This window comes from Palaemon carinicauda, unplaced genomic scaffold (genome assembly GCF_036898095.1).
Source record: "Palaemon carinicauda isolate YSFRI2023 unplaced genomic scaffold, ASM3689809v2 scaffold201, whole genome shotgun sequence".
In the NCBI taxonomy this organism is placed as follows: domain Eukaryota; kingdom Metazoa; phylum Arthropoda; class Malacostraca; order Decapoda; family Palaemonidae; genus Palaemon; species Palaemon carinicauda.
In genome coordinates, this window is record NW_027169602.1 from 20,240 (window position 1) to 128,930 (window position 108,691).

A 108,691-nucleotide genomic window follows, 5' to 3' on the forward strand; every position below is an offset into this window, starting at 1 on the left:
GCGGCCACCTGATTAGGTATTATTGTACTGTATTACAGGGTAATGTAACTTAGAGAAAAAACTACTTTTTTCCTATAGAAAAAATCTGTTCTCTTCGAAAATGACACTCGTTCCTGTCATAAATGAATAGTTTCAGAAATATATATACCTATATCCACCGATAATGGGGGACCCCCAGGGGGAAACTTGGGGTTTTGGGTGGGGAAAACAGTATATAATGGTAAAACAAGTCTTTTCTTCTCTATACATTACCTTCTTGGATGTATAATAGACCAATGAAAAAATGCGCTAATTCTTGTAACGAATGCAGTATTCCATACTTAAAAGCATTTTAGTGAATTCCATTGTTGATAATTTTCTTAAATCTCATACTGCAATGCAATAGCCCAACGTTTACAGTGTCCCAAATGCAGTACTAAAACTAAGATGGCCAAGACAAAGAAGAAATGGCAATGCGGATATACAGAAGTTAAGACGTCACAGTCACAACACCCCGGTGACCCACAAGTTTCGTCGTCAAGGTCATAAGTCCTTAATTTTAATGTATTATTTTTAATAGTTTTTTTGCGTGCGCAGCTCAACATTACCGCTTGCCAGTACATACAAGCTTGAAGTTTCATTTTCATTCGAGCGGAGCGAGCACCATTATATTTAGTGTTGCTAATGATAGCGTGCGCAGCTCAACATTACAGCTTATCAGTACATATGTTCTTGATGTTTTTGTTTTCTTGTGAGCGAAGCGAGCCCGAATTGGAACAAGTTATATTTAAACATTTCAACAGAAATTATTTTTTTCCTCTAGTAAATAATGTGATTCAACCAGTTTTCACCTTGATTTCAACAGCAACAACAACCAGTTCGTCTACTCTAAGTTAGCCGAACTCGTTGTTCCGTTTGTTTGCGGTTGAAAGGAAGGTCAAATTCGGTTAAATCACTTTATTTACTACAGGAAAACATATTTCCTGTTCGAAATATGTAATACAGTAAAACTTTACCGATACGTCAATGCAACAGCCGTATGAAGAGGAAAAGAAGATAATAGGAAACGTGCTGTTCAAGAAAGAAGGAATAGAGAAAAGAAAAGAATATATCTATCAAATGTGGAAAAAAAGAGAAGAAAATAAAAGAATTAGAATAAAGAAGAAAACCAAGGAGGTGCCGATGGAAAGGCAAATCCCTCCGCTTCACCCCCAACTCGGACCATCGCCAAGTCGGACCCTTACTAACTCGGACCGTACCTCCACCAACTCGGACCATTATAACCAACTCGGACCACAATATACCACCTCGGACCACAGTAGTGAACCAACTCGGACCAGGTTGATAAGATTATAAATTAGAACAATTGGTAAAAATAAATTGAGAACAGTGAAAGTCACACATATTTATTATTAGGAGAGTTATTAAAAACATGCAAATGTAGAAGCAAAAGACAAAGTAAAATGTTCAATAAAACATATTCAAATTAATAATCATACATTCACAGCAATGAAATGGGAAACAGCTTTTAGAAGGCTTTTACCCGATCTATGACCTAGAGAAAACTCCTCCCACAGTACGACTAGTCTTCCATGTTGCTTAGCATACTTTGTCTTTTGGTGGCGCAACACTTTTCCATCATTTAAGAAATTTACATATAGTGGCACAAGCTTTGCTTCATTATACAAAAGAGATAGGAGAATGTAGAAATTAAGTTGACCTTTTCGTGATTTTCTGTTTAGTCTGTGGTGCCACCCTTCCACGTCGTTGTTTGTCCTGACACTCCTACCAAAAACACACCACGCTTTGGGTGGCCACATTTCGGAGGAAATCCAAGTATTGTGAATGTATTCTAAAAGATTTAAAAGTTGTTGTGACCCAGCTGCTTTTCTATAAAATCTTAAAAATAGTCCTTCTATGTGATCATCAGGTACGTATGGTAGAGAAAGAAGTTGTCTCACAAACTTATATGTTTTGGTGTCACTTGTGTATGCAGACTGAAGGCCAAATTCTTGGGCCTTCCTCCACACTGCTTGTCCCCAGTGAAACGCACAACCACGCATAACTACATCTGGGAACACATCTGGGATAGCCTGCCAAACACTTGCCTCAAAATCTAGAATTACTTCTTGTACTTTTAATTGTTCACCTAGGATTTCCTTAATTCTACTAAACACCTTTTTGTAATCTTTGCGTCTCTTACCTGACATTAAAACAAATACAAGAGGCATTTGTTTCACATTCCCATCATACTTCATGAATGCTAAAAAGTTGTGTGAAGGGTTGCCTAACAACTTTGAATGTCCCATCGACATACCACCTTTTTGCTTTAGCAAGTAACTGACACTGTCCTTCTGTTGCAAATACTAAGTGACGTCTATCCCCTACATGTATATCAAATTTAAGAAAGTTAGGTGGTATTACATCGACTCTGAAAACTGTATCCTTTAATATAGAGATGCTGTATTGGCTCAGTGTTTCAAACGGACTAGAGAAAAGACATAAACTAGTGTAGTTTGTTTTGGCTGTTAGGCATACTGTTTATTTTGGTTAGGCATACTCTGTTTATTTTGGTTGTTACAGCTTTTGGTGGTAATTATGCAATTATCCTGTAAAACAAGCTTGAGACAAACACAGAGAGAGAGGGAGAGAGAGAGATAATGCGTTGAGAAACAAGCTCTCTCTCTCTCTCTCTCTCTCTCTCTCTCTCTCTCTCTCAAAAGGATATAGACCGTTTTAATCTTTAATTCCCCATCTTTTAAAAGAGGACAAATTCCTTTTGTTTCCATAAATTTGGTTGTTACAGCTTTTGGTGGTAATTATGCAATTATCCTGTAAACTTTAGATTGCGTGTTTGCTCGATGGTCCGAGTTGGTTTACATGATGGTCCGACTTGGCATTTCCAAAGTTTTTGACGGTCCGAGATGGTCGAGATAATGGTCCGAGTTGGTATTTCAAAATGGTCCGAGTTGGAAATGGTCCGAGTTGACCCTACCCCATCCCTCCACCCAACAACAACAACAACAAGGGGGGTTGCAAGGGGGCGTTAGGCCCCCTGAGTATGTATGTAAGGACAGTTTATAGGTTAGGTTAGGTTGGGGGGGGGGGGGAGGTTAAGGTTAGTTGCTGTCCATTGACGCAGATTGTGGGTTAGGTTAAAGAAAGGTGTCGTCTTTTTTGCAGCTGATACACAAAGGCTCCAGGATGTTTATGTCGGTGCACCAGTAAACATTCACAAGTAGATCAGATTCAGTGTGGGGTAACCACACCTTGGACATGCTTCAAGTACTTAAAAGGTAATCTATAGGACATACACACCTTAAAACTACCTAAGCATAAAGGTATAAATTCAATTATAAAGGACTACTTCCAAAAGAGGACTACAGCTTAGGTATCCACGTAAAAATGGTCCATAAACTTACAACGCTGACCAACTCCGCAAGGCTTTTCAGACATCTTAAAACGGTCTTTATCCTTTGACAAACGACAAATACAGGCGATTAAGTCACAAGGTAAACTCAGCATGCAAATTCTTATAAATAATTACTCAAATATATAAAAATACATACCATTTTGCTCGTTTTTACATCGTCACTTAGTCACCATGCGTGTACACCACTGATGTTACCACGACCACGAGAACACGATGGTCACCTCCCGCACTACGACCTTGTATACAGCCAACTTTGGGTAATGTCCCTTAACGGTAAGGAACTTCTTGCGTCTTTAACTATAGAAAATGTAAAGTTAATATTTTTATATGGATAATGATAATAAATAATAATAAATGATAATAAATAATAATAAATAATGATAAATAATAAATTATAAATAATAATAAATGATAAATAATAATAAATAATGATAAATAATAATAAATAATGATAAATAATAAATAATAATAGATAATAAATAAAAAAGTAAGTAATAAATAATAAATATCATCATCATCATCATTATTATCATTATTATTATTATTATTATTATTATTATTATTATTATTATTATTATTATTATTATTATTATTATTATTATTATTATTATTATTATTATCATTATTATCATTATTATATTGCTACAATCCTTAACGTTACGGAACCTCCTTGCATCTTTAAATATAGAAAATGTAAATTTAATCTTCTTTCTTTTTTCTAATAATGAATTTGTTTGCTAACAAATGTTGAATTGGTTTCTTTGTTTTATATATCACTGTTCCCTAATCTGAAAGTCTTTAAACACTGAATTCGCTTACTAAAATAAATATAGATACATTACCTGATAATTTCCTATATCACTATGTTCCTAACCCTGACATAAAGGTTTTCCAATACTGAATTTGCTTGCAAACAAAAATGTTCATATGGTTTCTTATATTGTATATCATTGTAGCATAACGTAAAGGTTTTCTAACAATTTGCTTGCCAACAAAAAAAAAATATGGTTTCTCATAATGTATATCATTGTTCCCTAACCTAAGTGTTTTCTAACACTGAATACGTTTGCTAACCAAAATCTTAAGGTTTAAGAAACCTTGATATTTTTGTAATAATTCTGTTCTCCAAGATTAATGTTTTCTAACACTGAATGCACTTGCTAACAAAAAAATAGTTTTATATTGCTAACCTAAAGGTTATCTAACACTGAATTCGCTTACAAAAATATATGTTGATAATATAATCTCTGATTATGTCTTATGTATCACTGTGTTCCTTATTCTAAGGGTTTTCTAACACTGCAATACGCTTACTAATAGAATAAATGATAGTGTATTCGCTGATAACGTCTTATATATCACTATGTTCCCTAATTTATAGGTTTTCGAACACTGAACACGCTTGCTAAAAAAAAGAAGGAAAACTAAGGTTTCTTATATTATATATAACCGATCCCTAACTTACAGGTTTTCTAACACTGAATTCACTTGCTAACTAGAATTTCAAGGTTTCTTATATCTTATATCACTGTTCCCTGACCTAAAGGTTTTCTAACACCAAATTCGCTTCTCAAAAAGTAAGATTTCTTATATTGCAAATCACCGTTTCCTAACCTAAAGGTTGCTAACATTTTATTCGCTTGCTAAAATAAATATTGATAGTGTATTCTCTGAAAATGTATATATCACTGTTCCCTAAGCTAAAGGTTTTCTAACACTGAATACGCTTATTAATAGAATAAATGTTGATAATGCATTCCCTGATAATGTCTTTTATATTACTATATTCTCTAATCTAAAGGTTTTCTAACACTGAATACGCCTTGATAACAAATATGTTAAGGTATTCCCTATTGTTTCATATATATCACAAATATGTTAAGGTATTCCCTATTGTTTCATATATATCTCTATATTAACCTAAAGGTATTATAACCCTTTATACACTTAATTACTGTACTAAAAATAGAAATGTTAAAGATGGCAGATAATTTAACAAAAGGAATTAACCCACAACAGATAAAATGTATAATCTCCAGTAAGTTGAACAAACCAAATTATCATGATATCATAGTGATAAAGAAATTGTTATAAATTAGTTGGAATTTAAGATTAGTAGAAAATACGGATTATGATTAATACTAATGATGTCATTAAATCTGTTGGTAATAAACACTAATCAATTTCGATAATGATTAATGAGAGAAAGTTAGTTCAAAAATAAACTGAAGACTATTTTTCATCAAGTGCCTAAAATGTAAATTTGACAAACATCAGTTATGCAGTTTGATATGCAAAATACCAGAGTATAATTATACGATAAACAAATTTTGTAGGTACTGTAGAGTAGTGCTTCCCTACTTGACAGGACCAAGAAAACAGGCCTTTATTTTAAGTAAGAACAGAGCGAGATGGTTCACAAAAGTAGTAATTGTTTATCTATTGCGGAAGAGGGTTGTTTAATATCATAACCATTCTAATTGCGTATGTTGCGGAAATTGACAAATTATCGGTAACATAGGTACATATTTTTCCCTTGTAACGTACATAAAACTTTTTAAATAAGCTAAATTTGCATATACAAGGTTTTTGTTTGTGATCATTATTTAATTCTCAAATTTAAAATCGCCAATACTTCAGTTATCTCTAAGCTCCAAAATACTTTACTACACCGGTTTATAATTTTTCATATTCTCCGTTTGCTAGTATAATACACACTTGTATTACCATTACAGCTGCAACAGAATAATGTTTTAAAGTAATTTTTAGTTACATCGCCTGATGTAGAAGGGAGAACAGCATTGCATATGTAAGGCATTGATTTGAGAAAATTTAAAACTTCCATACTTTTACATATCAATTATAGGTCTAGAATTAATAATTAATAATAATTCATGCTGACAAACTACTATATTTAGTGGGACAGGATTTAACAGTAAAGAAAATTATATATTTGTTATAAGTAGCACAAGTTGCTTAAACAACTAAAAGCCACTTCGCAGCATCCGAGTATTTATTTACATTCTACTTAGCCAAATACAGCGAGTTCACATTCCTAAACAGTAATAATTTAATAATAACTGAACAGTGTGGGATGGCTACCTTCAGTGACATATATTTTTATCAAATAGTTTTGTTTAAAACACAAGCAATACTTAAATTAAGAAATATATATTTGTTATTTCATTTTGCATCCAAAGCCAGACAGACCACCATGAGGTGATCAAATGTCAATGTCGGTAGATACTACGGGTATTGTGAACTAAAGAAAACGGGAATTAGAAAATGGGTTTTTAGAGCTATGACAACTTTTAAAATTTATTTTCTCTTCAGTTAATAAGTTCCGTCTATCTTATTTCCATACATCCTTTATTATAAATATCCAGTGAGACTCAATGCATAATTGTTATATTGCATTTCCATATAATCAGAGCTACAGCCCTATTTTGTAAAGCAAATGAGCCTAAAGAGAGAAAGGTTAGAACAACGAATAAAATATACAGTGAAAGCTAAAATTTTTTTAATGAATTTCAATGCAATCTGAATGTCTAATTTACATTTGTTTTACAGTGCACAGGAATAGTTAAAAAAATTCTTGTAACGTCAAATAGATTTCTCCATGCTCAATACATAGAAAATAAAAAATGAACTAACAATAAATCTGCCATAATAGCAAAAAAATCAACTGAACACCACTACCACTAAAAATACATCACGTAGAACATACAATAGATCAATTAAATAATTCTGTCCCCTCAAGTGATTAATCTAATTTGTAAAAAATAAAGATAATATGACAAAGGCCTACCCTATGTGGTTTACTGTGAGCGATCATACCAGCCTCCCACAATCACCAATTCGCACCGGCCAACGTGGTGATGAATAAAACCTTAGTCCTGCAGTGGACTAGAACCAGCTGCTTTATATGATGTTTTAAATGTTTACATAAATTCTTTGATTTTTGGACACCACTTAGAATGAGACATTGAAACCTCTTTTAGTAGATAGAACTTAAAATTATCCTGGAAAAGGGATTGTTAAAAGAAACTTTCACAATGGGGATGGCCAAACAATTACCGAAAAAAAAAAAACTTTTAAATCCTCTAGGTAAAAACGATTTTCCTAGGTAAAGGTACTCCCTGTCTGATAGCTGTAGGCTACTGTTTCCTATCAGACTGCTACAACTACAGTACTTCTGTCTTAAGTTTCTCCCGTACGCCATTTGCCGTCTTTTTTTTCTAGGTTTTCTCCTACCACAAATTTCTATGTTCATGCTTTTACTAACAGTATTATTCTCTTCACAGAGCAGGACCTAAACACAGCATTCTTCTTCACTTTCACTCGTCGATAATACTTTAAATGTTCATACAATGTCATTTCAGATCCATTCTCTTCTCACGACTATTAGACAATTTTAATACCCAAGTTTACTGCCATTTCAATTTTTCGTCCCTATACCATTTTTATCACCAGCATCACAACCCTATAAAACATGGCTTGCCTTATAGACTACACTCCCACGAAACTTCCCTTCTGAAGGGAATTGGCAGTTAAGAGAAGAGAACTGTACATAGAACATGTTCTACCATTGGTGCATGCCTTTCATTGTCTTAGGAGTTCTCTTACTTGGGGGGTATACTCGGGCATGTTGCTTCATCTTATTTCTTTTCTTGGTAAAGTTTTTATAGTTTATGTGAAGTATCTTATTTAATATTGATGTTCTTGAAATACTTTATTTTGATTGTTTATTCTTCTTTTGTAGTTTGTTTCCTTTCCCTTTCCTCGCTGGGCTATTTTTCCCTCTTGGAGCCCTTGGGCTCAGTCTCTCTTGCTTTTCCAATCAGGGTTGTAGCCTAGCATGTAGTAGTAGTAGTAGTAGTAGTAGTAGTAGTAGTAGTAGTAGTAGTAGTAGTAGTAGTAGTAGTAGTAGTAGTAGTAGTAGTAGCAACAACAACAGCAATAATAATGCTTCCCTGTTAAAGGCCACTGGGTCAGTAGCATTCTGCTTTCCCAACTAAATTGGCTAGTAGACTTGCAATAATAATACAAGAGGAATACTCTTGAATAGCTAACAAATAGCATAAACTTATTAGCAGGGAATTGGAAAGCAGACACCACAGACAACTGAAAGCGGCCTATCAAAACGATATGCCATTAAGAACGACCCAAAGCAACTAACAAACCCGAGGTCAACATTACTATACCTTAGGCAACATGGATATAAAAATAAGATTGGAAGAAATCCGAGCCGGATTACCAATTCATATGTAAGACACATTGCTACATTCACTCAGTCAAAACAGCATTAACATAAAATTGACTCTTACCCTGACATACCGTATATAGGAACAGTGTATACTGGTAGGAATCTAAGCATTTCCTTGAGTAAATAATATCTTTCATGGGCTTTGTCAAGGAACTAACATGAGATTTCATAGTATGTATGCATATATATATATATATATATATATATATATATATATATATATATATATATATATATATATATATATATATAGTATTAAAAAAGAATTATTAAAGTTTGAAACTAAACTAAATATCCCTAGTTTGAACTTTTAATCAATAAGTTCTAACAATTAACATTTCAAGTATTTTATCAGGAAAATTATTCCTGAACAAACTCCAACAATAGACCTACTTTGCAACATCCAGTCTTCTGAAAGAAAAGTTAATCATCTATAAACCAGTACTATTGGTGGACGGTGCGTACAATATATACCTTAACGTGGCGAAAGTACGTATGGCTATGATAAGCAAAGCTGTACCAGACAAGACCACCCAAACTAGGTTGGTTTGTTTTGAAAGATTAGACTTATGTCTCTAACCATAGCCAATCCATACTGGTCAGTTGCGATGAAAACTGGTAGGCCTATAATCCCAGATATGAATGGACATGTCTGAGGCCTACGTCATGCAGTGGATTAGAAACTGTTACCTTTGTTGTGTATACATATAAGAATACAAATACATGCTACATATATAGGCTCGTACATAAACGTAATAAATAAACCTATGAATATATACTTTTATACAAATTTATATACACACTTATTATGCACAGAATATGTATGATATTACACTAATAAAAATGTGTTTTCTCTGTTTTAGTAGCGGTTTCAAGGTTTATTTATAAGGCCGAAGTCATAATATCACGACTCTTCTATTGTATCCAACAATCTATGTATTCCTTATCCACTGACCCTTATCTTGAGACCACTTCCGACTTCGTTATCAAAATAGCGGGCCACAAACTGATAGGCTGTTTTGTATTTAATGTTGCCGAATTCCGTTATTTTGTATTCTAGTCTCTCTCCCTCTCTCTCTCTCTCTCTCTCTCTCTCTCTCTCTCTCTCTCTCTCTCTCTCTCTCTCTCTCTCTCTCTCTCTCTCTCTCTCTCTCTCTCTCTATGGTGTTCAGAAAGAATTACTTGAACGTTCTTATAATTTGGTGTGGCTGAATTCCGTTATGTTGTATTCTAGCATCTCTCTCTCTCTCTCTCTCTCTCTCTCTCTCTCTCTCTCTCTCTCTCTCTCTCTCTCTCTCTCTCTCTCTCTCTCTCTCTCTCTCTCTCTCTCTCTCTCGTGTTCAGAAATAATTACTTAACGTTCTTATAATAAAAACTTCTCATCCTTGCACTAATGTACGGTTATCTCTTACGTCTATCTCTAACATGGCGGAAATAAATTACTAAACGACCTCCAAACTCATAATAGTTTTTTACTTATCCTTGCAATGTGGTGGAATACCAGTATCCTACAATTAGAAATGAACCCTGCATATTCTGAAATAACTATTTCTTCCAAAGGAAACAAGCCACAAATGCCCTTGGAAAAATGCCGGATGTGGTTTTCAGTTTTACTGTATTAGAGGTTAAGTCAATACTAAAGGATATCTTTATTTTTAACATTTTCAGTTATTTAGCGAGTGAGAATGTTAATTATCAATGTTCGAAAGAAAATGACAATCTATTACGGGAGAATTTACTTTAGGTTATTGTTGTCTGTTAGGTTTGCCAGACTGATTTTCTGACTATAGTCATTTTTTTAGCGAGGCAGATTTGCACAGACTCGCAGCGGTGCCCTTTTAGCTCGGAAAATTTTCCTGCTCGCTGATTAGTTGGACAATAATTCTAACCAATCAGCGATCAGGAAACTTTTCAAAGCTAAAAGAGCACCGCTGCGAGTCGGTGCAAATACGCCTCATTAAAAGAAATTGTCCATAGTATCTCCTCAAATGAAATTGGAGATTCAAGTCAATTTTTTCTTAGTGGCTAGAATAAAAAAAAATCGCTTATTTCAATAAATTACGGTCATAACAATAATGAACCGATGTATATATGCCCTACGTAAAACTATGGTTTTATGAATGAGAGCAAAACAACAGACTTTTATGAATGAGGTCGAAACTGGTGCGTACTATAATTAGCATAACGAGTTATTTCATCACCGTGCGCAAGTGAACACAGGATTTTACCCTTGGAAATTACAAGCTTAAAGCCTTAGCAGTTCCGCTAAGCTGTGGCCGAAAGAAAAAGAAAAATACTAAAATAGTCTTCAGAAAAGAATAAAAAACCTTGCCTCGGGTAAAATGCAAAAGCAGTGTGTAATACTGCTACACTACTAACCTTTGGCACGGGAAATATTGGAAAATATCACAATAACCAGTTTGTATAAATAGAAACTAATTCAGTTTCTTTATTCCTTAAAATGTTTAATTTGGTTATTACACAAGCAGCAGTTCCACTAGTCATAGAAGGTATAATTACTTGAAGAAATACTTTCTATGCTTTCCTGACCTAAATCCTTGCACTTTTAAATTATACCCTTCTCAATGACCCATATTTATCCATTATTTCCAAACTTACCGAACCACAATACCACCTTCCACCTTAACTAACCCTTCTACCACCTGAACGTACTCTCACACTCTATTCCTCTAATACCAAAATAAGTTACGAAAATTTGGATCCCAATTGCTTCAAAACTCTTCTCTAATTCGTATTCAACACCAAAAGCTTCGCTTCCAGAATGAAAATCATATATTCATAGGAATACCAATGATTTTTTTTTTAAATAAAAACATAATCCAGCCCAACGAGTAGAATTAGACTTACCGAGCCTTCACGATTAAATTCGGTTAGTAATAATGAAACTGAGTGATAGAAAAATAATAAAAACCTGCAATAGAAAAAAATATGAACCGGTTAAAAAAGGTTAAATTTTAAAAACTTCGAACTCTCAAAATCCGAACGCGAGTGTTTTCTGACCAAAATCAATATTTCTAGAGTTGTATTCGCACAAAACATGTTTCACTGTTCAAATCATACCACTCCCTGTACTTGGGAAATATCTTGGTGTGTACATTCATCCAAGGGTCAATATAACAAGAATTTCGAGATGTTGTTACAATTACCTCGGGTTCCCCTGTGAACTTTCCTTGCCCAAGAAACATTTTTTTTTCTATTTACAGTTTTCTGAGCCTCCAAGGAAACAAATATCAGCCAAATTCACACATACTACTGAACTATGGATAACTTATGTAATATATATTCGTATATATTGTATATATAATATACATTTAAAAATACATACACTTACATATACCCCAAAGAAACAATAATTTAGACTGATTAGTCTATCTTGAGAAATTATAAATAACATCTACACAGATGTGAAAAGGAAAATATATACATAAAAATAAATTTAAGGGCATTTATATAAAAGTTTCGAGACGGGTTATTACAAAAATACAAAATTCCTGAAAAGTATATCTAACTAGGAATTTGGGACACTTCTGCACTTGGTCTAGGAGCCCATTCAACAGGAATATTATATAGGTGTAAAATGGGTGCATTTATAGAGGCCGAAAAATGCACTAGGCTAACCTCTGCTTGCGACCAGAAAGAGGAGAAAACCATATTAATAATTTTCACATTACAATTATATCAACATTTATGAAGTGATGTGTGTTAGAATATTAAACTTTTATTTATGATGCATTAGTGTTGTTGATTATGCGCTTGGGTACAATCATTTGTTTTTACCCATAATTCTTGTCATGATGTGCGTGGCGTGACGCCGCTTTCTTTTGTCCATATAGTGTAACCGGCAAGTTCATGGCCGAAGGAACTGTGTACTGCTGCCTCCCACATTCTCCATTAAAGTGACTCTTTTAGTGATAATCTTTTATTATAACCCACCATCATGTCCTTCGAGCTCACAGGTTATGGGCCCAGCTCAAGCAAGAGGAAGTTGTATTTTGATGGTGATGAGGAGAAATATGAAATGTGGGAGATAAAATTTCTAGCCCATCTGAGACTTCGAAAACTTACCCTAGACGAAAGTGAAGATCAAACTTCAGCGGAATTCAGTGCTAAAAATGCTGACATTTTTGCCGAGATCGTTCAAGTTCTAGATGATAAGAGCCTCCAATTAATAATGAGAGATGCAGTCAACGATGGAAGAAAGGCATTGGAGATTCTACGGGACCATTACCGAGGTACTAGGAAACCAAGAATCATCTCCCTCTACACGGAGCTGACATCGCTGAAAATGAGAGGGAAAGAATGTGTAACTGATTATTTTCTTCGAGCAGAGGCAGCCTCCACTTCGTTAAAGTCAGCTGGTGAGACGATCAGCGACAGCCTTCTTATTGCTATGGTGTTGAAGGGTCTTCCAGAGGAATTTACTCCATTTAATACTGTTGTTATGCAGAAGGATACCGAGTCTACGTTTCCAGAATTCAAGTCTCTGCTACGGAGTTATGAAGAAAGCCTGAGGAGTCGAGAGGCACACAGGCCTGATGTGAAGAGTGAGAACGTCCTTAAGGTGAATTATAAGAAGAATCCTGATTATCAGTGTGGTGGATCTGCCAGTGGCTCATCAGTAAGATGTTATTCATGTGGTAAGACTGGACATAAGTCTTTCGAGTGTAGGTTGAAGAAAGACAGAGGTAAGTGGTGCAAAGAATGCAAAACCATTACACACAATTTTGATGAATGTAGAAAGGCTAATAGGGCTACTAGATTTTCTAGTGCAACTGTGAATGTTTGTAAGCCTAGATCCACTAATGATTATAGTGATGAAGAATGTTGTTTCAAAATAAGTTGCTCTGTTGATAACATATCTACAGATGTATGTAATGTTCTTGTTGATTGTGGTGCTACTACCCACATCATTACTGACAAATCCAAGTTTAAGTGTTTTGATGAAGACTTTGATGAATCAAAGCATATGGTTGAACTTGCAGATGGTGCAAGATGCAAGAATATTGTTAAAGGTAAAGGTAAGGCTAAAATTGTACTTTTTGATACAAATGGTATAAAACAAAATGTTGTTCTTGATAATGCCTTGTATATTCCTACTTTTAAGCAGAATATATTTTCTGTACAATCAGCTGTTAGTAAAGGAGCTACAGTAAGCTTTAATCCTAATCATTCTGAGTTGATAAGTCCAAATGGTGTGTCTTTTGAAATAAATAAGAAAGGTAAGCTATATTATCTAAATAATGTAAACTCATGTAAATCTCGTTCACTAGAGGAGTGGCATAAGGTTTTGGGACACTGCAATGTTAAAGACATTTTGAAGTTAGAAGATAAAGCTGAAGGTATGAAAATTAGTGTCAAAAGTAAGTTTGATTGCATAACTTGTCATGAAGGTAAAATGCATTTATCTAGGAACAGATTACCAGATGAGAGAGCAAATAGTAAAATGGAATTTGTACATTGTGATCTTGCTGGACCAATGAGTATTGAATCAAGGGAAAAATCTAAATATTGTATTGTTTTTGTAGATGATTATTCAGGATCTGTTTTTGTTTATTTCTTGAAGCAGAAAAGTGATGCACTTGATGCTACTAAGAAATTCCTTGCTGACACTAGCTCTTATGGTGTTGTTAAAAGATTAAGGTGTGATAATGGAGGAGAATTTACTTCTTCAGAATTTAAAAAATTTCTGGTAAGTAATAAGGTTAAACAAGAATTTTCTTCACCAAATTCACCACACCAAAATGGTACTGCTGAGAGAATGTGGCGTACATTGTTTGAAATGGCTAGATGTCTCTTAATTGAAGCAAAGCTACCAAAATTCATGTGGAATTATGCTGTTAGGGCAGCTGCTTATATAAGGAATAGATGCTACAATTCTAGACTAGATAAAACCCCATATGAAGTGTTAACGTCTAAGAAGCCTAAACTTGAAAATATGCATGTTTTTGGTTCCCTGTGTTATGCTTATGTAGAAAAGAAAGCTAAGCTAGATCCAAGATGTGAAAAGGGAATATTTGTTGGTTATGATTCATACAGTCCTGCTTATCTTGTATATTATCCAGGAACTGACAGTTTGAGAAAGGTTAGGTTAGTACATTTTACTGATAAATTCAATTTTGATAAATCCCAAAGTCTAAAGGAAGATGGTGAATCAGAAGATAGTGAATTTGATTTTGATAATGAGAATGTCATTTGCAATGAAAAGAAAACAACTGTTAATGATAATCAAAGTGATCCTGTTTCTAAACATATCCTTGTTGAAGATGAGCATAGTGAAATTAATACAGATTTGACTGAAACTGAAAGGGAAGGAGAGTCCCGTTACCCAAGTAGGGAGCGAACTGCTCCCAAATATCTTGAAGAATATGTTGATCCTGATAATGTTGATTTACTGGGCTATTCTGTTCATTATTGTTGTAAAGTAACTGAAATTCCTGGAAGCTATAGAGAGGCATTAAATTCACATGTGGCTCACAAATGGATAGCTGCAATGGATGATGAAATTCAATCTTTGAGAGATAACAATACTTATGAATTGTGTAGTTTACCAAACAACCGTTGTATTGTAGGTGGACGATGGGTATATGCCATTAAAGAAGGGTTAGATGGTGAAGAGCAATATAAAGCTCGCTATGTTGCAAAAGGGTATTCCCAAATTGAAGGTGTTGATTATACTGATACTTTTTCTCCTACAGTGCGTATGACCTCAATTAGAATGCTTATGCAATTGGCAGTACAATATGATTTAATTGTGCATTGTATGGATTTTAAAACTGCCTATCTTAATTCTGATATTGATTGTGAAATATTTGTTCAACAGCCTGAAGGTTACATTGAGACAGGAAGTAATAATGAACAATTGGTTTGGAAACTGAATAAATCTCTGTATGGTTTAAAGCAATCAGGCAGAAATTGGAATAATATGCTCCATGATTTCTTAATTCAAAATGATTTTGAGCAGTCATTAAGTGATCATTGTGTGTATGTCAATAAAAGACATAACTTTCATGTAATTATTTTGGTTTGGGTTGATGATATGATCATTGCCAGTAGTAATGAGAAAGCTCTGTTTGACACTAAACGTGTATTATGTCATAGATTTGAGATGAAAGATTTAGGGAAACTTTCATGGTTTTTGGGTATTGAGTTTGTTTTTGATGGAGATTGTATAAAAATGAACCAGAGTAAGTTCCTTGAGAAAGTTTTGAGAAAGTTCAAAATGGATGAATGCAACCCAAAGTCAATTCCTTGTGATCTAAGTGTTAATAAGTGTACTTTTGAGGAAAGTCCTGAACTAGTTGATAGTAGTCTTTACAGAAACATTGTTGGAAGCTTGATATATATCATGACTTGTACTAGGCCTGATTTAAGTTTTGTTGTGTCTAAACTTTCACAGTATATGGCTAGGCCAACTCAAAGTCATTTGGCTATGTGTAAATATGTTCTAAAATTTCTTAAAGGTACTAAACAACATTGCCTTGTTTTTAAGAGGTCTTACGATACTATTGAGATTTCTGGTTACTGCGACTCAGACTGGGGTAGTTCTGAAGATCGTAAAAGTATTTCAGGTTATTGTTACCAAATGAATGCTGATAGTGCTCTTATTTCTTGGAAGAGTAAGAAACAAAGCAATGTAGCTTTAAGTTCTTGTGAAGCTGAGTATGTTTCATTGACTTTTGCTATCCAAGAAGCAAAATTTTTGCAGCAGTTGTTAACTGATATGATTAATGTTAAAGTCAAACCCATCATATTATTTGTTGATAACCAAGGGGCAATTAAACTTGCTAAGAACCCTGTTTACCATCAAAGGTCTAAACATGTAGACATACGCTATCATTTTATCCGTAATGAAGTTATGAGTAAAAATGTTGATTTAGTGTATGTCCCCTCAAGTGAAAATAAAGCCGATATGTTTACAAAACCAGTAACTAAAGCAAAGTTGATTTATTTTAATTTGTGTCAATGGTTTTGTAATATTGACCTTTGATAGCTTTGTATTTTGTTTGTTTTTGATTACCATGATGCATATATTTGTTTGATGTGTAGTAATTTGCAGATTGATGAGAATAAAAGTTTATGAGGGGGTGTTAGAATATTAAACTTTTATTTATGATGCATTAGTGTTGTTGATTATGCGCTTGGGTACAATCATTTGTTTTTACCCATAATTCTTGTCATGATGTGCGTGGCGTGACGCCGCTTTCTTTTGTCCATATAGTGTAACCGGCAAGTTCATGGCCGAAGGAACTGTGTACTGCTGCCTCCCACATTCTCCATTAAAGTGACTCTTTTAGTGATAATCTTTTATTATAACCCACCATCATGTCCTTCGAGCTCACAATGTGATCGTCCGTTAGAACATGGGCTTCGTCTTAGCCAGAAGCAAATTAACTCAAACTGCTAAAAGGGGACATGAACTTCTAGCCCCCCTTACATTTAGCAAGTCGAAGACAAAGCCACGTCTAGGCTTCGAAGGGAACGAACAAGGGTAGAGAGCTTTGGATAGAGCGTTATCCCTCCAACCGTTTGGCGAGTATCTGCCTTGCTTTTGGACGTAAAAGTATAATACTATACAGATTTTCTCAATAATTTTACAAGAAGAACGGTTCGGCGGGAAACACCGGATTTATATCCGGATGGGCGACGAATGCATACGGATCCGGTATGACTCTGTTGCCGATGTTCGGATACGTGCCACTCGGCCTCCCGGGTCTCCCTCCCCAGTTCACAGAGGAAAATAAGAATGGCGAGGCGGTACTTCTAGATGCAAACAAGCACAAGATGGTTAAAATCCAGAGGAACTTCATGTTGAATGGCGTCTTGAAGCGTTCAGTAAATGCTGAAGAAGAAGAATGGGGAAATTTTAATATTGTATCTTATATAGGTAGTGATTATAAGCTATTATTTTACGCAATTCTTTACCCTTCTGCCTTATCATCTTCAAGTTTATAAATGTTTAAGAAATAAAAGGCACTAGAGTACTCCTGCATTCATCTTTGAGTAAAAGAACAACTACTAAATGAAATATTTTGTGAAATTACACATACCTAAAGTTATTGAAGCAGCTAGTGGTTGCATACTTCAACAGAAAGAAAATAGCAAAGTTGTGGAAAAACAGAAATGGCTCACAAATTTTGAGGAAACGTACATACATATATATATATATATATATATATATATATATATATATATATATATATATATATATATATATATATATATATATATATATATACAAACCATTTAAATATGTATGTATACACACACTATATTATACAATGTAAGTTTTACAGACTATATTCATACTATAGATAGGCGTATCCAGAAAATACATAAAATTTTAATATATATATATATATATATATATATATATATATATATATATATATATATATATATATATATATGGGGGGGGAGCGTGCACCATTTGCAAATCTTCTCTTTCACAAAACTTGAAACTCCACAAAGCAACAAGAACCTACCTACTTATAAAATCCAGTAACCACTTCGCTGGATTGTTCCTGGCCAATTGTGGCGAAGGTAATGTCCATTACATGGTTGGCAGAGACTATTTATACCTGCACTGCCACAAAAACTGTGCTTTTCTGCACCAGTCTATGTGACCTTCGTAACCTAACTTATAATGTTGCAATTGCAATGGTAGCACCCTACGCATACTCTATCGTTCGCGGCGTCTGAATGTTCAGATTTTTATTATGGCGATAAAATCACTAGCCATTCACATTATGCATTCGATTTTTACTTTATGAAATTGATCGTATAACTAAAAATATTCCAATTTTTTTTTTATTCTTTTCTAAAAATATCTTGTTTCTTTTATTTAACCTAAAAAAATATACAGTATACCTTATAACTTATGTATGGGTTTTTTTAAATTTAACTTTATTACAAAAAATCTCTTATAACAAACTGATTTTACTTTATTAAAAATTATCGTTTACTTAAAAAAATTGATCCGCTTATACTATAAAAAAGTTTAGATAACCATTATAGTTTTTTTTTTCTTGTATTTGTCAAGATCATTACATTTAGTTTCATTGGTAAATAAATAACATAATTGCGAATAAAATTTCTATTTTAACACTTCCCGAAAACTGTACTAATACAATATCTACATATGGACCAGGATACTGTACAATATATTTTAATTCTCACAAATGCCTTTTAACATTCTATTATGCAAGATGTGGAAGTAATCAATCAATTAATTAAATTTTGCTTTGAAACTAAAACAAAACAAATAGGATACTGCTAGAATATATTAATTCAAGTTCTTAACCATTCTTCCATTTACTATTCAATTATGCAAGTGGAAGTAATAAATTCAATAATTAGACTTCGCTTTGTAAAAAAAGGAGACTATTGTTAAAATATTTAGAGTAATACATTATATAAGTTGAGGAAGTAATCGATTCACTAATTACAGCTTGTAAAATATCTAAATATTTAGTTCAAATTTGAATCCACGTATCTACAATGTCTTATTCAATTATGCAAGATGTGGAGGTGATCAATTCATTAATTAGCCTTTGCTTTGCAAATATAATATATATATATACATATATATATATTATATATATATATATATATATATATATATATATATATATATATATATATATTTTCACTGTTGGAGCCCACTGGGATTGTAGCATCATCTTTTCCAACTAGGGTTGTAGCTTAGCTAGTAATAATAATAATAATAATAGTAATAATAATAAATAATAATAATGAAAATAAGTTAAAAATCGAATGTACATACCTACAGAAATCATTCCTTCCTCATCTGCAATAATCAACCTTGATTTGGTCCGTCTAGACTCGGAAGACTACATAAATAAATAAAACAGGATAACTAATTATTATTCAGTAGCGGGAACTATTAACCTTGCATAGAGAAAAAGGAAGACCATGGGAATACCGAACAACATTACAGAAGCACCAAAATAATACAATTTGCATCAAGAAAATGTCTTTCATTTCTTGAAGGCATTTTCGTAATGCGGTTGGCATTGGTAAAAATGCGTGAACTTGCTTCAAGTCATTTCTGCAAGCGCAATACTTTCTTGTTTATATGTTAAATTCTCCATGATAAAAAGGCAAAATAACTTACACATGCATATACACACACACACACAGAGAGAGAGAGAGAGAGAGAGAGAGAGAGAGAGAGAGAGAGAGAGAGAGAGAGAGAGAGAGAGAGAGAGAGAGAGAGAGAGAGAGAGTGTGTGTGTGTGTACCTTTATTCTCTATTCAGCAATAAATATTCTTAGAATTGCCACCAGAAATTATTTTCTAGGTTGTCATGTAACAAAATAACATACAAATATATATATATATATATATATATATATATATATATATATATATATATATATATATATATATATATCCATGTGTATTACATATATGTAGCTACATATATATACACACATACATACACACCAGTAGAAGGTAAGGATTAACCTCAACCTAAGAACTCCCATGCTGGTAACAGCGGATTGGTGATGGTGGGAGACTTAGTCTTAATTGTTCACAGCAAATACCACTTAGTATTGGTGGCCCTGACTAGTACAGCTTTGCTGGTTAGAGAAACTTTCAGGACTCAGAAAGGTGTGTGTATGTGTGTTTGTGCATTATATATATATATATATATATATATATATATATATATATATATATATATATATATATATATATAATTTTAATGGTTGCCTCAGTAGTATTAATCTTTAAAATGACATTATCAATGGTTATATGATTTTCCTCATTACTGTACTGCATTCTGCCAGTAATTGCTAAAAATGACTATTGTGCAATTACTGGCAAAATAGATTGAGAAAAACTACCAGACCCACTGAAAAGGTCTTATCAAATTAATGCTACTGAGGCATACATTACTTTTAATAAAATTTATTAAAGAGGGTCTCCTTTGTAAATATATTATATATATATATATATATATATATATATATATATATATATATATATATATATATATATATACACACACACTTATGAAACTATTCTATGCCAGTTCATATTCGCACACTTTCTTAGTTTGTCAAACCAGCATATGCTAATTTAACTGTGAGAAGGGAGCTAAAAATTACACACAGGAAAGATAAAATACTCAACTTTCCAGAGGCATTAGATGCTGGAGAATGCATGATAAATCCTCGTAATAGCGACCAGAAACGTAGAGAGCAAGCGGAAGTACACCGTGGGCAATTCGCTACAAAACAAGGAATGGGTAGCCATATTGGACCCTGTAGTAGTACGGGAAGGGGATCCACTGGGTAACCTTGATGACGGCTCCCCTTCAATTTCACCACTCTTCCCATCAGAGCGAAAACTCTATTCGCGGTGAAGATTTGCCATGTGTCTTATCAAGAAATATTATACGATATCCTTAAGGAAAATTTTAAGGATACTCGCGCCAGGAGTTAGAATTCTGGAGACCTATGGTCAATTCTCTGGGAGTATCACTGTAGCTAAATATCCCTTAGAAAGCTGCCTAAAGGAACCTTCCATCAGGAAGACATGGCCATCTCACCCAAAAATTGATTTTTCGCTTTGCTTCAAAATCTGTTTATCTTCCCATGCTTCTTTTGCAATTTCTAAGGATTCTTAATATTCATCTATTATCTGTCATTCTTATTTTATGTCCTGCCCATGTCCTTTTCTTTTTTGTCCACATTGTTAGGATATTCTCTACTTTAATTTTCTCTCGTATCCATATTGGTCTTTTACGTTATCAGATATAAAATATTTACAAAGATCCTATTGGGCCAAATTAAAAGACTGCTTTAATCAAACAAGAGAGCAAGCAGGACTTAGAAGCAGGTATTCAACAACTGACCATATCGATGTAATTAACCAGATAATTGGAAAAATCAACAGAATATGACAAACCACTACATGGCATTTAAAAACAATGGAGAACCAGAGAAAGCTTTTGCAACAAATAGGCACACCCCTCACACTGATGTTGAATATTGGTCGATAATGGAAATACAGGTATTGTTTTACACCTGTGTGCAGTATCATTATATAATAATTGGATTATCAATGTTTCATCTCAATAAGGTCATAATGTGAATCATTTGATATTCTATATTGTACCATTGTATATTGAGTTAGTCACTAAACCACCATTTTGTTTGACGTCAGATTACCGAGGGTTCGGATAAATGGTCTTATAACTAAGGGGGTACTAAACAAGAAAAAGGTTAATAACCCTTGGTCTAAGCCGTCGTCATAACTAGCTCTATCGTGGTTTCCAGAGGATGGGTAGCCAGGAGGGTTTGATGGGGAAGTGGTTTCAGGCTTGAGAGAATCCGTGGTTGGAGGAGGAAGCGGTGATAACCAAAGCTCAGGCTCGGCTGTTTGAGATGGTAGGTGGCCATTTCCCACAACGGGGTTAAGAACTCGCAGGCAGCTGCTTCGTTGACTTGTTCATCGCATCCAAGATGCTTTTGTAACCAGCAAAGTCTCATCCATGGAACACATGAACTTTGGGGCATGTACAAATGAATGATCGTCGCTGTATGCCCATTGCTTCACCTCCTCCACAAACCATGACATCAAGCGTGATGCCTTCATCCTTCTTGGCAGGTTCACCAGCCTCCTCCTCTTCCTCACTTGCTGAATGGACTAATTCAGTCAGTTCCTAATCATGATTATCTAGCAACTCCAATATGTCCTCAGCCTCTCCGGTGAACCCTTTGACCGACTGCCCACTCCAATAACAAGATCACCTTGACAGTCCCTTGGAAGGCTTCGTTATAGCTGAAGCCGGCAAAAATCTTCACGCACCCTGGCCAAAAGTGTTTCTAGCATGCATCGAAGGTCTCTGGCTTGACGTTAAAGGAATTCATGCAACAGATCGACAGTCTGCAATAGTTAACTTCTTCCAGTATTCCAATACATTGGGTCAGTATCATTGATTAATTGGAGTCATGCCATCACTCGTTGGCTGCAGTAAACCTTTTAGTTCTTGATGACCCCCTGGTTCATAGGCTAGACGAGAGCAGTGGTGTTCGGAAGAAAGAACACCACTTGCACGTTAGGAATACTTACCCCGCCAAAGGGTGGATATCCAGGAGTTTTTAAGAGTTTGTATAGGAAATATTTAATGGTGTTACTGTTCTTAAAATATCTTATTTTTCCTAGTTTCCTTTCCTCATTGGGCTACTTTCTCTGATGGGGACCATGGGCTTATGGCATCCAGCTTTTCAAACTAGGGCTGTAGCTTAGCAAGTAAAAACAATCATAATGATGAATGTTTTCTTGGGCGCCTTCCAAAAAACCTGTCGCGCAATAAAAAAAATCATATTGAAATACAGTATGGCAAATACATTACATTGTTATATACTGTACAATACAGTACAGTAATTCAATGTACATGAAAACTTAAGTAAACGCTATATACGCTAATTAGCATTTACGTTAAAGTGTACACACAAAATGTAAAAGTTTAAATAAATCAAACAGGTACTATGCTATAGGTACCAAAAACTAATTAAAAAAACTGTACAGTACAAAACTACAGTTCGCAGAATACAGTAGACACGTGTCTACAATATGCTACATTTTACGTAAAATTAAAATTTAAACAAATTTATTACATAAGCTACTGTATACAGTACTATAAGAATTCTAAATAAAAGAACAACCTTAGCAGTTCAACCCATATTCCACACTTACTCCAACTTGTATCCCTTCTTTACAATGAGTTTTTGAGGCTGCTTGTCACATTGTTGCTCCCTCATGGTCTACAGAGGCCAACTACCCAATAATTTTCACTTATTGGAGCCCAAAACACTGTTTAAACTTGCAAAACCCGCCTATGTTGGACTGGAAAGGCATATGTGGGAGCATGGTGTCCAAGCTGACGTTCTTCTTCAGTTAAATGTTAGAGACTTGGCTTTTCCCCCATGCAATTCTATGGCGATTTCCTTGTGATACTGGTCCCCATTCCACAGAAACAGGGCAATTTCATTTTTGATCATGCAATTTTTACTCACCTAGGATACAACCTCTGCATTGTGGGTCACTCGCAGCCACAACAGCACGACGAATCTTCACAGAATTCTTTTCTACGTACATCCTGGTACTTTAATTCACACCCAAAAAGGTTACCAACAGCTGCGTACTTCATTCCCTCTTTGAACTTAAAACGGACAGTGTCACAACCTTCGTCTTCCGTTCAGCAGAACCTTTGGCTTGCAGGCCATGATGTCGACGAAGTAAGGCAAAGTGACATTAGCACAAAAGGGACTGAAAAGGGAGATGCATTCACGAGAGACTATGTGAGAGTGAGGCAGAGTTAGAGAGAGATGGGATGTTGTGCTTTGCAGACACGCCATGAGGCATACGGGGTGTAATGGATCGCGGTCAGTGAAATCGTCAGGTCGCTGTGTTTGCCTATCGCAAAAGATTAACTTTTATTTAATAAGGCTATTTTTCCCTGTTGGAGCCCTTAGGCTTATAGCATCCTGCTTTTCCTGCTAAGGTTGTACTTTAGCTAATAATACTAATAATAAAAATAATAATAATAATAATAACAAATAATAATACATGAAAGATCATCAGAAACTTCCATTACATCAATACACCACTTCTGAATAATAAACCTTAGCATGCAATCCAGTAATTAAGCTTAAACCAACTCTAAGAAAAACTAATTGATAAAAGTGTCTTTGAAAGTTATGCAGGCTTCAATATTTCTAAAGTCTGCAGCAACTTAATTTGTTCCTTTGAAATGACACATGCTGTTTCAAGATGTCAAAATTCTTCATAGTTTAGTCTCTTTGGCATAGGCTGTGAGTGCAATATAGAACACACATTGTTCATTACATTTTGGGGGTTACACTTTCCTATCAGGCTATAACAGGAAATACTAGAAGGGCACTCAGTAGAGCACAGACCTCCGCAACGGCAGTTTATTTCTTAATCTTTTGCTCAACCTTAACATGTATTAATTGGTGTGAATTTCATACACAAATATGAACCAAGTTTCAAGTCTGTGATGACGTCTAAACTTACGGCTGATTACGCGAATTGTACATTTTGCTTGACCGTGACCTTGACCTTCCAAATTTTATAATTTCCAGCTTTTTACCTAACAGTTAATCCCTGCAACTTTCATTACTCTACAATTAAAACTGTGGCCCGACAAATTATGGCTGATTATGTGAATTGGACATTTTGCTTGACTGACCTTTATCTTTAACCTTGATCTTCCAAAATTTAATAATTTCCAGCTTTTTACACAAGTTAATCCCTGCAAGTCTTACTCTGATTAAAATTGTGGCCAGGAAGCTGTTCACAAACACACAAGCAAACAGGGGGTAAAACATAACCTCCTTCCAACTTCATTGGTGAAGGTAAAAATACAACGATAAGAAATATAGTCTTAATTGCACTAGGGCCAGAGTATAAACATGCATAGCACAGACCTAAGTGTGTATAAAAGACCTAAGGGTTAAGGCTCTATTGTACCAAAACCAACAACCGCAATGCTGAATTCATCTGAAAACAGTTAGCCACAAAAAATATATGACTGATGATAATGCTTACATAAGGGTTTGTCTCTTGCCCAGCATACATCTTTCCTCCTGTCCAGACAATGCAAGCAGTGCCTCTTCCCTCCAAGGTATAGGTAGTTTTCCCAGCAGGGGGGAAGGGGGGTAATTCACCCTCTGTGGCTAGAAATTCCCCCCCTCCCCCCCACCCCTATCCAGTCTCTAGGGATGCTACTCAAATTCAGTAGCTATACCTGGGGCATGTGAGTTTTATATTTTCCTACTAAACCACTTTAGTATCAGCAAATTTTTAAATTCTACATGTTAATCCTAAATATATGTCATTGATATAAATCAGAAATAGTAACATGCCAAGGACAGATCATTGAGGTATTCCACTTGTAACAGCTGTCCCCACTGAGGGTTCTCCATTGATTACAACACCTTTTCAGTTTGTCAGCCAATCTTAGATCAATTCAGCTGCCTTGTCAATGATGCCTAGTACTTTAATTTTAACCATTAATTTTTTAAGCGGGACTTTTTATCAAAAGCCCTTTTTAAAGTATGTTTATGATGTCTATTGCCCTGCTTTTGTCATAAATGCTAAAAATTTTGAAAAATTCCAACAGAGTTGTCACAAAGGCTGTCTACATTGAGAGAGAGAGAGAGAGAGAGAGAGAGAGAGAGAGAGAGAGAGAGAGAGAGAGAGAGAGAGAGAGAGAGAGAGAGAGAGAGAGAGAGAAATCATTTAGTATTTCATGATTTTTCGTGCATCTGATCATATGAATACATGATTCGAGTGATGTGTACCTTTTATATCAAAAAAAATTCCTGTTAGTATAAAGTCAGTACTGTCTTCATAGGGGTTAGGGGACAAATACCCAAGAAGATTGAAAAACCATGTAACATGGTGTCCTTGTGCGAGTCGATGCATCGGCCCCTATATAAATGAGCACAGTCTTCTTGCAGTCAAATAATACCCTAAATAATTCACTGTACAAGGTTCCTATCATAGTATAGTTTATATTCCTTTACAAAGGTAACTATGTTACTAACACTGTACAGTATACAATATGGAGACTCATAACTTAAAGTTTCCATTGAGCCACTATATGTATGGCAAATGTAACAAAACACTTGTACCAAACTAACAACAGTCACTGATAGTATAATGTAGTGTTTATGTACCATAATCCATGTACAGTACTATCACTATTGTAGAGCTTAAAACCTACGGTGAGACATCACCGCACGTTATCACATTCTTTGCAAATTCACCCAATAGCCCTGTGGTAAGAATAAACCTGTTTATATCATCCTGTCGTTCATAAGGAGTGTGATGTATGTACCTTCTTAGTTAACACAAGTGTTTATCTTTATGTCTGTGTCCGATAATGTGTTTTTGTTGTTTGCAGGGTATAACTGCGGTGGAATTGTTAACTGAATAAAACCTTAGTTCTGGATACACTGGGTTTACTTCAAGCCCTACCAACTCGTCACCTGACGAGTCACCTGTAATGACATTTCATATTCTCTACTATAAACCCTGTACACTATTATTGGTTCTTTTTCAATAACTGTATCTATCTCCCCCCCAAAAAAAGGAAAAATACAGCTGTGCAGTGCACATACAATACAACTTACAATTTGCGTAGAAGTTTTAAGAAATAAAATCTCTATCCCATGATGCAATTCATAAGGCAAAATAAGACATTACATTATAGTGTATTGAACATTCACAGTGTACACTTAATGTACAGTACTACATATGCAGGTGTATTAAACATTTACGGTGTACACTTATTGTACAGTACTACGTATGCAGTATGTAACAAATATTAACACAAGTCTAATGTCTCTCCTATAGGGACATTATTTAAAAAAAAAAAAAAAAAAAAAAAAAAAAAAGTACCGAAAATGAGTCCACTTACTAGACATTATACAGTGGCACAATTGGCAAGGTGGATGAGGAGCTGGGCTGTTACAAAGGTATGAACGTATGAACAGTAAAGAGATGTAACAGCACCATGTGACTTATGTGGACGAGTCGTCAGTGCTGTAAAGAAATAAAATTATCAAAAAATTTAAATGTTCCCTATATATTGTAACATTTTAACACGTTGACTGCGATGTGCTCCACATATGGTTCATAGGGGACTCTCTGAATGAGCGATGTGTACCCTATGTGGTACACATGCTAAGAATTAAATATTTTTTCAAGTATCCAAATTTTATCAAAATGGGCTTTTTTTTACCAAAATATTTTGGTAATATATTGGAAATTAATTAAAATCAACTAAAACATTAACTAAACACTTAATTTATTACTGAAAATAACCTTCACATGCTGGCAAAAGGGGCATTTTTTTTTCTAATTCTTTCTTTCTTTCAGTAAAAGAATAGAAAACATTATCATTAGATCAATAAAAAAAGCTATCCTTTTAACCCTAGATTACATTTATATAAATTCAATAGAAAAATAAATCAGTTTGGTAAACATTTTACTTCTGAAAAAAAAATAGTGTCCTTTTCTTGGTGAAAAAATATCCATGTATGATGAAGGATATCGTAGTATTTAGAGTACAAGTCTAAAATTAAGATTTTTTTCTGTTTTGCTTCTACATAAGAAAAACCAATAAAATACACAAATTTAAATTCTTCAAACTGAATGTTTCAAGTTGAAACAACTGAGACAAAGGAAAGGTTTACCCTCACAATTCTCACATTGTGTTTACTCTTCGTGCTTTCTTTTGAGCTACATAACTTCCTTTATTTTGTGACAGTATCTCATAACAGGAACGACAAAGCCTTCTTTTCTTGGCTTTGGGGCCAGGAGCTTCAGTCAGGGAATTTTTTCTGTATGCATATGTACGCTTTTGTGTGTATACAATGTGTATATATATAATATAAAGGAATAAGTAGAAATGACAAAGAAAGTAATACTTACATACATACATAATATATATATATATATATATATATATATATATATATATATATATATATATATATATATATATATATATATATATATATATATATATACATACACATACATACATACAGTAAATATACATACATACATATGGTACTAAAAGGAAGGCAAGAATTCAAATATTCTCTGGGATGTTAATTTTTCATCATATTGGGACAATGTATTAGTCTGTTTATGCAAGTGTGTATATATATATATATATATATATATATATATATATATATATATATATATATATATATATATATATATATATATATATATATATATGTGTGTGTGTGTGTGTGTATGTATGTATGTATGTATGTATATATAAACTACCAATTTTGTGTGTGTATGTGCCAATCCTTTTTCTGTTACTTCCTTTATCTTATTTTCTAATATTTTATATTATAATATATTCTCTTATACAGACATAAGGAAGAGTTCTTTTCCACATTTTATTCCTCTCTCGCATAAGTGTGAATATATGTATGTATGTATGTATGTATGTATATACATGTAGAGACAGGTACAAAAAGATGGGCTACCATATACAGATGGACAGATATATATGAATAACTGAAGACGACCTAAATAATTTACTTGTATGTAAATACATTTTATCTATGCAAAATACAAATTTATATTGCCAAAAATACAGCCTTTATATATGTTTCCTAATGTGTGTGTCTGTAACATGTATGTACATCTTATAAGTATTATATTCAAGTGAATGTTTATATATATTCCTATATACGCACGTGTGTACTACAAATTTTATGTGCACATATGAAAACATACAAAGGTGTTATATATATGTGTGTGTGTTTGTGTGTGTGCAATCATTCAGGGCGATGTGTGCCTTTTAGTCACACTGAGTATGAGCCACGTCTGGTACATGTTGCATACGGTAATTCCCTAGATCAGTCTGGGCGATATGCACCATAACTGAACATCCAAAGTGTGACCATATTCGGCACACAACGCCAGTAGAACTATCTCTAATAATTTTGGGCGACATGAGCCATATATGACCACATCTATTATGTCCATATTAGGTACACAATGCCTGTAATGAAGACTTATTATGTCAGGCGAAGTGTACCACATAAAGTCACGCTTTTTACACTGGCTGAGCACTCGGCTTACCTCACGGATACACCATAACAATTCTCACGTCAATAGCTAGCTGGTTACTGATTTTAATTGGTGTTAAAGAGAACGCCCATTGGGCCGTTTCACAATATTGCCAATCGCAGTCAACGTGTTAAGTTTCAAATAATTACCTTATATTGTGTCAAAATAATGTAGATATTCCTAAAGTCATCTTGAATGCTATAAAAATACTGAGAAACATCTTACCCCTCTAGAGCAAGGAGATATAATGGGGGTCACGCGATAAGGGGTATGAGAGCCGAGAGAATCTGTGACTGGAGGAAGAGGTGACCATTTCACATGAAGCCGAGGAACATCATGATGGGGAGCTGCTTTACCACTGGCTTCCATTCCTCCATGATGCACTTTACAAACTAAAATTTCCTCATACAAGATACACAAGAACTTTAAGGAATGCACTTTGAAGGGTCTGTGCTGTATGCCACATCTTTTAAATCCAACAATATCCCTTAATATTTAGTCAGGTTCATCACCCTTGGCTTTTTTTTATTCACTTGCTAAATGGACTCTTAGCGAAATCGCTTCAAAGTAAGGAATGTCCGCCATCCTGGAAATGGCGCTGTTGTCATACTAAACAGTAGTACGAGAACGGGGGTAACCTTGATACGGCTCTCCTTCTGCCACACCACCTCGAAGCGTAAACGCTATTAGGGGTGCAGATTGCTATGTGGCGTGTGAAGAATACGTCCTCTGATATTATGCGATATCCTCGAGAGAAAATTTAAGGATATTCGTGCCAGGAGTTAGAATTCTCTGGGAATATCACTATAGTACATATATCCCTTAGGAAGCTACTTTAAGGAACTTCCATCAGGAAGACATGGCTTGAGCCCAAAAAAGCAACTCAAATCAACTTCACAGCCATTTCCTGATAGCCTTTGGCTGCAAATTTGTTTGCCATGATCTTCCCAGTCAGTATGAAGGCCACGCAAGTTTCCGGCAGGCATTCACCAGTCTATAATTTTAAGTCATTCAATGATTCCTCGACTAAAGTTTGCAATCATGAAACCCTTCAATTTCTTTGACATTGAGGGGAAGATCGTTATCAATGGCTGTCTTGAGATGTGCCATCACATGCCTACCATAATAGGCCTCAATTTTTTAACTACCTGGTCCTTTGGCTGAATGAGTTAAGGGGCCCGGCCAGTATGCCAATATATGGGGGTATACAAGAAACAAAATCTTGAAAAAAATTCACTGAGCTTCGTATGGCAATGGAGAATGCATATCAGAAATATTTTGTCAAAATTACTTACTTTCATAGTTACAGGGTAATTAGTAAAAGTAACTAAGCCAAAAACATTGATCCTAAAAGAAAATGAATTTCTTCTGTTATTGTAAATTTTGATAATTATTATATCTTAATATAACTAAACTGTGAGCAGTGGCATCTGTATAGATTCCACGAGTCACAGGACAAAGTATAACACCCTTCGGCCTTCAGTGCCAGCACAAACCTCAGGCAGAGTATACGTTCGAGTTTGACTTCTGACATACTCTCGCTTTTACGTCTTCTTCCTGGTTTCGGCAAGAGTTTCATCATGCCAAAAGGGAAAAGAAAATTTCAACATCTCGCCAACATTAGAAAATCGGCTCTTAATAAAGTTCAGAAGTGGGTAATATCGGAAATATTAGCGGAGTTAGTGAAGGATGAAGGAAAGACTGTCTCGCCTGACCAGAGATTTATCGATTGAAAGTTTTCTGGCATCCTGACATCTAAGGTCATTGACGCCGAGCCTGACCAGAGAAGCCAAAAGAAACAGATATGAGCAAAGTGATCTTCATTTATGATTAAATTACGATAAATAAAATTGTTTGGGTTTATTAACATAAAAAAAAAAATTCATAATCATGATTTATTAATATTGTCTATGTAAAAATACAAAGGAATACTTTGAATGCCCGTATCTCAAAACTGTACTTATTGACCTTCAAATTCTATCTTCTCCCTTAGTTTCAAAGATATAACATTGAAATTTGGTAATAAAACTTACGACATTAAAAAAAAAAAAAAAAAAAACCCTTCATCCAATTTTTATTTCATATTTTTTCTCAATTTTTTCCCAGATTTATAGGATTTAGTTTTTTACCATAATGCAAAAATTCATACCTAGCAAAGAAAAATTACTTAGAAAACCACTTAGAAGTCCCCATCAGGTCTGTATAGGGTAGCAATTCCAGGAGAGAGAATTTGAATAACGCTCATTTTCAGGATAAATCGCCCTGACGTCACAAAAACAAAGGTTAAAGGATAAACATCATACGAAATTTGGAGATGTCATAAATCACATTATTAAGAAGCAAGTCCTTTCTTAAAAAAATACCAGTTGAGGAAGAGCATGCCCAATCTCCACAGCTTCTTTACATCCAGTGAACAGGCAGCACTAGTGCACGTGGGTTGGTCGACATTAATAGCCAGGTTAAATAAGTGTCACGGCATTTCCGCATTAAATCAACGTACACCTGGGGAGAAAAAATACAAACTATTAGAATGGGGTGTAAAGAGAGAGTTACATATTCTATAAAATAGAATTTTTCTAAAAGTGTGGCTTAGAAAAAAAAAATATATGTATAGCTATCAGAAACTAAATATATTTACAATGAGCCATTAGCCTATCTGACCTTTGCTGCCTTGAGTCCAGGAGCACTGCATTCTACCTGGGTAATAAAGATCTTAGGAGGTATGTTTTTCCAAACCAAACCTGTCAATATTAATACTGTATAATAAATAAATTTAGATTTGCAGATGTATACTTAGACATTTATACACAGTAAATAAATTTATAATTTGGTTAAGCATATATACAGTATTGAACATTTTGTAATCAAGTAAAAACATTAAAAATTTCATATCAATGGCATGAACTTACCAGTTTCATCCATGTTTAAGAATTGTTCTAGTTTTCACCAACCTGCCTCCTGGATAATACAGAGAAGGTACGTAGGAAAAGTTTTCATTACCTCGTGGTCTGCAAAGCCCGACTCCAGTGTCATTTTGACAATCGACGAAAAACCGCATTCAAATTCTCAACCCAGCCTTTGTGGCCTCAGAAATACATGTGAATTGCAGATGTGGTATCTTGACTGGTGGTTGATCTCGCTTGAAATGGAGCAGAGACTAGGCTTTTCCCCTGAATGATGAGCATATCTATGGCTATTATTTTGCACCGCGGATACTCCTCAATCCCTATTTAACAAGACATTCTCTATTTGGATCATGCTCTTGTCCCATACCTTCAAATAGACATTTGCACTGTGGGGGGCATTTGCTGTCACGGCAGCACAAATCACCTTAGCATTTTATCTTGAGTGTACATCACAGGAACCTTGATCACCCATATTGTCCTCCTATGACTACATAAGACATCCTCTCCTTGCACTTACCAAGTACCTCTACCTTTTGTTTAGCCATGATCTTCCTCACCAGCTTAAAAGAGCTCTTAGTTTCTTCACCTACACCATGACCTTTAAGAGAGCTTCACCAGTGTCTCAAGCTAATAGATTCTTTTGCAATAAAGGAAGCAGAGAGAGAGAGAGAGAGAGAGAGAGAAGTGGCATTACACACTATAAATAACTAAACAGTAAAAGATGAAAAAGCTTTAATTTGTATGTTTACCTTATTCTTTATATTATATTTGATAGGTTATGAAAGAAAAAAAAAGCATGCTTGATGGCAAAATTAGTATTGCCTATTTCAATTCTACAAAGAACATTCATTCAGTTATAACAACACTAAAAACATGAAAATTTTATTCATTAAAACAATGCACTTGAATCAGAAAACTGCATACTTAAATTATATTCTAGTTAAAAAAATCATTAATTTCAAATCTTTTTTCCAAGTAGGCCTAATACTATCAAAATATGTGGCAAAAAATTACCGGTATTCCAGCCCTTGTATTTTGACAGTGAAAATCCCTGTCATTTTGTTTAGACAATTTTCCACCGACAGTGATTACCACGAGCCCTCACACTGCAAGCATTCTAGCTCGTCAATACCAAGGAGTAACCAGAATGGCGACATAACATGCACATATTTGGTTTTATAGAATACTCATTAGTTAATGATACAATCTGACAACAATAACAGTAAAAATACCTGTAGTATAGGTCTGTCTTACTGGACTCGTTAGCAGTGGGCTTTTCCCTTAGGGTTTTTTACTTAGTTATACTAGTTTTCCTAGTTATTTTGCCCACTTGTCTTCGATCCCCCGGTATTTTAGACTGTTTAGGTTCTTGGCCGTCGTACTACAATCACTTGTGATTTCCCAGGCTAGGTCTGCGCTGTCTTTTGGAGCTCCCCTTTGCGAAGGGTAATCTCATTTGGTTGGTACGCCGACTTCCTGTACTGCCGTTCCTCTTAGCCTTTGGGATTTCTCATTTGACTTGCTGCACTCAGGCCTAGCCTAACTTTCGCCGGCGTATCCGTTGGTCCGCCATGCTTCATTCGTTCGTGATTTCTCATGCTGGGTACTTGCAGTTCTTCGGAGTTCCCCTTTGCGAAGGGCGAGCTCAAAATGTCGGTGCGCTGACCTTATTGTTCTGCCGTTTCCTAGCCCCTGGGATTTCTAGATCGAGTGGCATCACTTAGTTATTTGTTTAAGATACTTATATAGAGTATGGGCATTCAACCCCATGTCGTTACCTCTTTCTGTGGTTGGTCTTTCCAGCACTGACATCGCAAATATTTTGCTTTATGATACTGTGTTTTTGCAATTGTTGTTGGTGAAGGCTAGTTCCCTCTGGGTTCTAGCCCTCCAAAGCAGTCAGCATGCTTCTCCATGCGGAGTAAGTTGTTAGACTGACGGCGGTGCCGGTACAAAACTGCCTTGTCGCCTCCTGCGGCATACTTTCCTCCTGTACCTGTAATAGTGATGCGTTGCTATTTACTGAGTACACCTGGGGAGAGAGAAGAGACATTATTACAATGGAGTTTGAAGACAGTTACACATTCTATAAAAATGCAAGCTTTACAAAAGTGGGTTGAAAAAAAAAAATCAAACTAAAATACCGTATATTCAAGACGAGCCCGAAGCCTACCTGACCCTTGCTGCCTTGAATCTAGGAGCATTACATTCTACCTGGGCAATAAATGTTTTAGGTTGTCTCCTCAACCAAACCTGTCTAGCAACCAAAACACACACAAGTAATGTACAATGAATTAGCACCTTTAAGCATACTAACCCTTTAAATTATGGTGCAGGTGCAAGACTATTTAATATGTAATGTACGTATGATAAATTACTGTACACTTACTGAATAATTGAGCGTATGTACAGCACTGAACACTTTTGTAATAAAGTAAAAACTATTTCATTTCAATGTCCATAAACTTACCAGTTTCATCCATGTTCCAGAATTGCTCTAGTTTTCACCAACACGCCTCCAGGATAATACAGAGAAGCTACGCAAGGAAAGCTTTCGCTGCCTCGTGGTCTGCAAAGCCCGACTCCACAGTCATTTTGACATACAACAAAAAACTGCGTTTAAAATTCTCAACCTAGCCTTTGTTGTTTTAGAAAACACATATGCAACTCATATGTGGCATCTTGACTGGTAGGTTGGTTTCTTATGAGCGATCGTACTAAAGTCTCCTACCATCAACAATCCGCACTGGCCAGCATGGTGACGAAAAATGGCCAAATGAAGCCTTTGTCCTGTGGTGTACTTGTAACGGCTGTAGTTCTGGTCGGCTGCGGTTAATCTCACGTGAAATGAAGCAGAGACTAGGTTTTCTCCCGAATGATGAGTGTGTATGGCTACTTCTTTCCACAGTGGATCCTCGATCCACACTACTACGTGTTTGGATCATTCTCTTGTCGCACAGCTTTGACAAATTCTTTGCATAGCATGGAGCATTTGCTTTCACTGCAGCAGAAATCTTAGACTTTTCATGTGTACCCTATAATATCGTTGTTCAGCCTAATGTCCTCATACAACTGCAAAAAACATCCCTTACTTGCACTTTACAAGTAGTGACTCTACCTTCCATTTCAGTCATGATATTCCTCACCTGCTTAAAAAGCTAACAAGACTATGGTGAAGCTCTCTTTAGAGCCATAGTGTAGGCAAAGAAACTAGTGTAATATTTCGTCATGATTAAGGAAGTCAGTTGAGAGAAGTGGCGTTACTTACATAAGTAACCAAATTGTAAAAAATGAAAAAGCTTATTCATTTTGTAGGCCTACATTACCTATATTTTATATTCAAGTAATAAAATTAGACAAACATTCTTAATGGCAAATTTTATGACAATTTTAATTCTACAATGCACTTACATTGCTACAATAAAATAATATACACTATGACAATTTTATTCATTACTACACAGCACTTAAATCAGAAAACTGCATACCATCACGTTATACTCTAGTTAAAATATCATTAATTTCAAAATTCTTTCAAAGAGTAATACTTTCAAAATAGGCCAAAAATTATTCCATATCTTTCATTTCGGCATTGAAAATCACTGTCACTGTTTTGACCCTTTTCCACCAATGGGAACTACCAGCAGCCCTCACACCAAGCTTTCTGGCTAGTCAAAACAAAAGCGTAATCAGAATGGCAACATACAATACTGTATACACATTTGGGTTCAAAAGTTAATACTATCAGACACTAACAATTAAAATAAGTAAAAATACTGTACCCGAATTGATCAAAGTCCAAGTGATTTAGACTCCTTGATATGATTTTTCGGCCCCTTCTTCCCCATACTGTCTTTGATTATCATTTAACAAATATCACAATACACAATTCACAAGATGTGTTTTCTAAGCACCATTTAGCACACTTGTCTAGCCATTCCCATCTCAATTTATGGGAGCTAAAAATTATACACAGGAAAGATTAACTACTCAACTTTCCAGAGGCAGAAGATGCTGGAGAATGCATGTTAAATCCTCAGAAATAGCGTCTAGAACACTAGATTAGCAGGGCGATACACCGTGCGAAAGCGCTACTGAATAAGGAATGAGTGGCCATTTTGGGCCCTGTAATAGTAGGGGAGGAAGGGTAACCTTGATAACGGCTCCCCTTCAATTTCGCCACTCTTCCCACTCTGAGCGAAAACTCTATTCGGGGTGAATATTGCCATGTGTCGTATCAAGATATACGTCCCGATATTATGCGATATCCTTAAGAAAAATTTCAAGGATACTCGCACCAGGAGTTAGAATTCTGGAGACCTATGGTCAATTCTCTAGGAGTATCACTGTAGCCAAATATCCATTAGAAAGCTGTCTACAAGAAGCTTCCATCAGGACGACATGGCTTGAGCCCAAAAAGAGACTTTTCGCTTTGCTTCAAAATCAGTTTTATAATATCTTTATTGTACCCTGATAAATAAAATTTGACCATTTCAAGTGGTTTTAGAAAACGATGATGCTGTATTCTAAGCAGCAACCAAGCAGCCCACGTGGATGTCACTACCCAAAACAATGCATTTCATAATAGCTCCAGTTTCATTGGATGGGCCGTTATAGCGAGCCAATCAAAAGCATCGTAACTTGCACTAAACATACAAGGAATCCTGGGAACGACTGTCAGTGGTTTTTTCTTTTTTTTTGCCAAACATGCTTGAGATTTCCTGGAAACAACAGCGATCAAACTGCGCAATGATTTAATAGGCTTGTCACAACTGAATGGAAGCATGCATGGTAGACTGAAAATTACACAAAAAAAATTACAGTGTAGACAAAGTCAGTATCATGAACTGTTCATGAAGTGACGACCACCCACATTACCCGGGGGAAACAATCGATACACAATTAGGAAAAATAAAATGTTTCAGACTTGAAAAACCGGATTTTCCGTTAAACTTGCATCCATATCAGTGTATTGAATATGAAGTGTACCTGTACAGTGCAATATTGTAAAATACTTTCAAAAAAGATTGGTCTACATAACACCGCTGGAAAAAAAACTTTTAATTTAACCCTTTTACCCCCAGGGGATTTGGAACTTTCCAACCCCTAACCCCCAGGGGTTATTTTTTTTTCAAGCACATTTTGCCTTTTTTTTTTTAAATTGCTCTAACAGCCTTAATTTTTGTCAGAGAGAGGTAAGGTTGGTCTCATTCTCTTGGAAAATGCCTGAAGTTTCTCAAAAAATGATCAAAATTATGCAAAAAAAAAATTGTAAATAGCATTTTTTTGCAAGGATGTACTGGTACGTCCATGGGGGTAAAGGGATGAGTTTTGTGAAACGTACCTGTACGTCCTTTGGGGGGTAAAAGGGTTAACATTGGGTTCCAAATACCCCGCATTATTACCATTCCCATATTTCTTAAATTTTTTCCCCCATGCTAAATCACACTAAAAAGTATTGCATGAATTCCCTCATTCAGCTATATTCAGCAAGCTGTATCTAGCAACTATTGACCTGGTGGCCTGGGCACACAGGCACTGCCAATCAATGTATAGATAAGCTTTAGCAAGTTTCTCAGCAACAGTTTCATTATATTAATCCGTTGTCTAAGCTATATATTTTCATATACAGTAGAGTAAATTAAATTCAAATCTTTACTATTTTTTTTTTCGTATAATCAAGAAGTTGTGTGTTTTAGTCTGTCATCTGGGTCCTGGAGAGTATTTTTATCTAATAAAAAGCTTGCATATTTTGCATATACATTGAAAATTATTGCCAAAGGGGTGGAGATTTATCAGCCATACGAGTTAACTTGACAACTACTCCCGAATTGGCCAGAATAAATTCGGAGAAAATATATACAGTCCTGTATACATACATACATACATATACCAAAGGCACTTCCCCCAATTTTGGGGGGTAGCCGACAACAACAAGAAACAAAACAAAAAGGGGACCTCTACTCTCTACGTTCCTCCAGCCTAACCAGGGACTCAGCCGAGTTCAGCTGGTACTGCTAGGGTGCCACAGCCCAACCTCCCACATTTCCACCACAGATGAAGCTTCATACTGCTGAGTCCCCTACTGCTGCTACCTCCGCGGTCATCTAAGGCACCGGAGGAAGCAGCAGGGCCTACCGGAACTGCGTCACAATCGCTCGCCATTCATTCCTATTTCTAGCACGCTCTCTTGCCTCTCTCACATCTATCCTCCTATCACCCAGAGCTTTCTTCACACCATCCATCCACCCAAACCTTGGCCTTCCTCTTGTACTTCTCCCATCAACTCTTGCATTCATCACCTTCTTTAGCAGACAGCCATTTTCCATTCTCTCAACATGGCCAAACCACCTCAACACATTCATATCCACTCTAGCCGCTAACTCATTTCTTACACCCGTTCTCACCCTCACCACTTCGTTCCTAACCCTATCTACTCGAGATATACCAGCCATACTCCTCAGACACTTCATCTCAAACACATTCAATTTCTGTCTCTCCATCACTTTCATTCCCCACAACTCCGATCCATACATCACAGTTGGTACAATCACTTTCTCATATAGAACTCTCTTTACATTCATGCCCAATCCTCTATTTTTTACTACTCCCTTAACTGCCCCCAACACTTTGCAACCTTCATTCACTCTGACGTACATCTGCTTCCACTCCACCATTTGCTGCAACAACAGACCCCAAGTACTTAAACTGATCCACCTCCTCAAGTAACTCTCCATTCAACATGACATTCAACCTTGCACCACCTTCCCTTCTCGTACATCTCATAACCTTACTCTTACCCACATTAATTCTCAACTTCCTTCTCTCACACACCCTTCCAAATTCTGTCACTAGTCGGTCAAGCTTCTCTTCTGTGTCTGCTACCAGTACAGTATCATCCGCAAACAACAACTGATTTACCTCCCATTCATGATCATTCTCGCCTACCAGTTTTAATCCTCGTCCAAGCACTCTAGCATTCACCTCTCTCACCACTCCATCAACATACAAGTTAAACAACCACGGCGACATCACACATCCCTGTCTCAGCCCCACTCTCACCGGAAACCAATCGCTCACCTCATTTCCTATTCTAACACATGCTTTACTACCTGTGTAGAAACTTTTCACTGCTTGCAACAACCTTCCACCAACTCCATATAACCTCATCACATTCCACATTGCTTCCCTATCAACTATCATACACTTTCTCCAGATCCATAAACGCAACATACACCTCCTTACCTTTTGCTAAATATTTCTCGCATATCTGCCTAACTGTAAAAATCTGATTCATACAACCCCTACCTCTTCTAAAACCACCCTGTACTTCCAAGATTGCATTCTCTGTTTTATCCTTAATCCTATTAATCAGTATTCTACCATACACTTTTCCAACTACACTCAACAAACTAATACCTCTTGAATTACAACACTCATGCACATCTCCCTTACCCTTATATAGTGGTACAATACATGCACAGACCCAATCTACTGGTACCATTGACAACACAAAACACACATTAAACAATCTCACCAACCATTCAAGTACAGTCACACCCCCTTCCTTCAACATCTCAGCTTTCACACCATCCATACCCGATGCTTTTCCTACTCTCGTTTCATCTAGTGCTCTCCTCACTTCCTCTATTGTAATCTCTCTCTCATTCTCATCTCCCATCACTGGCACCTCAACACCTGGAACCGCAATTATATCTGCCTCCCTATCATCCTCAACATTCAGCAAACTTTCAAAATATTCCGCCCACCTTTTCCTTGCCTCCTCTCCTTTTAACAACCTTCCATTTCCATCTTTCACTGTCTCTTCAATTCTTGCGCCGGCCTTCCTTACTCTCTTCACTTCTTTCCAAAACTTCTTATTCTCTTCATATGACTGACCCAGTCCCTGACCCCACCTCAGGTCAGCTGCCCTCTTTGCCTCACGTACCTTGCGCTTTACTTCCACCTTTTGCTCTCTATATTTTTCATACTTCTCTATACTATTACTCTGCAGCCATTCTTCAAAAGCCCTCTTTTTCTCTTCCACTTTTACCTTCACTCCTTCATTCCACCATTCACTGCCCTTCCTCATGCTGCCTCCAACAACCTTCTTGCCACATACATCACTTGCAATCCCAACAAAATTTTCTTTTGCTAACTTCCACTCCTAGTCACTCTCCCCCCAGCTCCATCTCTTTGTTGCTGTCTCACAGGATACTTTTACAGGAGAGGGGGTTCCCAGCCCCCTCGTCCCGTCCCTTTTATATACAGAGTGAAAACCAAAAGTTAAATTTTCCAAATAAAATTTTTTTTAAAGATTTGTATTTTTCCTAGCTATATAAACCTGAGGAATTTTCATGGGTTTACTCCTCAGTCATTCAGTCATGACCAGAATTTAAGTTGTGGGATTCTGGTAATATTTATGGGTACCAGCTATCCCACCCAGCCTAAAAATAACCAGCCCATTCCGCAAGACCACCGAGCTTCCATCATGGTCAAGACTTCAGGGGCGGAAAATTTAAAATGAAATTGGGTTTTGCATAAAAAGGAAAAATACAAATTTTCTTCAAAAATTTTAGTTAGCTCCTAAGCAAATACAAACCCTTATCATTTATACAGTATAGGGAGTATTGCTTGCGTGGGAAGACATCCCATTTAGCAGACTGGCATCTCTAACCCTTTACCACAATAAAAAAAAAAATAGATCTATGACCGCCTTGTATGCGAGGCGAGGTCAAGAAGTCGACCCCAAGCAAGTCTTAGTGTCACTACCCTCAAGGATTATAAGACCACAGCAATATTATATAATTTTAACACTGTTCCAAAATTATTAAAAATAAAATATCACATTTAAAGTCTCTTACCAGAAAAGTGTTTCTTCAATGTAAATGCAATAAAGAAGGATCTGAATGCGAGATCTTGTCACCAGAGAAGGCTGCTGCTTTTTGCCTTTGGAAGAGGAACAAGCAGATGGGGAACTATATCATTAAGCAGCTTTATTACGACGGGCATATCTCATGTCACTGGGAAGGCGGCCACTCCCTGCAAAAAAAATCACATTTAGAGAAAAGGGTGGGTACATCAGTTACCATGACAATCCAGGCATATGGTATAGGATTGACCTCGACCCAGCTCATCAAGGTACCACAATGTCCAAGGCTGGAAAAGGTTCTCATACTACCAAGAGCAGCACTCACAATCACTACACACATTATGGGGAAAAAAAGCAAAAAGCTCAAACACAAAGCACAAACAAAGCTCATTGAGGAGGCTGTCGTAAACAAATAAATCAGGCAGGGTAACCAGGAGGTAAGTCATGCCCTCACGCCATTTCAACCACTGCTCCTCAGAGCGCGCGAGATAGCCAGTAACCAAACGTTACCAGAATCCCACAACTTCTTTATTTTTTGTCATTACTAAATGATAGGGAGCAAGTAACAAACCTGCATGTGGTGTCCCCGTTATTCCACAAGGAGACTTATGCTACAACATGCAATACCTTAACTATAAAGGGGTGGTAAAAGGATAAACCTTCGACCCCTGACCAAGATGACCAAATTCAAAATCATAAGCTTCAATGCTGAAGGCATATCTGCAACCAAAATAGAACTTGTCAACTTGGGAGGTGATATACTCGGTCTACAGGAGAGAAGGATCTGGTTCTGCTAAGAATAGCTGACCTGCAACTAGTATTATACCACTCAAGACCTGTTCACAAGGTGGAATTTTTGTTAGAGAAATCCATCCTGAACAGCAAAGATCCATCCTGAACAGCAAAGATATCTCAATTGGAAGGCTAGGAATCCTTCAGGTGGATACTGAATACTTACAATCATGAATGTATATATATACCACCAACAACAATCTTCTAATGGCCACAAACTCACCAACTAGGAAACAAGGCATGACTTTCTATTGGTGACTTAATAGCCACACCACCACCTGGGGCTACAGCCATATAAAGTGATGTAAAGGTCTTTAAGAACTGGGCCACAACCAATCACTTGACACTCCTGCACGATGCAAAATATAAAGCATTTAAGAACGCAAGCTGGAGAGAGGGATATAACCCGGACTCTGCATTTGCTTCGTCAAGATGTTACCGAAATGTTGAAAACTGGACCAGTGACCCCATACCAAAATTGTAACTCCAACCAATAATCGGCAAAACCTGTGATCATACCCTGACAAACTAAACCCAAATACAGCTTCAACTTATGCAATGCAAATTGGGAAAGCTTTGAATCAGATCTGGAGATTGGGATATCCAATATCAACACAATCTAAAAGCACTACAAGTATTTCCAATCTGGTTTGAAAGCTTCCAAAGAAATTCATCCCTACAGGCTGCAGGAGGAGCTACATCGTAAGTCTCAATCAACAATCTAAAAGTACATGAAGTACATCCAGGCATATAACGAAGATCCCTTTACTGAAAGTACTGGGGAACTTAGGCTCTTCTGGCCTCAATCAGCAACTTAAGAAAACAACGCTGGCACAAAGTCAACTTTCATAGACGACCCATAACAGCACCAAAGTCCGGGCAACCATCGATAAACTGAACTCTTAAAAGTCCCAACCTCGATTAGCTGCCATAACTCCTATCCAAATAGTGCACATACTGCTGCTGAATAGCAAATCTCACAACAAAGAGCTGGGTTACCTAAAGAAAACAAGACAGGACATGGACCGTATCATGCAAGAGTGACGAAAACTTCCAACTGTTCACCTAAGAACTAAATGCTGCCATGTAACATTTTAAATCTGGGAAGAAGGCTAGCTTAAATGGCATAACAGAAATGATCTTAAAATTTAGAGACAATAAAAGCATGGTTCCTGTTGCTATTCAATTCCTAGGTAACAGCCTACTAATTTCCAAACATTTGGATTAAAGCGAGAGGATTGGCCTTGCTTAACCCAAGGAAAGAACACTCATCTCTCAAAAGCCATCGACAAATATCCTTACTCTATCCTGTACAAATTATACGAACAAATGATCTTAGCCTGTATCCAACACACTGTTGAACAACTGTCGACAGACCAAGCTGGCTTTAGACAACGTTGTTACTGCTGCAGTCTGGTATTAAACCTGATGCAATACATGAAGGACTGGTCTGAAATGAAGCAAATCACTGGCACAGTCTTTGTCAACGTTACAGCGGCATAAGACATTGGAAATAGAGCGCTCATCCTGAAGGTGGCCCAAACTACACAATACCCACATACTGTGGTCCACTTCATTTAACCACTGCTTACCAATCAGCAATTTTTCATAGAAATGGATGGAAAGAAAATGGAGGATAAAAAACAACGGCCTTCCACAAAGGTCAGTGCTGGTGCCAACGCTATTCAACATCATACAAATGACCAGCCGCAGAACCAGAACATCCTTAGTTACACGCAGATGACTTGTGCATTTACACACAATCCTACTCCTTCACCAACACTGAAGACTGAAGTGACCCGACTGCCCTCCCCACCTACTACAATAAGTGGCACCTAAATGTCATTTCATGATGCACAGAGGTGGGTGCCTTCCATCTGAACAATCACAGGGCAAAGAGAGCTAAAAATCAAATGGGATGACAAAGAACTGGAAATTCACCCCTACCCAGTCAACTTAAGGTGTCACCCTTGACAGAATGCTCTCCTTTAAAGAGCACACAAAAGCAAACAAAGTACCAACTAGGAACAACCTCCTTAGCAAACTCACCAACACCAGCTGGGGAACAGACCCCGAGACAAACAGCCCTGGCACTATTACTCTATTGCGAAGTACTGCGCACATGGACAAGATCATGCCATGCGTGTAAGGTAGACCCACCTTAATGGCACCCTAAATTCAATACATACCATCTTTAAACAATATAGTCTGTATCCCCACCACCCTATATCCAACAAGAAATGCTAACAAACCTGAAAGAATAAAACTGACCCTAGGTATCAAACTCCACAATCACCAGAAAGCAAGGTAGAGACAAATCCCACAAAAGCTTCACAACAGTGGATGGACTAGAACTAATCTGGGCAGCTGTCCACAGCATAGAGAACTGGCAGAGGTGCTGCCAAGCTCCAACGAAGGCTTGCCCAGCAGAACAACCCTCACCAGGAAGGACAAAAACCCCAAACAGATTAAGGGTAAAAGTAGGCAAAACTGGAGATAACTGCCAAAAATTGGGATTAGCCACCAACCCTGAATGCCCATTTGAGCCAACACTACAAACAATGGAACATCCTAAGAGGGTGTCCACTGGGCCCTCATTGCTCAGATCAAGACAAAGTCAAAACACCACCACCCACCTGTGGGTTCGACATTGGCACGATAAGATATGGTGAACTAAATGACTTGGGAGCAAACCCATATCAATGTTGATAGTTTGTATTCATATAGAAACAAAGATGAATATCAAGTTATAAATATACACTCAAGCCTAATGATTCTCTCCCGCTCTGTGGAGAGAATCAATTTACTTTATATTTTTTAAAACTTTTGTATGCTATTATATGTCCATGATCCTACTCTTACAGTTATTGCTTTTACACCCATTGTGCAACGAGACGAGAGACCTCCCGACTTTTCCATTTGGTTCAATTAGTGCCAAATGGTTTGCTTCCCTTACCTCTCTGTCATGATGGACACTAATATGGAAGATATTTTTCCTATTCATATTTAATGATTGGAACAATTTTGTAATTATATTTTGATATTCTAATTACTTTTAGAGTTTACTACAATTATTAAAAATTGAAAAAATATACTATATATAAAAAAGTAAATGTATAAAATAAAAGAAATAATAAGAGTTTTACAACCGAATTGTTAACGCATAATTGCATGAAACTGATTGGTGCTGCAGTAATGATTGTACATCCTTTTTAATGAACGTCTCCAAGGAACACAGCTTTCATCAACATTCACGACAATGATACGAGTGCCAAAGTTACGAGCAGTATATTAGATTTTAACTAAATCACTTATTTGCTGGATTCAGTGTCACAAGCAAGAATCTTGACCATGTTTTTCAATGAATAACTACATTGCACGAGTGTTAAACGAACCTGTTACTTCAATGCAATCCAATGCCTTTCAGTTAAGAATATTCTAGTCATACTGTATAAAATTTCTGACAACTATCTTATTTGCGAACGTAAGCTGCCCTGATCATAATTTCAAAATATCAAATACCAGTATGTCACACACTACCAACTTTCATTTGCAAAAAATCCTCCTATCAACCAATAAATTTCTTACAAGGATGATTCAGTATTCTGTAACACATTTCTATCTGTATATAAACAAAAGGAAGATCTTAAGATTGACAAGTACTAAAACCAGCATACTGTAAAACAAGAAAAGCAAGTTTTATTTTTTACTTGCTTTAACGGATTCTTATTTTCAAATTATACAAAAAGTCCTCAACACAATTATATATTAACTATAACAAAGAAATAATATCAGATCAATACATTTATTAATTCAATATATCGTAGTGTGTGTGTACATAAAACATTCTTAAAAGTAAATTCTGAATGCTTTAAAAATAACTATCTCGCTCTTTTGGTGCAGGAGAAGGGCTATTGTTCATGGGTCTCTACCTCCGTTTACTCACTTGCTGATGGGGTAAATTCAGCATGAAACTCATCAGTTCCTAATCATGCACATCAAGCAATTGAAGATGTCATCATCAACCACTTCCTGGAAACCTTTGGCTATAACTGAAACTGGTAAAGTCCTTCATTAGATGACATCAAAGGTAGATCGTCATCGATGGGTGTCGTGTAGTCCTGCCATCACGTCTGCTGGAAAGGGCCTTGCCTCCCTGTCCATTGACTGGATGAATGCAGTGGTGTTTGGAGGAAAGAAAACCTTGCACATTAGGATGCAGCACTTTGATAGAGGATGGGCATTATCAAGTGTCAGCAGGACCTTGAAACCACAACCCTTCATTCTGCAAGTACCGCTTAACCTTCAGCATGAAGCAGTAATGAAAACTCGAAGAGCTCGCTCGTCGTTCAAGCCTCCCCCTTGTCATCCAGCAAACATGCATTGGAGTGAATAGCGATTTGCCAACTTAAAGCCAGGCCAAATAATGCAACCAGTGGCACTTCAGCACAAAATATACGTAAACCTGGGGACACTAAAACAAGTTGTTAGAATGGGGATTGATGTGACAGTTGCGTAATATCTTAAAAGTTTTGTCTTCTTTCCTCCCGTTCTTCCTACATTAAGTGGTCAATTGCCTGATGTGCCCTCTCCAATGCCTTCTATCAAGGGCATCCTCTTCCACCAAACCACCTCTCTCCATATCCTTCACCTTATCTCTACATCTAATTCTGTGCCTACCTGTCTATCTTCCCCCTAAATGGTTACTCCCAAGCCCTCCTCATTCCCTCCCAACCGTCCATTCCCAACACTTGCCCACACCATCTCAAGTCATGATACTTACCCACTCTGTAATCTTTACTATGCCTGCCACTCTTTTCATTTCATTTTCCAATATTTCAAGCAGTATTATTCCCTTAACACATCTCTATACTCTCATCTCTGTTCTCAAGCTTTGCCTCCATTTTCAGTCTTAAAGAGTCCACATTTCCGATCCATACATTAACATAGATCTTGTTACTGTATTATAGATATTGACTTTATTGGCATTCTCTTATCACATTCCCATCCTGCTACCTCCCTCCCACTTCTCCCAGGCTGATTTTATCCTATTCTCAACTTTAATCTCGCATCCTCCTTAATTATAGTAGATCCAAAGTATCTAAAATGTTCCAACTAGTTTATAACAGAAGCCTTTACTATTATGTATGGCTATCCTGTCCCTGCATTCCTTACAGCTCACCATAGCTCGTGTCTTATCCACATTTACCCTCAAACCACCACCTCTCCAAAGTCTTGCCACTCTACCACCCTTCCCTGTAGGTTTTCCTCATTTTCAGCAGTTATCACCAAATCCATCTACATAAAACAACTCCCACAACTCTTCATTTCTGTTCTCTTCACCTGACACATACAAGACCAGCACAAATAGAAATGAACTTAATGCTGACCCCTGGTTGTACTCCAACACTAACTTCCAAGATTTTGGTTTCCCAAACAGTTATTATTTTTGTCCTTGTTTTTTTGTACATTCATCTCTACCATTCTAACCAACTCCTCCAGAACTTTCCTCTTCAAGCATCAGAACATCACTTCTTATTTTATTACAAGCCTTTCGTAGATCTACAAAAGCACAAAAGAGCTTCTGGTTTCCCTCTTGCCTCATTTCCTGTAGCTGCCTACTACAATGATGGCATCCTGTATCTCTGCCCCTCATGAATCAATACTGCTGTTCCCCAATCTTTACAATCTCATCGAGTTCTCTTGCTTGAGGGAACACTCGGGCACACTGTTCTATCTAGTTTCTCTTTTCTCTTATTCTTATTTCTATTGTTTAAATAGGGAATATTTTAATGTTACTATTCTTAAAATATTTTATTTTTCCTTGTTTCCTTTCCTCACTGAGCTATTTTCCCTGTTAGGGCCCCTGGGTTTATAACATCCTGCTTTTCCAACTAGGGTTGTAGCTTAGCATTTAATAATAATAATAATAATAATAATAATAATAATAATAATAATAATAATAATAATAATAATAATAGCACCCACTCAAAATCTTTCAAACCAACCTGTTAGTTTAATTCCCATGTAGTTACCACATTCCATGATATCAGCTTTCTGCTTAAATGTAGATACCATTATATTCTCCATCTTTATGCATTATTTCACCTTCCCATATTGTTCTTAATCCCTGGATAGGTATCGTGGGTCGACCTCGACCAGGTCCAAAAAAAATTCATTAACAAATCAATTCTAAACCTTCTTAAAAAAAAAAAAAAAAAAAACTACTTCAAATAATATTCTAACCTTCAAAAAAAGTAAATAAAATCCAAGTCTAAAATAAATAAATATTACAAATAAAATAAGTATACAAAAAAATTCACCTAAACCCTAAATATGGAAATAAACTATTCTACGCACTTATTCTATGATAATTAAGCACCATTTCGTAAGATCCAAGGGGCGGTGTTGGTGGGAGAAACCAAAAGGGAATGTTTCCTGAAATGAGAAAAAAAAAGTATGTTTTTTTGGCTAAAAAAAATCTATCCTCTTTTCTGTTGTTGTTGGGGTATTTCAACATTTTTTGTGGGTAGGTAAATAACAGTTAGTGGCTGAAATTTTTACAGGATATTGTATTATTATTGTAAAACAATAATGTGTAAAAGAATCTGCACTTGGAAATTAATTAATGTTTTATAAACGGGCCATTTTTTTTTTTTTTTTTTTTTTTTTTGGCCGAGTTATAACACTAAATTTTTCAAGACAAATCCTTATATCCATTGCTGAGCATGGTATTTATGCATGAAAATCAGAAATTTTATAAAAAAGAGGAATACATAGAGTTATGCCAGCTTGTGTCAAATATGCTCACAAAATGGCCGCCAACCACACCACCTTGGAAGGTCAAATCGGCTACCTGAAATGGAGAAATTTTGATATTAGCGAGTCATTTACTTATTTACAGTAATCCCTCGCCATTTCACAGCTCAAGTTTCACAGTCTCAGTGCATCACGGATTTTCAAAAATATTCATCTAAAATTAGAAAAAAAATGGTGCGAGAGTTACGCGGACGCTAGCAGAAGAGAGAGAGCACAGTAGAACATCAGGTATCAACACTGAGATGGCGCGCAACTCAAAATCCCCCTCTATTCGCTGGCCATCTTGGCTCCAGAATCTCGCAAGCGGATTGGCCGAGGCGGCGAGAGGCTTTACCCAGCCTCTCTCCCTGCCATGCGCCCCGCCAAGGGAGACCGCATTCATTGTTCTCTCGCTTCGCTTGTGTTGCTTAGCCTTGCCACGTGGAACTTTTAGCTGTTTTCTTGTACAGTACAGTACTTTATTTTATGTACAGTATATATATATCAATATTTATTTACACGATTCTTTAATGTTCTAATGATAACATATGCATTTATAGGGTTAATATACACTTATTATTATATATACATGTACACAAAAAATGTACGTATTCCAAAAATAGGGAGGGAACCTACTTAAGCGGTTTTTCACCTATCGCAGTCGGTTCTGGTCCCCATTAACCGCGATAGGTGAGGGATTACTGTAAAAATGGCGCCTCCAGTACCGACTACGGTCTGATAAACACATCTAAATTATACTTATTTAACTGTGAGAAGGGAGCTAAAAATTATACACAGGAATGATTAAATACTCAACTTTCCAGAGGCAGAAGATGCTGGAAATTGCATTATAAATCCTCAAAAATAGTGATCTAGAACACTAGAGCAAGCGGGAGTACACCGTGTGTAATTCGCTACAAAACAAGGAATGGGTAGCCATATTGGAACCTGTAGTAGTATGGGAAACCATAATGACGGCTCCCCTTCATTTTCGCCACTCTTCCCCCTCAGAGCGAAAACTCTATTTGGGGTGAAGATTGCCATGTGTCGTATCAAGAAATACGTCCCGATATTATAAGATCTTTATGAAAAATTTTAAGGATACTAGCGCCAAAGTTAGAATTCTGGACCCCTAAGGTCAATTCTCTATGAGTATCACTGTAGCCAAATATCCCTTAAAAAGCTGCCAATAGGAAGCTTCCATCAGGACGACATGGCTTGAGCCCAAAAATATGGTAGCTAGAATGAAGTTTATAGATTATTTTGCAATTAAAAAAAATAAAATAATGATCATAACTAAGTTATCATAAAGGTACAAACTTACAAAAACAGGAGAAACTATAAGCCATTTTATAAAAACATACGGGGTTAGAGGACATTCAAACACTTTACAACCATATTTTTATACACGCCTAAACACTACTGCACATTCGATAATTACATAAAAAATTTGATATTACACAACTTGCCTTAATTAGGTATTGATAGGTTGAGCTCGACCCGAAGGTATCTCTGAAATAGAACAAGGAAAAGAGCTGGGATGAAATACGTCCTCACCCGACTGCTGCGCACACTGAACTGAGGTCTCGCAGGTCGATATCACTCACAACCAATACGGATGAAAAATTATGGCAAACAAACCTGTCTTTTTTTTTTTTTAACCTCGGGTCGTATACGACCCACCACATCTATCCAGGGTAGATCCAGCATACATTTTTCTCCTCTGTAGCTAGTATCTTTACCATTTCAATTTGAAACCGATGGACCTAAAGTCTTACCATTTTTCCTTTTACTCAATGCTGCTTTAATTTCTGTATTCTGTACCTCCATTACTAGCCCCTCCACCTTTCAGGTGTCTCCCAGCTCCTCTCTTTCATTATTTGAGTTCAAAATATTCCCTCCATTTCTCAATTTCTTTATCCTTATGCACTATATTTCTATCTATCCTTGATAACTCCCAGTTGCCCCAAATCCTATCTTTCCCTTTTCCTCAAATTTCAAATTTTAAATCCTTTTCTCCTTCCCTAGTTCCTAGCTTTTCATTCAACTGTCATACTGTTCTTCCAATAGTTAAACCTAATTTTCTCCTAGAATCTTTTTACCTCCTCACTGTAGTGTTCCTACGCTCCCTGTGCATGCCTATTTTCCCATTCCCTAAATGCCTTCAATATTCTTTTAACATATTAGCACCTCTGTCCCACCACCAAGTTTCTCCTTTAGACACCATATACAGAATACTGGTTTTTCCCACTAATTCCTGTTTTCCCTACACATTTCTTTTAACCCACCTAGATATTTTTCAATATGCTACCTTGTCCAATATCAATGTTCAGCCTTTCCAGTTGTGCCTCAAGACTAAATTGCTCAACCTTTTTCCTTTAAGGTCCTATACCTTAATTCTAGCTTATCTTTTCTTGCGTTTCCTACTTTTTTAAAATCCATCTAAACTAGTCTCTATGTTGTTTAACACATGCTTTCCTAAAATCACTTTACACTTCATGTTTTTGTCAGCTCCTCTAACCAGGGTGTAATTATCTAGCTTTCCACTCCTCCTCTTCAGTAGGTTATCAGGGGCTTATCCAACTTCGGAAGCCAGGTGTTCATACATGACAATTCAAAACTCCGAGCCATCACTAAATATATACTCCCCATCTTTATTTCTAACTCAAAACTCATGGCCTTGATGTAACCTCTCATATCGTTCCCTTCTCTGCTCCTATGATTAGCTTCTCTTAGACTGTTTTAATAGCTGCCTCAAACTCTTGTTGAAATTCCTTTTCTAGTTGTTGTCAACCCATCTGAGGGGCATATGCTGAAAATATATTTACTAGCTGATCCCTATCATCATTAGAATCTTTGAAAGCCTTTCATTACTTTTACCACTTTTTCCTTTGTTATTACTGATTATGACCCCAAAACCATTTCTTCCCACTCTTAATATCTCAAAGTATAATAGAGTAAACATATTTATCAATGTGACAAGTACAAAAATTATATTCACCAAAATCAGAGAAAGCCAAAATTTTTTACACCATTAGCCTACCTGATCTTTGCTACCTTGAGAGCATGGAATTCTTCCTCAGCAATAAATGTCCTATGCTGCACCTTTCAAAACAAACCTGTCAGGTATTAAACAGTATATTAATACTATATTAAACTCCAATGAATATCTATTTACATTAATGTATTTTATGTAATATAAATTGAAATTACCGTACAATGCACAACTGAAATTTATACATACACAAGTCAATTACATTTGGTTACTTTAAGAGTGCGTAAAGTTAACCTTTAATCTAGACAACATGAATTTCAAAGCAAAGTTCATAAACTTACCAGATTTATCATTATTCCAGATTTCTTACAATTTTTATCCCTCCATGATATTTTGAGGCGTCACAGGGAAAACTTTGCTGCTTTGTGGTCTGCAGAGCCCAGCTCCAGAGTAATTTTCATCGTCTTGACTATGAAAAATACCATTTGAACCTCTCAAACCAGTCGGCTGGCTTGGAGAGGTGTAAACAACACAGATGTGAAGTACTGACTGATGGTTGGCTAAGGTTTATCTTAGAATGAAATAGCCGAGTAGACTTTACCTTCTCCCGTACATGAACGAGTGTATGGCTATTCCCTTGCAATGCTGATCGTTGATCTACACAGTTATTTAACATTCGGATCATGCACTTGTCAGTCGCCAAAACATTTTTCACGCGAGTGGGGTACTAAACGATAAAGTTTCTCAACGTGTACCTCGTGGTACTGCTCATTCATCCCACAGTCATCCTAAGGCTGCTTAAGACATCCCTTCCCTGCACTTATCAAGAACGTTTACCATCTCTCATCACCATCTGCCACTTGGTGGAAGCTTTATGATGATGAACCAGCTTTAAGGCCATGACATCAATAAAGGAAGCACACTTGTTGCTCAACATAACACTTGTGGGAGATGTCTTTGGGACTAACATCCCACAGTCAACCTAAGGCTGCTTAAGACATCCCTTCCCTGCACTTATCAAGAACTTTTACCATCTGTCAGTAACATCATCTGCCACTTGGTGAAGCTTATGATGATGAACCAGCTTTAAGACCATGACATCAATAAAGGAAGAGCACATTTGCTTGACATACACTTGTGAGAAATGCTTTTGGGACAAAGGATGCTGGGAGGGAGAGGACAGACAGGGAAGTGCTAGGTGAGAAACTGCAATTAGGCCAGGTGCAAAGAAGTGTGGATAGTTTGAAAACGTCAGGCTGCACGCAGCAGTCCTAACCATAAGGTTCAGTGAAGAATAAAAGCTTTAAAGTATTATGCAGATCTCTGTTGTGGAAAATAGAAACTGCAATGACTACACCTGCGATGGCAAGACGCTAACAGGCTGCCAACATAGTATTTGATTACCTCTGACAACGAAGTTAGCAGGTATGTTTTATCAGTTTGTGTGTGAACAGCTTCTTTGCCACAATTTTAATGGTACACTAATGAAACTTGCAGGGAATAACTTTTAAAAAGCTGGAAATTATCCAATTTTGGAAGGTCGTCAAAGGTCAAGGTCACTGTCGAGCAAAATGTCGAGAAATAGGCTGCTGCAGCGTTAGTCTGTACTCCACTGAGTGCCCCTTTAGTTCCAGTTGTGACCAGATTGTAGAATTATATTCCTAATCTAGCAGTTGAATTGTTGGAATTAAGTTCAAATACTGCAAATGCTTTCTGTCAATGGTGACAAGTATCATTTCATAGTTTATACAATACATGGCATAATTATTTCAAGGTTACCGATATACAAATATTTTGTCTCATTCATAACTTCAGATTATTTTATTATTCCCTTTTCTTACTGGACTGCCCTCCTAAATGCAAGCCTTGAGCTTATAGTTTTTTGCTTTTCCAGCTAGGGTTGTAGCTTATTTAGTAATAAAATAATACACTTGCTATCAACACCAAAGTAGGATTCAATCTTCATAATCAGACAGCACCTTTTAACCAAGGAGCTCCAACTAAACTTAAAATGTCGATGGCCAAACCATTTCAATGCTTATTATTATTATTACTACTAGCCAAGCTACAGCCCTACATGAAAAAGAAAGACGCTATAAGCCCAAGAGCTCCAACAGGGAAAAATAGCCCAGTGAGGAAAAGCAATAAGGAAATAAATGAGAAAAAATTAACAATAAATCATGCTCAGACTTTCAATACAAGGGAACTTGTTACCTACCTCGAAGTATCTTACCAATTCAAAGGGGCCAATTGTTGAAAGAATAAATAGATCAGACTCTCAACCTGCGACAAACATTTGTCACTTGGGATTCCCAATGAACTAGCATCTGACAAAGGCCATGAGATTACTCAACTGCTATGAGAATTTCTTCAAGAATAGTACACCATTATCTTCAAGTGTCTTTCCCTCATACCAACTGCAGAGTGCAAGTTAGAAATCTAACTATTAAATAAATGACTGCTGTGAACACTAACCCTAAAGGTGATCTCGTCAACCGATTCAATTCGACAGCCCATGCTTCACTACAGAAATACACTTGACACTACAAAAATTTCACCTACGATATGTAATTATCCAAACAATACCAGAAAGATTTTCTCAATACATGCCAGAAAAGTTTTGGATTAGCACTCCAAACACGGCAAACTTACCAGTACATAAAATATAATTCCACTTTCAATCGGTTATTGTGTGCATATTCGGAAAAAAATGGGGCACACCCTATTAAATAGGACAAAACTGATCCATCCAAGTCTACTAATTTGATCAGTATCCAATAAAAAATTATTGTTTTGGAGGCGTTACTGTACACAACAGCGAGTTCCTCAGAAAATATGCTCCTGTCAAAAAAATAAAAATAAACTAGCAATACAGTATACAGAATGACCTTTAGAGTAAGGATTTAACTGTCACGTCAACATTTGACAGAAAACAAGTATCAAAACTTACTTCACAAGTCAATCATACAACTGGAAAAACATTATCCAGTTGGCCAGGCAACTTTCAAAGTCAAAGGGCAGTTCTTTATAAGGATTCCCCTTTCCACAAGATTGGCATCGAGAGCAAAATGTGCACACTCCCACAACCCCAAAGACCGGCCTTTTGTCCAATAGCCCATGATTAGAAACGCATTATACATGTAGTCTTTTTTAATTCAGTTTAACACGGCAGAAAAAAACTAATGTTACAGACCCCAAACTCTGCTCTGTTGATCCTAGTCTCGCAGAAACTACTACACCTTATATTTTATTGTGCCAGTCGCCCACCTGCCTGGCATTCATATTATACGAGTTAAACTAGACATTACTTTATGAATTAAAGGTGTACTCAGGATATGAAACAAATATTTTAATTTAAAAAAAATCAGTAATTCAACTTTATACTTTACTGGGTACAATTGTGATATACAATTCCCAATTTCATGCGAGCATAAGAATGCGATATATCAGTCTTCCCATCCATTGAATGAAATCAAACCTATTGAGCTCTCAGGCACATTTAAATTTTTATGTAGTAACCCAAATATCATACAAACACTGACAAACTAAAAACTAAAAAACAAGAGGAACAGAAACAGGATAAAACAGCATGCCCAAGTGTACTCCCAAGCAAGAGAACACTAATCCACGACAGTGGAAGGCCATAGCGCTACCAAAGACTAAAGAAAAATGGTTTGATTTTGGAGTGTCCTCCTCCTAGAAGAGCTGCTTACCATAGCTAAAGTTGCTTCTATCCTCACCAAGAGGTAGGTAGCCATGGGACTATTACATTGCAGTTGTTAACACAGAGTATAATAAAAAATGCAAAATGACCCGAGAAAGGCATCTTATACTGTACACTTACATGAGGGTTTCTGGCTATTTTTACAACTTTGACAAATTTCTAATAAAACAAGTAAGTGTTCGGAGTTATACCACTTTTAAATTCATCTACCATATCAGAACAACACTGATATATCAGTATAAAATCCCTAGACCTTTGTAATTGTCAATTTTCTCTCAACATATTTTAATGCATATAAATTCTATAGGTAAATATTCTTGCATTTCAAATATCTACTACATTCTTAAAAACTCATCTTGATAACTTTCTCGTATCAACCGTCATTGACATCCCTCCCTCTTTCTTTTTTTGTATGCACTTAATATCAATTCTATACCTCACTGCTCAGGTGTCTATGCTAAATCATTAGCAGACAACATGGGCTGCACAAAATTTTATAGTCCCACTTCCAAAGCTCTTCCAGTTGTTGGGGATTGTTCATTTTCTAGTGTTAATCATGTGCCATTTTGAGATCCGAGAATACATTTTATCGCTTGGTAATCACACAATCATTGAGAAATGGCTGTGTTTATTAAGGCTTTAACTCAGATTTCATTACAGATGAATATGTTCAATGTTCTAAATTAAATGACAGACCCAGAACAGAGGTTTTGGAGAGACATCAAAAGTAAAATTCTCTGTGGTGAAATGAAACTGCAATATTTTACGAATAACTTATGACTATCAACTGTTATGACTCCATCAATCGGGTAAATTTTCTTTTTATTACCAATCATTATGAAAACTTTCATAATCAACCATTATGAGTATGTAAATTCATCCTCAGACGAGGCAGGAACAGCTCCACAACAGCCAGCTTAAGTCACCAAACTATACCCTCTCTGAACTATGGGAAGTCTACTCCCTGTAATAGCCACTCTAAATAGAGAGGAACCTAAGGAATTTTACTAGAGGTTGCAGTGGGGACAAGTGTCCTAGTAAGTTAGAAGGCCACAGTGTCCTAAGGTTAGATTAGTTAAATGTGGTTGGGTTACACCAAATATAGTTTTCCCTTGTCAAGTTTTCTCTGCCTCACCCAAAAACCCTGGTTTTCATGAAATGCACAAGAGCCCTATTTCAGCATTGATGTTCCTAGGACAACATACACTTAAGTAAATACCATTTGGAAGCATAATAATGGCAGACCTGAATTTAGAATCAGACAATGTGCCAAAATTTCAAGTATAATCCAGAGAAATTTTACAATTTCTTTCGAAATGTTAGTAGAGTTGGTTTTCCCCTCCATAAAAAAGCAGAATACTGTACTATCTGTAATCATCATCCTTCAATTGGAAATGAAGAAAGGGTGGCCATTTTTCTAAGATAAGTACTGTATTATTAACTCACCTGTATTTCAGTTACTGTATGTAGCATTATCCTTCTATAAAGCAGATACAGATTCTTTTTCAGCGCAGAGGATCACTAAAATCTTCAACATGGTCTCTTGCTAAAACAATTACAACTTCCACTATCGCAGGGCTTCTTCCTAGGCCGGTTTGCCTCAACTGATGGAAAAATGGGTGTGAACCAATCAATGAATCTGAATCGCCAGGAATCTGTGGGATTTGAATAAAGATTAGAATCATTTGGTGGGAATTATTAACTGTACAATTAATGCATCTAATAAAAACAATTATAATATTCTATATGCCCGTCTTCTAATCTACTCGCTAGGTCGAACCAAAGCCTTACAGCCTCCTAATTCATACTGACAAGGGTTGAGGTTCACCCTAGGGCTCTAGTAAGTACGGAGGAGTATCCAGACCACTAGCATAGGTCGGGCCAGTGTGATGAAGTAAAGACATCCGTTTCCTGCTTTTTTCCCACCCAATATCCCTTCCCTGTAGAAGGTGATGATAAGCGACCAAGCAATGAAATGTAGGGGTTACTCAAGGGTCTTTGTAGCATTCCTCTGGCTGTTAACAGCTAGTTTTATATACTTTAACCTTTACTCCCACTCACTTTCTTCCATTTGGCTGTCCAACCTCTCAAACTTTAAAAGTAACACCAGAGTTTCTCCCTAGTTATATTTGGGCACTAAATGACCTTACAGACCCCTCCACCCTGTGTAGAGGAAAATAATCCTGCAGTATAAAGACACCTATAGCAAGACTAAGGAAATGCAAATTCACAATTATAATTCAATTTGTATATTTCCTAGCTATACAAGACCAGAGTCCTTAAGGTAGGGAATAAGTTTTCAGTGGAAGCTAGACTGCCATTTAATCGTTCTAATGGGCAATTAGTAACAGGTGGGAGTGAGGACGAAGAGCTATTCCCCTTACCTTATGAAGCCTTCACTTGCGACCTTTCAGATCAGGACAGAGGGAAAGGCGAGGGAAATTATTATCTAAACTTAGGTTTGTATCATCATCACCTACTTCGCCTATTGACGCAAAGCGCCTCACTTAGATTTTGCCAGTCTTCTCTTTCTTGAGCTTTGAAATCAATACTTTTCCATTCATCGTCTACTTCATGCTTCATAGTCCTCAGTCATGTAGGCCTGGGTTTTCCAAGTCTTCTAGTGCCTTGTGGAGCATAGTTAAACAAATATTTGGAGAACTAATCTCTCTTGGGAAGTGTCAAGAGAATGTCCAAACCATCTCCTCCTACCCCTCACCATGATCTCACCTATATATGGCACTCAATCTCTATGTGTCACTTCTAATCCTGTCCTGCCATTCAACTCCCAATATTCTTCTAAATGCTTTGTTCTCAAATCTACGAAATCTGTTTTATATAGTTTCATTGTCACACCACAACTCTTATCCATACAGTAGCCATACCATGACTTGAGCAGAAAGTCTAATTCAATCCTGTAGCTACTGCCACAGGAAGGAGGCCAGGATCATCCATAAAAGACATCCACTGTCTTATCCCCTTGTTAGTGGCCCAAAGTTATTACCAAGGTGAACATCTGAACACACTGAGGAGCAGTACAGTACCTAGTTTGGAATGCAGAGAACCCAACTGGTCATCGAACTATAGAGGGAGAAGGCAAGTATTTAATAATTAACTGATCCACAGGTACTAAAAGTCTTCCTATGATGGAATTCTCCATGCACATCCAACATAAGCATCCCTCTTACTTCTGTCCGCAAGGCTAGGATTCTCGGAGATGGAAGAATGGAAGAGCATTATCGCCACAAGAAAAAGAGTGGTTGCCAAAGGGCTGAAGAAGGTAGTAAGTAACCATCCTTAAGGAATCGCGCTACCCAAGGCTCGGCCCTGTGCCTCTTCTGATTTATCTAAAAGGCACAACAAGCAATCTCCTACTCTCAGATGTCAGATGAGGGGAAATGCTGAAAAGCTTACTGCTTTTCATCTCTTCTGCTACAAGTTTCCATAGTGATTACAGAGGTCCCCTCCCTAAATAAAAAGGAAAACTGATCCACAATGCCAGGGGAGATGTGAAAGGGGTTCACGGCACCAGTCACATACATTGGTTACAGGGCCCAACACACTGAGCCATACCCCAATACCATCCCACTACAAATGTAGTTAGAAAGACCCCACATGGGCCACAGCAGGTGGTTAGGACATGGGATCACGGCTGTGACATCATACATCACAAAACACTGAGCAGACACCAGTCCTCTGGGCTCTGACACTGGGTCACTGCTTTAGAGCAGGATACCAAGGTAATCAAAGGCACCCCAATCCCAGAACCGTGACAGGAGAGCCACAGCTACAGACCCTGCTATAACAAGGCTACGGCACCGAGGACCCAAAACACTAGGCCAACACTAACAACTTGGCCACCAGGGTATCCAGGGATCTAAGACATGGCCCAATGCCTCTGCTATTCATCTTGCTAGGGAACTTTAGTAACCAGGACCTAGGCCCTGGAGGACCAAGGAGAGGAGTTATAACACTGTTATGACCCAGGAGGGTCTGAAGCACAGAGTCAAAAAATGTCAGCCCAGTCACTTAGGACACTAACTGCTAATGCTCCTGAAACACAGGGGCATCACATGTTCAACTTGGCACCTAAATACTAAAGGACCCAAGCCCCAGCTCCAGTGAGCTCAAAGCTTGCCAGCTACCGAGGGTGCTCAGGATCATTGCCATGACCCTGTGCATCAACCCTAAATGGGCCAGAACACCGGGCTGAAATGCCATTCTTGCTTGGCTACCAGAGTACCCATGGACACTAACTTGGCCCCATTGGAGCAGTCTTGAGGCAGTGTCTGCTCCGTGCATCGGCTCAGGGGACCGAAATGCAGAGCCATGGCTCCCTCACCATCGGGTTGGGAGCCATCCACCCCTCCTAAAAGGGTTGTGTTAAAAAGGGCCCTTCCCTACAACAGCTGATTGGACTTCACAGACATTCAGCTTAGAAGTGAACACAGTCGGTAGCTAAAGAAAACAACAACAAAGAAGTTTGAGGAGAAAGAAGAATGCACAAGTTTCTTCCTCTTTCCAATCCTCACCTCAGGCTCTACAATCAGAGAGTCGAAGTCTGAGTAACACCGACAATGAAGCTTCCCCAGGAGAAGAAAGCCCCGTTTTTGCCACAACAGTAACCACAACTCTGGGGAACACTATCAAGCCTACAGGGGAACAGAAGCCCCAGACCCCCCAGCACACAGGTAGGGGTAGAGCACAGGTGAACGGGTAGCTGTCTTTGCACAGGGAAACTCGCCTGTCTGGCACCATAGGAGAGCATCCTTTCAGTTCCAAAGGCCCATGAGAAGGAAAACCACTGCAAATATCACAGAAAGCACTTACCCAAGCCCTTAACCACTCGCCATCACCAAAGGAGACACTGGTACTGGGAAGCCTACCTGAATGACCTTAGGAGGCCAACCTTCCTTAATTAAGACAGACTAGTCATCAGCAGTAGCACAAACAAAAGGGGCTTCAATTTCCGATGGGAAACCCCACGTGCCACCAGAGCCTGAAAGCCAACAGACGTAGGTCCAAAGGCTCCTTGCTCCTGACTGATACTCCCTGGGGATCAAGTCATGTCAATAAGTGGGGGATTGATGATAGAAGGAACAAACGAGCGGCACAAAGCAGCAAGGCTCCCTTACCCCCCCCCTCTCAAAGCATACAGTACGTCTCACACAGTAAAAGGGGTTCACAGCCTACACTCGGCATAAGGGGATGATTGCGAACAATCATGTTCCTAGATAGCACAGAGTGGGGATCTACAGGTTTAATAAAAAGAAGAAAATCTATGTAAAATCCATCTTCCCACAATAGTGTCTCTTGCTTCAAATTCAACAATCAACAGCCAACATTCACTTCCTGAAAAATCATGAGACATTCAAATAAAGGCACAATCATACTAGATGCACCCAAAACCGCAAGTGGGGAGACTGACACATAAGGGGACAGAGCTCCTTGACCTTGGTCCCAAATGTTGCCTAAGTGCTCATTATAAGTTTCAAAAGCTGTCCAGCTAATGCTGAAAACATTCCTTACCAAAAACATCATTGTATTTCACATAGAAGCAAACAGAGCATACAGTATATAAAATCGATTAATGAATGAATACAGTACCCCACTGGAGGTTTGTGCGATTAATAAAAGAAATATAGTAGACTTAAACATGAAATTTACTCTGAGAAAGAAAAGGAACAGCAACTGCAAACTTAGAAGACAAGTCAAAGTTTTATTTCCACATTTCAGATGGGAATGCACAAAATTTATAAAAACTGTATTAAAATATGGCAACACCAACCAAGATGCAAAAAATATAAAAAACCACATGGAATTTACTATGATAATTAGAAAAAATTAAAACTCAAAACCACTGGGAGATTCTTTTTTACATCAGAAAGAGCCTCGAGTAATTGTTACACATGCGCTGTATTTTTCTTTGTGTTGTAGGATTATTTTTCCTCAAACCATTTTATAGCCAAATTAATAAATCCCAATCCAATAGCCAGGATTCCCCTAAGACAAAGCTACGTATATTTGTCCAACAGGTTTTGATACGATACACCCACATCTTGTCATTATTTGTAGGAGCTTTTCACTAGGATCCCCCTATAACACTATTTCATATAGGGGGGTGGAGAATCCAAATTCAAGCGCTTTACACCAGCAATAATACAGTACAGTAGATAGAAAAAAAAAAGTGCATAAAAACACTTTGCAAAATATAAATTGAAAAGTAGAGCTTTGTGGGATTTGAAAAAGTTTACTATCAAAATGTTCCACTAACAAATTACCTTGGTCTAAAAATTGCATATTCTCAATCTAGTTAAGGATAAGTAAGAAACTTGCACACTTGCTTGGCAGCAATGTAAAAAAGGCAATATAGAAGAAAAACATGAAAAACTTTCAAACAAACATCGTTCTATCTACAATATCAGTTAAATGTACAGTATATAAACTTAGGGGTAAAATTAGCGCAATGAACGATTTGTAGACAATACGACTTCAAGGTATTTTGCGATTAGAACATTTTACCATTTCTGTGAAGATATCCAGTTTTTGAGTTAAGGTGAGCCGACAATTGCTAAAAAATAATGGCTTTGCGTTAGGTATTGTCATCAATTATATTAGAAACACCGTAAAATATAACTTGTACCAGTATTATTGTATGGTATTTAAATTATTTAAACTTTGTTTACACCCATCGTCCTAAGTAATATTAAAAAAATTGTCATTGGAATAAAAAACAAGGAATAGTAACAAAACCCTATTGAAACAGTGAAGCATTTGATTGCCAGGACTTCCAGACTCATAGAAAATTAGTTTTCCATTGTGACGAGCCAAGAGAAGGTTGCGACAAAGACAGGATGAAAGCAATTGAGTAACTTTGTTACAGAACACACTCCTTTATATAAAACAACTCAATGCAACAGGAAATTTCCTGTTCAACCGACACCGCACCGGTTAACAGTTAACGGTGAGAAAAACGGACATTACTTCAGGTTCAATGAAACAGGAAATTTCCTGTTCAACAGACACCACACCGATCAACAGTTAATGGTGAGAAAAACATACATGTTATTTCAGATTCTTTTTAGTGCGAGGGGAGAGCGAAGATAAAAGCATAATATATACACAAAATGAAATGTAGTTACTATGTACGATCGTGTGACACGGTTGGTACATGGCTCACCCCCTAAAAATGACATACTGTACATGTTAAATAGGGCGCCCTGATCTAGAGAGGCAAACTGTAGGCGGGTCATCTGGCAGGAGATAAGCAGGTTTTAGATGATCAATGGAGACCCAGTCTTCTTTGCCACGAATGTTTAGTAGGAATGCTTTCGGACTGCGTCGGATCACAAGGAAAGGGCCCGTGTAAGGGGGCGTTAGCGGTGGCTTGCTAGTGTTGTTGCACAGGAGGACGTGCGTTACAGAGTGCAAGTCTGTCGGTATGTGATGCTTTACTGGGGGCTTGTAAGTCTGGCGGCATGGAGTAAATTTTCCCAAGAGATCGTCGGGAGGAGGTTGTACAAGGAAAGAATTCGGCAGGGACGACCAACGGGTCGCCATACACCATTTCAGCTGCCGAGATGCTGAGGGCATCTTTAGGAGTGGTCCTTAGTCCCAGGAGGACCCAGGGAAGCTGGTAAACCAGTTGGAATCCTTGCAGCGGGACATCAAAGCTGCTTTGAGGGTGCGATGAAAATGTTCAACCATTCCATTGGCAGCGGCGTCTGATGTAGGGTGATGCCCAGGAGATTCGCTAATGATGTCCACAATTGAGAGGTGAAAGTGGTACCCCTGTCAGAAGTAATATGCTCAGGGATACCAAAACCTTGCAATCCATCCTGAGAGTAAGGCAGATGTACATGAGGCGGACGTTGCAGTTTCCTATGGGAATGGCTTCAGGCAAACGAGTGGAGCGGTCGATGACGGTAAACGGGTAACGATGTCCTTGTGATGTGGGTAGGGGGCCTACAACGTCAACATGAATGTGTGCGAAAGAACGCTGAGGTTGAGGAAAGGTGCCCACTCCTGAATCAGTGTGTCAATGTACTTTGGAAGTTTGGCAAGAAGTACAGGGGCGGACCCAATCCTTAGCATCCTTAGAAATGCCGTGCCAAATGAACTTTGTCTTCAGCAGCTGTGCAGTAGAACGGCACGAGGGATGTGAAAGGCCGTGAATGAAATCAAACACCTGCCGACGCAAGGGAGCAGGAATCCAAGGTCGCGGTCTACCAGTACTGACATCACAGAGGAGGGTGATGTTGGAGTCTTCGAGGGGGAAGTCTTCCCAAAGGGAGGGACGTGCAGGATGTCCTACATGTTTGATACTCTGGATCCTGTCGTTGGGCTTCAGCCAAGGTGTTGTAATCCAATCCCAGTTGAACGGCAGCCAACGTGTTTCTTGACAGGGCATTGGCAACGGGATTAATTTTCCCAGAAACGTAGTGAAGGGTGCAATTGTATTCAGCCACGGCGGAGAGATGTCGGCGTTGACGGGCGGACCAGGCGTCAGACTGTCGCGTGAAGGCGTGCACCAGAGGCATGTGTTCTGTGCGAATGACGATGGGCGTACCTTCTAAGAAATGGCGAAAGTGACTGACAGCCAAGTGCACCGTCAGCAATTCGCGATCGAAGATAGAATCACCTGACTGCCTTGGACAGTTTTCTGCTGAAGAAAGCCAATGGGCGGGGCGAGCCGTTGACCACCCGCCCGAGTACTGCACCAATAGCGACGTTGCTGGTATCGGTAAAGAGAAGGAGAGGGGCATGTGGGATAGGAAAAGTGAGAGCCGCAGCAGTTGATAGGGCCTTCTTTGCATTGCAGAAGGCTGGTTCTTGAAGGGGACCCCACTTCAGGTCCTTTGGCTTGCCCTTGAGGGAGGCGTAGAGGGGAGCAAGAGTGGCGGCAATGGCAGGCTTTGACTGTCGAGGGCGCGGGGAAGTCCTGAAGGGCTTCTACCTTCTCAGGGAGGGGATGGACTCCTTCAGGAGTGATGCGGTGCCCTAAGAACGACACTTCGTTGGCGCCAAAGGTACACTTGTCGTACCGGACTACAAGGCCGTTTTGTTGCAGGCGGTCGAGAACGATGCGCAGATGACAGAGGTGTTCCTCTTTTGAGGAGGAAAACACAAGTATGTCATCCACTTAACATACACAGAAGGGGAGGTCCCGTAAGATGCCATCCACGAGACGTTGAAAAGTGACCCCAGCATTACGAAGGCCAAAACAGGAGAACCAGGAGTAATTGAAGGTGTATGTGCCAAACGGAGTGGTGATGGCAGTCTTGGGGATGTCTTCTGGGTTCATAGGCACCTAATAATACCCTTTCAGGAGGTCGAGCATAGAGAAAACCTTCGCTTTGTGCAGGTAGGTCACGTCGGCGATGTTTGGGATGGGGTAGTGATCCGGTTCTGTTTGCATGTTCAGGCGCCTGTAATCCCCGCACGGACGGAGGGAGCCGTGTTTCTTCAGAACGATGTGTAAGGGTGACGACCATGGGCTGGAGTCCTTTTGGCAAAGGCCCATTTCCTCCAATTCGGCGAACGTCTGTTTGGCAGCTGCCAATCGTTCCAGTACCAGAAGTCTGAATTTTGCGAAGACTGGGGGTCCCGGCGTCTTGATATGGTGATAAATACCGTGCTTGGCAAGAGCCGTGGGTGTTTGGCGAAGTTCTGGACAAAAAACTTCCGGGTACGACATGAGGAGGTGGGCGTAGGCATCCGTGGGTGCGCAGATGTGGAAAGCGAGGTTAGAGGGGGCGGGTTGAGGTGTCGACAAGTACGAGTCTGCGTTGAGCAATCGTCGGTGGGTGACATCGACCAGAAGGCGGAAATAAAAGAGGAAATCCGCACCGAGGATTGCCAATGTGACGTCAGCAACGAGAAACTTCCAATTAAATTTACCGTTTCCAAACGATAATGTGAGGTTCTTGTAACCGTAGGTGGGTATCGCAGATCTGTTGGCAGCTACCAAGCGGATGTCGGCAGACATAGACTACGTTGTGTCCTGACGAGTTCCCTTGGCAAAAGAGAACGACAAGCACCCGTGTCTGCCAAAAATCGCATGCCCGTTCCTGCATCATGTAAAAAGAAAAGATTAGACACACGGGAGGCCACCGCCACGAGCAATGGCCTACTTGCACGTTTTTTTGGCCACTGACAATCCTTGGCACATTTCTTCGCGGTTGCCCCAAATTTGTTGTGGTAGTAGCAAAACTGCGGCGGATGGGAGCCAGTAAGCGGCTATAGAAGTTGTTGGTTGGGGCGCGAGCGAGTGGTGGGTGGCTTTGTCGCCAGTTCGGCACGTCACGGGGTAGGTGTGTATGTCCTACGGCATTCACGTCGGCTTCGGTTGACGTTGAATAGGCGTCCTCTTCGTTAGGAGTGGAAGCGTTGATGGAGGTCTTGAAGTGGCTGTCCATAAGGGCGTCGGCTTTGGACATAAAGTCCTTTATGGGTAAACTATCGACATCGGGTATGGCAGCGCGTACAGGTTTGGGTATACGGCGTATCCAAAGGGCACGAAGTAGGTTCACCTCATGAGGAGAGCCGTCTACTACGGGTTGCAGACGAGCGATACTGGTCATTTCCCCGAGGACGAGCGAAGCCCTTGGGTCCCCAAACGGTTGTTGAGAGAGCTGAAAAAGCTTTTCTATAAGGGCGGCTGGCGACGGCTAGTACTGCTGCAGAAGGTATGTTTTGAGGGCGTCATACGCTTTTGGGATGTCTCCTTGTTCACAAAGCCAGTCGGATATTTCCAGGAATGATGGAGTACCTGCAAGTATGATATGTTTTCCCATGGCGGGCAGGCGCCAAGTGAGTGTGCCGGTTGCAAAGAGCAACCGAGTTAGTCTGTATCTGAGGACGCATTAAACCACATGTCCCCACCATCGTGTATCTCGTCCTACCTTGACATCTAATATGGCGCAGTGATTCTCAAGGACCAACGTGACCCTCGCCATGCCCTTCCAGCGCCGCTCAGTGCAGTCCACCCCAAGGGGCGCACGCTCCGTCGTCCCCCGTGGGCTTGTCCCTGCCCTGCAAGAAGCCAGGCAAGCCATGGCGGCACAGCAGCAAATGATTAACGTTCTCCATGACCGGCTTACGACACATGCTACCCCTGCACCTCGTGTCCCCGCGTCATTCAGGTCGTGGAGGAGGTCGATGGAATGCTGGATTGAACTGTGCAGACTACCACCCCACGAGGTCGTCCACCACATCAGGCTATACTGCACACCCCCTCTACAACGGGCGCTGGACGCCAGATTCATCTCACAGGAATGGAATAACCTCACCGCTACGGAAGCCATGGATTTTATTCGCGATATTGTGTTGCGATCTACAAACCGTGCTGTGTTATGGTCGAGTTTTTTAATGCGATACAAGGCCCAGGAGAAAGTGTCAGTGATTATTTTTTAAAGTGTTCTCAAAAGGCCACCGATTGCAATTTCCAGTGCCGTCAGTGTAATCTAGCTGAATATATGTTATTACCTAAGTTAATGGTGGGCCTAAGTGATGAGGCTATGCGTCGCCATGTATACCAGTGTAGCAATGACATCAATAGTGTTAGTGCCCTTAGGGCCAGGTGCTGTGCCTACGAGGCGGCCCGCGTCAACGCCGCTGCGCGCCAATGCAACCGGAGGGAATCTGCTTGCGCAGCTGGCAGCGAGACACCTGAGGCAGATCATCCGAGTGCAACCGTCGCTGGCACAGGTAGGGGTCCCCCACCCCCTCCCTGCGGGAACTGCGGTGGGCGCCACGCCTCTGGCAGAGCCTCATGCCCCGCAAAATCCGCCGTATGCAACGGGTGCCGCAAGCAGGGCCACTACTACAGATGCTGCAGAAAGTCACAGGCAAAATTGACAGGATCCCCGACAGACGTGTCTAGTGCTACGTCTAGCGCTGTGCTTGTTGCGGGCGCCAACCTCCCCCGCCACCCAGTAGTGGAGGTGACAGTCGTTCACAACGACACAGGAGTAAGAGTGCCGGTCACCGGGCACAGGTATATGTGGCGGGGCCCTTCTTGCTATCGCACCTCCAAGTCCGCCCAGCAGCCCTTACACCCCGGGCCGGCTTGCGGGATGTGGCAAACCTTCCCCTGAAGTGCCTTGGATCTGCCGTGTGCCACGTCACCCTGCAAGGTCGCACCACAGAGCAGGACGTGTACTTCGTGCAGTCGGCAAAGCACCTCTTCCTGTCGCTGGACGCTTGCAGGGACTTAACGTTGGTACCCAAGGAGTTACCCCATCCCTCCCTCGCGGTGGCACACGGGAGCCTGTTCGATGGCACGGCCAGACGGGGCGCTCAGGTACCACCCCGACCCGCCGAGGTGCCCCTGCCGCCCAAGACACGATCTGCCAATTAGCAAAGGACGGACTGGCCTACTACGACAGGAGCCGCCGCACAGCAGCGATCACCGACTGGAGCAAAGAAGGCATAGGGTTTGTAATCCTTCAACAGTATTGCTCATGCAGCTCCGCCAATACGCCCTTTTGCTGCACGGGTGGGTGGCGCCTGGCACTATGCGGCAGCCGCCATCTCAACGTCGCCGAAGCTGGCTACGCTGCCGTGGAGGGGGAGGCCCTCGCGGTAGCCTGGTGTCTCCAGAAGGCGAGGCTGTTCTTACTGGGGTGCCCCAACCTCATCGTTGTGACGGACCACCGCCCGTTAATCAAGTTACTGGGGGATCGGGCCCTCACGGAAATCTCCAACCCCCGCCTCTTCAGGCTGAAGGAGAGAACTCTGCAGTACCGATTCAGGGTCAAGTATCTGCCGGGGAAGCGTAACAGCGCGGAGGACTTCCTGTCCCGATACCCCACCCTGAAAGCTGATTTCAGCGCCCACGACATGGACCTCGACGAAGACCTCACCGACACCATGGCGGCCGCCGTCTTGGCAGCAGTAGAGCACGACAGCTGTGTCGTGGACGAGGCGAGAGTTGGGCACGCCGCTGTCAGCGACTACGTGTACCAGCTGCTCATGGCCAGGGTCCTGGCCGGGGACTGGGCCGACAGGAAGTCCCAGGAAGTTGCGTGCCTTCGGCCCTTCTACGGTGTCAGGGAGAGGCTGGCCGTTATCCAAGACTTGGTGACATACACATTCAAACAGGGCAACGTCCGCCTAGTTATCCCGGAGCCTCTCCGTCGGCAGGTGGCTGCCAACCTACACGCGGGGCACCAAGGCCTGGACTCGATGCAACGACGAGCGCGCCAGACATACTGGCCTGGACACGAGGGGGACCTGCTGTATCACCGATCCTCGTGTGAAGAATGCGACGTACACGCACCATCCCAGGCCGCAGAGGAACTCATCATCACGCCGCCCCCAGAGTACCCCTTCCAGATGACGGTAGCAGATATGTTCCAGCACGACGGACACTCGTACATGGCCTACGCAGACAGGCTCACAGGTTGGCTGGAGCTGGCTCACTTCCCCCACGGAACCACCTCCTCCCACATCAAGACCCAGCTACGTCGCTAGGTGGGGGGCCCCGGAGCAAATCTCCACGGACGGTGGCACCAATCTGGCAAGCGAGGAAATGGGGGAATTTTTCAAGTTATGGGGCGTGTCCGTGCGTCTATCATCCGCCCAGTACCCGCAGTCCAATGGCAGGGCAGAGGCCGCAGTCAAGATCGGGAAGCGGATAATAATGGCGAACACAGGCAGCGGCGGCACCATCGACACGGACAAGTCCTCTATGGCTATGTTGCAGTACCTCAACACCCCCCTCCGCGGAATAAATAAGTCACCCGCCCAGATGGCAGCGGGCAGGCAGCTCCGAGACGGCGTACCTACGGCCCGCTGGCACCTCATGGTAGACAAACACTGGGGGGCAACCTTACGGCAAAGAGAACGTCAGATGGCTGACAGTGGTGCCGCCCTCACCGGGAACGGACCATCCAGAAAGCTTCCAGTTATCAACCCGGGATCCCAAGTGCGAGTGCAAAATCAGGCCACTAAGCTGTGGGACCGTACCGGTACCGTGACGGAAACACTCCCATACCGACAATACCTAGTCAAACTGGATGGCAGCGGGCGCCTCTCCCTCCGTAACAGGAAGCACCTGCGTCTCACATCATCAAGGCCCCAGCCTGGGCGGGCCACACCTGCTACGCATCCAGCCACGCCCACGCCAGAGCAGCTACCAGGCAGTCACCCTACGCCCAGCCCACAAGCAGTACGGGAGCCACGCCCATCACGGCGCACTAGAAGGCCTGCGTGGATGGATGACTACATGTGATCATCGTACATTACAGCGGCACCTGCATATATTTTTTTTTATTGCCTTTGCTTCTCATATTATTCTATGAACATGTATTACTTGCACATAGTGTTTTGCATTACTGACAGCTATGTACCTGTCTTACTATTCTCGCACATGCACCCAATTTAATCCATGTATATCCATGCATTATTTTTTATCATTGCCTCTCCATGTATACCCATGTATTAATCTCGGGGGGGATGATGGAGTACCTGCAAGTATGATATGTTTTCCCATGGAGGGCAGGCGCCAAGTGAGTGTGCCGGTTGCAAAGAGCAACCGAGTCAGTCTGTATCTGAGGACACAATAAACCACATGTCCCCACCATCGTGTATCTCTTGTCCTACCTTGACATCTAATAAGGAAGGTGTCCTCGGGTATCGCCGCGAGAACATAATCTGCTTTGATGGTTGAGCGAGTCACGCCCCTGATGTGAAACTGGACGTCTGCGTGCTGAAACCAAGCAAACGGCCTCTCTGCTGGCGAATGTCGAAGTTTCAACGGGGCTGCCGCAGTGCCAACATCCGTAGAGTCCGCTGTAGTACCAACGACGGAGGGGCAAAGGGGGGGGGGGGGGTGGAAGGCGGGAGGAGCAAGTCTACTTCCAGGGTCACCAATGTGATGAGCCGAGAGAAGGTTGTCACTCAAAGACAGGATGAAAGCAACTGAGTAACTTTATTACAGAACACACTTATATACAAAAACTCAATGCAACAGGAAATTTCCTGTTCAACCGACAACGCAGCGGTTAACAGTTAACGGTGAGAAAAACAGACATTACTTCGGGTTCAATGCAACAGGAAATTTCCTGTTCAACCGACACCGCACCGATTAACAGTTAACTGTGAGAAAAACATATGTTATTTCAGGTTCTTTTTGATGCGAGGGGAGAGCGAAGATACAAGCATAATATATACACAAAATTAAATGTTGATACTCTGTACAATCGTGTGACACACGGTTGGTACACCATCCATTTTATATGGAGTTGTTTGTAGTAGTGTTCATTATACATTACTCCAAATACCACCTCCTTTAAATGAGCTAATGATTTACTGGATATTTTGCTCTGCCATAACTCTCTTCGCTAACAATGGAACATTATCTCATTGCTCCTATGTTCTGGCAAACGGAACATGACACCAAGCATGTTAGCCCTATGCCCTAGCATCTCAGCATTATTTTATATATAATTCTCCTGGTTCAATTATACAATTGAAGAATTTTACCTTCCTACTCCAGCCTCTGTTCAAACTGAGGCATGGGCTTCGGCTTCCATTTTCCATAACCAGACTAAATATAGCAAACCCTATCCTTTCATTTTTAACAGGTAAAATACAGAAAGCGCTAATTAAATCATATATTCAAATGTTGAAAAATTAGAGGTTTATAAAACGGATTTTGAGCGAAGCGAAAAATCTATTTTTGGGTGAGATAGCCATGGCGTCCTGATGGAATGTTCCTTTTTGGTAGCTTCCTTGGGTAATCACTACTAGGATTTTCCCAGAGAATTAAACCACAGGTTATCACAGAATTCTAACTTCTGGAGCGAGTATCCTAAAGGTTTCCCCTTAAGACATCGTGTAACAACAGGGGACACGCATGTATAGACGTGCCACATAGCTATCTACACCCCATATAGAGTTAACGCTTCAATATGGCGGACAGGGAGTGGCTGGGAGCTGAGCCGCAGCCAATCTAGATGTGGCGATATCGGTACTCGCGATGTAAACAGACGGACGCCATTGCTTTCGATGACGTCACGTCCATCCTCATTCTGAAAGTCTGGAGCTCGCTCATCACCATGATACAGCGGCGCAGGGCGGGACCTGATAACAGACAGGGTGGGTCCATCAGGACGCCATGGCTATCTCACCCAAAAATAGATTTTTCGCTTCGCTCAAAATCCGTTTTTTGGGCTCAAGCCATGGCGTCCTGATGGAAGAGTACCAGAGAATTAGTGTATCGTGGTAGACTTTTTCCCTTTATAAGTGAGTGCTAAAACATTGAGCCGAAAGCATAGTGGTCTATACTAGAGCTACCGTGAGGCAGTTGCCTTCCTGCCCCCCTGGCATGGAAGTCCCCACGGGCTATGCTAAGATCAAAGTGGTCATGGGAAGGCTATTCATATAGGCTGAAGGAACAATGAGATCCATAAGATAAGTCAGAGCGATTTGGTATTCGCGTCGAAACAAACTTGAAGAAGTGGTGGTTGAACACTTCGTGCATGGAGTTGACTCATCTTCATAATTGAGTAAGTATTCGCTAAGGAAACTTACTTGCTCTATATAAATAAATGCCCGGAGTAAATCCTGGCATTTTCCTTAACCAGGAATAAAGGGTAATAAAACTATGACAATTAGTATATTTCATAGTAAGAAAGGAGCAAGGGCGACGCACAAGTAATAAAATAGACATTTTATTATATAATTGCAGGTAAATCAATACATGTCATGCAATAAATAGTAAAAAACATTTACATTGATAAAAATGTACATAGTCATAAAGGCGTGCTCTTGAATCTGAAAGGGAAGAATCAAGTATTAGTAGGCACTCGTTCTACGGAACGTTAGTCTTTATGTAACACACGTCATGCACGTGGCATGTAGCACTCATGTGGTAATCTACTATGACATTTCACCTGAGGTAAGAACAGTTAAAGAAAACACAAGGTGGTTTCTGCTTCACTACGTATCACTTGAGGGTCAACATAGGCACCCGACGAGTTAGAGTCCCTAATAACTCACTGTTCTAAGCAGAGTTCAGAGCAGGTTTCATAACACTACCTGCGGCTACCACAAAATGTTTCACTTCGTGCACTTGTTTCGCATAATGTTTAAAGAAAACACGCGAGGATTTCCAGCCTGTATAGTTCTTGAGGCTTTCGAAATCCATACTCTGAAAGAAATTCAGAGACGAAGCGACTTTCCTAGGATCATGACCAGCGGGTGTACTGTCTGGATCCGCTCTGCGAATGAAGTAGGTGATTTTTTGCTCTCAATTGTTTCAGTGACAGGTCGCTGCCCGATGTTTCTCCTTTGAAGAGTTGGCCTCCACCAAAGTTTGAAGTTCTATGAAGATAGACCTTAAGTCTCTCTACTGGACATAGAGAGGCATCTTCCTTCAAGGGGCATATCCTCCACGGGCCCCATCGTTTGGTAGGTAATTCGTTCTTGCGAGAAACGTCGGATCAGGGAAGAGGGAGAGGTCTCCTGAATCGTTGAAAACGATATGTCCCTCTTCTCTAGATAGTGCCACTATTTCGCTGACTCGGGCTCCCGAAGCTAGAGCGAAGAGAAACATAACTTTCTGAGTCAGGTCCTTGAGAGGGCATGAATCATTGTCCAAGTTGGAGGCGAAGTGGAGAACTTTGTCTAGAGACCAAGTGATTGGTCTCGGAGGAGGTGCCTTTCGTAAACGGGCACATGCCTTCGGTAGTTTGTTGAAGATGTCGCTAGACAGATCTATTTGGAAGGCGTATGACAAAGGTCTAGTCAAGGCCGATTTGCAAGTAGAAATCGTGTTGGCTGCCAAGCCTTGTCCATGAAGGTGAATGAAGAAGGACATGCAAAATTTTATGGTGATTTTCGAGGGGTTCTTTGCCTTGACAAAGGAGACCCATTTCCTCCAAGACGATTCGTATTGCCTTCTCGTGGATTCGGTCTTGTATTCCTCGAGGAAGTCTAGACTCTTCTTCGAAATCCCAAACCTTTTCTTAGCGGCTAGGGTGAGAAAAACATGAGATGAGGGTCCTTGATTTTCGATGAAGAAGCGAAGACAGTCGACTTCTGTATTTGCTGGGAGAGAACTGGGTCCGGGAGGGGGATCAGCGTTGGCTGCATCTCCAGGATCAAGGGGTACCAGTTGCTGTGGGGCCACTTGGGAGCCACTAGAGCTGTTGTCCCTTTGAAGGTTCTCAATTTGGAGAGGACTTTCAGCAGAAGATTGGTGGGAGGGAACAGGTAAATATTGGCCCACCTGTTCCAATCCAAGGACATGGCGTCCACCGCTTCCGCTTCGGGGTCCTCGTACGGGGCTACATATCGAGGAAGTTGATGGTTGTCGCTCGTTGCGAAGAGGTCGATCTGGAGTTCTGGGACTCTGTGAGAGATGAAGGAGAATGATCTTGCGTCTAGAGACCATTCCGACTCTATCGGGTTTGTCCGAGATAGAGCATCCGCTGTCACATTGCGGAATCCTGTAGGTGAACTGCAGACAGGTGCCCATTCTTCCTTTCTGCCAGACGGAAGATTGTCAGGAGCACCTGATTTATCTTGGGCGATCTTGAGCCCTGACGATTGAGACAACGCACTACCACCGAGCTGTCCAGGGTCAGGCGAATGTGTATCGACGGGGGCGGGGAGAGTTTCTTCAGCGTCAGAAGAACCGCCATGGCCTCCAAGATGTTGATGTGAAACGTCTTGAATAGGGGAGACCAAGTGCCTTGAGCCTGTTTTTGGTGGGAGTGACCTCCCCAACCCTCCAACGAAGCATCCGTATGGATGTTGAGAGATGGAGGTGGGTGTTGGAGAGGAAGGGACCTTTTTAGGGCCCTCGCTTCTGACCACGGCTTTAGAAGAAGTCGAAGTCTGCTTGGGAGCCGTCTCTTGAGGTCTCTTCGAGCGATGGATGCGGAACGTCTCCAGACTCCCGCTGCATCCTTTAGCTGTGCACGGAGCACTGGGTTTGTGATCGAGGCGAACTGTAGAGAGCCTAGAACTTGTTCCTGCTGGCGTCTCGAGATCCGTTTGGATTTTTACAGTCGCTTGACAGACCCTGCTATTTCCTTCCTTTTCTTGCTGGAATGGAAAGGCGGTGTGACTGAAGATTCCAGTGGATGCCTAACCATTGGAACTTCTGAGCTGGAGATAGACGAGACTTTTTCGCGTTTATCTGGAATCCCAGGTGTTCGAGAAACTGGGTAACTTTTCTGCAGGATTCTATACAATCCTCGGGCGAGGGCGCCCACACTAGCCAGTCGTCGAGGTAGGCCATCACCTGGACGTTTCGGATGCGGAGCTGTTGTACTACTGCGTCCGCTAGCTTTGTGAATATCCGAGGGGCCACGTTGAGTCCGAAGGGCATGGCCCGGAAGGCATAGCTTTTCCGTTGGAGTCGGAATCCTAGGTAGGAGGAAGCGTGATGGTTCATAGGTATGTGCCAGTATGCGTCCGCCAGGTCTATCGAGACCGTGAAAGACCCTCGAGGCAGGAGGGTTCTGATCTGTTGAAGAGTCAGCATCTTGAACTTGTTGTTCGATATGAATACATTGAGGGGGGGATAAGTCCAGAATGACTCTGAGTCTGTCTGAGTCTTTCTTGGGAACACAAAACCGTCTCCCTTGGAACCTTGTGGACTTCACCCTTCTTATCACCTTCTTGTTCAAGAGGTCTAGCACATATTCTTCCAGGAGGGGGGGTTGAACGTTGGAAGGATTGCCGGAAGGTTGGGGGTGGTTGCGCCCAGCTCCAGCCCAGACCTTTCTTGATGATGCTGTGTGCCCAGGAGTCGAAGGTCCAGCGATCCTGGGAGTGGCGGAGTCTTCCTCCCACCGGAAGCACTTCATTGCTTCTGGGGTCCCGAGGACTTGCTGCCTCGGCCGCTAGCTCCCTGTCCTCCTCTGCCTCTGGAGGGCCGGCGAGAGGAATCTCTGCCGGAACCCCTGCCTGAGCTTCTACCCTTGGGACGTGAGGTAGTGGAGTGCTGCTCGAAAGCGGGATTGAAGGCCGGTGATGAGGACAAAACCGGCTGTGGGACCAAATGAAAGGTCTGTGGCGGCTGAGCGGCCACTTGGGGAGTAGCGGGTGCCGGAAACTAACGTCTGTGCTGACGTTGCTGGGGTCTATGCTTCGACTGCTTCCTCTTAGGTTGAGGACCGTCATCCTGAGAGGGCTTTCTCTTCCTAGACATGCCCCATTTGTTGAGAAGGTTCCTGTTCTCAGATGCGGCCTTGTCTGTGATCTCTTTCACTAGATCAGACGGGAAGAGGTACTTGCCCCAGATGTTGGAGGTAATTAGTTTCCGGGGTTCGTGTCTGACAGTGGCACTGGAGAACACGAATTCTCTGCAGGCTCTACGAGCTCGTATGAAATGGTACAGATCCTTGACTAAGGTTGCCATATGAGATTTGGCAAGGACCATGTAATGGTCAGGGACTCTGGTGTCACCAGCCATTACGTCCATCTGGACCTGGAGAGTGAGAGATGCTGCCAGCCTCTCCTTCGTTTCCTGTTCCTTACGAAGGAGGTGTTCGTTTAGCTTGGGTCCGGATACGCCTCAAAGCGGGGGAAGAACTCCACTTCTTCCAGGGTTATGGAACCGATCTTATCGCTGACGAAGATCTTGTTATCAGCGATGCCCATATGCTCGGCGAACCGCCACGGATTGTCGCTCGAGCATGCGGGGAGGTCCTTGATGGAGATTTTGCGAGATTCCTCGGAACCTCCCATCGACCGAATGATCTTGTGAGTTTCTTGGAGCTTCTGCTCCATCACGGATTCAATGAGCCGAATCATATCCTGTGCCGTAGGTAGAGGAGTCGTGGTGGAGGACGTAGATGGGAGAGACACTTCCGACGGTGTAGGAGTAGGAGGGGGGATGGAGGGAGGGGCATCCTCCTTATCGGACTCGGTATATACTACCCGGTCCTCTTCTTCATCATCCTCCCCTTCACCCTGGGCCATAAGGGTTTTCTCGGTGTCCTCCGAGATCTCTGACATGTGTTCATCATGTTCTGAATCCAGGTGACAATCATTCATGGACTGAGCCATGACAGTATCAGGTTCCACTGTGATCTGGACGACGGGGATCTGTTCGACTGGGACCACTGAGTCTGGTGAGGCCTTTGGGAACAGCAAAGAACTCATTTCTTCTGTGGCTAGGTATGGTCCAATGGCGTTCTTTAGAAGGCCACGTACCCTCTTGCGTAGGTTGTCCCGAGCAGTGTCCCGAATCTCCGCTGAGGGAGGATCATAGAATGCTTTCTGTAGGCATTCTTGGCAGACCGAACAGGTGGTGGGGCCCCAGTACTTGAGATCCCCTCTCTTGTGAGCACAAGGGGCGTGTGTCCTACACGCCGTGTGTCCATAGAAGTGTGGCCGACGGACCGCGCAGAAGTCGTGGTCACACTTGACGTACTCCTCCTGTAAAGGAAAGAGACGATGAGTATTGTAGAGTCATAATATGGCTCGTATATAAGGTTAATTATTAACAAGTTAATATTAACATAAGTTAATTGTGATGCACAGAAGGGTGGGTGAAAGGAGACAGACGCATGCCTCGTGTAACCCGCCCGGCTGGTTGCCGTAGCATCAGACAGTCCCAGGTGGCCGTAGGCCTCCATGGAAGGTGTCTTGATAATGGGAATTCCATTTAGAATTACCATATTATAGACTAGGCTTGAAATCTTATCAAGAAAGTCTGGGGATCATGAGATCCTAGTAAGGTTCCGGCAACCAGACGTGCCAATTACACGTAGCGTGCTGGAAAGATGAAACACGCAAGAAGACAGAGTGAAAACTGAACAAAATGTACGATTCCGTACCAGTTTGTCTGCGTTAACAAGCCGTCTAGGTGCGGTTTTTAGGAGCTATCGCTAGTAAAGATAGCTGAGAGAAGGGGTGCAAGGCATCTTGCCGCCTCCGGACAGGTCCGGCATACCCCCGGCACGCCGGAAGCCGCTCGAGCAGAGTTTCTGGCATTCAAGAATGATCATTCTATGGTCAAAAGAAGCCAGGGTGGCGGCAGCCGGTAGCGGCGGCCGCCGGCAAGGAGCGGCGGTTCCGGCAGCCGGAGGCAGTCGGAGGGTGACAGGGGTAAGGATAAAGGAGCATAGCCGGGGCCGGGGGCCGGCTGCTAGTGCCGGCACCCCGGGAGGGGTCGGCAGTGTGCCGAGGCTATGAGGGAATGGAGAGACCACGGCGGTAAGCCGGCGGCCGGCGGCGATCCCCCGGCACTCGGGGGAAGGCGGCAAGGATAAGGAAGTCACCCGTAGCGGCGGTAATGCCGGGATAGAGGCGGCAGGGGACAAGCACCAAAGATGGAGGTGGGATGGCAAGGCTGTACTAGCCTAGACAAGACACCTCTGGAAAAGGTACCACCATGATAGAGGTGAATCTATCATCCTAAGCAGGGGCCGTAATGACCGGGGGCTAAGGCAGTCCAAGAGAGGACAGGGTGTACCCAAAGAAGGGGTGGAGACTCTTCATGTCGACCAAATGATAACTGACTCCATAGCACTATGGAGGGTCTATGTATCAGAGCGGACAACACTGGGAGCACCACGGGGTCCAGCACTCCAGCCTAGGGTGGAGTGTAGGACAGGGGACATATGAAGCCTAACCTACTGGTAGGTTAGGCTAGGCAAGAGATAGGTTGGGGGGGGGGGAAAAGGGTCTTCTTATAAGAAAGGATGGGTTATGCACCAGAGCGGCCACCTAGGAAGGGAGATGCACACCCTAACCTATAGTAGGTGGACCAACTGAAAAACGGTGCACGCGTATATTTCAGCAAGGTACATAAACCAGCCCTTTCAACCTAACCTGGATTAGGGTTGTTAGACCCTAATCAAGGAAGGGAGAAGACGTATCGCAAGGAAAAGGTCAAGGACCGATTCAGCTTAAAGGAGGGGATCCTACCTTTAAGGTCCGCAACACTAAGGGGGGGTCATTCCCTTAGGTGGGGAGGCGATACAGTACTCTGAGGAGTCTTGTCCTATCACATGTAATAGGATACAAGATTACCAGAGGGAAGCCCTAGGGCTAGGGATGAAGAGAGCATATAGGGGTCCTATCATAAGGTTAGGTTAGCAAGGCACTCAAGATAACCTTCCCCCTATATGGTCCCTGAAGGCGAAAAACACTTGCATCACTGTCAATGGTATTGTAAAATAATGCCAATATCTTCATAACTAACACTAGGATCACTGAAATATCATGCATTAACACTGGAATAGGCTCAATGGCCTAGGGGCTAATCAAAGCCTACAGGTATGGGGTCAGCGAAGACCCTAACAAATGCGTCAAAAACACGATATAAAGTTCCTAGCTATGAAGACTAAATAACTAATAGCGCTGATTAGTAATTTATATACCGGTAAGGCTGTTGCGGCTAACTAAATAAGGCATGCAAGCAACAGCAGCGTCATAAAATGGCGCTGACCGGTCTGGCAAAGCTCTGTCACAATTATGCAAATATCTCGAAAAGTAAGATTTACTTTAAGGCCAGAGCTTATTTAAACAATACCTAAACCTTTATACTCAACTTTCCAGAAGAAGGTGAAGCTGAAGGTTGAGATATAGCGAGGATGCAAGTAGATAAAGTCGCACAAAGGGAAAAATACGTCCAAGCGAGCGAGCTACTAGCAAAGGAATGAGGATGGACGTGACGTCATCGAAAGCAATGGCGTCCGTCTGTTTACATCGCGAGTACCGATATCGCCACATCTAGATTGGCTGCGGCTCAGCTCCCAGCCACTCCCTGTCCGCCATATTGAAGCGTTAACTCTATATGGGGTGTAGATAGCTATGTGGCACGTCTATACATGCGTGTCCCCTGTTGTTACACGATGTCTTAAGGGGAAACCTTTAGGATACTCGCTCCAGAAGTTAGAATTCTGTGATAACCTGTGGTTTAATTCTCTGGGAAAATCCTAGTAGTGATTACCCAAGGAAGCTACCAAAAAGGAACATTCCATCAGGACGCCATGGCTTGAGCCCAAAAAACTGACCCTTTATTTTGTTCGTAGTAGTATCTTATGACAGGAGCACTACCTATCTCTTATCCTGAACTACCGAGTGAAAGGAGGCTCCTATGGCCTGTGCCATGACACCAAGAGGAAAATGGGAATTTAGTACTAAAATCTGTAACTTTGTTAATAGAGGTTTCCGCCAGTGGTATATGGGGTTCAAAATAGTGTATATTTAAAGATATATTCAATTATGCGAGTTCCAAAGTCCCAACTAATATCGCACTGTTCTATAATAAAACCAACTTTGGGCGACTTTTGAAGTTACAACATTTTATCAGTATAAATGTCCTAACAGACTGCCTTAACCTTCCCTACTCTAACTACATATATAAAATAAATTAATTTGTGCCCAACCTACATCATCTCCTACGCCTATTGGCACAAAGCGCTTCAATTACATCTCACCAGCCATCTCTTGAGCTTTTAAATTAATACTTCTCAAACGTCCACTCCTACTTCACGCTTCATAGTCCTCAGCCATGTAGGCCTGAGTCTTCCAACTCTAGCCCAAACTTAATTTCTATTGCACACAGTTATAACCAAGAGCATATCTAATTCTTTCTGTTAAGAACCTATAGTCAATTTCTTTTAGCGATGCAGATTTGCACCGACTCGCAGCGGTGCCTTTTTAGCTCTGAAAAGTTTCCTGATCGCTGATTGGTTGGACGAGATAATTCTAACCAATCGGCAATCAGGAAACTTTTCCGAGCTAAAAGGGCACCGCTGCGAGTCGGTGCAAATCTGCCTCGATAAAAGAAATGGACAATAGGTACATATACATGCTAATTACAGTTATATACGGTAATCAGACTGTAAAAACAAGAATACACTAAATCAAATTACTCTTAATTGAGCTAATGTGATTATTACAGTATTTTATTTAACAACAACTTTTGGCAACAAAGCAGTTTAACTGGAGATCGATGTCACTATAAAAACGAATAAAATCATGAAATAAAAGTAACCATCAATTTTACACTAAGAGATGAAACCTTCAAAAGGTCAGTTTCTTAAGTTAACAGATTACTTAAGCTTCATGATATACTACCAAAAATTAATGGCAAAACAAAACTGCAGGTCAATATCCTAAATGTTAAGGCTATATTAAAGATCATATATTGCTAGATTCTATATTTCTATGGTATAAAAGTGTCTATCTTGGTTTTAGAGTTTAAATACTAAGTTTAACATGTGTAAATCTTTCCCTTTTAGATTCCTGTACTGCTAAATTACATATTGTAAAGTTTCCGTCTTGTTTAGTGTTTAAATCCAACCAGCGTTGCCAAATAGGTTTGTGTAAAAATCCCCAAAACTCATGATACAAAATCCCCAAAATAACCCAAAAATCCCCAATTCCACAAATATATTTTCTTCTGATCATGTAGGCTTTGCTCATATAGAAATTACTCACCATACTTCATATGGAGTGCAAGTAAACTAATTGCAACAATATAAAGATTTACTAATTTTTGTTTCTTCAAAGAAATTTGTACAGAACATCCCCATCAGACACCCCAAATCCCCAAATCTGGGGATAAATTCCCATATCTGGCAACACTGAATCCAACCCTCCACTGAAGTCGAGTAAACTACTACTTGGGCGGGTCCATATCAATCATCTAACGAAACATCAAGGGGTTTAATTACTTAGTTTAACATGCGTTAACTTTATTTTACTTCTAGATTACTTGGACCCAGTGTTGCCAGATGGGTTAGTCTAAAAATCCCTAAAACTCCCCAAAAATCCCCATTTCCAGAATTATATTATCTTCAAATATAGAAATTACTCGCTTTACTTAATGTAATTGTAAGTAAACTAATGGCAACAATATAAAGGTTTACTCATCTCTGTTTCTTCTTCATAGAAATATGTACAGAATATCGTCACGTCATCCAAAATCTCCAAATCTAAAGATAAATTCCCAAAATGTAGGGGTAAATCCCCAAATCTAGGGATAAATGACAGTTCTTGTCATATCAAAGGACTCCCTGTATTAAGAAAAAAAAAAAAAGTCTCCAACTAATTTAAAGCCTTAATATCAGTATTTCTGGAGCAAGGTGCGAATTTATATATAAAAAAGGATTTATGACACCTATTTTAAACTTTGTTAACCCACGTGCACTAAAAATTCTGGGCTGTATTGCGTAGACAGGCCTGTAATTTTGCATGTTAGCATTGCCTTTTCTTGTTCGGATTTTAAAGTTTCATATTGGGTGTCCGTAGGAGACCAAGTTCTTTCTTCACAAAGAAAACGTAGGTTATATGGAAACTTTGCTTCCTAGTTTAGTGGCCTATGGATTTCACACAGAATTATCTCCGTGCATCTAATAATTCAATACCTTAAATACTAATTTATCAACACCATTTTACTTCCCTCTTATTCCAAAAATAAATATTTCTTACCTCACATGTGTAAGTCCATATAATCCTTCTACACAATTCAAATTTTAAGAATAACTTCTTGGCGATGGAGTTGCCTTCTTTCAAATACTACCTGCCATTTGTCACAGAAACGTCAACACGTCAATCAAGGATTCTTTAGGACCCTTACGTCCATCGTCCATGGATGCCACCTGGCGGTCTGTAGGAAAAACTAAGCGATTTCTCTTTATGCCATTTTGCGTTATAACCATAACTGTTTTTGTTTATAACAGAGATAATAAATATAAACGAATATAACCATACACACAAATTCATTTAGTCTGTGCATAGGCTAATTGTATATCTTAACTTCACACAAAATACATGAAGCATAATTTTTGTTTCCCACTTTAGTCTTTTATTAAATTGCAAATTTTAAAGTATCTATTACTTGATACAAAGCAATATTATTATTATTATTATTATTATTATTATTATTATTATTAGCCAAGTTATAACTCCAGTTGAAAAAGCAAGATGCTACAAGGTTTAAACCTATCTGGGATGTTGTCTTTTGAAATTGCAGCCAACTACTAACCAAAGAGTGAAGAGCATGTCAAGAAACCTGCTCTGTAAAATTACTCGGGAAATTCAACAGAAAAATATTGAGTTTTTTACTGGTTCAAGATGCTATGCAACAGAAACAGGTCGTAAATCTATAAAACTTCAATATCTAGTCAAATACATGGACCATATATTTTCCCTACTGATTATCTTGTTTAATTGATTTCTAACCATGATATTTTGGGCAAATCCTGTTTCAAAGAGGGGTCCCAAATGGGAAATTGGGGGTTCAGAATGGGTATACGTAAAAAAATGAGTAACTCAGCAGTAGCAATGGTCAAAAATGCATAAATCCGTCAATAACCAGTTGAAAAATATTTGGCTTGTGTAATTAGTGTGGAAACAATTACTAATTTATATCACGTCCCTTAAAAGGTCTTTGCTCAGCCGTGGCTTGTTTTGCTTGCAAATAAAAATCTTCTCTTTGTTCCTCTGTTCTGGCAAGCTCTAGTCTAGGGTATATGGATATGCTACATACTCCAACCATGCGGGTCATTATTTCGGTGATACTGTCCCTTACAGATGAGCAACAATAGCTAGGGCACCAGCCACCTGTTGAGATACTATCACTAGAGTTATGGGGCCCTTTGACTGGCTAGACAGTACTACATTGGATCATTTTCTCTGGTTACGATTCATTTTCCCTTTGCCTACACACATCGAATAGTCTGGCCTATTCTTTATATATTCTCCTCTGTCCTCATACGCCTGCCAACACAGATTACCAAACAATTCTTTTTCACTCAAGGGGTTACTGCACTGTAATTATTCAGTGGCCACTTTATTCTTGTTAAAGGGAGAAGATGCTCTTTAGCTATGGTAAGCGGCTCTTCAAGGACACTACAAAACCAATCCATTCTTCTCTAGTCTTGGGTAGTGCCATAGCCTCTGTACCATGGCATTCCACTGTCTTGGGTTAGAGTTCTCTTGCTTGAGGGTATACTCGGTGACACTATTCTATCTTATTTCTCTTCCTCTTGTTTTGTTAAAGATTTTATAGGAGATATTCATTTCAATACTGTATTACTGTTCTTGAAATATCTAATTTTTCCTTGTTTCCTTTCCTCACTGGGGTACTTTCCCTGTTGGACAAACTACTCTACCTTATTTCTTTTCCTCTTGTTTTTTTCTTACACTTTTGTAGTTTATATATAAAATATATTCCAAGTTATTGTTCTTGAAATATTTCAATTGTTCATTACTTTTCTTGTAGTTACTTATTTCCTTACCTCATAGCTATTTTTCACGGTTGGGGCCCTTCGGCTTATAGCATACAGTTTTTCCAAATAGGGTTGTAGTTTGGCTAGTAACAATACTAATAATTTTAAGATGAACCAAAAGTGATTCAAAGCGTGAACATCAGGATTACGGTCATCTGAGTAAAACTTTACCCAACACAACTATAAGCCTTACACTCCCCCCAACATAATTATAAGCCTTTGAGTTAGATAAGGCTAGGGCTAAGATGAAAATATTTGGCAAGTTTTCATGAAAGGATACTAGCTCTCATTACCAAATTTGTTTCTTAAATTACGAGGCATTCTATGACCCTATCTTTCAATATTTTCTTGCCTGCAATACTATGTCTCACAACCTTATTATAGACCAAAAATTTTATAATGTGAATTAAAACTAAAATAGAGAACTCAACATTACCAGCTTTGAAAGTTTTGAATAGTGTCACCCTCTCAGAGGAGCAGGAGTCCAGTGTCATGGCAGAAAGGGAGATAAAGAATGCCAAAGTTCCTCCATCAACCGGGGTCAAAAAGTGCACAGGGCCCTAAACTCCAGGCCCCTGGGTGTTGGAATAGCAGACCACCCTATCTACGATCCCTGGGGACTGCAGCGTAGACATGACACGAGATCACTGTCCCAGCCCCATGCATTGGCCCTAGGGGCCCGAGGTTCAGTGCTATGATAAGGGATCACTGTTCCTGCCTGGATATTGTGGTAGCCGGGACCAAATCGACCATGACCTCTGTGGCCACAACACGAGACCAACACTAGTCAACCTGTCATCTAATAATCAGAAGGAAGAAGCAAAGTTCTCTACCTCCTGTCAAAGCATAATGCTGACACAAGATAGGAGGCCACAACCTACACTTGGCAAATATGGATAATTGTGAGCAATTATGCCTATAACAAGAACACAGTGTGTAGAGATCTACAGCTGATTTAACAGAAACCAGATGTAAAGTCCATTCTCCCATGTATGAGTGCCTTGCTTTAAATCATAATGATCAAGTCAGTATTCACTTCGTGAAAGAAAAAGTAAATGAAAAGTTAGATTAAGGACACATCAGTACATCTGTACTCGATGTGAAGTGACTTTGACAGGTAAAGGGGCGGAGCTCCTCGCCTGTTATTTAACTGCTTGTTAAAATGACTCGACATCAGTCCAGTTTGTGCTGAAAACACAATCCCTGATTAAAGGACGATGGTTGTATTTTACGTAGGAATAAAGGCCATTTAGAGACGGGGATCGGCTAGAGGAAAACTTCACATTAAAAGTAAAAGTTGAGACGTTGAACAGCGAGGTGGAAGTAGAAATGGAGTCATAGCAAAAGCGCCAAGATGTCACTGCCGCTAGTGGTTGAAGGAACACTGTAAAGACACTAAGTAATGTCTATAACGCATCACATGAGGTGCACTCACAGCATTACTCTCCTTCAGGGTGTAAGCTTAAGGGAATATATTAGATGAATCCAAAGGTGTATTAGATCTACACTTCTGTAACATTCAGTCTTGCAAGACTTAATAGTATGTATATGATTTGGCCTTCTTAGGGCAATTAGAGTTCACTTCATAATGTTTGAACTTGTATATCAAAGCTATAAAAGCCACAAGAAATTGTATCTTAGCTCAAGTAAACCTCAAACCAATGGTAAATAGTGTAGTGTTGATACAATTACTGTAGATTTTTAAATCAGCCAATGTAGCTCAATCAGTACGAGGGTAATTCTAACCAAAGGTGCAACAGCCTTTTATTAAATGGATTTGGATTATACATCCATGGCAATGAGACCTGTAGGGCTATATAGCCCAAAGTTAGGACCTGTGAGGCAATTCAGCACACGAGCATTTATGGTAAAACCATAAACCGTACACAGGTAAAAGATATCGGACAAGTAAGAAAATTAATGGGAAATGAGGAAGGATATAAAGCAAGCACAGTTAGGGGCAAAAGGAAAGCTGCGGAGACCCTAGATAATGCCTTCAATGGACTGTGTGAGGTACATTGACGGTGTTTTCCCTACTCTGCGAACACCCTTTACTAATCTTGCTTCTCTCCTTACAGTGTTATATTTTATGACGTTCCAAGTTGTGTGTTATGTAAACTATAATATATTTACAATACAGTGGTTCATTTTAGTAAAGGAATAGTTAATAAGTTTCTTAACTGAACATTCTAGTTCTTTTAACAAATGCAATATTTCTGACACAATACAGTGATTCTTATTACATTACTTATTTAGGCACTAACACTACAAAGGTACAAGTATATGCAAAGTGAGGTTAATGGATAAAATATAATATACCGGTACTTTAATATAGATTTCTCTATATTACCAGAGCTGAACTTGGCATCTAAACAGAGTAATGAATTAAAATAAAGTAAAAGTAGGAAACAATTATTAGACCTTTTTTTTATAAATATATTCATAGACTGGGTTAAGTCTGTTATGGGTGCAGATATCTATGGTTATCTACGGATACGTCCCTGATTATACACGATATCTTAAGATAATCGTTCCGGGGGTTAGAACCCTGTGATACCTGACAGTAATTCTCTTGTAATATCACTCGCAGAAATATTATACAGTAGGAAGCTACCGGAGGGACCTTCCATCAGGACGACATGGTTAACTCACCCAAAAATATATTTTTCTTACGTCAAAATCAGTTTTCTTTTTTGCACAAGAATTCCTGTACAACTGTTAATTTACTTACAGCACTTTATCAATATCAATATAAGGGTTTTAATGAAACATATAGTTAAGAGATTTTATTAAATTATTGAAAAAGTACATAATTGCATGTGCAACATCGAGTGAAAGAAATAATGCTAGAACTCATTGTGAATAAGCAAGTACAGTTTAAACCTTGAAGATTTAGTATTCAAGGATTGTTCCATCAAGAATTTTTCTTAACAACCAAATTAAGAGAATTTATTCTTTACCTCTTATGACAATCTTCTTATGTATAATGTCAGTGATGGCACTATACTTTGTATAAATAATTTCTGAAAATTTTTTACCATAATCATATGTCAGCTTTGAATTCTTATATTGGTGCAGGTATACAGTATATAAATCAATATCGTATACTGTAAGATATAAAGTAAATTTTGAAGCCAGGCTTTTTAACGGTTATCTTTATACATGTAATGAGATAACCCCACATTTTTTATGCTTAAAGATGTAACATATTTGTCTGTCTTAGTAGGACAGCAGGCTACAGGAGGTCCTCGGGTTACGACAGGGATCCATTCCTACCCCGCATTCCATCGGAGGTCTATTTTCACGGTAAATCAGATTTACATATATAACATACTGTACGTACGTACATATATACAAATATATCGTATATGTATAATACATATACTTAAAAAGAGAAAACAATCCCTTACCATTCATAAATTACTGTACCCTATAGTAGTGTATCTACACTTATACAGTACTAGTAGACAATACAGTAATAAATACAGTATAAAAATTCCTTACCTTTATTCCTGTGGTTGGCCCACACTACTGCCATCAGAAGTCACCATTACGCTTTCCACACATGATGCACAGAAAAAAAAAAGGCACAAAAATATCTAAATATAAAGCAGCACTGAAATTCTTATCATAAATAAAGATGGTAAACTAATGCTAAAGTGATCCGTAACGCATTAGTCTGTGGCGTTAGTTGCTTTCCAAGTCATCAAATAATTCGTCGAATCATTGAACCACGTCGCAGCTCAAAACTGGGTTACAAGTTTTTAAAGTTCCTTATGGGAGCTCATTCGTAACAGTAAATCATTGTAACTACAGTCAATTCTTATTAGCGAGGCAGATTTGCACCGACTCGCAGGGGTGCCCTTCTAGCTCGGCAAAGTTTCCTGATCGCTGATTGGTTGGAAAAGATGACTCTAACCAATCAGCGATCAGGAAACTTTTCCGAGGTAAAAGGGGACCCTGCGAGTCGGTGCAAATCTGCCTCACTAAAAAAGAATTCGACTATAGAGACCGTCATAACACGAGGACCTCCTGTAGTTGGTATCCAATATTTCGATTTGCCAGATTGCTTATCCAAATGAAACTTTAACCATACACAAAATTCACATCTGATAACCTTCCAATTGTTATCTGAAGACAGAAACCTGCACCCTTATATCACATTTAATTTTTCTAAGGCTAAAGACATTCTTTATCAAAAGATGTTATACTGTACACACTATTTTACTAATCATGCATTGCAGGGTATGGTTTAAATTTGTACCGTTTGAGCTATGAAAATGCAGTAGGCTACAGCAGACACTCCTTGATTTAAACATTTATACAAAACAAATTAGTTTTTTATTTCTTTTTACTCAATATATAACTTAGGGTACAATTATCAAATTTAGAAAATAGTTGATTTGATCTAAACATTTATAAAACACAAATTAGTTTTCTCTTTCATTTTACTCAATATATACCTTATGGTACAATCATCAAATGTAGAAAATAGTTCATTTTGTTTTGCCAAAGGGGCAAGAATGACGCCTCATATATTTATATAAAATGATGGACTGCATTAAACATGAGAAATTAAAATAAACTCAGATTCATTTGCTCCCATTACACTAGATGGCTATTGAATATTTGGCAGAAGTTACAAACATACACAAATGATTTGTTTTCATTAATTTCTTCACATTTATTATCTAATTTTGTTTTCCTAAAGTTGAAAATAGTTTTAGAGTAAATCATCATGATTGAACAGTATATGCTTTGAGTTAACACACCTGATTACTAATGACAAAGTAGAGTGCTTTTGTTCTGGTTAGGGTCAGAAGTCTTTTATGGCTTTTGGTAAATTCTTTTACAAGATTTTAATTCATAACAGGTTATATGGAGAATAATAGTGGTTACCAATTTAAGAACCACATTCTTGAGGGAGGGAAAGAACCAGCAATATTGCAACTAATTTTTTTTATTCTTTTTAACTGTATTAGTTTTCACCTATTGGATGTGACAAGAAGAGATAACATACGGAATGAAGTAATTAGGGGTACCACAGGAGTTAGAAAACTATCAGATAAGATCCAAGAAAGTAGATTGAGGTGGTATGGTCATATCATGAGAAGAGATGAACAGTATATTGGGAGGAGGGTGATGGAAATGGAGGTACAGGGAACGAAAAGGAGAGGGAGACCAAAGCGAAGGTGGTTGAACTGTATCAAGGATGACCTTCGATCAAAGGGATTAACCGGTGACGAGGTGTGGGACAGAGGTAGATGGAAAAAGTTGGTCAGAAACATCGACCCCACATAGGAGTGGGAAAAGATGCAGACAAAGAAGAAAGAAGAAGTTTTCACCTATTTCTAGTAGCCCAACTAAGGTAAACTTTTGTTGTATTATTATTCATTTTAAAGAACAAATTAAACCATAAAACTATTACTTGCAGTTTTTTAAGGGTTGTTGATTACTATGACTAGACAGACCATACTTTCTCTCTTGTATTTGGATTTGATAATGAATAACCACATAAAATTCCAAATGTAGAACAAATTGTAGACAATTTACTTGGACTGGAGACAATGGTGCTAAATATTTTCATGATTTTAATACTCAAATTTACCTTTTCTTCATATATCATGTAAAAGAAAAAAAGAAATCTTTTGGGCTATCATACCGCATGCAACAAAATGCTTTGATATTTCTTTTACTCTAAAAACCATTATAGATAAAAAATAAATTCATGTACAGTAATGTATTCCAGTAACATAATCAATTTCATCCTAATGTCCTATACTAAATTTTTTTTAATGAGACGCATTTGCACTGACTCGCAGCGGTGCCCTCTTAGCTCGGAAAAGTTTCCTGCTATCTGATTGGTTAGAATTATCTCGTCCAACCAATCAGCGATCAGGAAACGTTTCCGAGCTAAAAGGGCACCCCTGCGAGTCTGTGTAAATCTGCCTCACTAAAAAGAATTGACTATAGATACTTTGTTTAGATCATCATATGTAATTCTAATATAATTTATTGAAAAGGAACTATAAAAATTTATGAAATTTTAAAGAACTTTTCAGAAAATCAGTTAGAAGTTAGGCAAAATTATTTAAAATCATAAAAACCAAAAACTTCCTAACGTACACTTACATAGTGCAGTCATCTGTTCTTTCACAGCACACTTAGAATCACTGTTCTTTAAAGCTGAACAAAACCCCTTTTGTACCTGTTGCCAGATAGGTATATTTTGCAATGTATATAACAGGGTGGGCTGTGGCACCCTAGCAGTACCAGCTGAACTTGGTTGAGTCCCTTGTTAGGCTGGGAGGAACGTAGAGAGTAGAGGTCCCCTTTTTTGTTTTGTTTCATTTGTTGATGTCGGCTACCCCCCAAAATTGGGGGAAGTGCCTTGGTATATGTATGTATGTGATATAACAGTAATACCTCAGGATACGAAATTACTTCATTCTGGAGTGGCTTTCGTAACATGATTTTTTTTTGTAGGATGGAATAGAATGAAAGACCCAAATTCATTTGAATCCTTCAATATACGTAACCTAACCGTGGGAATTTTATTTCGTATCCTGAGTAGGTGGACTGACCTACAAATAATGGGACTAATGATTTTTTCCAAAGAGCTTGATTGTCAGCATAGACTTTTGACAACATTAAGTGATATCTGATTAAACAATAGTAAAGTAATGTAATATTGTCCTAACAAGTACAGTACTGTTGCACAGAATATTTATGTATGTAATGATATAGAACATTCATGGGACTTTTACAACAAAATTTGAATAGGATAATTAACATAATTCATTATAATGTAGAGTCGTAAAACATTTTACACTCATGATTGCCTAAAACTACAGTTTCAAATTCAATTCTGGAACGCTGCTTATGAACAAATTTATTACAGTATTCAACTAGAGAGGAACTCTAGAGCACAGACCTCAGCCATGGCAGCTTATTTCTCAACCTTTTGCTCGACCGTGACCTTGACCTTCCAAAATTTTATCATTTCCAGTTTCTTGCCTAACAGTTAATCCCTGCAAGTTTCATTACGATTAAAATTGTGGCCAGGAGGCTGTTCACAAACACACACACAAACGGGGTAAAACATAACCAACCGCCTTCCAACTTCATTGGCGGAGGTGAATATTTCAGTAACTTGAAAAACTGCATTCAAAAGTTAAGAAAACCTTACCTTGCATTGCCTTACAACATTATTTTAGAAAGTGTTACAGTAGGATTTGCCTTTCACAAAGAATCTAGCCACATAAGAAGATAGGAAAAATACATGAGGTAAAATTTAAAAACATTCAGCAAGCATAAGACAAAACAATCTCTATACATTCTAGTGATTCTACTATAGACAGCATATTACTGCAGAATAAAATGCTAACTAGTATTGTGCAAATATATTGTGAGAAATGACTGATTAATAATTTAGCTAAAAAGTCTTCCATTACATATTTAACTACAGTACAATTTTTTACAAATTACACATTTAAGAGATTACCTAGACCTACATGCAGTTTGACTGCAGACAGTGTAGCATTCTTCTCTTATGATGGTCCCTATCAATAAGGTTTCCAACTGAATTAAGTTGCACTAAGGAACAACTACAAATATGATCTAAGGCAGTGGTTCCCAACCTGGGGGGAAATTTGAAGCTTCCAGGGGGGAAATAATTACACTACCTACTAACCAAAACAAGCGGAAAATGTCCTCATAGTACGTGCGGCAATTTGTTGTTAGCCATTCAATTGTGATATGATCATATCAGTTCTCACAGACATAATATTCAAGGGGAGAATTGGAGTGTCATGCCCATTTCTGAGGCAGGCGAGTGGGCATGAGGGCTGGGCGGGGCATGAAGGGGGAAATCTGGATGGTTGAACTGGGTGCAGAGGGGAAATGACAGAAAAAAGGTTGGGAACCACTGATCTAAGGTAAATACAGACTACATTTCAAAATACAGTATTTCAGATTTACAATAGTGTCAAACTATGCTTTTGAGGAAAGAATCACTTCATATGTTCATACAGTATTCTTAAAGAACCTCTTTAAAAAAACTTTTAAAATTAAAGTTTAGTTTTATTCATGGTTGTAAACATATGGTACTATTTATCTTTAAAAATACTGCGCAAAATATTCCAATATCTATATTCCTAATAATTCCTCTCAGTCACTTTATTTCTATGGGTTACAACCCAATACAAAAATTTTAAAACAAGACCATTTTGCAACGCTTATACTGTATTGTCAATGACATGACTTTAAAATTTGCTAAGATCAAAATTATAAAACCAGCAGCATAAGGAAACAGGAGTCACCTACTACATCCATTTACGGAATTTAAATATACACAATATTTATAGAATTGTAGGATGAGTTCACACTGCATTTGAGTAGGTCCGACATGGACAGTTCTCTAGCATACAAGGAGATACATACAATCTTTGTAACTAACATTAAATAGGGAGATATAATTTCTCAACGAGTATCACCGGGAGATACAGTCACTGTAACTAACTCTAATCTCGTGCAAAACTAATTGATTTACATCTCCAGAAACATTTCCGCTTAGAATCTATTAAACACAATTGATGTCAAATGAAATCAAATTCTAAATAAATCTGCATTCTATTTAAACTTAATCACACCGTAAAGAAATAATACTTTTCTTTGAGGTAATAATTATAAGGAAGTCATTGAGGTAATAATTATAAGGTAGGCATTGAGGTAATAATTATATGGTAGTCAGCCCTTAACATTTGCAAGTTTGTTATTAGCACATTAGATTATTCTTAGGAAGGCCTTAGAATCCCATAAAAGGGATTTTGACGAAGGAAAAATCTTTCTGGGCGAGCAACCAGTGTCACCCAGTGAAATGCTCCTTAAAGCACCATTTCAAAGGTATAAATACTGCTAAATATACCAGAGAAAAAAGTTGCATGGAATGCTAGGAATATATCCTGCTCGCTCACCCCTAAAGGGTGTCGGTATTAAAACTGGGGCGAATGATACCACTATCAGAGATCCCTTTCCAATTAGATTTCTCCATCCTCAAAATCCCCCGTTACTACGAGGTGTCGTTCACTACAGCTACTGCCCCCCCCCCCCCAATTTCACCAGTACCTAACCTTCTCCCATCATTCCTTGTTAGCACCCGTGAACGTTCGGACGTGTTTTTCGTAGCTCTGCGTTATTTTCCACTTTGAAGATGTAATGTTTTAGGGTATTTATTCACAATCCTTGACGGAAAAGAGAAATAACCAATACAGAAGGTCCTCAACCTACAAACACAAATCCAACTGAAAATAACAAGAGATAAGATAAAGAAATACTTTAATAAAACAATATTATATCATTTAACCCTTTTACCCCAAATGGACGTACTGGTACGTTTCACAAAACTCATCCCTATACCCCTATGGACGTACTGGTACGTTTCACAAAAACTCATCCCTATATCCCCATGGACGTACTGGTACGTTTCACAAAACTCATACCTATATCCCCATGGACGTACTGGTACGTTTCACAAAACTCATCCCTATAGCCCCATGGATGTACTGGTACGTTTCACAAAACTCATCCCTATACCACCATGGACGTACTGGTACGTTTCACAAAACTCATCCCTATATCCCCATGGACGTACTGGTACGTTTCACAAAACTCATCCCTATAGCCCCATGGACGTACTGGTACGTTTCACAACTCATCCCTATACCCCCCATGGACGTACTGGTACGTTTCACAAAACTCATCCCTATACCCCCATGGATGTACTGGTACGTTTCACAAAACTCATCCCTATATCCCCATGGACGTACTGGTACGTTTCACAACTCATCCCTATACCCCCTTGGACGTACTGGTACGTTTCACAAAACTCATCCCTATACCCCCGTGGATGTACTGGTACGTTTCACAAAACTCATCCCTGTAGCCCAATGGACGTACTGGTACGTTTCACAAAACTCATCCCTATACCCCATGGACGTACTGGTACGTTTCACAAAACTCATCCCTATACCCCATGGATGTACTGGTACGTTTCACAAAACTCATCCCTATACCCCCATGGACGTACTGGTACGTTTCACAAAACTCATCCCTATACCCCATGGACGTACTGGTACGTTTCACAAAACTCATCCCTATACCCCATGGATGTACTGGTACGTTTCACAAAACTCATCCCTATGCCCCCATGGACGTACTGGTACGTTTCACAAAACTCATCCCTATACCCCATGGATGTACTGGTACGTTTCACAAAACTCATCCCTATGCCCCCATGGACGTACTGGTACGTTTCACAAAACTCATCCCTATGCCCCCATGGACGTACTGGTACGTTTCACAAAACTCATCCCTATACCCCATGGACGTACTGGTACGTTTCACAAAACTCATCCCTATACCCCATGGACGTACTGGTACGTTTCACAAAACTCATCCCTATACCCCCATGGACGTACTGGTACGTTTCACAAAACTCATCCCTATACCCCATGGATGTACTGGTACGTTTCACAAAACTCATCCCTATGCCCCCATGGACGTACTGGTACGTTTCACAAAACTCATCCCTATGCCCCCATGGACGTACTGGTACGTTTCACAAAACTCATCCCTATGCCCCCATGGACGTACTGGTACGTTTCACAAAACTCATCCCTATGCCCCCATGGACGTACTGGTACGTTTCACAAAACTCATCCCTATGCCCCCATGGACGTACTGGTACGTTTCACAAAACTCATCCCTATAACCCCATGGATGTACTGGTACGTTTCACAAAACTCATCCCTATAGCCCCATGGACGTTTCACAAAACTCATCCCTGTACCCCCATGGACGTACTGGTACGTTTCACAAAACTCATCCCTGTACCCCCATGGACGTACGGGTACGTTTCACAAAACTCATCCCTGTACCCCCATGGACGTACTGGTACGTTTCACAAAACTCATCCCTATACCCCCATGGACGTACTGGTACGTTTCACAAAACTCATCCCTATACCCCCATGGACATACTGGTAAGTTTCACAAAACTCATCCCTATAGCCCCATGGACATACTGGTACGTTTCACAAAACTCATCCCTATAGCCCCATGGACGTACTGGTACGTTTCACAATACTCATCCCTATACCCCCATGGACGTACTGGTACGTTTCACAAAACTCATCCCTATAGCCCCATGGACGTACTGGTACGTTTCACAAAACTCATCCCTATAGCCCCATGGACGTGCTGGTACGTTTCACAAAACTCATCCCTATAGTCCCATAGACGTACTGGTACGTTTCACAAAACTCATCCCTGTACCCCCATGGACGTACTGGTACGTTTCACAAAACTCATCCCTGTACCCCCGTGGACGTACTGGTACGTTCCACAAAACTCATCCCTGTACCCCCATGGACGTACTGGTACGTTTCACAAAACTCATCCCTATACCCCCGTGGATGTACTGGTACGTTTCACAAAACTCATCCCTATACCCCCATGGACGTACTGGTACGTTTCACAAAACTCATCCCTATACCCCCGTGGATGTACTGGTACGTTTCACAAAACTCATCCCTATACCCCCATGGATGTACTGGTACGTTTCACAAAACTCATCCCTATAGCCCCATGGACGTACTGGTATGGTACGTTTCACAAAGCTCATCCCTATACCCCCATGGACGTACTGGTACGTTTCACAAAACTCATCCCTATAGCCCCATGGACGTACTGGTACGTTTCACAAAACTCATCCCTATACTCCCATGGACGTACTGGTACGTTTCACAAAACTCATCCCTATACCCCATGGATGTACTGGTACGTTTCACAAAACTCATCCCTGTACCCCCATGGACGTACTGGTACGTTTCACAAAACTCATCCCTATACCCCCGTGGATGTACTGGTACGTTTCACAAAACTCATCCCTATACCCCCATGGACGTACTGGTACGTTTCACAAAACTCATCCCTATACCCCCGTGGATGTACTGGTACGTTTCACAAAACTCATCCCTGTACCCCCATGGATGTACTGGTACGTTTCACAAAACTCATCCCTATAGCCCCATGGACGTACCGGTATGGTACGTTTCACAAAGCTCATCCCTATACCCCCATGGACGTACTGGTACGTTTCACAAAACTCATCCCTATAGCCCCATGGACGTACTGGTACGTTTCACAAAACTCATCCCTATACTCCCATGGACATACTGGTACGTTTCACAAAACTCATCCCTATACCCCACGGATGTACTGGTACGTTTCACAAAACTCATCCCTGTACCCCCATGGACGTACTGGTACGTTTCACAAAACTCATCTCTATACCCCCGTGGATGTACTGGTACGTTTCACAAAACTCATCCCTATAGCCCCATGGACGTACTGGTATGGTACGTTTCACAAAACTCATCCCTATATCCCCATGGACGTACTGGTACGTTTCACAACTCATCCCTATACCCCCTTGGACGTACTGGTACGTTTCACAAAACTCATCACTATACCCCCGTGGATGTACTAGTACGTTTCACAAAACTCATCCCTGTAGCCCCATGGACGTACTGGTACGTTTCACAAAACTCATCCCTATACCCCATGGATGTACTGGTACGTTTCACAAAACTCATCCCTGTACCCCCATGGACGTACTGGTACGTTTCACAAAACTCATCCCTATACCCCCATGGACGTACTGGTACGTTTCACAAAACTCATCCCTATACCCCCATGGACGTACTGGTACGTTCCACAAAACTCATCCCTGTACCCCCATGGACGTACTGGTACGTTTCACAAAACTCATCCTATACCCCATGGACGTACTGGTACGTTTCACAAAACTCATCCCTATAGCTCCATGGACATACTGGTACGTTTCACAAAACTCATCCCTATACCCCCATGGACGTACTGGTACGTTTCACAAAACTCATCCCTATGCCCCCATGGACGTACTGGTACGTTCCACAAAACTCATCCCTGTACCCCCATGGATGTACTGGTACGTTTCACAAAACTCATCCCTATGCCCCCATGGACGTACTGGTACGTTTCACAAAACTCATCCCTATACCCCCGTGGATGTACTGGTACGTTTCACAAAACTCATCCCTATAGCCCCATGGACGTACTGGTATGGTACGTTTCACAAAACTCATCCCTATAGCCCCATGGACGTACTGGTATGGTACGTTTCACAAAACTCATCCCTATATCCCCATGGACGTACTGGTACGTTTCACAAGTCATCCCTATACCCCCTTGGACGTACTGGTACGTTTCACAAAACTCATCCCTATACCCCCCGTGGATGTACTGGTACGTTTCACAAAACTCATCCCTGTAGCCCCATGGACGTACTGGTACGTTTCACAAAACTCATCGCTATACCCCATGGATGTACTGGTACGTTTCACAAAACTCATCCCTATACCCCATGGATGTACTGGTACGTTTCACAAAACTCATCCCTATACCCCCATGCACGTACTGATACGTTTCACAAAACTCATCCCTATACCCCATGGATGTACTGGTATGTTTCACAAAACTCATCCCTATGCCCCCATGGACGTACTGGTACGTTTCACAAAACTCATCCCTATACCCCATGGATGTACTGGTACGTTTCACAAAACTCATCCCTATGCCCCCATGGACGTACTGGTACGTTTCACAAAACTCATCCCTATACCCCATGGATGTACTGGTACGTTTCACAAAACTCATCCCTATGCCCCCATGGACGTACTGGTACGTTTCACAAAACTCATCCCTATACCCCATGGATGTACTGGTACGTTTCACAAAACTCATCCCTATGCCCCCATGGACGTACTGGTACGTTTCACAAAACTCATCCCTATAGCCCCATAGACGTACTGGTACGTTTCACAAAACTCATCCCTATACCCCCATGGACGTACTGGTACGTTTCACAATACTCATCCCTATACCCCCATGGACTACTGGTACGTTTCACAAAACTCATCCCTGTACCCCAATGGACGTACTGGTACGTTTCACAAAACTCATCCCTGTACCCCCATGGACGTACTGATAAGTTTCACAAAACTCATCCCTTTACCCCCATGGACGTACTGGTACGTTTCACAAAACTCATCCCTATACCCCCATGGACATACTGGTACGTTTCATAAAACTCATCCCTATAGCCCCATGGACATACTGGTACGTTTCACAAAACTCATCCCTATACCCCCATGGACGTACTGGTACGTTTCACAATACTCATCCCTATACCCCCATGGACGTACTGGTACGTTTCACAAAACTTATCCCTATAGCCCCATGGACGTACTGGTACGTTTCACAAAACTCATCCCTATAGCCCCATGGACGTGCTGGTACGTTTCACAAAACTCATCCCTATAGTCCCATGGACGTACTGGTACGTTTCACAAAACTCATCCCTGTACCCCCATGGACGTACTGGTACGTTTCACAAAACTCATCCCTGTACCCCCGTGGACGTACTGGTACGTTCCACAAAACTCATCCCTGTACCCCCTTGGACGTACTGGTACGTCCTTGCAAAAAACGGCCATTTGCAATTTTTTTTTTTTGCATTTTTTTGATAATTTTATGAGAAACTTCAGGCATTTTCCAGAGGAATGAGACCAACCTGACCTCTCTATGACGAAAATTAAGGCTGTTAGAGCAATTTACAAAATTTATATTTCAAAATGAGCTTGGAAAAAAAATAATGCCTGGGGGTTAAGGGTTGGAAAGTTCCAAATAGCCCGGGGGTAAAAGGGTTAATACAAGCAAAACAACATTTGTAATAACCTGATATCTATTTTGTATGAAACCCTACTATTTGTTGACTTTAGTAGCTGAAAATCATAGGCATAGGACTCAGGTTAGGCCTACAATAGGCCATAATGAAACAAAATGACACACAACTTCTTGGTACCTATTAAGCTTTTAATTTGAGGACTTTCTGTATGGTATTACACAGCGGCTTGAATATTCATTTAGGTAACAGTATCAGTCTTTCTGTATAGTATTACACAGCAGCTTGAATATTCATTTAGGTAACAGTATCAGTCTTTAAATTTCTCTCCGCTGTTATACAACGGAATATGTTGTACTGCATTTGACCTTATATAACTCTATGCATTTATGTTTTGTCAGTTTACTCCTAAATAATAAATAAGTGAATTCACTTTAACTGAAAAGACACAAAAGCATCTTGTTATACAAGATCAAATACTTTAGAGGATAGTCAGTTATATGCTAGGGAAGAGTTAGACTAATAATGTTATGTATGTGAATTTTCAAGCTTGTGAAATAATGTTTTTTGTTGTTTGTATTAGGCATTGTTCTGTATTTGGTTTTAACTGAATGCTTTCCAGTATTTGGTGTTACATAACTATAAATATGACAAATTCGAAGATAATTTGTATTTTTCCTAACCATACAAACCTTAGCTATTTACAAAGGGTATTACTTTTAGCGTAGCTGAAATGGCGAGCCATTAGAATTTAACGAGGGTGTATTACCCCCGCGCTAGTTAGCGGGGGGGTAGGGGAGTGGTAGCTAGCTACCCCTCCTCCCCCTCACACACAGGTGAATACTCACTTTCACTTAGAGGTAGGACTTGTCTTGGGGGACAGGGCTGGCGGGCAAATATGTGTAAATAGCTAAGGTTTGTATGGTTAGGAAAAATACAAATTATCTTCGAATTTGTCATTTGTTCCGTAACCGAAATACAAACCACGCTATTTACAAAGGGTGACTTATCCCTTAGGAAGGGTGGAAAGTCCCCAGCCATACTGGCTTTGGCTTTACCCGGGGACTCAGAATCCGAGTGAGTCGCACTCGAGAAAAGGAGTCCCTGCACCTCACAAGTTCCTTGCACCGCAAGGAACCATGTGGCCTACGTAAGCTTGTGTGTGAAGGAAGAAGTGTGACCCGTCTTAGGCAGTTGACCTGGAGTTCCAGAAGGAACTCTGGGTTAAGACGTTCCCAATACCACCTCGTCAGGGTATGGGGGACGCGACAGTATTGACTCAATACTCGGAACACAAGGAAGCATGGTTTACCTGCAGAGGTTCGAGGTCAGCTATGCAGAGGCCAGGATGCTGCTTCCCCGTAGAGGGGATGATGAAGAAAGAAGTAAGGGCCAGACATACTTCTTTCGTTCATGCAGACTAAAACCTGATAACAATGCCCTCAACCTTCTGCTACCTGTCCAAAAAGGAGCCTGAGGTTAGACCAGCTGTTGTGTAGCCACCACAGAGCGATAGAAAACGTATCGAGACTCCTGTGGGTCACGCCCTGCAGGAAGCGGGCTGCGAAGGTCATCAGACGCTTCCAGACTCCAGCTTGTAGCACCTGCGTCACAGAGTAGTATTACTCGAAGGCGAGGGACGTTGCGATGTATCCAACATCGTGCTGTAGGGCGACGTGACGGGGGAGGGTCTGAAGACAGGTCGAGATGAATGTCCTTGAGTCCGGGCTGAAGAGGTATACTGGTGACTCTCCCCCCATGTCCTCCTTGTGTTCCCAAATCGGCTGCAACTGAGGCCAAACTGCAGCTGTTCCCAGCGCTAACCTCTCGATTCCTGTACTGGCAAGAAAGAGAAGGTCTTGGGACATCAGACACAGAATGGAGACTCAAAATCTTGAATGAATCGGACCGAAGGGTCGGGACCTTCAGATTCTGAGTCTAGCCAACAACTCAGGAGCGAGCCTGAATGTTGCCTTCCCCTCTTCCTTAGAAAGGGGGGGAGTAGTAAGAGACCAAGAAGATTGCTCACACACTGGCCGTGGCCAGAGTGAGCAGAAGACCCAGGGCGGAATACAATCCGAGGCCTGTCGTAAAAGGGTCTTGAGAAGATCTCTTAAAGGACTAAAAGTCCGAGCCATGCTCCAAGTTGGAGGTCTTCCTCCGACTAGGGCAGGGACGATCGTAGCTTCGCATGAGCGAGGATAGATCCAGCGGGCAGGAAAAAGTTATTCCTTTAAGCCTGAAGGTCAGGGAAAGGCTGAGCGACAGGCTTCATTGCCAAGAGCGGAAAGGAGTTTCCTCCCGCCGAAAGGCAATAAGACCGTTATTGCTGGAGAAGAGGCCTCACGGGAAGAAGTATATCTCCCACGGCACCAACCACCTTAGACTCTTCACTTTGCCTGGGAGACCCCTGTGGATGACTATCGCAGATGACGCGACCTCCGTACCGCGACTGTAGCGGGTTGTCTCTTCTAGAGGAGGAAGCGTAGTGTCTCCAGGCATGAAGCCGAAGCGACGCCCCGGTTCGGGAGAGATGTCGCAGTGTGGTTGCTTGAGTAGTCTGCGCCGTGGGAGAAGCTCTCCCGGGAGTTCCGTCAGGGGAAGCAGAGGGTCCAGAAACCGTTCTGCACATAGTCCCAGTGGAGCTCTCCCATTGAAAGGTTGACAGACAACCTGGTTTTGTTGAGACCCATTGTCCGCAGACAAAAAGGAGGGAAGACGCAGGCGTCGAAGTTGTCCCACCATCACCGGAATGCATCTTGCCAGAGTCTCGGGGTCTGAGACTGGGGGGAAAACTAGCGGAAGCTTGAGGTTCCAAGCTGTCGCGATCAGGTCCCCCAGACCAGCACTTGCTGGTTACCCAAGGTCAAAGACCCCTAGGTACACTCTCTCTATGAGGCTCTGCTCGGATAGTCTGAGAGAAACATTCCCCTGCCTGGAATGAGAGAGCCGATGGTGGAATTGAGAGAATCTCAATCATCCCGATATCTCTACTGCAAGATGTGAAGGTGTGAAAATGCGTCCCCTGCTGGTTAGCATGAAGTCGACACGCAACGGGGCGACTTGGCAGGAGCGGTAGGATCTGAAGAGGGGCCAGACTAAGGCCCTTAAGCCTGCCTGAATGATGGAGAGGTATCCTTCAGGTCTTGACCATAGGCCTGGACCGGAACATGCCCCCCCCCCCTTTCCTTTGACGAGTCCGAGAACCGCATCAAGAATGTGGGGAAAGGACGAGAATATCCACTACCATCAAGAGGCTCCATAGGTCAACACCCATTGCAGGTTTAATAGTTCCGCTGGTCCCATAGGGCCAGGGAGTCCGGTTAAACATTGCCTGAAGCCACCGGAACTTGGATCGCCCCACATGGAACTTATCCTGAGGCGACCGTTCGGACTATAAACGGGTCAACGAGGAAAGAAGAACTAGGAAACGTTCCAAGGTAGGGCTGAAAAACTCTGCTTGACTGAGAACAGGTACTGCGACTCTCCTCAGTCTTGCCACGGTGAACCGAAAGGAAGGCTCGGAGGATGTGGTAACAGAATCTGGCGTCCCCAGGTGGTCACCCATCCAAGTACCGACGTTGCTTAACCTCGCTGGACGGACGAGAAGCGGGGTTTCCAACGTGGTAAGGCGGTTGACTCAATATCATGGCCAGATACTCCAGATGTTGAGGCAGAGGAAGAGAAGGCTCCAAGCAAAATACCATGAGCCCACACTCATGGTCAGCATTCGGAAGCTTTTCCCGGCGCTGAATCAGGTCGAAACCCGAGCCTACCGGAGTTGACCAGCCCTCCAAACAGCAGAGGAGGCGGAAGTCTGCACCTGAGCGGCCAAGAGGAAGGCAGGGAGAGTTCTCTGGGGAAACAAACCTGCTATGCCACGGCGGGATAGCCACACTGCATCATAAGCAGGAATACTTGCAGTTTAGGCTGAATTCGACGAGCACCCTGGAAGATGGATGGAATGGAAACTGAAAGTACCCGTCCTTCCGATCCAGGGTTAAAGGAGTCCTGTCGCCTCGTTACCAGTCTGATCGATTCTGCTGGTCTACGCTGGCCGAAGTTTGTTCGACAAACTTGATCAGGGCTGAGAGGTCGACTATGGACGTCCCCTCTCAGATCCTTCCTTACAAGAAAGGATCGACTGAGGGGGCCGGGGGTGAAGCCGTCGATGATCCTAAGGAAGACCTTCGCCTAAGGTATGGATCATTCTGCCCAACCGGGCAACTCTGCTGATGCTATGGCATAGAGGTTCAGAGACACTGAATTCGCTGACAGAGACGGCAGGCGCGATATCCTTGGCTACTCACAGAGATTGTGCGGGAATGGGCATCGGGAAGCTGTCATTCGGATGAGTAACCTTAAGCATCCTCCCAGCGAAAAAACCTGCAATCCTAGAGTTCGTGAACTCCTTTTAGGACTATGCCCCCCCGGGGGAGTCTCCCGTGCCATCTGTTCCTGACAGGAGGAAACTGCAATTGGACACCTTGTCCCAGTTGTCGTAGCCGATAACTTAGGCCGACGTGGTTGAAAGAAAAGGGAGCTGGAGCCCTGCAGAGTCTGGAAGAAAGCGCCTTGGAGGAGTGAAACCGGAAGTCGATTTACTCCGCACAGCAGATGTTTAAGTCTCTGTCCTTGGGCAAAGACAAAACTCTTCTCAAGGATGGAAGGGTGTCTGAGGTCGTTGACCTCCACAGATGAGACACCCGAAGGAAGCCTTCAGTCAGTGCGTCCAGATGGTACAACATCGAGCTTGTCCGCAAGTAGATACTTAACGACGAAAGGCCAAGGTGCCTGAGCTCGAGAGGAGGAAAGTACCCTTGATCTTCCTGTAGCTTCCTTGAACCAAACCTCGGGCCGTAACCGAGGAGGGAAAGAACCTGGTAAGCTCCCAGAGGAAGAGGTAAGCAGTCACCCCTTGTCCGATGGAGAAATCTTCAACGGAAAGCCCCCCCGCCAAAAATCCTTCCAGGGCGGGAGAAGGAGAGAGTACTCGTGCAGGAGAGGGGACCCTCGAGACCGACCTCTTGGGAACCAACTTCGCCCTGGGGGAAGTCACCACGAAGTCCACTCCTCTCTTTCTCTTCAGCGTAGGAGAGACAGCCGCTGGTTTGTTACCCTGGCCGGTGAGTGCTGGTTTCATAAACCTCATTAACGCCCGTGCCAGCGGATCAAACCATGTCTGCTGCTCCAAGGACACAGAGTCCGAAATCCTCGCTAAGGTGAAAGGGATCGGGCGATCCTTTGGAGAGGACACGACGGTTCCTGCCTGAAAAGAAGGTGGGAAGAATGCTGTACTGACCTGTCTTCGTCCTGCACTACCAACCTGTGCTTGGATGGAGGTGATCCCGAGTGCCGCCTAGGAGCACGCGTCCCTGCTGCTACCACCGGCTGTGGAATTCGCCGCGAACTATGGTCGCGCGAGGGCGAACGGTCGCGCAAAGGCGAATGGTCGCGCGGGCGCACAGGCGAGTGGTCGCGCGGGCGCGCAGGCGAGCGGTCGTGAGGGCGCGCAGGCGAGCGGTCGCGAGGGCGCGCAGGCGAGCGATCGCGCGGGCGCGCAGGCGAGCGATCGCGCGGGCGCGCAGGCGAGCGATCGCGCGGGCGCGCAGGCGAATGGGCGTGACGGCGAGGGATCGTGCTGCCGCGTAGGTGAAGAAGATCGCTGGCGGTAAGCGATGGCGAGCAGCATGTGTAGGTGAATGATCGCGTGATAGGGTGCGATGGTGATCAGCATCCGCAAGAGGGCGATCGTTCAGGGTTGTGCGATGAGGAGCAGCATGCGAAGCGGGCAATCGTTCAGGGTTGTGCGATGGCGAGCAGCATGCGCAGGTGAATGATCGCGTGAAAGGGTGCGATGGTGATCAGCATCCGCAAGAGGGCGATCGTTCAGGGTTGTGCGATGAGGAGCAGCATGCGAAGCGGGCAATCGTTCAGGGTTGTGCGATGGCGAGCAGCATGCGCAGGTGAATGATCGCGTGAAAGGGTGCGATGGTGATCAGCATCCGCAAGAGGGCGATCGTTCAGGGTTGTGCGATGAGGAGCAGCATGCGAAGCGGGCAATCGTTCAGGGTTGTGCGATGGCGAGCAGCATGCGCAGGTGAATGATCGCGTGAAAGGGTGCGATGGTGATCAGCATCCGCAAGAGGGCGATCGTTCAGGGTTGTGCGATGAGGAGCAGCATGCGAAGCGGGCAATCGTTCAGGGTTGTGCGATGGCGAGCAGTATGCGCAGGTGAATGATCGCGTGAAAGGGTGCGATGGTGATCAGCATCCGCAAGAGGGCGATCGTTCAGGGTTGTGCGATGAGGAGCAGCATGCGAAGCGGGCAATCGTTCAGGGTTGTGCGATGGCGATCAGCATCCGCAGTTGAGGGTCGCGCGATGGCGATCAGCATCCGCAGTTGAGGGTCGCGCGATGGCGATCAGCATCCGCAGTTGAGGGTCGCGCGATGGCGATCAGCATCCGCAGTTGAGGGTCGCGCGATGGCGATCAGCATCCGAAGTTGAGGGTCGCGCGATGGCGATCAGCATCTGCAGTTGAGGGTCGCGCGATGGCGATCAGCATCCGCAGTTGAGCTAGTAGCTGGCGAACCATGTTCCTTCAGAAGTGTTGGAGAACGTTGGCGTGCCAGCTGTAACACACGTGGGCGATCCGGAGATCGCTGGCGAGCTGATGATCGCTGACGAGCTGACGATCGCTGACGAGCTGATGATCGCTGACGAGCTGATGATCGCTGACGAGCAGAAGGCTACGCGTGGAAGCCCGCGCAAAGAAGAAGAGTCCTTGACCCCGACCTGAACCTAAGTTCTAGATCGCGAGGGCGAACGTGGGCGCACAGGGCACGTAACAGGAACTGCAGGGAAGATCATCTTGAAAGCGCTGACGAACAGGAGAGCGCTGACGAACAGAAGGGCGCGCAGGGAAACCCTGACACGCAAGGGAAGAACCCCCGTGGGGGCAACCCTTTGCCCCGAAGGGATCGTTGTCCGCCGGGAGACTGATGTCCGTCGGAAGACCGCTGTCCGTCGGGAAGACCGTTGTCCGTCGGGAAGACCGTTGCCCGTCGGAAGACGAGATAAAGAAGTTGTAGGCTGCAAACGGAGATTCAAAAAGGCGCCTCAAACACCCTTATAGGGAGATGAGAGGCCCTTACGACGAGGCGGACGGAGGGCCTTACGGCGAGGGAGGCCAACAGCAACAGCAACAGAAGAAACCTCCGAAGAGGAGTCTCTATGAGTGTACTCTCTCGCGAACGAAAGAGAAACACTTCGTGGAAGAGACTGGTCAGCCAGTGACCTAAAAGGGGCAATCCTCGGAAGAGGAGATCCTGCAGTTGCCCAGCCCCTTGAGCGAAACTGCAGGTGCGACCGCTCAGCACCAAGAGCATAGTCGCACGAAAAAAAGGCAAGAGAAGAACCCCCCAAAAGAGGAAAAGCTCAAGCCTGGACAGGAAAAAAACTTCCCTCGGAAGGAAAGTTATCCGCCCAAGGAGGCAAGCCTCCTGACTGTTCTAAAATGAACTGGAGAGCTGTCCGTCGACACGGGAGTACTACCAGTAGAAGGAGACACGCCCCTGACGACAATACAAGGGGGAGGCAGCAACAGCCGAATCCCCAGGACTCAACCAGACAGCTCACACCGTTGCTATATTACAGAAACGAACTAGATCGGTAACTGTAAAAAATAAAACAAATAATATTAGTACACATTCATTCCCCCGGGAAGGCTCCGAAGAGGAATCCCGAGGAAAAGGAACAAGAATTACACAATAGGCACGTGCCCTCACAACCACTTACACTCGCGGAAGGAGAGCTGTAACCAAAACAGAATTATAACAATTATAATTATGTAACTATGTAATTATGTAATTTAAAAATGAATGAACACTAAAGAAAAAAACGAAAACCCCGAAAGGAATCGTTCTACAAGCTGAAAAATTAACAACTACAATTAGATTCATAAACTAATTGAGACAAAAAGTACGGCGTAGCAACCCCACCCACACGGGAAGGAAGCTACAAGGGCGTAGTAAAACATAGTAAAAGGGTGAACGACCTCAAGAGAGAGAGAGAGAGAAAGACCGAAGTCAAACTCGATCGCAACCCATAAAATTAGGCCGTGGTGGCCTAACTGCCGAGGCCTCCACGTAGATATCGTACACTACACACACACATCTGAAAAGGAAACTTACTTATTTCTATACTCAAATATATATACAAACATGAAAACATGTTTACATATATATTGAGTAAAAGAAAAGTAAGCGATTAAGTAAAGACAAAACAGACAATGGCTGCCAAGCGAGGACCAAGACAGAGACGTCTGTCACAGTCCGAGCCAAAAGTGAAAGTGAGTATTCACCTGTGTGTGAGGGGGAGGAGGGGTAGCTAGCTACCACTCCCCTACCCCCCCCGCTAACTAGCGCGGGGGTAATACACCCTCGTTAAATTCTAATGGCTCGCCATTTCAGCTACGCTAAAAGTAATACCCTTTGTAAATAGCGTGGTTTGTATTTCGGTTACGGAACAAACTTTTTTTTTTCTAGTTATATAAGACAGGAAGTCTGGCTATGTCATTAACAAGGCCAGCAATTATTCATGAATTTTCAACATTTTCTGGTGCCTGTTCCCTAACCCTTGCATATGTTAAGGTCTGACCGTATAAGAAAATTGACACATTGAAAAAAAAATATAAATATATACTGTTACGTTCAATATAAAAATTATAAACCTAGACATAACCTTTGAGTAAAATACTAAAACCACAAACCTTTAACACTAACACGTATCATTATATACTGAATTAATCTGTAGGACATATTTTCCTGAATCTCCTAAACGATACCATAAATTGAAAATAGATCTGAAGCTCCGTAAAACTTTCTTGTGATTCAGCTATCTACATTGAATTGCACACTAACCACACACAGTATAAGTGTAACCATTTAAAAATACTCTCAACTCTAAGAGAAAATATCTATCTTTAAAAACCATTAATAACTATGAAAGCACCAATTTATACTTATCACAATTATGATATAAATGAATACAGCAAGACTGCCATACTTCAATGCACATACCAACATAGGTCGATAACAACTTAATATCATAATGCGTCTTTAAATGTATTATTTCTAGGGAACTTCTCACCAGAAAAAGAATTAAATCAATATTTTCAAAGTAAATTTTGTAGTTGACTGGAATGTTAGATTTAATTTGATAATGCAAACAAGGCTTTGTAGCATTGTAATAAATTTCAATGCTCCCATCTCTCTATTTATAAATAAAGGTGTCATCTCTCACAGTTGGGAGTCGTTAATTTTCATTTCACCTTTTTACCAGTGTCAAAGATAATGAACTTACCCGTACAGAACATGAGCTTACTCTGAAAGAAATAAAAAGATGCGAACTTTCCCCCAGAAAACCAAAAATATGTTTACAGAGAAAGAACTCAAAAAGATACAAGTTTACCATGAGGAACTTTAAGAACAGTTCAAATGTAGTCAGAATTTTTTTCCATGTACTTTACATTCACAAATTAAAATGTCCATTTAGAGAGCGGTTCAGAGGTAGTCAGAATTTCTTTCCATGTGCATGTACTTTACATTCATGAATTATAATGTCCATTTAAAGAACAGTTCAAATGTAGTCAGAATTTCTTTCCATGTATTCAACATTCATGAATTAAAATATCCATTTAAAGAACAGTTCAAATGTAGTCAGAATTTCTTTTCATGTACTTAACACTAATGAATTATAATGTCCATGATTATATGTCACTCGCCTACTCCTCTTCATGATATATCTGAGGAATTAAAGCATTCTTATCATTAAGAAAATAAAATGTTCAAAATTATGTATTTCAGGGAAGAACAGAAAATTATCTACCCTGTATTTCTGCTGTATTGTGTACTTGCTATGTATTCACAGGGAGGTCCATAGTACATAGAAAGTATATTTCTGACCACATTTGGTATGCTGCCACTCGGTTCCCTTCAAAAATAAGAGTAAAATTCATAAAAACAACCTACTTTTCTTTATAAAAATAAAACCTGACTCTCATTACCATATTCACAGCAGTACAGTACTATCTTCAAATAAACCATTGCTTTGGTCAGGAAAGGTACTAAGGATTAAAAATGCCTTCTCTTCAACCAATTTTGGTGACCAGATCATTAGTGGTTTTGAAATGTTTAACATTGATAATTTGAGTAAATGGTTGGTAAGACTTAATACAGGATC

At 40.5% G+C, this 108,691-nt stretch overlaps 1 protein-coding gene and 1 long non-coding RNA gene across 3 annotated transcripts in view; both read right to left on the reverse strand.

Annotated features, from left to right (window-relative positions):
- Nop56 (Nop56 ribonucleoprotein) overlaps nucleotides 1-3,703 on the reverse strand; it is a gene marked incomplete at its 3' end in the record, with an annotated part of 22,641 nt that extends 18,938 nt beyond the window's left edge. Inside the window, exon 1 of the mRNA XM_068368417.1 lies at nucleotides 3,549-3,703. Coding sequence (XP_068224518.1) covers nucleotides 3,549-3,551 — 3 coding nt within the window. The remainder of the gene's footprint in view (nucleotides 1-3,548) is intronic.
- A 28,025-nt stretch (nucleotides 3,704-31,728) lies between these two features.
- Nucleotides 31,729-82,027, reverse strand: LOC137635954 (uncharacterized). 2 transcript variants are annotated; one of them, XR_011042869.1, is made up of 4 exons: nucleotides 81,863-82,027; nucleotides 56,897-57,105; nucleotides 51,775-51,850; nucleotides 31,729-31,865 (listed from the first exon to the last, which is right to left on the reverse strand). It is a non-coding gene; the product is annotated as an uncharacterized lncRNA (long non-coding RNA). The 2 variants fall into 2 exon arrangements; XR_011042870.1 differs by lacking the exon at nucleotides 31,729-31,865 and adding an exon at nucleotides 46,100-46,398.
- Between the last annotated feature and the right edge of the window lie 26,664 nt (nucleotides 82,028-108,691).